The sequence below is a fragment of the Tamandua tetradactyla genome, chromosome 7 (assembly GCF_023851605.1).
Source record: "Tamandua tetradactyla isolate mTamTet1 chromosome 7, mTamTet1.pri, whole genome shotgun sequence".
NCBI classification, from domain to species: domain Eukaryota; kingdom Metazoa; phylum Chordata; class Mammalia; order Pilosa; family Myrmecophagidae; genus Tamandua; species Tamandua tetradactyla.
The window spans coordinates 86,079,833-86,224,011 of record NC_135333.1 but is presented as its reverse complement, the minus strand read 5'-3'; the positions used below and the strand labels follow the sequence as shown (position 1 = coordinate 86,224,011).

General features: G+C 36.0%; 1 long non-coding RNA gene across 1 annotated transcript; it reads right to left on the bottom strand.

Annotated features, from left to right (window-relative positions):
* Positions 1-23,908: 23,908 nt before the first annotated feature.
* On the bottom strand, positions 23,909-134,267 carry LOC143691590 (uncharacterized). Its single transcript, XR_013179586.1, has 3 exons — positions 133,921-134,267; positions 130,533-130,648; positions 23,909-24,328 (listed from the first exon to the last, which is right to left on the bottom strand). It is a non-coding gene; the product is annotated as an uncharacterized LOC143691590 (long non-coding RNA).
* Positions 134,268-144,179: the final 9,912 nt, after the last annotated feature.

Below are 144,179 nucleotides of genomic sequence, written 5' to 3'. Positions count from 1 at the left end.
ATGGATTTTGGTGGGGATGCTATTCAATCCAGTACAATCTGTTTCCAAGCTCTTTGTTTCTCTTGGTCAATTTGTTTATCTCTGCTCTAATACCACACTGACCCAAGTATTACAGCTCCAAAATAATTCTTGATATTAGAAAATGTAAGACATTTTTCTTAATGTGTCACCTCAAACAAGGTTGGGATTTTGATGAAATTGCATTGACTCTCTATTTCTATTAGTTTTTTAAAATGTTAAGCAAAATTAGAAATCCATACAGACTATTCTGGTTATCTAGTGCAGTAGTATAAGATATATACCAAAATCTAGTGGGCTTAAAAACAATAAAAATACTTTTATTGCCTTTTCTGGTTTCTGTGGGTCAGAGTTTTGGGAAGACATGAGCTCATCTGGGCTCTTCTGGCTCAAGATCTCTTAGGCAGTTGCAGTCAGATGGTGGGTGTAGCTGGAATGAGGGGTGAATGGGGGGTGAGCAGTTGAGAGATATCCCTCTCTCTTCCTGGGTCTCAGTACCTATCATGTGGCCTCACCACATGGATTGATTGGGGTTTCCTCACAGCAAGGTGACAGATCTAAGAGCCAGTATCCTAAGAGACAGGAAGTGGGAGTTTCCAATTTTTAAAAAATCTGGATCTGGAAACTGGTACAGCAGCATTTCCACCAGATTTTATTGCTCAAACAAAACAAAGCCTAGATTCAAGAGGAGGGAGCATTTATCCCATTTTTTTTGATGGGAGAATCGTCAAAGAACTTGAGATCATATTTCGAGACTGCACACCTTTTGTTAGATTGGTTCCGAGAAATGTTCTAATTTTTTAGTCCTATTGCAAATCGTTTCTTTTCTTTTCTTGATAATATTTCCTAACGGTTGGTTGTGGATTATATAGAACCAGGAATTAATTTTTATATCCAGCAACACTGCTTAGTTCTCTTATCAATTCTCATAAAATATTTTTGATTTGTTTGGAGTTTCTATGTTTGAAATGGAATAATCTCTATATAACAACTGTTTTATTTCCTTTTTTCCACACCTGGTAATATTTTATTTATTGTTCTTGTCTCATTGCCCTGCCTATGACCTCTAATACAATGCTAATAGGATTGAGGAAAGCAAGAATTGTGGAAAAGAAGCACTCTTTTTCTTAATTTCAAAAGAAATACTTTCACCCTTTTGCAATGAAGTAGGCTGCCTGTCATAGATTATTTGTAGATGTTCTTTTTCAAGTAGAAAAAAGAAAAGTCCCTTCTATTTCTAGTTTACTAAGATTTAAACAAATAATAATGAATGGATCTTTTGAATTGTATCTTGTGTTTTACTGAGACAGACCTACATATAACTTTTCTCTTTTAATCTGGTGCATTATCTATGATTCTGTAATGTTAAGCCAGCATTGCATTCCTGGGAAAAGACGGTTTTCTTGAACAAATTTTTAATCTATATTTATATGTAAGTTAGACCTATATTTTTTCGTTCTCATACTGTTCTTGTCAAGATTTGTTATTAAGCTTTGTTAGCTACCTCAAATGATTTGGAGTTTATGCTCTTTGTTCCCTTGAAAAAAGATTGGAATCATTTTTTCCTTGAATGTTTAATAATGGTTATCCTAAAAGATCTGGGTTTGGCACTTTTTTATTCTTTTTGTATGAAAATATTTGCTTATTTATTCATTTCATTCAACATTTAGAAAACTAATCAGGATTCCTATCTTTTCATGAAATGTTTTTGGAAAATTATTTTCTTTTTTCTGTACTTCCCTTTCTTCCTACTCAATGCTAAAATAATAAGCTAATGAACAAATAAAAAGTCAAGTTTCTTCATTCCCCATAAATATATATTGTTAGTATTTTAAATCCCTTCAATCATATCAAGCTTTCTTTTCAATAAAAAGTTTTGAAAGGCAAATGAGTGCAGACAAACCTTTTCCTTGCATTATCCCTGTTAGTTCCTTTTTTTATCTTAGTCACAGAAAAAAAAGAATTTTTTAGAAAAGAGTGAAGCTCTGCTCATCACAAGTATCAAGAACTTTGATTCGTTAGAAAAGGATAAGCTTTCGACCAAAAAAGGGATAGCCTTGTTTAGTCCAATGAGTGAACGTGGAGACACCTTCAGCTCAGTGAATGTTTTAAAAACATCTGAAATTTTTGTCAAACCACAACCCTGTCTTCCTCATATGCTCAGAGATTCTGGTGTACCCTCTTAGAATGTGAGAGAAACTCTGGACTGAGTCATCATTATAACAGGAGTGTGTTCATTCCTCTTCCTCATTGCAGCAAAAAAAAAAAAAAAAAAAAAAGTGATAAGATAAACTGTTGCAAATGATGTCTCAGAAGTGGTAGGTGTCCTATTTATTTCAGAGCAGGTAGATTTATTCTCATGACTCAATCGATGCAAATTTAAGTGGAAGAAACCTTAGATGGCTTCTAACCTTGTTACACACTGTGTTATCTCTCCTGCAACAATCTTGATAATTATTGACCCAACCTAGTTCTGCACAACTCTCCAGGCAGGGAACATGTCACACTGCAGTCAATTCTGAAGTTCTAACGTGGACAGCTTTACCTTTTAGAGTTTTCTTTTAGAATTCACTTTTCAAAAGTTTTCACTCATTGCTCTATTTACATTATACTTTATTTTCTCTTACCCAGACCAAGAATTATCTTCCCTAAATGAAACATGCCTCATTGCTATAGTCTTATTTTACACATCAATGTTCCAATCCATTCACCATCTTGGTTACCCTCCTTTGAACACATTTATTTGTTCAGTCCTTGTTACCACTGAGCTAAGAACAGACAAGTCCTGCTCTTCCTGGAATGCCCTTTCCCTTTACACCTGGAAAGTTTGCAGACCCAATTCTTCCTCCCTCCCTCCCTCCCTCCCTTCCTTCCTTCTTCATGCCTGGTTCCAAGTACTGAGGAGACAATGATATACAAAATAGATGTGGTCCTGGGGTTTTGAAGCTTTTCTACTAATGGAGGAGACAGAAAAAAATATCTTTCAAACAGACATGTATTTTCAAACTGAGAAACTTGGTCCCAAGGAAAGATGAAGGGTGCCAGAACATGACTACTACCAGGCAGTCAGGAAAGACTTCTTGGAGGAAGTGACTCCTTCACCAAATTTTTCTGAACCCTCAAAAGATAGTTGGATGCTCTTCTATATGTCTCCTAACACATGGTGCTTATCACCATCATAAATTTATTGTCTTTAAATTGCCTGTTTGTGCAACTAGAGTCACTGTTTTATTCACTACTGTATGCTAAGGGTTAGCCAATAGTGGAGGGACACCTAATAAATATTTGTTGAAAAAAGCATTGGATAAATAAAACCTAAAACATAGTAATAAAAATTAATATTTCTGCAATCAATAGGTGAACATAATATTTCACATATGGACTGAAGGATGGTGTAGAATGGGATTGGTTCTCATAAACAGGATCTTCCAGAATCGATACAACCTAAGACCATGCTAACTTTACTTATTGGCCATATCACACTACAGCGATAAAGGTGTAAGCAGGGGAAAGTCATGTTACCATCCTACAATATTAGTATCAGAAATACTAATACCAGAATTTTTAGCAACTGACGTGTATATATATAAATATACAACTAATCTTGTCTTCCAATTTCAAAGTATAACTCAGATTATAGGACATGTTGAACTTCATTTGAAATTTTCTAAAGTTTCCTATTTTGCATGTCAACTTTATATGGTTTAAAATATTTTTTCATGCTTAATTTGCTTCTTCATTTGGATAATGCTAATCGGCTGTTATTGACTAGTGCCTCCAGTTCAGTTCATCGCACACGGGACAGTATTCACAAAATGCTCCGTATATGCCAGCTGAAATTGGTAGTGGTTTGAAGGCAGAGAGCCAAAATCATCAAAAGGATAATGGCTAAATATATTTTGTTTTGTTTTCTGAATTTTAATGACTGAATGGAAGACTTATTCATTATTTATCTATTTTTGAATTTTATCAAATAGTTCTAGTGGTAATTGTCCTATCTCTGTATTTATAGAAAAGTGGCACATTATCAAGATAATAGCCCCAATTCCATATTTATGAAGTATCTGTTAAAATGATAAATATAGATACATGGAACTATGTGATTAATGCCAGGGAAAGCCACTGATAGGTTAAAATGGGGGGGAGGGGACTACAACTAGCTAGCACCTTTGCTGAAATTAGTATTCTATATTTGAATTCCATTTGGAAAAAATAAAAAACATCATTCCCCCCTTTTTTAACATTATTCTCCTTTAAAACACAATTTATTTTAAAGAGATATGTACGCTTAACTTATTATCCAACAATATTAAAGTAAAAAATCCAATATCGATTTCATTATTGTATTGTCAATTACTCTGTATTGTAGATTATGTTACACTAGACTTCACTTCTTTCTTTTCTTTTTTTTTTGGTATAAAAAAGATTAAATAAACTGTGGATACAGACGTAAGTGACTTTATACACATTAACTTTTAGTTACCTTATCTGAAAATTCTATTGATTTTATCCCTTTAATGAGAAACACTAAAGGAAACTTTCATTGAGAAGAAATTTGACAAAAGGGAAAGAAAAGGTCAATTGATTTTTAAAGGCCAAGAGTTTAGAAATATTGTATATAGAATGTCAAATTTCTAAAATAGTTATTATTTCTGCATCGGAAAAAAGTTATATAAATGACTAATATTACTTTAAACTTATAAACATTTGCAAATTGTAAGTTGAGAATTTTCCAATGTTGAATAACTTTTTGTTGTAGATTTGAAAAGATTGAGGTAACTCAGCAGTCTCTCACTCTTTTTTCTTCTAAATATAATTCTGTGTGTATATGAATATGTTGTGTGTCTGTGTGTTGCATTTCCACTGATTAAAATGAGGCTGAGTTGGAAGTCAATTGCTTTCCCCCACCCCCAGTAATGACTGGAATTGTAGTTCACTGAAACTGTTATCTAGAGTTTGTCACATGGACTTCTGATGAAGGCAGAATTGTTCCATGGTAATCCTGAGGCTCTGTCTTCATACTCTCACGTCCTCCCTTTTAAAGCTCCTTTGTGATGGAGGCATTATGCTGCTTTAGGGACCCTCTGTGAGCCCTACTGACCAGCTGGAACTATATCTTCTCTTGAAAAACGCATCTTCTCCTTCAGTCAATCTTGACATCCCTGACTTTAGTAGGGGAAGATTTCTGAAATTTGATTTTCATTCATTCATTCACCAAATATTTATTCAGCATCTATTATATTTAGGATCTTGTGCAAGGATACAACTGTGAACTGCTGGACATAGTCCCCAGCTGTCATTGAGTCTAATGATGGATATGAATAATAAAAGAGTATAATCCAAATACCCCAGAAGGCATTAGCCTGTTAGTACAAATGCCATCACATGATCATTAGTCAGATACCCCATTGCCTCCATCACCCCCTCTAAACTCTTGTGCACCCTGCTGTCTACCCTGGAGGCGGATCCATATATAGTAATCAACAATTCCCATATCCTCTGCCCCTCCTTCTCCTGCAATCAAACCTTTGTAAATAGAACCATTGTAAAAAACCCTCCATGGACTTTTGAGTATGCCTTATGTTTCCATTGAGACCCTGGCTTATCCACAAAGTAACCCCTTTTTATTTCTGGAGCTCATAAGTGACTATCTCATATACCTTCAAAAGTATTTTGAGGTTCTTTGAGCTGCTGTTCTTCATTCTCTTTGGCATCTCTAGTGTCCACTGGTGTTTTGGTTTGTTAAATGCTGCCAAAGTGCAATATACCAGAAACAGAATGACTTTCAAAAAAGGAATATTAAATTACAAGTTTACAGATCTAAGGCCATAAAAATGTCCAAACTAAGGCATCCAGAGAAATATACCTTGACTCAAGAAAGGCCAGTGTCTGTCACATGAGAAGGCAAGTAGCTGGTGTCTGCTGGAACTTGCTTCTGATTCTGTTGCTTCCAGCTTCTGACACCAGCGGTTTCCTGTCTAAGCATCTGCAGGCCTTCACTTGGCTCCTCTGTGATGCAACTCTTGATTCTGACTTGTTTAGTGTCTCATGGAAAGGCACATGGCAATGTCTACTGGGCTCTGCATCTCATGTCTGGGTGTCTGCTCTCTCGGTTAGCACTCCAAGCATCTCCTAATGTCTGCAACTCTGTCAGCTCTCAAAACATATCCCCTTATAAAGGACTCCAGTAAATTAACCAAGGTCAACCTCGAAGGGGCAGAATCACTTCTCCATTGAATCAAAAGGCCACATCCACAATCAGGTACCACATCGCCTTGGAGTAATCTAATCAAAATGCCACACCCACAATTGAAGGGTCAATCTCCATGGAAGCAATCTAATCAAAGTTTTCCACCCTACAATATTGAATCAGGTTTAAAGAACATGACTTTTCTGGGGCACACAACATTTTCAAGTGAGCACAACTGGGTATCTGACTTCTTCCTATGGTGCTACCACTTCCATAACTACTCCTCCACCCAGGGCATTCAGGAGCTGCAAAACAGAAAGGGGTCAAAACCTCATTGTATTACTTTCAGTCAGAGCCAACTTATCCATTAGGTATGGTGCCTAGGGTCCTCAATACTTTTAGAGGTCCATGAAAATCTTTTAATTACTTTTTTAATTATTTATTTTTATTGATATATTTTATATATTCATATACCATGTAATCATCCAAAGTGTACAGTCAATGCTTTACAATATCATCATATAGCTATGCATTTATTATCACACACAATTAACTTTTTAAAAAACTTTTTGTGAAAAATAACATATATACAAAAAAGGAATAAATTTCAAAGCACATCACAACAATTAGTTGTAGAACAGATTTCAAAGTTTACTATAGGTTACAATTCCACAACTTTAGGTTTTTACTTCTAGTTGCTCTAAGATACTAGAGACTAAAAGAAATTTCTACATAATAATTCAACAATCATGCTCATTTGTTAAACTCTACATTCTCTGTATAACTCTACCATCACCTTTGATCTCTCTACTGCTCTTTATGGGTATTTGGGCTATAGCCATGCTAACTTTTTCACATTGGAAGGGGCTGTAGATAATATGAGATAGTGGGATGGAAATAGTTGATGTTCTGGAGAGGCTGACCTTCTGCATTTCAGGACCCATCTGGAGTTGGTAAGTTTCTAGAAAGTTATCATAATACATGGAACATTTGTAGAATGTTATATAATGCCCTAGGTGTTCTTTAGGATAGGCTGGAATGGTTTTGTATGGGGTTTGGTAAGTTATGATAGGTAGCAATATCTAACTGAAACTTGCATAAGAGTGACCTCCAGAGTTGCGTCTCAACTCCATTTGAACTCTCAGTCACTGTATCTTATTTGTTATACTTCTTTTCCCTCTTTTGGTCAGGATAAAAATGTTGATCCCATGGTGCTAGGGCCAAGCTCATCTCCGGAAGTCATCTCCCACACCACCAGGGAAACTTTCACACATGGATGCCATTTCCCAGGGCAATGATTTCAATTGCAGAGTTGGGCTTAGAGACAGAGAGGCCACATCTGAGTAAAAAAGGTATTCTCCAGAACTTTTAGGCATACCTATAGGTAGACTAAGCTTCTTCGCTACATACCTAAGCTTCACAAGAGCAAGCCTCAAGGTCAAGGGTTTGACCTATTGATTTTGGAGTCCCTAATGTTTGGTACAATATCAGGGGTTTCTCTGGTGGTAAAGTTTAATAGTTCCATATTTTCTTCTCATTCCTCTGGGGACTTGACCAATACCTTTTGATTACCTGCTTAATATGCTTTGAGAGGTATCCAGGTATTACATTAAGATATAAAGGATTAAAGACTCTCATTCTTAGTCTTGTCCCCTGTGTTTGGATTCTTCAAATGATCTATCCAGACAGGTTGAGTTATGTTATGTGCTACAGAAAATTTCAGTTCTGGACAAAATGAACCTTTTCCCTTTGGTCTCAAAAAGTAGATGAGGTTCTAAAATATAGACAATGTCTTCCTTGCCCCTGTACTCTGAATTACCTTAATCCCAACCTGATCAGTTTCATTCTTATCTCCAAATACCAGGTTATATAAATCTAAAATAGCCTCTCAAAATCCAGAAATAATAAATTGCTATTCTGGACTAAAGGTGACTGCTATAAGTGCTTACATGTAGGCCCCAGTTTTCTTATAAGTATTTTCTAAATGAGACCATACAATATTCGCTTTTTTGTTTCTGGCTTATTTTACCTCACCAAATGTCCCGCAGTGTTGGACTTCCCACAATGAAGAATCATTTACAATGTTGCATGCCTCACAACTATATTCCTTTTTTGGAATAGCATAATATGTGATCATATGTATACACCATCATTTGCCAATCTACTTCTCAATCACTGCATCCTTCAGCCACCTCCATTTATTGGGCATCATGTATAATGCTGGAAGTCAACAGTCCATCAACACTCTCAATTTTAGATAACTTCATTGTTCCCAAGAGAAAGATAACCACTAAACACACTCTCACCAAATAGAAAATCTAAACTTTCCCTTAACTCTTGTCACTCTCTTCATTGTTTATCCTTGGTGTTGCTGTGACGCTGTTGATGTTTTCCTGTTAAACACAGTCCATAGCATGCAAAAGCAGTTTTCCCCCATCCCTTGAACTTACACACTCTTTGTACAAGGTTCATAACTTTTCAGTAGTTCGTGTAAGAACTTACTTACATTTGTAGTGTTAATCAACGGGACACATGGTCTATACAATCCCTTTCAATTACATTCACTTTCAATATGGTGATATTACTATAGACCCACTAGTGAACCATCTTCACTCCTATCTATTCCCTTACATTTGAGTTCAACCTCCTTAGCTAACTGTTCATCCATCTCTGGCTTCCATGTATCTCTAGTTCCCCTATATTCTGCATATTAAGCCTTGATTTTACCTTTATCATGGTCACAAAAGTGGAACCATATGGTATCTACCCTTCTGTGTTTGGCTTATTTCATTCAGCATTATGTCCTAAAATCTCATCCATCATGTCATGCGCTTCAGGATTTCATTTCATTTTACTGCTGCTTAATATTCCATCATTTGTACATACCACATTTTTTAAATTCACTCATCTGTTGATGGACACTTGGATTGTTTCCATTTTTTGGTGATTGTGAATAATGCTGCACTGAACACTGGTGTGCAAATATCTGTTTGTGTCACTGCTTTCAGCTGTTCTGTGTATATACTGAGTAGTGGTGTTGCTGGGTCATAGGGCAATGCAATATTTGGTTTCCTAAGGAACCACCAGACTGTCTTCCACAGTGGCTGTACCATTGTACATTCCCACCAGCAATGCATAAGTGCTCCAATTTCTCCACATCCTCTCCAACATTTAAAGTTTCCTGTTTGTTTGATAGCAACCATTCTTATAGGTGTGAGGTGGTATCTCTTTGTAGTCTTGATCTGCATTTCCCTTATAGCTAATGAAAATGAGCATCTCTTCATATGCTTTTGAGCCATCTGTATTTGCTCTCCAGAAAAATTCCTATTTATATCTTTAGCCCATTTTATAATTGTGTTTTTGTTGTTGCTGGTGAGTTGCATGATTTCTTTATGTATATAGGATATCAAATCTTTATCTGATGTGTGATTTCCAAATATTTTCTCCTTTTTCATTGTCTGCCTCTTTATCTTTTTAACAAAGCCTTTTGAGGCACAAAAACATTTGGTTTTGAGGAGTTCCCATTTATATGATTTTTCTTTTGTTGCCTATGCTTTGGGTATACCATATAGGAAGCTACCTCCTATTACTACATCTTGAAGATGTCTCCCTATATTTTCTTCTAGGAGCTTTATGGTACTGGTTCATATATTCAGGTATTTGATCCAATTTGAGTTAACTCTTGTATAGGGTATAAGGTAAGGATCCTGTTTCATTTGTTTGGCTATTGATATCCAGTTCTCCCATGCTCATTTATTGAAAAGACTATTTTGTCCCAGTTCAGTGGATTTGGGGGCCTTGTCGAAAATCAGTTGACCATGGATTTGGTGGTCTATTTCTGCACTCTTGATTCAAATCCATTTGTCAATACTTCTTTGTGCCAGTATCATACTGTTTTGACCACTGTGGCTTTATAATAAGTTTTAAAATCAGAAAGTGTTAATCCTCCCACATGATTCTTCTTTCTTTAGGATGCTTTTAGCTATTCAGGGTCTCTTTCCCCTCCAGATTAATTTGGTAACCTTTTCCAAGTTTTCAAAGTAGGAAGCTGGAATTTTGATTGGTTCTGCACTGTATCTGTAGATCAATTTGGGTAGAATTGACATCTTGACTACATTTAACCTTCCTATCCATGAGCAGGGAATGATTCCACCTATTTAGATCTTTGATTTCTTTTAGCAATGTTATGTAGTTTTCTGTGCACAAGTCCTTTACGCCCTTAGTTAAGTTCATTCCTAGATACCTGATTCTTTTAGTTGCTATTTTGAATATAACTTTTTACTTAATTGACTCCTCAGTTAGGTCATTGCTTATGTATAGAAATGTTACTGATTTTTGCACATGAATTTTAGATCGTGGCTCCTTGCTGAATTCATTTATTATCTTAAGTAACTTTTTGTAGATTTCTCAGGATTTTCCAAGTATAGGAGCATGGCATCTGCAAATAATGAAAATTTTATATCTTCCTTTCCAATTCGAATGTCTTTAATTTCTTTTTCCTACCTGATTGCTCTAGCTAGAACGTCTAGTACAATGTTGAATAATAGTGGTGACAGAAGGCATCCTTGCCGCATTCCTGATCTTAGAGGGAAAGCTTTCCGTCTCTCTCCATTGAGTACAATGCTGGCTATGGGTTTGTCATATATGTCCTTTATCAATAGGAGTAAGTTACCTTTGATTCCTACCTTTTGAAGTATTTTTTATCAGAAAAGAAAGTTGCCCTTTGTTGAATTTTTTTTCTGCATCAATTGAGATGATCATGTGATTTTTTTCCCTTTCAATTCATTAATGTGCTGTATAATATTAATTGATTTTCTTGCATTGAGCCATATTTGTATTCCTCGTATAAACCCCACTTGGACGTGCTGTATAATTCTGTTTTTGGATTCTACTGGCTAGTATTCTGTTGAGAATTTTTGAATCTATGTCCATTAGTGTGATTGGCCTGTAGTGTTCCTTTCTTATAGCATCTTTACCCAGTTTGGGCATTAAATTGATGGTAACTTCATAAAGCGAGATAGATGGTGTTCCCTTTTTCTCAATTTTTTGGAAAATTTAAGCAGAATTTGTGTTACTCCTTTTGAAATGTTTGATAAAATTCCCCTGTGAGGCCATCTGGCCCTGTGCTTTTCTTTGTAGGAAGATTTTTGATGACCGATTGAATCTTTTTACTTGTGATTTATTTGTTGAGATCTTCTATTTCTTCTTGAATCAGTGTAGTTCGTTAGTATTTCCAGGAATTTGTCCATTTCTTCCAAGTTGTCTAGTTTGTTGGCATATAGGTGTTCATAGTTTTCTCTTATGTTTTTTATTTACTCCTTCAGGGGCTGTGGTAATGACCCCCCTCTCATTTCTGATTTCATTTATTTGCATCCTCTCTCTTTTTCCTTTGTCAGCCTTGCTAGTGATCATCAACTTTTACTGACTTTTCTCAAAGAACTAACTTTTTGTTTTAAGATTCTTCTTTTTGTTCTTTTGCTCTCCCATTCATTTAATTCTTCTTTAATCTTTATTATTTCTCTTCTTCTGTTTGTTTTGGAGCTGTTTGCTCTTTCTTCTCAAGTCCACCCAAGTGAGCAGTTAAGTCCTAGATTTTTGCTCCTTCTTCTTTTTTTAATATAGGTATTTTGGGCAGTAAATTTCACTCTCAGCACAGCCTTTGCAGTATCCCACAAATTCTCATATGTTGTATTCTCATTTTCATTAGTCTCCAGAGAGCTACTGATTTCTCTAGCCATGTCTCCTTTGACCCGCTGGTTCTTTAAGATTGTGTTATTTAATCTCAATATTTTTGTGAAAGTTCTCATTCTTTGGTGGTTATTGATTTAAAGCTTCATTCCATTGTGATCAGAGACCACGCTTTAAATAATTTCAGTGTTTTAAAATTGATAAAGACCTGTTTTGTGCCCCAGCATATGATCTATCCTGGAGAATGTTCCATGAGCACTAGAAAAGAATGTGTATCCTCATGTTTGGGGATGTAATAACTTATTTATTTCTGTTAGGTCTAACTCATTTATCAAATTGTTTAAGTTATCCATTTTCCTGTTGATCCTTTGTCTGGTTGTTCTATCTGTAGAGGAGAGTGGTGTATTGAAGTCTCCTACTATTATTGTTGAAACATCTAACAATCCCTTCAGTTTTGCCAATATTGTCTCATGTACTTTGGACCATCTTGATTGAGAGAATAAACATTTATGATTAATATTTCTTCTTGTTGAATTGTCTTTCTTGTTAATATTATTAATATATATTTAATCTTATTAATATATAACGTCTTTGTTTGTCTCTTATTATGTTTTTATATTTAAAGTCTATTTTGTCTGACAGCTACTCCTGCTTTCTTTTGGTTACAGCTTGCATGGAACATCTTTTTCCATATTTTCGCATTCAATCTATTTGTATTCTCCTGTCTTATAAGCAGTATATAGATGGATTATATTTCTTAATTCATTTTTCCAATCTGTATCTTTTAACTGGTAAATTTAATCCATTAACATCCAAAGTTCTTACTGTAAAAGCATTTTTTGAATTTTATTTGTCAGATCCATATATTTTTTCCCTCTTTGTCTTTTTATCCTTTAAGTTACCCTTATTGGTACTCTTCAGTTCTGTGCCCTCCTCCAGACTTACCTCTCCTGTCTTTTTTTTCAGCTGGCAGAACTCTCTTTAGTATTTCTTATAGGTTTCATGTCTTATTGACAATTTTTTTCAGCATTTGTTTGTGAAAATTTTAATCTCTCCCTCAATTTTGAAGGAAAATTTGATTGGGTAACAATTCTTGTCTGAAAGTCTTTCTCTTTCAGTATCTTAAATATATCATATCACTGCTTTCTCACCTTCATCGTGCCATTGAGTAGTCAGAACTCAGTCTTTTCTGGTTTCCTTTGTATGTAGTGGATTGTTTTTCTATTGCTGCTTTCAGGATTTTCTGCTTCTCTTAAACATTTTACAGACTGATTAGTATGTGTTTTGGGGAAGGCCAATCAGATTTATTTTAATTGGAGTTCATTGGGCTTCTTTGATTTGCATATCTATGTCCTTTATAAAGATTGGGAAGTTTTCCCCCATTATATCCTCAAGTAATCTTCCTAGCCCTTTATTTTTCTATTCTCCTTCTAGGACCCTGATAATTTTAATATTTGTACACTTTGTTTTGTCCATCATTTCCCTGATATCCAATTCAAATTTTTCCATCTTTTTTTTTTTTTTTTTTTTTTTGCCAGTTGCTCTTTTGTGTGTTCAAAATCCGTTGCCCTATCCTCTAGTTCACTTATTGTTTCTTCTGCCTCTTCAAATCTGCTGTTGTGTGTCTCTAGTATATTTTTGATTTGGTCTATAGCATCTTTAATCTTCGTGAGATCTGCTATTTTTCTATTCATTTTTCAAATTCTTCTTTATGCTCTTCTACTGTCTTCTTGATCTCCTTTATGTCATTAGTTATCCTATTGATTTTATTCAGTAGAGTTATATGACATTTTTGATTAGTTGTTCCTCTGGTGTTTAATTTGATCACTAGGCTGGGCTATATCTGTCTGCCTCTTGATATGCTTAGTGCTATTCTGGTGCCTTTAAGGCATGTAAATATTTTGACAGGGTTACTTAGGAAATTGATTTCCTTCAGTAGTCCAAAGTTTTGTTTTTGTGGGATGGATGTGTGGCACAAGTATACGCACAGTTCAGGGACACCGTGCTGGTGCGTGAGAGTGGGGGTTGCAGGGCATAGGGCTGTGGAGGTGTGGTATGGGGGCCATGGGGGCAGGGTGCAGCCCAGGCAGGCCTTGAAGTGCAGAAGCAGGGTGCAGCATGGGGGACACCAAGGTAAGACGCGGTGGGAGGTGGATGGGGTGGCTGTGCAGATGCATGACGGCTGGCACACAGGCAAGATGTGGGTAGGTGCGTGGACCATGGGGGCCATGGGTATCAGGGTGTTGGGTATAGTCCAGAGGTTGGAGCTAGGGAGGGCAAGGTGAGTGTGCCCTTGCCCAGGAGGAGGGTTCCAGGGGGGCCCGGATGCTGATGAAGGAGTGTTTAGGGGTGGGGCACGGGTTCTGGGAATTGTGGGATGTGGGTCAGGAACAGGTGATGTCAGTAGATGGGGCCCTGGTGTGATGTGCAGGTGTGTGGATGCTGGGGCAGGGGTGCACGTGTGTGCAGGGTGGGGGCTATGTAGCACAGATGTGCAGGTGAGCACCTGCCAGGTGTGGGTGCAGGGTGCTTGTGCTGGGGGTGGGTGGGTGGGGTTGGGAGTGTGTGTACTTGCATGGGTTTGGGGACTGAGGCCCTGGTGTGCACATGCGCAGAGCGCAGGGGCAGCACAGGGCTGCATGAGCTGGGGTGGGTGTGGTCTGGATGTGCAGGTCAGCACTTGCCCAGTGCTGAGGGTATGACAGGTGCATGTGCATGCACGTGCCCTGATCTGGGAGGGCCTTGCACTGATGTACATGTGCATAGAGCTCAGTTTGGGGCCATAAGGTTTTCACAACAGCATGGGCTGGAGGCAGTGTGGCCCCGGGCATGAAGGTGAGCATCTGCAACCTGGATGTGCAGGGCACCATCTGCAGAGCGCAGGGAGGGGAAGATGTGAGTGTAAGGGCTGGGCACGGGTGCATGGATCACGGGAGGGGCAGGGCGAGACTGGGTGCTCAGGAGGGAGAGGTGGATAGGGCTGGGACAGGTGTGAGCTCGTGCGCGTGGTGGGGGGTGTGGGTGGGTGGGGGCCCGTGGAGTGTGGTGTGGTGGTGGGTGATGGGGTTTAAGTCTGTGGGGTGTGGGGGAAGTCGGGGGATGAGGGTGGCCATCGGTGAGGGTAGTTCAAGGAACACAGCTTGTCTTACTTCCTTGTCTCTCTCTCCCTGTCTGTGCAGTCCTGAGGGTTCTGGGCCTCCTTAGAAATAGGGGCGTTGGGCTGTTTGTACTAGTTGTATGGTTTCCGGTTCTCTGCATCTGAATTCTTCAGCTTTTGCAACCAGGGTCTCTCTATGTGGTGTAGAAGATCCTCCCAGGTCACTTACACCCTGGAACCGCTGTCCCAGTCTCTTTCCTGTCCCCTCTCTAGCTGTTCTTTGGAGCAGAGATGAATTCGACCTATCCTATTCCACCATCTTCCCAGAATGCCTCAAGAATTTTAATTACTATTAAAATCAGAAGGAAAAGAATTAACTTTCAGGTAAAAAATGCTTTAGTACATATTATTAATATATTCATCTTTATGAATGAAAATTATATATATATGTTTTATTTTATCACTTTTGTGTACATGTGGAAAACATAACTCATGAAAACAAAAGTATCTACAGTTCACAAAAGTTACAATGAAGCCCAATCTGTGATCCTCAAAGCCAACACATGAATCCTGGCAGGAACTGGAGATTAAAATTTACCCTGCTCTTAGTAACCCATTCTTATCCAAGCATTCATACTCTTCCTTTCTCCATTCTTCAGCAGAATATCACTGATATTCAACCCATGTGTAAAGATGTCTTACGGGCCTCCCAAGTGATAACACTTCATCCAATTTACCTACCCAAGTTAGTATGATTTTGGACCATAGCGGGGACCACCCCTGCTACACCGTGATTGCAATATTGTCGAAAGGAGCTGTTTGAGGAAGTTCGTAGTGTTCTGGGGAGTCGGGAAGGGCTGGAAGAGCAGCCTGCTAAATAGAGACCTGTGACATGAGCAGGTTAAGTCAGAGAAGAGAGTGCAGGCAGGGGGCAGTGTGTGTGATGTCCTCCCAAGGAGCACGAGCAGGGCAATTTAGGGGACTTGATAGGAGCGAGTGAGGAGAGATGGGAGTGAAGAGGTAGGGCTTAATCATGAAAGACTCAGAGTTAGTTTAGATTTTAACTTGAGAGCAAATGGAGGAGCCCATTAGTTTTGCATTTTAGAAAGATAATAGAGAACCAAAAAGAATCAGGGCAAGAGTGGATAGGGGGAGAACAGACTGCAAGTTGCTATGAGAGAAGGTAAGTTGATTATTTGAATTCAGTAATGGCAGAAGAATCGCCTAGTATTTAGGAGAGGAAATCCATGGGTATTGTTAATGGATTAATAGGAATGATTGAGTGAGAGGGAAGTTTTCATTCTTTCTAGACTTACTGGGACATCATAGAGACTCAGAGTAGAAGCAGGTATAGAGGTTGATGAAAGTGAGAATGGGGAAAGGAATCACTTCCCTTCCTCCAGGCAATGTTTTTCTGTCTTTGAGCATTAACTCCTTCATTCAGTAAGTACTTGTGAGTATCTACTATGCACTAGGCATTCAGGGTGCATTAAAGAATTAAGATAAATATATTTCAGCTCTTTAGAGCTTACAGTATAGCGGAATTGAGAAACATTAATCAAATATAAATTCTCCACCACTGTAAGAACCACAAAAGATAAATACATGGTACTAGGGAGCAAAGATTTCTTTAGCAATGCTATGTTTGAGATGATGTATAAAGAATGTATATGTGTTAGCAAGGCAAACAGAGTGAGAGGTTGATGGAAGTAAGACCTGGCAAAATCCAGACAAGTTAGGAAATCCAAAGTCATAGTTGGAATTTTGGTTTTCAAGTCTTCCTTATGCTCTGGCAGTGAAGATGAGATCATTTTGTACTTTTAAAGCTCTCTCTAACTGCAGGGTAAAGCATAAATAAAAGGGTTGAAGAGTCAACAGGGATATCCATTAGTAGACTACTGCAGAAATCTAGCAAGGAAGGATAATGGCATGAACTAAGTGATAGTTGTGGAGGAGAGGAATGTTGACAGGTTTGAGAGCTATTTAGGAAGTAAAAAAGGCAAGAATTGGTGGTCGATTGGTTCTGGGTGATGAGGTAGAGGAAGGAGCCAGTGATGATACCAGGGATTAAAGGAAGTACCAGCTTTGAGACAAGGAACACTGATGGTGGAGCAGGTGAACATGGCAAAGAAGGTACAGGGGGAGCCTGGGGAACGTGGGATCCGTTTTAGCAGGTTGGGTTTGAGATGACATTTAGAATCCAAGTGAAGGTATCTAGTATGTGCTTGTTAAGCATTTGTTTTACAGCACTTGAGACTCCAGTCCTTAATCAGAGCGTTACTCCTTTGAGAACATATTCCATATTTTCTTAGTCATAAGGAAAAAGTGGTCTCAAAACTTCTCAAAGAGTTGAAATTGTAGCTCTTGGTGACAAAAAAGTCAGGTGGCCTGAGAGGGATTCTCAATAATTCTACTCTAAAGGAGTGACTGACAAACTTTTCCCTCCTTTGGGCCCTTTATCCTAGCATCGGTTCATTTAATCTCATATCCAGTTTCCCTGAGAAAGAAAATCTCTCGTTACACCAAAGATAATATGCCTTCTGTTCCTGGAACATCCTTCAACATTTATGATACCTTCCTGATAACTTCCAAAAGAAATCTGAACTCCACCAAGGCCTTTGTATGTTTTGGCCTTGCTTGTCTCACAGGCTTCTCCACTCTCTGCTCCCTTTCCTTACTCCATTTCAGCTGTACTGATTTACAACCAATTCCTTTCTCAAACTCATTTTTTGTCTTGACAGCTTCTCATGTGCTTTCTCCTCACTCTCATCATGTCTGTACTTTCCCCATCGTTCAGATATCAATTTAAATGCCACACTATCAGAAATGTCTTCCCTGCCCACCATCTTAATTAGCTCTTCTGTACACCCCTTGATACTTTTTGAATTCTTTTTTTTTACTATCAAAGTGCATATCACAGAAAGTAATTGTTTATTTATTTGTGTGTTTGTCTAGCATATGTCTCCTCACAAGATTATTATCTATGTGACAGCAGGGGCCATTCTAATACATTTTCCAATACTAAGCCAACAGTTAACACAGCATTTGTTCAAAAAATGAATGAATGATTGAATAATTTGAACTGCCTTCTCTTCAGTCAGCAACCGATACAATCAGAATAATCAATGAGATATGAGTTCTGTGCTTGACACACAACGGCGTAAATATAATTACAGGATAGTGTGGCATGCACTTTTGTAGACATATGCACAAAGTGGTATTAAAGCATAGAGCAACAGTGCTTTTCTAACTCTTCCTGGGAGTATTGTGAAAGGTTCCACAGAAAAGGAAGATGTAAGACGGACCTTTAAAGGTGAGCAGGAGTTCACTAAGCCTAGAAGGGGAGGAAAGGCATGTAGGCAGAGGTACAGAGGTAGAGAGGTATGAGAGGATGTGTTTGGACAACAGTAAAATGTTTGGTCGGTCTGAACCTGGGATAGAAAGGAAGGAGTAGCGATGAGAATGGCAAGGAGTGTGGGGACAGATTGGAAAGGCCATGCTGTTTTTTATTTTCAACAGGAGGGCAGATGATTAGAGATTTCTAACTCAGGGAGTAATGCCATGAGGCTTTTGTCTTATTAAGATTATGCTGGCAACAGGCTGGGGGGAAGGGGAGAGGTAAAGCCTGGAGTCAGTTAAGTGTGATAGGAATCAGTAGCCCACATGCTGAAGATGACCACTTCCATCAAGGCAGTGGCAGCAGAGGGACAAAGAGGGGAGTAGTTTTTGAGGGATCCTTAAGGTCACTCTCAGGCCAAAAGTTTCATGACCCATATATTGACTCCTCACTGGGCTTCAGTAGTTGGGTGAAATATATTCCTAAAATGTTTCTGCTCTTCCTAAAATAATACTGAGGAGCTTGTACCTCTTATATTAAAACTAAACTGAGCAATGCATTATACAGAAGTAGGATGTGTACGCTTTCCCTGGGTTGGGGCCAGAGATGTCATGAGAAAAGTGCACTTAGGATAGGGTAACAAAGTGGACAATTTGTACTGGGCCTTGAACCAAAGCATCCTATTAAACTGTTCATGCTCTCTTTGTATGACTTGGCCAAAGATAAATATATTGCCAGGAAAAAATGCTCCACAGTTAACTAGGGGCAGTGGGAAGAACTGATATTTCATATCCATTATTTTTCATTGTCATTGTTCTATACGTGTATTTTTGACATATTAACTTATTGAAGTTCAGTAGCAATCAATAAAGAAATTTAGGTGCATTACGTTTATGAATTGCCAGACGACCCTTGTGGAAAAGGAAGCAATATATAAACTAAATGGTAGTTTCTATTAAGCTTGTATGCATTGGGGAACCAAAGGAAATGGGAAGACATGAGCAGTGCTTACAAAGCACATTAACCCACCATTGAGGGATTTGAGTACACTTGAATTTGTGGAGACTGTTTGGGTCCCTGTTCACTAGGTCTGTGTAAAATCCTTTCCTAATTTTCTTTAAGGCATGTCCTTAGGAGATGCCAAGATGGAAGAAATCCCTTCCTAGTCCCTCCAGGGTATTCCATACTACAGCCATTGTAATACATTTTCCAATGTATTAGAAGGTGATCAGCCAAACTGTAACTGTTCAATGTCTTCAAAGAATATTTCTGAATTATTGCCAATGTGATATATTTCTTTTTAATAGTAAAAATTAATAGAAAGGTATGCAAAGCCACGATAAGTAATTTGAAAAAAGTTGGGGGAAGGGGATTATTCACATGCTTTAAATAGTAATTTGTTGATTTATTTCACTCTCAGGAGAAGAAACATTTCCATGAATAGTTTTCCTTATTTCCAGAAAATCCTTTATATATACTTCAAGTGTCTCAGGGACCATATCTTGTACCCCCAACACAAACACTGCATTAAAAATAGTTTCAAAACTATTTTGTTAGTTAAAGTTTGTAGCACATGATCCTTGTCTAACATTCCTCATTTCTTTGCAATGGTTTTAGCTAAAATAGATACAAAGCAACAGATTAGTTGTATTACTGGGTCTGACCTCAGAATCATAGCTTTCTGAATAATTTTAACCTATGCCATATGTCCAGTTCCTTCAGTTAATTAATGATTAGCTCCTCATTCCTAGCAATTTCTATACTTGCTCCTAGAGCCAGCTTCCCTTGGCTGAGTCCTTAACATTAGTGTCATGGTTAGGGACAGGTGTCAACTTGGCCAAGTTGTGGTACCTGTTCATCTGATTGGGCAAGTGCCGGCCTGTCTGTTGCAATGAGGGCATTTCATAGGATTAGGTCATGAGCATGTCAGCTGCATCCACAGCTGATTCCATTTGTAATCAGCCAAAGGGGAGTGTCTTCTACAATGAGTGATGCTTAATCTAATCACCGGAAGACTTTTAAGGAGGACTCAGAGGAGACAGGTTCCATTCCTGCTTTGGCTGGTGAGCCTCTCCTGTGGAGTTCATCCAGACCATCCATTGGAGTCGTCGGCTTCAGAGCCTGCCCTGTGGATTTTGGACTCTGCGTTCCTACGGTCACGTGAGACACTTTCATAAATTTTATATTTGCAAGTGTTCCCTGTTGATTCTGTTTCTCTAGAGAACCCTAACTAATACAATTAGCATCCTAGTCTTCCTCATCCATAAAACAGAATTTATATTAACAGCTCTCAACATAATGTAAGTTGTAAGAGTTAAGTAAAAACAAAAATTTGTTTTCAATGCAAGTGTGTGTGCACATGCATGTGTCTGAGTGTGATTAAATGGTTACAAATTATCTTAAAAAGGGTTACCTTATCCTTCCCGGAAATCCATATTCTTATAGTTATGCTATCATTGAAAAATTGGTAAACAATCTATCGTACAAACAAGTCAAGTGTGAATGTGTACTTTCATAAAAACTTCAAGTGTTTGCACTTGTGACTTTGGACAAGTTTATAACTTTTAGGTCTGTGTCTTATTTCAGATCCTCATCTGAAAATGAGGATAATAACAGTGCTTTCTTCATCGTGTTGTTTTGATTTACTAATGGTGGATGTCATTGACAAGAGGAATCAAGAACGGTTGTGAGGTCTCTGGTGGGGATAACTGGGAGTATGTGGTGCTGTCACTCACAGATGGATAAAGGAGTAAGAGCAGATACAACAGGAAGGCCATCAATAAGACGTGTCCATTTGGAGCTGCCTGCCAATGCTAACAGATTGAGGGATATTCAGTGTGGATTGAAAATAACCCTTTGACTTTATGGGTTTTGGCTCAGGGGACTATGTACTATTAAAGGTGGGTTATCACCTAGTCCAACCTCTTAATTTGACAGTTGAGGAAACTCAGTTCTTTAGGTGACACTATTAGTAATAAGATAGCCTGCTATGTTGGTGGTCCCCAATGTCCCACACCTCCTAGTGTTTTCATTCTTGTGTGGTCCCCTCCCTTTGAATCTATGGCTCAGTATAATGAATAGAATTTGGCAGAAGTGACACAGGGTTACTTCCAGGCTTAAACCTTAAGATAACTTGGCAGCTTTAGCCTTTGTGCTCTTGGGATCTGTAAGCTGCATCTAAGAAGTCTAGAAACCCTGCAGGAGTGACCACAAGGAGAGGTCACATGGAGAGGCAGATGCCATGAGACTTCATGAAAGGAGAAATCGAGCAGCCCCAGTGCTCCTGCCCAGGTGCATGTATCATATGGGTGATCATCTGAAAAACTGTGCCTTGCTGAGTCCAGACAACTCACAGAATCACTAGATAATAAAATGTTCTTTTTTAATCCACTAATTTTAGAGTGGCTTGTTCCCTAGCAATAAATAATCAATACAGTGGCAGAACCAGGACAAGAATTCAGGCCTTCTGAGCCCTAGATCAAAGTTTTTCTAGGGCAAGGAATTCATACCATTAGATTTTATGTTAACTTTCACAGAAGCTTAATAAAGAATGCAGATGGAAGATGCTATTCTTTGTCCCATTTTGTTCAACTGCAAAATTTGTGTAATAAGTTATTGTCTAAAGGTACTGTATATCCTGCATTTAATGGTGGTTATCTGCTATTGGGCCATGTGATTGATCTGTCTTTCCAACTATCCATCCATCTGCCCCTCTATCCATCTGTCATCTAGCTATACCCTGCTATCAAAGAACTAGACCACAATCCTACATCCAGTATTTGCTTTATTCTGAGGCTTTCTGGGCCACCAGGAAGCAGAGGAGAGGTAAAATGAAAAAGCCACAGCTTCGCCTTTCCTGTCATCTTGATTTTAAGTTGTTGCAATTCTCATTAGAGGAATATCAATGGCAGCAGTATTTACTTTGTTGCGATAGTAAGATTTTATCGAATTTTAACTGTTCACCAAATATGGGGGCTTGAGAAAAATCACCAGATCTTCAATACAGTAGTCACAATCTTCTGAAAACATACAGCTTTCCAAGTAAGGGGAGTTTAGACAATGGCAACATGTCCTCTCTCAAAAAAGGTGACACTTAGCTGGTATGCAACTTTAAGGTAACTCACCTTCTCTTTTTTCCTTTTTTATGTGCAGCCCTATATACTGCAGGTTCAATACTACATATCACTGTAGAACAGTAGGAATCTTATTCATTTCTACATTAGAATTATATCTGTTTGAGAACTGCTCAGAAGTCTGTCTCATGGCATCTGACAGCTTGGCAAGGCTTGTTGCCATGGAAAATGTTCGTGATGTTATATAAATACATTCTTGGGTCATAAGTTGCCATGTATTTTTTGGACATTGGGGTTAAGAGGGAAATGACGAAACATTTTTTCAGAAAGGAAGAATAACATAGTAAACAAATAATAATAACAAATAATAAATACATGTCTGTTCAGAAGATTTTGCTCTATTTTCTTAAGCAATGACTTATGTTCTAACAACCTTTTTTTGCTATAAAAGTTCATTTATTGCAATGACTTTCTCCCCCTTAAAATATTCTTATTACCAGTCATTTTGCAATATTAATGGTTCTACTATTAATGGACTGAGAGACAAGGGAGCTATTATTCTTGCTCTCTATCTGTTATTCCATGAAATAAGACTGCCAACCACTGAATGCTAGCAGCTCTATAATGAACCATGTGCTCAAACCACGGGGTATATCCTAAGTAAAAGTTGTCCTCACATGTTGTTTTTGGTGCATATTATGACTAGACAGGAAAAGGTACGACAACAAGATGCGAGGGGGAACCACTCAATTCGGGTTAGGATCTAAAATAGTCGTTTTCTTTGGAATTGATGGAAGGTGAAGAAGTGTTAGGGAAATGATGTGGAAAGTCATGGGTGAATGTCTCTATAATTTGCCCCCTTCTTAGGACTGATGTCCTTTGTGCGAGTTCCAATAATACCTGCAATCTGACATCCTTGCTTTCTTTAACACACTATCATTTATTCAACCTGGAATGAGAACTGCCAGATTCTTATGCTTGGGCAAACACTAAACTGCCTTAGGAGCCAGTGTAAGCTGCCTTTTGGGATGCTGGCTTCGCTATTGCCATGCATTTGCTGTTGCTTTTCATTCGTTGAGTCAAAAACGGATGCTGCAGATACCACCTCCTTATGCCACAATGGAGAGTGCATTTCTCTAAGTAAACTACAAAAGTGTCTTTCTACCACAGTCTTGTTCCAATGATGGGTTGTAATCTATTGTGAGATATACCACAAATATTTTTACTAAATGCAAGTCTAAAAATTTACAAATTACCGACAATACATCTTTGCTGAGAGATCCAGTTTATTTTCTGATAGTATAGCTCCAATTCACTTGAATTAACCTGTAGTTCCTTGAGTGGAAGCAATTGGAATATGGCTACCCATTTCCCTGAGTATCGTGCCTCATTTTAAGATTGCATCACATGAGGCAACATCATCCCCCATATGTGTAGAAAATGAAAATGAACAAAGACTGAGCATACTGGTAGAGATAATCTTACATTTATTTTATTTTCCCATTGCAGATTACTTTTACATACATTATTTCCTTTCTTTTCCTCCCAAACCCTGCAAGATGTGTAGGGCAAGTATTATTTTGCCTCTTGTACAGAGGAATAAACAAAGATTTAGAGAGTTTTAAAGAGCAGAGATGATTAGTTAGAGAGATTTAGAGAGCAGAGATGTGCTCTCCACTAAATAGCATTACCTTTCTAACACAGTGTACAGGTCTTATTATACATGGAATTTGCTTTGATATGCTCTCTCCATGTTCAGCTAGGACATTTTTTCATTAATGGAGCCAGAGGAGTAATGACTGGGTGGAAACTGTCTTCTCCAGGTTTCTTTGGCTTTCTTCACCTCCTGCAGGGGTTGAACTGTCTGGATGAGATGCCCTGTTGTTTTTCTTGCTACATGATTGGAACTTTCTTTGCACTGGAAACTAAAGGCACAGAAACAGGAAGAATATGATGACTTCCAAACTAAGTAAAGCAACTCATTTTCTTTTTAAACATAGTGTCTCTGACTAATTTTTGCTGTATTTACCCAGGTAATTTTGTGTGCAGGAAAATGAAGCAAAAAGTTACTTTTGCTTGAATTACCTCTATTCTCTAATTTGTTTCACAGATACAAACGTAAATCATGAAGAGGTCAAAAGGTAAGTCCACATATACAGGCAAATTTGAGAGGAAAGTTTTCAAGTTTTTCCACTTTAGTTCTTACTTGACCTTAATTTTTAAAATTAAAAAAAATTACTTTTTGAATTAATAAAATATTTGCCCTTAATTTTTTTAACCAAGCTGTTTTGTACTTATAGACAGTTTCAAGCATCTCCAAATCCTTGTGAATATGAATGCTGGAAAATTATAATAAAATCTGAATTTAAAATGTGATTAAACATATTTACACATTCTATTTCATATGATACCATTCTTTTAATATTCAGTTTTTTAAATTTAAATATATAAACAATAGATAGACATTGATTAAGCACTTACTGTATTCAGAACATTTTCGAATAAGTAATTCCTTTTATTCTAGAGAACAGAGTATAGCCATACCCAATTGTGTAGTCAGGAGGGCTATTTATAAATAACCTAATAATTCTCATCACAGGCATATGTGGGAATGCGCTTGCCCATCCCTTTTAAGCTAGGCAAAGTCATATGACTTGCTTTAACTAATGAAATCTGAACAAAAGTGGCATGTCACTTTCAGACAAAAGCATTTAATTGCCAGAGCACCATACCCTTTTCTTTTCCTTCTGCTGTGGCAATCATGGAAGCATGGGGATACAACCTCCATCAGTCTCTGTCTTCAGTGAGACTACCAGGAAAACATCACTAAGTTATATTGATTTTTTGTCACCACAGCACATCCTCTCTCCTCCTGACTGATGGAACATTTTATAGATGATGGGACAAAGACTGGGAGAAATGTACTGACTCATTCAAATTGGCATAACAAAGTTACAAACCAAGTTTTCCTATTCTTCTATTCCAGATTTGCAACCTCAAATATATGCACCACTTTAACAGGCATATCACATAGGTCTTTATACAAAATAGTTGGCTTTTTTGATTGAAGTAACAAATTAAGTTAGTTAAGGGAATTGCCAGGTAGGATGCTAAAATGAGCAAAGACTAAATCTACTAGCACAGGACATTTTATGGATAAACAAAATCCCTATGTGGTGGCTTCCTAACTATCTATAATTGTATGATCTGGGTTATTTAAAACTTCAGGCTTTTTGTTCAGATTATCAATAGGTAAATCTAAATAGGTATTTATACCTAAATACTATGAAAGATTGTAAATAGAAATATCAGCCAATAAGACAGTTTCTCATGCACTCTGTGAATAGATGAGATACTCAACATAATTGTACGAAGTTGAGAAAGTTCACTTGCCATTTACTTTAATATCCATGGATCCCTGTTATCTGGGCTTGCTGAGCTATGTTTAACTAAAAGTGTACTTTGCAAACATACTTTTGGTTGAAATAAATTTTTGCAAGATTTCATGACTTGCCAGCCCAATTTCTCCTTTTATAATAAATACATTTAAAAAAAAACAAATTTATTATCATGGCCACTTCAAAGTCATAAATTTCACACTCATTTCTCACTGTGTTCTCTTTTGCTGGTGATATTTTAATATCCCTTGTTTATTCACTTTTTCTGTCATTTAATTTTTCTAGTTTTGATAGCCTGTGTCTCATTTCCTTTAAGCTTTAACCAATGTCAATTACTGTATTTCTTTACTGGATGTTCTGCTCATTTCCCCCATAAGCTAATCTTTCAAGATTTATTGGAGATGTATGATTTCTCTGAAACATCACAGGAAACAGGAAACATTTTTTTATAAAAAAAGATATTCACTCTACTATTTAACAGCAGAGCTATCTTTTACAACTTGCTTACATCCTCAATTCCTCAGTTTCCCCTTCTAACTAAATATGACTAATGACCATCCTCCTGATTTTAAACTCAAGGAATATTTCATGAGAAAAAATGAAACTGCGCTTCTAAAATTCTTTCAGTCTTATAAAAAGAGGTAGATATTTTTAAGATATATAGATCAGATTTGAATGCATTTGGGATAATGAGATTTTTATAACCATTATGTTATAACCTTTGAAATGAGCTAAGCTGCCCAAAGTTTAGCACAGTTGGATTTTCCTAGTGTGAAAATAAACCACAAATTTATTTCACAAAGGAGTCATCACATCATTGCATTCTACATCATTTTAGGCTTCCCCTGAAAAAAAAAGATTCTAATTTTGAAAAAAATCATAGCAAAAAAAAAGTCTTAATTGAATTAGGTATCAGATATTTCCAGACTTAGTATCCTTGGTCTTAAAAAAAAATAGCTAATGGTTATTGAGCTTTTTTGCATGTCAGGCACTATGTGGGTGTTGCTTTATTTAATGTAATTCTCTCTAACAAGCATATGAGGTGAGTACTGGTACTTTCTTCGGCTTCTAAGATAAATAGCAAAGTCAAACTAGATCTCAGGCTCCTCGTCTTCTTTGTTAGTCCAAACCATTTATGACAATGGAAGAGCAAGAGCACAAAGAAAGAAATCAAGTTACTTAGAATAACAGTGTATATATGTACATATATCCATATACCCGTTTTACATATATTGAAACTGATGCTTAAAGAAGGTAACCAATTGGTTCCATGTACCAGGTTCAGAGCTACAGAAATCTGTGTGGTTCAGATTTGAATAGGGATTCTCATTCCAGACCCTACATTCTTACCCATTACTGTAATTTCTGTGACTACCAGGTCAAATTATGTTAAGAAGTTTATGGAAAGAATCCATGTCAATAGAACAAAATTAAAGGCAATATGGGGGATTATTTATCTAAAAATTTCACCATTGGCATTCCACCTAAGGGAATAGCGTAATGTGTGATATTTGAATTGGATCAGACGGAAGAAGAGGGTAAGCAGAATGCTGGGAGATATGTGAACCACATCGAATGATGCATATTTGCTGAAACTCGATGCATTTGGTCTCACAAAGAGACAACTGAATTAAAATCCTTTGAAAGGTGCATGTGATAAAGGAAGAATGCTGGCTCTGGATTGTCTAAAGGTGAATAAAGGTCTTTCAATAGAGATGCAATGTGGAGAGAGATTTGGAGGACATGTTAATCAATATCAATCATCAGTCTAAGAATATCCTATCATGCATTGCTTCTTCAGGACACTATTCACAAACTGAGCATCAGATGAAAACCTATATCAGAAGTCTTTAAATTTATTTCCCATGGACAATTGTGGCATCTATAGCAGATGGTGGGGGAACCTTTAAAAGGGTTGAACCATTAAAGGGGGAACCTTTAAATGTTCCCCCAACATTGTCAGAGGAAATGTCAGAGATCCTGAAATGGGTCAGGGAGACTTATTCAGAGCTATTGGAAGGAAGCTTGTACCCTTGACACTTGTGCATAGTAAAAGTTCTTAATGAAAGGTCACTCCCTTTAATTCAAGTAATATGTTTGATGTGCTTTCAATTTCAAGTCTAATTGGAAACTTGATTAATTGTTAACAATGAGAAAGTATGTGTCAGCCTACTATTGTCATTCTACTGAATCCAATAGACATAAAATTACTTGTGCAAATTGAAAGTGTTCATACTGAAAGTCTCATGCAGTCAGGGAATCTGGGTTTACTATCGAATTTCCAACACCTAGCACAGAACCTGACATGTAGCAGATCATTAATGAATAAACAGTTGTCAAATTGAATCACAATGCATGCAATAGTTAGTCATTTCTAGGAATCTATAAAAAAACAAAGGGAGTCAGAGTGCATTGAGATTATTGAAGTTGCAGGACTTTGGGGAGTATTTCTAATCTTTCCTGTCATTTTATACTTTGATTCCAAAGACTTGAATTTAGAACTTCAGAAAATTTGAGATAAGTGGTCTAGACAGTATTGGTTCAAACATCAGAGATACTCACTGTAAGGAGAGTTATTCTTTTACAGTTAGACCAGAGCTTAGTTGTATTTCCTGAAAGTCCTGTTTTCATAAAATAAACTGTGTATGTACCTCAACTTAATGAGTGTGGCAATACTAGTGAGCAGACTTCTGGAGTTAACAGCTTTCTTAAAAATTAAGAACACAAAAAAAGACAGCCTGCAGGATATCACTGAGAAAATTTTCATTATATCTAAACAATGGGATGTCAGTGTTAATACCTGATTCCTGCTGGGTTCCATTCTTTCCCAACAAAAAGGAAACCATTTATTCACACTATAATGAAATATTCTAAGTTGTATTAATATGTTGCGGATGAGTTTTGCAAAGAAAGGTTTCTGACCCTGGAACACTACTGAACAACTTGGGAGTTGGTTATCCTGCATTTATTCTATTGCTTTCCTGGAATTCTTGATATGTTCCTAGTCTCTGAATAAAATGTTTACACAATAGAATGAAACTGAGAGAAATAAAGGAAAGTGAAAGGCTGCACTTGGTCGCATAACTAGTAATAGTATGGATGGCCCAGAATCGGAAAGTTCTGTTTTTACTTTTTTCTCCTCCGTGTGACTTTTGAACATGCTAAGTGGTAGAAAATAAAATGTTATAGGTGACAGTCATATGAAAGCAGGCTAACTATAAATGAGAATAGAATATTCTTTAACTGATATTATTTCTGCTTTTAATACTATGAATGAGAAAATGCTGAAAAGACCAGAGTCTTAAGTACTGTCATGTACAAAGATATTTTGATAAACTTTTTCATAGTTATACACTACGTGTGGACATGTAAACAGTGATGTCCTTCCTAAATGAACTTTCATGCCTGAAGAGTAATTCTTCTAGCAATGCTGCATAAATGCAATGCTGCATTAAAAAAAAAAAGAGGAAAATTAAAGTAAAGCAACTAGATCAATGCAGACCTCCTATGGTCTGCCTCCCATATTGTAAAAGGGATAAAGCATCCTTGTGAAACACCAGGACTCCTCACTTCATTTCTCTGAGATAAACAGATTAATCAGTCAACAACTAATTATTAAATTATGTATCAGAAACACAGATGCACAGCACTATACTATTCTTAGACAAGCTATGCTAATTAACATAAAAATTAAGATAAATGCCTTAATTTTTTAAAAAAATTGACCTCGCTGCTCTAACAATGTACTTTTACAGAATATTTTGGTGACTGATTTTTAGGCATGGGAATTTGAAAGTTTTTATTAAAAATTCTCTAAATATTTTAAATCCCTCTTTCCTCCTACCCATAACAGTTAACTAAAACTCAGCACTTACACAGCCTGGCCAAATATTTAGATAAAGAATGAGTTCGTAACCAGCAATACCTTAAAACGGGTTTGAGTTATTCTATACGCTATTTAAATAGTTAAACTGTCAGCCTGGGATTTTGTATATATTCCTCATTAGGTTGCCTCAAAGATCCCAGGGTAGGTATATCTGCATTTTAAAATTTCGTATTTTTCCATGGTTTATATACCCCATAAAATGCCCCAAGAACTTTATGAGGGATGTTACATTAATATGTGTTATTATAAATATGATTTAAATATCTAAAGCATTACAGAGTGATTACTGTTCAATAAGGCAGCATGCATAAAAGGGTTATCTCCACACTGTGCTTAGGATTCTACAATATAATATAATGAATTGTTCAATATAGTTTGCATGCTATTTGTCTCTGTTTCTTTCTAGACTCAAGGGAAGCTGATATGCAATCCTCTAACAAGGCGATCATAAATTGCAGAACAATAAACAGCCCTTGAGATTTTTAGATAGTATGCGGTTAGCATGCAATCCATCTTGGGAAACTTGATTTACTACCGCAAAGGAGCATCTCTGACAATGCTCAACATTGTTTTAAACTGCTGTTAAATCAATTAGTGCATTCGAGAACCCTAATGTCTCTGCCTCTCTCATAACCCAACCCAAGGACTTTGGCTGGTTATTTTATAAAGCAAAAGATTTAGGGAGCCACTGCATGGATGCACTTGGGTTCCCTGGAAAGCATTAAAGATAATCTTGCATGAAAGGAAGGATAAGCCAGCTTCCCTAAATCATCAAGATAGATATGGGCATCATTCTTGAAATTCATTTCAATTTTTGTGAATGACCCTCACTGTAGCCAAGAAGGCTAAATTAGATACAAGATAACTGTTATTCTAAAGTCAGAACTATGAGGTTCAGTATTAAAAAAGTCTTAGAGAACACACTGTTCTCTAAGTTTGTTTTTCTTTTCTTTAATGTACACATTTCCTTTTGTGTAAATAAAGTACCTTGTAACTGTATTTGTATTATAGTGGAGGGGCTCAAAACACTTAGGTAATAGAGATATTATCTAACCTTTATACATTCATTCATTTATAGAGCAGAAATAAGAATTAAAACCCTACAATCTACAAATCCATCCTAATGGAAAAGAGACAGTATCAAAAATTTCTTCGTTCGCAATAGATTATTCAACCTTTTTTCCCAGTGCATTAAATATAATAACATAAAAGCAGCTACACAAGGAGGATCATGACGTCCCCCCAATTTTTAAGGCACTTCCTCCTTATCTTCAATGGTGTTGTTTTTTTTATTTTTCCCCATTTATTTATTGAAAACAATTCTCAGACAATATCTTGTCTTTCTCCATGTCTATCGTTATAGTGTAATAGTCTTGCTTTTTCTCTATTTCACAGACCCAACGAGTTCATGTGCCCGCAGTGTTGAATCACAGATCGCGCTGAGGTGAGAGACTCCTACCAGTAACCCTCAATTACACTAGGTGTTCTTTCCTTTTAAGCCAGGTTCACTCATCTCGTGTAACTGTGTCTAATTAAAGGAATTAAAAAACAAAGCAAATCGAAATAAAGCAGTTAATCATTCCAAGTAATTGAGTTTCCTTTTGTTCTTCCTCAAACAATGTAAAGTGGTTTACCAGCTTTAAAAATAAATCAGCACCCAGTGGTGGTAATGTGCAAACAGAGCCAATGTTATCCTCAGGTCAAGGTGAAGTTTCCTTTGGCAAATCAAAACTTCATCTCATATTGTCTCTCTCTATTATTCCCTTTAGAGATGCACGTGAGTGAGTTTTCTGTAACCAATCTAAGCTTCATATTAACTCCCTTATATAACGGGAATCCCAACCAAATGAAGGGGCCATGGAAAAAAGTCTTTTTTTGTTCCTCTCCAAATAATTGAGCATATATTTAAATAGCCTGATTTATAAATTAGGTTCAGGATAGGACTCATGTTTCTAATCCATAAGAGTTGCGGACATGATTACGTATTACTTTCTTTGTACTGTTATTTCTAGGAAAAATGAGGAATAATTGACTAACTTAGAAATTACTTATATATCTTGCTTTATACTATTTTAAGATAGTATATTTGAATAATAAATTATAATGTAACTGACATGATTATTTATGTGTTTTAAAAATTTGTTACTTTTCAAGGAATTTTCTTATATGCCCCTTTATTTGATCCTCATTTCAATGCTACAAGGTAGTTTGCCAAATAATATCCTTCTTTTATGAAAGCAGAAATGGAGGCACAGAGTGGAAAATCAACCAAAGGAATGGGGAAAAAGCAATGCCAAAATAAGGTCATTTCTATATTTTAATAACTGTTGTAGTGTTTTGATTGGAAAAGAAACTTATGGTAAAAGTTAAGAGAATGTTTTGGTATTAGGTATCATATAAAAGTTATCCAAGAGCTCATTCTCACACTTTCTCTCTTTGTTCTCTTAACTATCAATGAAACTTTACATTATTACATGTTGAACTTGGCTAAATGCAGCTGTATTTAGTTTAGTAGTCCTTGATACAAGACGTGACCATTCATAGAATTGGTTTCAGTAAACCCTTTTCCCATGTTATCTTTCATGGAAACTTAATAACATCTTCCTCGAGGCCAAGCTTTTCAGTGGTTCAGAATCAAACAGGACATGCCACACAGCAGGGGTGCAATAGTTAGTAACTGTGCCATTCGTTATTATAGAAACCACTCTTGTTCTAAACATGAACTTGCCAAGAGGAGAAATGACACGGCAGAGCTTCCTTCCTGTCATTTCCTTTCTGCAATGATCTTATCCAAGAATCTTTTCTACGATTTTCTCCTTTAACCTCATTCAGATGTTTATACTAAAGCTTGCCTACATTTTTACAAGTAATCAGAGGTTTATGGGCCAGTTGGTAGGTTATTCTGGTCCATTATTAATAATATTTCCTAATGCTTTGGTCTGCCAAATGACCATTTCTTTTCTTGTTACTACATTTATCAGAAAATAAAAAACAAAGGGATGTTGAATTAAAGTCAGTTCAGTTCAAAATTTCTAAAGAAACCCCTCAGTAAGAGTGGTTGGGAGATATATTATCTCTATTAGAGTAATCTAAACACTATATACCATTAGAACAGATACTTAATAGTTAGATTTGTATAAACTCACATCTTAAAAATGCTTTACATCTATTCATTTCCAAATTGCCATTATTCAACAAGCATTTCTTGGACAATTTCTATGTGATAGCTGTTGCACATAGAAACATAAAAAAGAAACAAGATAAAGTGTCCTAATACAAGGAAGAGTATTATATTAACTATTATAAAAGATATATTACTTCAATGGAAATAACTATGCCAGGAGAGCAGAAAAAAATGTCTTGGAGAATCTACGAAGGCTTTATAGGAGAGGTGGCTTTTGAATTGGGTATTGACTGATGGGATTAAATTACAGAAAGGCTTGAATACTAAACTAAGACATCTCATTTCATTCTATAAGAGAAAAAAGTCATCAGACATTTTTAAAGGTGGAGAATAATGGGGAAAAACTTGATTCATAATTTTTAAGTCATTCTTTAATTTCTTTCTATTCTGAAACCTCCTTCAACCATTTGATATTTGGATTTCCATCTTTTTACATCCTGTAATCAAAATAATTTGATTCCTTGATCTATTGCTCAAGTAAAAACTGCAACTTAAAAAAATCAAAGTCACCTAAAAATGTTTAATAAAGCAATATCATCAAAACCATTTGAAATGAATTCCGTTCACTTTAAATAGATGGTATTTAAAAAATAACTTTAACAAACAACTTGAAGATAATAAATATATTGGTCTAAAAAGTCCTAGTCATCTTCATTTAACTCCACACAGAAACACTGTACCAAAACAGATACCTTTCTTAGGTACCTGACAATCTTCTCACAGTGAGTTACAATATTACTTCTCTCTTACTCTGAATAGATTCTGAATATATTTTAAGTTCCAACTACTGAGTCAGGAGTGGAGGATAGCATAAGCAATATGCATAACCTTGATCATCAATGACCACAATCCTCAAATGGGGATCACTCCCAAACTGAAAATTCTTAAAGACCAAATCCGTGTCCTATACATCTGTAGATCCCAAACAGTTAACTAGTATGACCAGTTACATAATTTCCTCGGATCCCATGATGATTTCATGGGGGTTATTTTGGGTATCAAATGAATTAGTGCATCTAAAACTCATAGTAAACATTTGGCAAGTATTATATTTATTGTACAAAGTAGATGTTCTATTAATATTCAATGAATGAATGATTTTTTAATTGTGAGCTCTCTCCTTTGCACTTTCCAGACTGAGAATCAATCCTTATTTTCCAAAAAACTCATTTTATAGTAAAAGGCAACTTGATCATCTCACATTTCCTTGTCTTGAAGTGCAAACATATTAGTCATTGTGGAAGTTGACTTGGCTTGAAAGTAGTTATAGTGCTTCCATGAAATCTTTTATTGTGGCTTTATCCTCATATGCTACTTCTAAATTCCATTGAGAAAATAATGAAGAGTAATATTACAGTAAAAACGACTATCTCTTCTATTCTTTATTGTATTTTTTAGAATTCTGCTTGCAGCAAGGATTTGATGCCATATGGATATGGCTGTCAGGATATGGAGCTCTGTTATGGTCTAAAACTCCCTTTTCCTCATTAAAGGCTTACAAAAGTCTAAAAATAAATCTTTTTCTCTTTCATCCTTCACTTTTTAGCAAACCTCTGGGGACAATGGCCAGCCAGCCAATTTCTCTTGGTTAGGTGGAGGAAAATAAAGTTAAAGTGTTCAGAGAAGAAAAACAAGAAGCCAGAAACTTTTGCTTACAGGATTGGGTTCAAAGCCAGGAGGAGGGCACGAAGTTGTTAATGAGCTTTAGAAGGTAATGTTTTACATTATGATTTAGTACAGGAGGAATTTCCACCCTTGAAGTCCAGCAGTTATAAGATATCTGCTCATAGCCAACTGTACTATTGCTGCTTTATAAGGAATTGGAAGAGCATCAAATCAATAGGCAAGAAGTGATGAAGACTGGCAGATCTTACCTTTGTGCTAGGCTCAGCATGTACAGAAAAAGTATAATTCCTTTGTAGAGTAGCCCTCTTTATTGTTTTGATTTCATGAACTTTAAAACCCTTGTCCCAAGTACCTTTTAACTTGCCCTGCCAGCGTACCTAAAAACCTCATGGTACTTATTCTACCTTTATTATGATGGATAGGTAATCTTGGAAGAGTACCAGATAAAACCATTTGGAACCACCACATATTAAAACCAGTTAATTAGTTTAGCTCAGTTTCCCAGAAGGATCCTAAGGGACTGAGACTTTGAAGTGGGAATTTTTAATGGGGAGAGAACTTATTGAAGAAGATAAGAGCAAAATCTCGATCTGATCTCTAAGAGGGAATGTGACACAGAAAGGGCGATTGAAAACCAACTTCACCACTTCATCAAATTGCCCAGAGATGCCTCTACTCTCTGGCTTACTGTCAGGAACAAAGGTAGAGAAGGACTGTATCAGTGTCTCAGGATTATGACTTGGAGCATTTGATGGACAGCAAATGAATCATGGGATTTCTATGGGATGGCTCATGTTGTTATCCAGATAAAAAGGCTGAATTCTAAAACATAATACTGAATGTCATTCTTTTAATACATTATTAAGTTAAGGTCATCTTTTGCTTTCGCCTCAATTTTTTTTTCCATATAATCAAACATTGTGTTGAATGTTCTAGGAAAAACAGACCTAATTTCAACATAAATCCAGTGTCACTTGAAATTTTCAATACTGCCTCGTGCACGTATTCTTATTCCAAGTCCTGAGATGTCTTGATTACTTTTTAATTTAAAAGAGTCAAAAAATTCCTTATGTGATTAATTCCTTGCTCAATTTACATTAGGCTACAGTAATTTAGATAAAGCAAATATTGTTATTTTAGCAGTAATACAGAGTCTAACCATAGAAGATTCAAAACTTACATCCTCCTGAACCAAATTATATGAAATAAAAAGTAGTTTGAAGTCATACTTGAGAATTATTGTGAGTTAAACCAAATAATACATCTGTATGCAGTTTTGAATAGTCTGTTCTCAAGGATTCCAGGAAATTCTTTTTCCTGACACTTTTCCCTTTAAAAACCCATAGAGTTATGATCTTAAGGGAAAGTATATTTCTATATTTCCCCCTACATATATATATATTTTTCCAAAATACCTACTGCTTGGTCTGATATAACTGGTATTGGGAGAGGATTCTGATCCCTGGATAGATGTGGAAAATGATTTGCTATTTTGTTAAACTTGAAATACTTCTGTTTTCATTCTTTCTTTCAGACTGTTTGGTCTTTAAACTATATTAGATATCTTGTCAGATTTAATATTTTAGAAGATGCATTTGCCCCCTCCCAATTTTAAACTAACATGGATCTATTTATTCAAGGGAATTTTACTGAACACAGGAGTTGTAATGAATGCTTATAAAACAGCATTATGAAATAAGAGAAGGGACATTAAATTGTTAACTTTATTGACTGATTATATACAGCATTCTAAGCTTACTGAGAGAGAAGCACTGAGGTGCTAAGTTCATCGCAGGGCAATTCACAGAAATTTCATGCAATGTGAACTTGGCTTTCAACCCAGAGTTAAAGGGCTTTAGAAATCATATATTCCATCTCACACCTAAATCATAAAAGACATAAATGTATACATTTGCAAAAGAATAAATAAGCAATAATTTTAAATTAAGGCTGATATTTTATTTTAAATTTATTGTTTTAGATCTCAGGAAAGTGTTATATTATTCGCAAACATAAAATACAGTTATCTATACTCACCACTTTATGGATTCTTTTATAAAGACCTATTGTAATCTTTTCTACTAATTATCAAAATGGTTATTCAGTTTCCCTGTTCGTGAGAAAGAAGTTGATAACATATTTATAAAAAAATCAGACTTGCAGAAACCAAACAACATGCCAAAATCTTATACACTGATGCAAAACTATGGGCCCAGGAGGATTTTAGCAACATAGGATATGAGTTATTTGAAAATAATAAGATTCTTTGCCCAGATAAGCAGCTTGAAATTCTGTTGCAAAGACAAAACCTATTCCTGAAATATTGAGATAAGCTGTTCAGGGTTAAGTTAAGGACTTTCATTCATGTATGGAATGGAAATTTTGCATTCCAAAAAGAAACATCATATTGCAGACTGTTCTAATCCTCTTTTGCTCTATTTTATATCATGGCATATACCTGACTGTTTTATACTTTCATACATTTTTTTTTTCTCTTCCCAAAGCTTTTTGCACTTTACACATTTGTGGGGTTTGCATTCTCCCTCCCCCTTTCTCCCCTTTAGATATGTGCGGTATCTGCAGATGCAGCCCACAAGCACTCGCTCTATGAACATCTACTGATAGACAAGGGCAGAGATTGATCGCTGCGCGGTAACAGTGCTGGAAGTGGCCGCCAGTTGTGAAGAAGAATAACAACTGGCAGCCGTTCTGATTGGTGCTGGCACCGAGTCTTTCTTAGGAGATCCAAATGCCTTGAGAACCAAATGTTCCTGGGATTCAGGCTTTCTGCAGCCAACAAAGCTTAGGTCAAAAAGCTAATTGGCTACTTGAAACTTTGCTTAAATATCTGCAAGAGGAACAAAAAGGGTTGTTTCTGTTAACGGACATGATGCATAAACTTAGGAGCGATGGCTAAACAGATAGATGATAAAAAGCCAAATGCTTCTATGAAACAGTTTTTTTTTTCCCAAGGTAAGGGAAGAAAGGTATTTGAAATAACAATGCAAAATTCATTTTCTATAGACATTTACATTAAACCATTGTTTCTTACATTCACTACGTAATTTATCTGTGGTGCTATAATGTATTCTCCATCGTAATTGTTCAAAGCTGAATAGATCTAGAGAAAGAAAGAAGGAAAGAAAAAGCGAAAGAAAGCAAACCCTTTTCAGAGGAAAGTTTGGTGTGATTCAAATGCAATGGCAACTCCACACCAAAAAAACAAGATGTTCTAAAACTTCTATATCATTGTCTAACAGGAAACATTGGCCTTCCCTCTCCTTTGCCCCTCACTCAAATGCCATGGCCGCTGTAGGGTGCGGCATAAAGCGTGTTGAAACAGTACTGTGGCATTCTGATTACACTTTTACAAAGAAATCTTCCTAAACACCCTTTCACTGGTGGACAGTTCAATAAGAGACACAACTGGGGAGACACAACCTCCTGGATACCCTTATTAATGAACATGCAGTCAGCACTGACCTCTGTGAAGCGCTGCGCTGGGTTCCACACAGGGCAGTTCACAGACATGCTCCCTGCTGCTCTTTAAAGTTTACAATTGAAAACAGATGACAATAGGCTGAGAAAATGGATAAAAAGCTACTGTAAGATTATATGCTGAAATTAAAACGCAAAGGAAACAAGAGAGGAAAAAAATGGGGTTATAATGTGCGGTAAGCTAGGATATAAAGAGTTACACTATGCCGTTAATTGAGAAGGACCTTCATTTTTATTTAATGAGAAAAAAATCTGATCATGAAGGTAGAGCATAAAGAGGTTTAGGTAAAGGCATCAGATGAGTGATGTGCTGGCACACTTGGGGAAGGAGGGTGCAGCAGATGTGGGATCAGAGACTCACAATGACAAGCATTGTATGAAGGGTGTAGTCGGCAAAGTGACATTGGCTAAGTAGCTGGTGTGGCCTAGAGCCCAGAGATCTGTCATATCCTGTAGCTGGATGCTATTTGATACAAGATTAAAGTTCAATCTTGATTTGCTTGTTCCAGAGTTTTATTATACCATAACATGAATTTTATTGTACCATAACATATGCTATACATATCTGTAGCATATGTTTATTTCTTACTTTGAAGCTAGAATGCCTGGTGATGATTTGCCATTCTGCCTCGGGATGGCATAGGTAAGAGAGAAAAGTAGCTCCTGGGTGGATGCTCTGAACTAAATTTCAACACCTTCTTTGACAAAGTTTGAGTGGTAGGTCATGGCATCTAAGAGATGCCTGGAGTGAGAATGAAAGCACATAATAACGGCGATAGGGAAGAAGGTGAAATGTTACTCATTTTTCTTCTATTTCCACTTTTATAATTAGAGTTAACAATTTGTGGTTTTAATTAATGCTTTGTTTCTATGTATGAATATAAGAAAGTATCTCATGAACTCATTTCTATTTATTTTCAATGTTAAATGCTTTACGCTAATTTGGATTTTTATTTTAAAAGGTGACCTCTTACTCAGGTAACCCATTCTGTTAACCCAACCATTATGAATATTATCCAGCCTATCTTACAATAGTACAAGTTTGACCAGTAATGCAGCACATTTAAATAAACAAAACCCAAATGCGTAATTGGTGGGAAGCAATCTGCCCTATTAATTCTGCCCTAGGCCCCTTAAAAATACGTGCCATACAGTCTAAATGTTCTTAAAAATCCCTGAGATCATATGAATGTTGAAGTGGTCCAGACAAGAACTGAATCTGGGACTCTGAAGAAAGGTGAAAAGAATTGACACTATTTCACCTGGGACAGAGAAAATTAAAGTCAACTTCAAAGACAGCTTATATCTAATCAAGAAAAATGTAATGGACTGGTATAAATAAACACTTCAGTTAGACTAAAGAGAGAATTCTTAAAATAGAAATGTACTACTGAGAAGATTTTTGGAGTTGTAAGAATGTAGATCTTTACTACCGGAATGCTTCAACTAGTCTAATGTAGAAATTCACCTGTCTAGGGAAGCAAGGGTTTGATTCAGACAGTCTTTTCCAAGCCTGTCATTTGATGTTACTTCCTTACCTAAGGCTACCTACAAGATGACTTGAAAGATGTGCTGCTGTAATCTTTATTAGTGAACTAGCATTGATTCTCATAAGGAACCAGGAGGGGGGAAATGTCATCTTCTTTTGACTCAAATCTGATATTATCTCTTTTTTTTTTTACCACAAATTCTGATTCACTCTCTTTTTATCAGAATTTTCTTGGAAAAATCCAAGGATAATAAAGAACTGTGCCTTTGGTTCACTACTCATCTATTTTCTCATTATTGTGCTTCTTCCACTTGGTTAGTAGAGGTTTTTTTTTTATCAATATAAACAGGCAGGACCTTTTTTAAAAAAAGATTTCCATTTTCATAGTGTCATTACTGACGCTGGCAGCTGCCTAACGGTCATGTGAAATATATAATTGCCTGAGGAAGAACATTCTATGACCGATTCTTTCTCTTTTATATTAAAAAGAAGTTAGACAGGCTTGCTAAGCCCCAGGCTTCTGAACTTTATGTCAGTTCAGGAATTCTTTTACTTTCCAAATATTGTATTCATGTATTTTTCTACATATATCAAAGTGATTTCCTCTGGAATAACTTTAGTAATATATTTCTTCCCTGCTTTATCCAAGGGATTGCTTTCCACAGTTGTTCTAGGTATTTCTCTGTAACGCCTTTCACTTCTCTAAGACAGAAATCATTCATGACCTTACTTAAAATAGCTCTAGTAAAGTCCGAGTTTCAAATATTATCAAATATACTTTCCAAATTTTGAGGCTGAATGTAATGTAGGATTTTAATTTTTAAGGTTAAAAAAAGTGCAATAATATACTTTTGGGGGGTGTTGACGCTTTGATTATTTTCTCACTGCTTGGTAGAAAGAGCTGTCCTTCAAAGCACATCCCCATCTTCATTAACCTTCCCTCACATCTTCACTCTGGACCCCCTTTAGCTTATCAAAAATTCTCATTCAGTACTAAAAAGAAAATACTTGAATTTAATATGAAGCCATTCTTACTTTATTCTCAAGGATATATCATTCTGATTCCTTTAACATTTTCTAATTGCTCATTTTAACATTCCTGATCATTTTTGTTATGCTTTTTTGGGAACTCAGCAAGTTATCCATAAATATGAAATTCCTTTTTGTTTGCACACTGGTAGGGGAAAGATGATAATATGTCACTGTAGAGAATGATTCCCTAAGGAATCAGATCTCACAGGGAGTTAGAGAATTGAGGGCTGAGGAATTAATATAGGATGTTCAATTTATATCAGACTTCATCTCAATTGTAGATTTCAGGTAACTGTCATTTTGAGTTACCTTTTTAATGTGCTGGTACATTTTTCCTAGCCACAGCAGACTGAGTAAAAGTGGGATAGATAGGAGTGTTTTTTCTGGCTCTTTCTTACCCTCCTCCAGTTGTTTCATGTCTTCAAGTCCTTGCACTGTACCCTCTCTCATTTACTTCTTGGAGTCCCTGGGAAATGTCTCCTGTATACTCATGAACAAATACACCCGGCTACGCTTCATTTTCTCTCCTACTTACCAAAAGATGTAAATCTGCATATTGTCACTCCTGCTGTTGCTGTTTCCTGTTATTAAGGAAAATGAGACCTCTTCAGAGTATAGTGGCTGCTAAACACTGTCCAGCCTTTGATACCACACTGGCATTCTTAGGGTCCTTGGCAAGGTCATGGCACTGCCACCAGGGCCAGTGCCTTCCCTGGCCTCCTCAGTGCTCTACCCGAGCTCGTGCTGGCTCCAGAATTTCTGTGTAGGAAGCACAAGAGAACAGGCAGTCTGGGAGAAGAGGGAGCTCAGGCTCTTGTTCTGAGGCATTGTTTGTATCGTTTATTTAGATTGCCTGTTTCCTTGCTGCCTTTTGGGGATGAAGGAAGGATGAATATGAGGCTGGAGGGAAGCAAAGGAGCTCTGCTGTCTTCATCTGAGTGAGGTTTGGACTGGGATGAAACTGCAGGACAAATTCAGGCCTACAGTCAACTCCAAGGCAGCTTTTTCAGATTTTGAGATTAGTCCCAGGTGGAAAGTCATTCCTGAGCTTATTTATTACTTACATTTAGGTATGTGTGGAGAAAGTGAATAGCCTTGAGTGACTCCCAGAAGTAAATGGGAGATGGTAAAGAGCAGGGCCTTGAAGAAACTTACTATATCCCCAGAAGCTCCTGGTGGTAAAAGGAAATGGGGACACAGGAGTCAGCCCTGACACACTCACTGGCAAATTCCTCCTGGCAATGACGTGTAGTTGTCCCCCAGCAGTCATCCTAGTAAATATTTCTGTCTTCAGCTCTCACCCTCTTTTATTTCACATCCAGTTGAAAGGATGGTAGAAGTGGAACCAGATGACTTAGCACTGATGGCAGCCTGAGGCACTCAATTTGAAAAGAAATATCTCTCAGACGTGGCTGGACAAACTGGAGAGTCACGTGATGACTGCCCTTATCTATTGGGGACTGATGAGACGCACTGAAAGCATGGACCATGCACAGGTATTGATAAGCTGATAGTGCAGTGGCTTTGTTCTCTCTAAGATATTGTCAATCAAGGGGAAACATGACCCAGGAGACAGAGAATAGGAGAGGTACTTAAAGGGGCTCTGAGGACCAATTTTGCTTTTTAAAATACTTTTTTATTCATTTTTGTTTTGTTCTTCATCATTTAGCCTCCAATTTCATTTTTTTCTTTCAAATATTTTTTATCAAAGTTACTGTTGACATATTCAAGTTACTTTTTTTTCCCAAGCATTTATAGTTTGATTTTCCCTAGAATAAAATTTTATGTTTTTACAATTATAGTATTTGCTTTTTGTTGATTTTTATCCTCCTGTTCTTAAAACGTTAACTACTTTTCTCTTAGCTTTATGTCATTAACTTACCTTTCTGAGTTTTATTTTCTGGCATCAACTTTGTTTCAATCATCCTGATTTTTTTACCTGGTTTATTCCTTTTTCACTTAGATACTTATCTTCTTTTTTGACATTATTTTTTACATCTGCTTTACTGAAGTCAGGAAGGAGATATAGTCATGGAGGCAAAGAGAAAAGTCACCAAATATAGAAAGAACTTGAACACAGCCGTGCTTCTGTGCTCCCTTAACAGTACCCCAAATCCCTTTTAATATTAAAGCTGCTAAAACTTTAACTTGAGTGACTCAGGAGACCAGCAAGTTTCAAATTTCCTCCCAGGATAATGCTAATGTAACCTGCACTAACAGTACATTTGAACTGCTGGAATAGTGTTGTTTTCTCAGTACTCTTATGAAGGGAAACATTATTTAAAATCCATGGTCTCTGCCATATATAATTGTAGACGTTGGGCAAATCTCCAGGACAGAGCTGGGCAAAGCTACACAAAACAGAGGGAGGTAAGGAAGCGATTTCTTTCAGGCAAACAAATCAATAAAATACCCTTCGTTTGACTTATATAAGATATAAGACACTCAGAAGAAAGGTGACACTGGTCTGCTTTCTTGATGGGACCCTCACAAGGAGTTATTAAGGTAGACAAAAGCTAATACATTTTGATTTTTTGGCTATAGAAATCCTACTGAGGAAGAAAAAGGATCTGCCCTTCCTAAAGAAGAGGCTTACATTGCTTTGCTCTCAAGTTCTGAATGTTTTCAGGTTTATTTGCACTTCATGAAAAATAAACCCTCAAGGAGGGAGATTTAAAAGAGGTGGAAATGCCCCGAGGAAGAGGAAAGGGTTTACTCTTCTAGCCCAGGAAATGGCAAGGGTTGAAGATATCTCCATGGGTGATGGCGATCCATGTCTCACATGCTGTGAACTTTCTGAATGAGATGTGAAATGCTTGGGGAAAATGTCTCTACCTGTTAGGACCCCGAGAACAGCAGCAACTGATCACTCAAGCCTGTGTTCAAAATCCAAGTGAGACCAGAAAGTCATTTTCATAGGCTTGAATATTATGGATTTGTACAATATGTTGTGTCACATTTAAAAAGAATATCTTGATTTTTCTTCATGGCCTAATTTTTCTTCATTAATCATATTTAATGATAATCATACAAACTGAATTTCCTCAATTTTCTCTTAATTGTGTGAGAAAATTATTCATTTACTGGTGTCGGCAACATTCCTCTCCACATTCAAACTGCATCAGGATCTTATTCTAGATCTTCAGGTTTTTACCTAATCCATATCCAGACCCATTCTCCGGAAGGAAAAAAAAAAAAGCATTGCATCTCAGGTTATGAAAGCATTACATTTAACAACAAAAATTTGTAGCAAGCTAAAAGTCTAACATTGGGAGAGTGAGTTGAAATTATGGAACATCAACATTATGGACTATTTATGGCCAAAGTATGATTCCACACTGTGTAGTAAAAGGAGATATTACTATCAGAGTAAAAAGAAACATGCAAAACTTCATGTATGCTATATAAAAATAGAGATGAATATTTTAAGAGAATTCATATTTAAGCGCATATACATTTATACATTTTAATAGAATACATAAAAATATTTTATGAGAATACATATAAATCAACTTTCAGTTCTTACTGGAAAAAGATGGCTGATTCATGTATTTAAAAATTGTGTTGTCACAATTGAAAATTGTTTATGTATTATATTTTTAAAGAATCTTTTGACAAGAACTTTTGTTTTCGTTGGGAACTCTTTTTTCCACAATTCCTCTTATTCTGTAGTAATAATGAAAATTAACCTTTTCATCTGGTAAGCATTTTATTTATTTGTAAATACTTACAGAATAAAATACAAAATTATATGCTGAAATTAAACGCAAAGGAAACAGAGAGGAAAAAATAGAGTTATAATGTGTGGTAAGTTAGAATATAAAGAGTGACGCTATGCCATTAATTGAGAAGGACCTTCATTTTTATTTAATGAGAAAAAAATCTGATCATGAAGGTAGAGCTTAAAGAGTTTTAGGTAAAGGTATCAGATGAGTGATGTATGGGCAATCTTGGGGAAGGAGGGTGTAGCAAATGTGGAATCAGAGACTCACAATGTATACAAAGGGCATATTTAAATAAAATATTTACAAAATAAAATAAATTAAATTAAAATGAAGGAAGAACTAGGCTAGACCTGGATATCCCTTTATAGTAGTTGGAGAGGAAAAATGGAAAAAGATTAATGATTCAGTTCTCAAAATAATTTTGGGTCATTAGAGATGATGAGTTTCTAATAGAAAATGAGTTAGAAACTTGCTGAAATGATTAGTAAATAATATACATCACTAAGAAGAAAACTGACCTCAGCATGAAGGAGTAAGACACAAAGAAAGATGGTGAGAAAGGAAATAGGATTGATTGGTAAATAGAAACAATACATTGGCCTCTTTTTGATCCTGTAAGTATGACAGGAATATTCCTGCTTTCAAGACTTTGTATTTGCTTTTCCCTCTGCCTACAGATGTTTTCCTTTTTGCTCACAACTTGGCCTCATCTTCAAGTTTTTGATAATGGTGTGTTCTAGTTTGCTAGTTACCAGAATGCAATATACCAGTAATGGAATGGCTTTTAAAAAGGGGAGTTTAATAAATTGCTAGTTTACAGTTTCAAGGCCAAGAAAATGTCCCAATTACAAGTCTATATACAAGACCAATCAAAGGCATCCATCCAGGGAATGATACCTTGGTTCAAGAAGGCCGATGAAGTTCAGGGTTTCTCTCTCAAGTAAGAAGGCACATGGCGAACACAGCCAGGGCTTCTGTCTCAGCTGGAAGGGCACATGGCAAACACAGCATCACCTGCTAGCTTCCTCTCCTGGCTTCTGGTTTCATGAAGCTCCCAGGAGGCATTTTCCTTCTTCATTTTCAAAGGTCGCTGGCTCATGGATTCTCTGCTTCGTGGTACTGCAGCATTCTCTGTTCTCTCCAAATCTCCTTCATTCTCCAAAATGTTTCCTGTTTTATAGGACTCCAGAAACTTATTAAGACCCACCCAAATGGGTGGAGACATGTACTCACCTAATCCAGTTTAACAACCACTCTTGATTAAATCACATCTCCAGGGAAATGATGTGAGTACAGTTTCAAACATACAGTATTGAATAGGGATTATTCTGCCTTTACAAAATGAGATTTTGATTAAAACATGGCTTTTCTATGGTCCATACATCCTTTCAAACCAGCATATGGTATCTTTTCAAAATTTCAAACTTCTTGCCAAACAGCATTCCCTCTGTCTTCGATCTACCTCCTGTCTTCCTGTATTATTTTTCATTTCATTTACATTCTAGTATACTCTATATATTACTCATTTATTTAATTCATGGAATATTTGACTTCCATGAGGCAGGAAGTTTTGACTTTTTCTTTTAAAAATCTTCTTGTTTAGTGCTGACTTCTCAGTGCCTGGGAACAGTCACCTGGTACATAATAAGAGTTATTAAAAATGAATGAATAATTCAAAATTAAATGCACATTCAGACAGTTTTCTTATTTGAGAAAAGCTTGGGGTTGCTTTAGTTCCAGATACAAAATATAAATTTAACTATTGTTAAAAATTAAAGGATATGCTAATTCCATTTATTTGAAATCAGTGAGCTCAAACAATTCTTGTTCTTTTGTGTCTGATTATTTCACTCAATATGATATCTTGAAGGTTCATCCATGTTGTCTCATGTATCAGTACTTTGTTCAGTTTTATGGCTGAATAATATTCCATTGTATTTATATATGCCACATTTAATTTACCCGTTCATCAGTTACGAACACTTGGATTGCTTCCATCATTTGGCAATTGGGAATAATGCCAATATGAACATTAACGTGCCAATGTCTGTTCAAGTCCCTGCTTTCAGAATCTAGAATATAGGTTACCAGGGGATAGGGAGTGGGAAGTTAAGACTTAAAATATACAAGGTTCTTATTTGGGATGATGGTAATATTGTGATTATGGATGGTGGTCATTATAGCAAAACATTGTGAATGTAATTAACAGCACTGAAATATATAATTGAATGTGATTAAAAGGGGAGGTGTTAGATTATATATATGGAAACATAAAAAAGAATCCATGGAGTTATACTGCATGGTGAAACCTAAGTTAAACCATGGACTAATAGTACAAGTATAAAAATTACCATCAGCAAGCGTAACAAATGTTGCACAGAAATGAGAGGTGTTAATAATAGGGTGGTATATCAGTCCCCTGTACTTTATGCATCATTACTCTGTAAACCTACAACTTCTATAATAAATAAAAAAATTAAAGAATAATTGCTAAAAGAATAGAAGCAGTAAAGAACATGCAAACCAGTGCATAAAAAATATATATCACAGGCATCTAGATCAATTCAACAGAAAACAAGAAGGAAGAAAAGAAAAATAACAGGAAATTGGTAAGTAAAAATAGAAAATAACAATATTGAGTTGAGTTCAAATTAATCATACTTTATGCTAAATATAAACAAGTTAAAGTGATTTATTAAATGTCAAAATCACTCATTTGGTTAATAAAAATGACGAAAAGATAAAACCTACTGCTTTCAAGAGATGAACCTTTTAAAATGTTAGAGAAACATTGAAAATAAAAAAAATTGACAAGGCATAATATGAAAATACTAACAAAATAATGGTGGTTTAGCAAAATTAATATCAGAAAAATTAGAATTCAAGATGAAAATATTTAAAAGATACTGTGCTTGTTTGAAACTGTTATGTACTCCAGAAAAGCCATGTTCTTTTAATCCAATCTTGTGGGGCCAGACCTATTGTAGGGTCGGACCTTTTGATTTCGTTGTTTCCATGGAGGTGTGACACACCCAATTGTGGGTGGGGCCTTTTGATTAGACTAGACTCTGTCTATTCAAGGTGTGTCTTTATCTGCTTATTGGAGTCCTTTAAGAGAAGGATATTTTGAATATGATACAGACATTTAGAGATGGAGAAGGAAGATGTCCCAGGAGATGCCAGAAGCTGAAAGAGCCATTTGAAACCAGAAGGCGGGAGAGAAGGCCAACAGACGTTGCCATGTAACTCCCCATGTGACATGATCGGACATGATCTGGACATGATAGGCTTTCTTTTTCTATTAATTTATTTTTTAATATTTTTACTGAGAAATCTTTATGCACATACAGTCTATACATGGTGTATACTCAGTGGCTCACAAAAGCATCACATAGTTGTGCATTCATCACCATGATCATTTTTAGAATATTTGCAACACTCCAGAAAAAGAAATAAAAAGAAAAAAAGAAAAAGTTCATATATCCTTACCTTTACCTCCCCTCTCCTCCCTCTCATTGACTACTAGTATTTCCATCTACTCAATTTATTTTATCCTTTATCTCCCCATTATTTATTTATTTTTTTACTTATCTGCCCATACCCTGGATAAAAAGAACATCAGGCACAAGGTTTCACAATCACACAGTCATATTGTAAAAGTTATATCTTTATATAATTGTCTTCAAGAACTAAGGCTATTGGAATACAGCTCAAAAGTTGCAGATACTTTCCTCCAGCCACTCCAATACACCATAAACTAAAACGGATATCTGTATAATGCACAGTAATAACCTCTAGGTTAACCTCTTAACTCTGTTTGAAACCTATCAGCCACTGAAACTTTATTTTGTTTCATTTCTCTCTGCAGTTTTTTGGTCAAGAAGGCTTTCTCAATCCCATTATGCCAGGTCCCAGCTCATCTGGGAGTTCTGTCACACATTGCCAGGGTGATTTACACTCCTGGGAGTCATGTCCCACTTACGGGTAAGGGCAATGAATTCACCTCCCGAGTTGGCTTAGAAAGAGTGAATTGGCCTTTCTTTAATGAAGATGTCCTTTTGTTGATGCCTTAATTTTTACATTTTCATGGCCTTAGAACTGTAAATTTGTAACCTAAAAAATCCCCTTTATAAAAGCCAATTCATCTCTGGTCTATTGCATTCTAACAGCTTTAGCAAACCAAAACTGATTTTGGCACCAGAGAGGGTGCTATGATTTGAAAATATAACAAAAATTGATAAGGGGGAGGTTCTGGAAGACTTGGGATATGCTTGATAGGAAAAGCTTGAATTTCTTTGAACAGACTATATTGGTAGAAATGTGGACTCTAAAGATACTTCTGATGAAGAATTAGACAAAAATGAGTAATGTGTCATTGCAAACTGGAAGAAAGGTGACCCTTATTTTAAAGTGGCAGAGAATTTGGCAAAATTGAGTCCTGGTGTTGGATGGAAGGTAGAATTTGAAGGCATTGAGCTTGTATACTAGCCAAAAAGATTTCCAGAGTAAAACGAGAAAATGCAGCCTGGTTTCTCCTTGCAACTTATAGTAAAATGCAGCAGGACAGGGGTAGGCAGAAAACTGAATTCTTGAGTACAAAGAGACCAGAAATTGGATGACTGGAAAATTCTGGTCTTCCATAACTTGAGATTCCAGAGGCTGGTGCCCCACATGCGTATTTACCCAAACAGGGAAAAAGTCAGCCATTTCATCAAAAACCAAGATTGGAGATGGAGCTATCCAGAAAGGATTTGTGGAAAGTCCTATTGTCTGATGGATTTGGTCCCTATATACTGCATGGAAAAGTGACAAGTATGTTGTGGGGTCTGTATAAACAGAACCATTTCCAATCTTGACTAAAAGGGACAGAAAAGGCACACATTGAAGGAAAAATTACTTCAGAGGCTGAACCATAGAAGCTAAGGACTGGAGTCAGGAAATCTCTGGCCAGTATTGCAGAGATAGCCGAGAGTCTAGATGCCACCCAGATGCTTGAGGTGGGTGGGACTGAGAACAAGGCTGTCTCCCCAATGTTCCCCAATGCTGCAATCCTCATCCCAGTGTTTGGAGAGAACAGGGCCACTATATAAGCCCTTGGAAAAGGTAGGACTGCAACTCTCTCAAGCCCTGAGAATGGATCATCATTCTATAGATGCTTCTCAGACCTTAAAATGTAATGGTGTTTGCCCTGAAATTGTTCAGAACTGTTGGATTTGGTGACTCCTGTTTTCCTTACAGTTTCTTCCTATGGCATTGGGAATGTTTATCTTACGATATTCAGTCCCTCCTTTGAATATTGGCAGCAGATAACTTGATCTGAGTTTCACTGGTCCACAGCCAGAGAAGAATTTTGCCTTAGGACAAACCATGCCTGTAGAGGATTTTGAAGAGATTTTGTACTGATTTTACTTGGTATTATACTTTTTATTGTTATTGAAATGGTCTAAGCCTTTTTGTGATATTATGTCGGAATGAATATTTTGTATATGGAAAAAACATGTCTTTTTGGAGTCCAGAGTGTGGAATGTGCTGGCTTGAAACTGATATGTACCCTAGAAAAGCCATGTTCTTCTAACCCAATCTTGTGGTGGCAGACTTATTGTTGGGTGGAACCTTTTGATTAGGTTGTTTCCATGTGACCCACCCAACTGTGGGTGGGACTTTTGATTAGATAGTGATGTGACCCTGCCTATTCAAGAAGAGTCTTAATCTGTTTAGTGGCATCCTTTAAGAAAGAGTCACTTTGGAGTAGATACAGATGTTTGGAGATACAGAGAGAAGATAGCCCAGGAGATGCTAGAAGCTGAGCATGCCATCTGAAACCAGAAGCCAGGAGAAAAGGCCAGCAAGACATTACCATGTGCCTTCCCATGTGATAGAGAAACCCTGGACCAATCTTTTCTTGAATAAAAGTATCCTCACGATGATGCCTTAATTTGGACATTTTCACGACCTTACAACTGTAGATTTGTAATCTAATAAATCCCCTTTATAAAAGCCAATTCATTTCTGGTATACTGCATTCTGGAAGCTTTAGCAAACCGAAACAGGTGCAATCTATAAAAAAGCTGCACAAATCATGAACTTGAATGAACCAAATGACACATCTTTTAAAAATGTGGGAAACAAATATTTAAATTTAAAAAAATAAAAATTTATTTGTATTCCAAAATAAAAGTGAAAGTTTTAATTCGTTATTAGAAGCTGATTAATGAGAGAATAAGGAAGAAAGAATATAGATTTAGATAACACAATAAATAGCAAGCTTGATTTATTAGGCATAAATGTACATATGAAGTTAAATAAGGGCATGGATATTGGCACCTAAAAATTAGAAAATGCGTATTATTTTTCAACTCACTAAAATAATTTACAAATACTGTTCAAGAATTAGCCAAAAAGACTTAACAAATTTCAGAGAGTCAGTACTGTAGAAACTCATTCAATAATTCAATAATTCTCCCCATTTGGGAACTAAAAAAACATATTTACAATAATTTATGAATTAGAAAGAAAACAAAATAGGAATTATAAACCATTTGTAACTGAATGACCATGGAAATACTATATATCAAACTTGTTAATATCTAAAAATAATTAAATATAAAGAATTCAACTCAAGAAACCACCAAAAGGAAGATAAAGTAAACACAAATAAAGAGGAAGGAAATAAATAGAAGTACAAAAGAAATAATGAAATAGAATACAAATCCAAAATGATAGTTAAAAAATCCAAAAGATCATTCTTTAAAAATACTAAGTAGAGGAACACCTAGAAAAATTAACCAAGAGAAGAAAGTCAAAATAATATTAGGGATGGAAACGGGGAGATAACTACAGAGGGTGTAGAGATTTGAAAAACCATGAGATTATTGTAAGCAGATATATTTAGTAAAAATTTAGAAGTCTAGATAAAATGAGAATAAAAGTCACAGAGATTATGTAAAATAATTTTAAAAGTGGCCCATGAAGGCACAGGAAACTTGAATGGACTGATTACAGTAAGAGAAAGTAAAATAGCAGAAAAGATAATCTACAGCAAAAGATACCAAGCAGAGGTAATTTTATAGATGAAGTTTGGTAAACCATCCATAAACAAATAATCTCTGTTTTTTATAAACAGTTTCAGAATAAGCAAAATGTTGCCAAACTATGCAACTAACTTCATGAGATTATCATTTTTTTAATACAAAACTAGACATGAACTTCACAGAACAATAAACTAGAAAATAATTTCATTTCTGGAGAAAGTTGTAAAATCACATATGTTAAATTAATACAGCAAGTCATTACAAGAATAATACATCATGAGCAATGAGCAAATTTGGTTTATCACTGAAATGTAAAGATTGCTTAGTATCAGAAACCCTATCATTGTAAAGCATGGCAATCACTTATTAACAGATTTCAGGTCAAGGAACATATTGGGGTAAAGAATTTATCTTGAACTAAATGAAAATTTCCCATGTCATCTTGGAACAGGAAATGTGATCCTCCCACTTTCTGGGGCCTATACCTCACAGTGTGAAAATAACAGAGGCACTGCTGGTGGGAGGAGAGCTGACTCCTGCCACGTAAAAATCTGTCAGTGGCAATGTATGGGTTCTGGGTTTCGCTTTGAAAAGAATTTTAAAAGGAGACAGCTTAAAACAAGTATATGCTATCTGATGCATTATACATTTTATCAAGTCTTCGGTTAAACCTTGTTTACATTCCCCATTTGATCTGAGTTGCATTATGAGAAATGGGAACGTCAGTATTTCTCCATGGCTCCAGTGGGGCATCACCAGGGAAGGAGAGTGGGGTCCATCAGAACACCCATCCATGAAAGTCAGCCATGGAGGCAGGGGCCAAAGCTGACACTGAAACAAAAAGCGTGGAATGGAATAAACTGAGGGGAACAGTTTGAGGGTGATGATTTTAACAAGCACATCAATGGGGAACTATAGCTACATGACTTGTGCATAAAAAGGAAGAGTAATTTCATTCTTCAGCTACCATTTGAAAGTCCAGGCGATATGAATTTTGCATCTCCTCCTAAACTCTAATATATCTTAAGGCTTTTTTTTAGAATTCCTCTTTTTTTCACCTATTCTTTATTTTTTTGGTTGTTTCCATTTGGTAGTATTATAATCAAATAATATTTCTATTCTCTGACAATAATATCTATTGAGTTTTAGATAATACATAATATCCATAATTACATTTAATTCTCATACAACAGGCAGGTATTACTTTCTACATTATAGAGCTGAGAACCCTGAAATTAAGATTAAGGGATGTGCTAAGGAGAGCCATGAAGCACTGTTTTTTGGATCTGAAACCTATGCCTTTAGTCACTAAGCTATATTGCCTATTTCCTGTCTTTTCTATCTTAAAAATTCCAAATAATAGCTTTCTCATTCACCATTACTCCCAGCTCTCCTTAGCAATGCTTCATTATTATCAAATTTAAAAGTTTTGTCTTCATGAGGGCTGCAAAATGGGTGTCTTTTAAATTAGCATTTATCTGCAGAAATAAAAGACCTCTCTAGATGCATTATGTGGGAAGGGACTTAGTGAAGAAAAGTAGGAGCTTACAGAATTATTGAAACAGTTGTAGAGACATGTGAGCAAAGCTTAAATGCCCCTCTAGGGAAACTACCAACTGTGAGGTGACCTCAGGACTGAAAACACACACTCCATAACACTATCTATCAACCAGTGACCAGAAAGCCATAATCAAGAAGACCTTCTATCTCTGTACCTGCTGGAACTACTTTTCAAAGCTCTGGTTTCCAGAGAAAGGACACTGCAAACCTGCTGCAGGAAAGGTCAGGTTCCCCTCCAGCCTGCTTGCCTGCAAAACAACCAAAAGGAGCAGGGAAAATGCCCTCATCTTCACTCTGTCATTTAAAGCTCACCTGAGAATGTCTAATAGAACTTAATTTGCATCTAGGACACTCATAGCTAGAGGGTTTACAAATACCTTTTAAGCTTTCTCACCTCTACAAATAGAAGAGGAAGAACGGAAATGGAGTGAGCCAATCTGACTACGCACGGTAACTAACACTGAACTTGATGATCTTCCAAACTTTTGCTGGGCCCATGCTTTTTTTCCCTGTGAATCTAATGCTCGTATCCTTTGTCAGTTTTTCCTTTGAGGTGATTGTCTTTATAGATATTTATTTTAAAATTTATTTTAAATACTAATTTTCATTGGTTGTGTTCATGGCAGATATCTTCTTTCAGTCTGTGGAATGTTTTTTTTTGCCATAACAACTTTTACTGTTTAATGTCATTAAATGTATAAGTACTTTTCTTTATGATTTGTATTTTGTGTCTTTTTCAAAAATTATCCCGTATTCTGAGGCACAATCTAAGTCTGTACATCTTCTAAAAGTTTTAGTTTCATATTTAGGTATGCATCCATCTGGAATGTATTTTTGAGGATTGTAAGAGAGAAATCAAATTTAATTTCTCTAAATGACAATTATCTTTGCACAATTTCACCATTTATTCAGCATCCATCCTTTCCCTTACTTTTCCTTCTCATTACTAATATGTAATGCCCTTCCCCCTTATGAGCCAAGTTCTCTTTTACACTTGAGGCTTTTCCACACCTATTTTTGTCTCTATTCCAAGACATACTGTTTTAATTACCACAACTTTATAATATATTTTTATGACACATACAATTAATGCCAACTCCTTATTCCTTTTCTTTCAAACTGCTGGATTTTCTTGACCCATTACTATCCCCTTCAGAATTTTACCATAAGTAAATTTATATTAAAGATAAAGATGAGGATTTATTTGGAGTTATATTTTACTTATAGATTAGTTTGGAGATAATGTGTCCTATTAAAATATCGTCTTTACATCCTTATGAATGCTCTATTTTTATTTACGTCTTCATGTATATTTTTCAACAGAATGTTCTAAATTTGTCCATGAAAATTATGCATGTATTTTACTAAATTTATTCATAGGTACATTATAGCTTTTGTGTGATTTTGAATGGAAACATATTATTTTTATCCTTGTTTGTTACTTTGTATAGGAGCATCATTAATTCTACAACCTTGCTAAATTACGTATTTTTCCTCATAGTTTGTCTTGATTTTTTTAGCTAGTCATAGCATCTGAGAATACTGGCAACTTTGTTTTTCCCTTTCAAATCCTTACACCTCCTATTTCTTGTCTAGTGTGCTAAGAAGTCCAGCACAATGTTGAATAGCAAATGTGCTATGACTGAGGGACAAGCTGGATTAAGGGCCAGCTGGTTCTCACTAGGGGTGCTAATCTGTAAGGGGTGCTAAAACTTCACTGGAATAAATCAAATATACATTGCCAAAAACTCAGGTTTCCACAAGCAATTCTTTATATTATCGGTAAAAGGAATATTGGTTCTGCTCCCACCAAAGTGCTGATGCCCTGAATTGAAATTTTAAAAACACCCTTTGCCAGCTGACTCTGAAGCCACCTAGTATGTGGTCACCTGCACTTGGCAGTCAGTTGGCACATTTTGGAATGTGTTAGCAGTAACATTCTAAAATGAAATAGGGATTGCATAGTGCTGTTTACAGGGACCAAGTGATTTGCTTTCTTAACTAAATTTTAATTACCTTACCATGCCTCTTCCCAATATATATCTGATTCAGAAAATAAGAAAATTGAAGGTAGAATGTAACCTCGACTATTAGAAGTTTGCCTTACTTTTGCTTTTACTATAACCATTGGAAGAAAACTTACAAGCAAATCTATGTATAAATAGAATATTTATTAAAAGAAATCAGTGTCTCTCCATCTTCACTATATTAATTTGAACAAATATTTTTTTAAAGATGTGAAAAGGCACCAAATTATTAGCTTGTTTAATTTAAGTCCTGGGTAAGGTCGTAATAAATTACTCCAGAAGTACAGTATCTGAGCATAATACTTCTTTGGGAATGTTTTGATTACCTAGATTCACTATTTTCCAGATAGCTGAAATGGTCAGAAACTGAAGTCCAGTTGTGAAAATGCATACACACACACACACACACACACACACACACACATATACACACACACAAACTCACATACATTATATAAATTTAAGGCAAGGTTACGGACATTTCTCCATCTGCCTTTTGGGGAAACAGGACCATTTTGATATACATTTGACATATCCTTGATTTTCCTTCCTCCTCTAATTCTCAGCCAAACATTTATATTGTTTTTGGACAGTTTTTTGGATCTATGCCAATAGTTCATAATTCAGTCCTGCCACTCACTCATATTTCATTTTTGCCTTAAGTTTTTCTTTTCCCGTTTTTCTCTCTCCATGTAATACTTTCTTTTGGTCTTTGTGTGTGTTTCTTTTGTCATTTAGAAGCATTGTAACAAAGTGGAGAGAGACAGTAACTAAGATTCTGTGTGTGTATGTGAGTGTGTTTGTGAGAGAGATTTGAAGAGCAAAAAAGAGACTTTCCTGAGGAGAAAGAAAGCTTGTAGAGAGTTTTTTTGAATACCTGACACTAACTCCCTATCTCCCATAGTGTTTAGAGAGACATATTTGTATTATGGGACCTTACTGGAACACTCCCAGATATTTTTCTTGATATTACATAGCATTCTTTAAATAATATTCACGCTAAAAGTGAACATTTCCAAACTGTCTTGCATGCCTCCACTCATATCATCTGAAGGATGGAAGCAGAAGCAGAAACAGAAGTGCTACCAACTGTACTGCTTTACACAAGAGCTTGTTTTACAGTAGACAGTTGGAAACAAGCCAAGGCAGGACAATTACGAGTTCTGTGATAGAAGACTGTGAACTACATGGTATCATACAGGAGAGGGAGTGGTTGGCTCCGCCTGGAGATGAAGATCAGGAGGGCTTCTAGTGCAGAGATTGCCCAGTGCAGGAAGTCTGGGGGTCCTGTGAGATTTCAAAATCTAATGAGACTTTAGTGAGATGCTGCAAGCTGGGGTGTGAAGGCAGACTGCACAAAAGAAAATTAGCCTTGTCAGATAGTCAGGGCTCACATAGGATCCTTAAGACTTGCTAAGGAAATTGGAATATTTCCTTTGCATATTGGGAAGCCATTAGGGATTGATCACAGAGAGTTAGGAGGTTTAGATTCTAGTACTGACTGTCACCCATGAGCTGGGTGTCTTTAGATAAATTATGTAACTTTCTGAATCTCTGTTTTCTCATTTATGAACAGAGAACTGGTAGAGATGGGTGAACAGTTAGCTAATGAGGTTGAACTTAAATATGAGGGAATGGATAGAAGTGAAGGTAGTTCATTAGTGGGTTTATAAGTAATATTGCCATATTGAAGGTGAACATAATTGAAAGGGTTTACATAGAGCCAAGTAGCCCAACTGATTAACACTACTAACATACATAAGTTCTTGCATGAACTACTTAAAAGGTGTGAATCTTGTACAAAGAGTATATAATGTTGGGTTATAGAGGGAAAAATGTTATTGCAGACTATGGGCTATGATTAACAGGAAGACATCAACAGTACCACAGCAGTACCAGGGGGAAACAATGTGGGGAGGGACAAGAGTTAAGGGGAGGTTTGGATTTTCTATTTGGTGGGGGTGCATTTATCTGCTAATTTTCTCTTGGGAACATAAAAAAATTGTCTAAAATCGAGAGTGTTGATGGATTGTTGACTTTGGATATTATACATGATGCCCAATGGATGCACATGGCTGAAGGATACACTGACTGTGAAGTAAAATGGTGAACTGTGGTGCGTAGATATGATTGGATATTGTCCTCCTACAGAGAGGAAAGAAGTTGTGAGGCATGCAATGTTGTGAATGAACCTGTAGGACATTATGTGATGCAAAATAAGCCAGAAACAAAAGAGCAAATATTGTAAGGCCTCATTTAGAAAATAGCTATAAGAAAACTGGGGCCTATATTGTAAGCTCTTAGAGCAGTCACATTTAGTCTGGAACAGTAATTGCTATTTCCAGATATTGAGAAGCTGTGCTATATATGTGTAACCTGGTATTTCACTGGAACTTTGGGTATCTGTATGACACCCGAGACTAAGAGTAGGAGTTCTGCAGTTCTGAAGGTGAGCATTGCCACATGAAATTGTTAAAGAAATTGATAAAGAGATCAGGTTTCAATTAGAGATAAGAATGAAGTTGATCGGGTTGGGTCTAAGATGAATCCAAACCGAATACAGTGGTAAGGATGACCATGTCTGTATTTTAGAACTTCACCTATTGTATGAGACCAAAGGAAGAGAGGTTTATTTTGTCCAGAACCTAAATTTTTGGTAGCAACTAATCAAACTTAACCTGTCTGGACAGATGATTTAAACAACCCAAACACAGGGACCCCAGAGTGGGAATGAGGGCTTATAATTCTGTATATCTTAAGGTAATGCCCAGATACATCCCAGAGTATGTTGAGCAGATAGTTAAAGAGTACTGGCAAAGTCCCCTGAGGAATAGGAGAAAAAATATGGAACTATTAAACTTTACCACTGGGTAAAACTCTGATATGCTCTCAAACATTAGGGACTCTAAAGTCAATAAGCCAAGCCCTTGATCTTAAGGCTTGCTCCTGTGAAGTTTATTTATACAGTGAAAAAGCTTAGCCTACCTATAGGTATGCCTAAGAGTTACTTCCTGAGGACCTCTTTTGTTGCTCAGATGTGGCCTTTCCCCCTCTAAACCCAACTCAGCAAGTAAAATCATTACTGTCCTTCCTATGTCTGACATGCCACCTCATGGGAAAGTCTTGGCAACATGGGTGATGACTCCCAGAGATGAGCCTGGCCCTGGTACTATGGGATTGACAATACCTTTCTGACCAAAAAGAAGAAAAGAATTGTAACAAATATTGTATCAGTGGCTGAGCGATTTCAAATAGAGTTGAAAAGCCACTCTGGAAGTCACTCTTACGGAAGCTTGAGCTAGACATTGCTACTAATCATGTTTTACCAAACCACAACCAAAACCATTCTTGCCAACCTTAAAGAACACCTAGGGCTTTATCTGAGATTTCTGCAAAGGTTCCATGCACTATGATTACTTTTCAAAAACCTACAACCTCCAAGTGGGTTCCTCAGCCAGAAAATTCCTGAAATCCAGAGGGGCCAGCCTCACCACAACATCAACTAGTTCCTTTCCTCTATCCCATATTATTGACAGCCCCACCAGAACATCAACTAGTTCTTTTGTTCTATTCCATATTATCAACAGCCTTTTCCAAACTAAAAAAGTTAGAACACCCTGAAGATTGGGAGAAAGATCAAAGGAGAAAGTGGAACTATAACATAGAAGATAGGATTTAACAAATGAGTATGAAAGCTGAATCATTATATTGATGTGTCCTTAGTCTCCAGTGTCTTGGAGTAGCTAGAAGTAGCAACCGAAAATTGTGGAACTGTAACCCATACCAAACTTTGAAATCTATTCTGCAACTAATCGCTGTGGTGTCCTTTGAGTTTTATTACTTTTTGTTTATATGCTATTTTTCACAGTAAAAAAAACTGAAAAAACATAAAAGGAGAAAGTGGAGTTATAACAAAGAAGATAGGATTTAACAAGTGAGTATGATTGCTGAATCATTATATTGATATTACTTTTAGTCTCCAGTGTCTTGGAGCAGCTAGAAGGAAAAACCTAAAATTGTGGAATTGTAACTCATACCACACTCTGAAATCTCACAACAAATTGTGGTGGTGTGCTTTGAAATTTATTGCTTTTTTGGATATGTGTTATTTTTCACAATACAAAAAATAAGAAAAGAAAAGAGTTCAAATAAAGTTGAGAGGCTACTCTGAAGTCACTCTCACACAAGCTTCTGCTAGACATTGCTATCTATCAAACTGCCAAACCCCAACCAAAACCATTCCAGCCAATCCTAAAGAACACTTAGGTCATTATATTAGATTCCACAAAGTTTCCATGAACTAGTATAACTTTCCAGAAACCTACAACCTCCAGATGGATCCCTGGACTAGATAAATCCTGAAATCTAGAAGGCCCAGCCTCTTCAGAACATCAGCTAGCTTCATCTCCCTACTCCATAGTATTGACAGACCCTTCCAACCTGAAAAAGTTAGAATGGCCATAACCCAAACACCCCTGAAGAGTGGGGTAGAAAGATCAAAGGTGATGATGGAGTTATACAGAGAAGGTAGGGTTTAACAAACGAATATGACTGCTGAATCACTATATTATTTCTTTTAGTATCTAGTATCCTAGAGCAGCTAGAAGTAAAAACTTGAAATTGTGGAATTGTAACCTATACCAAACTCTGAAATCTGTTCTACAACTAATTGCTGTGCTGTGCTTTGAAATTTATTGCTTTTTTGTGTATATGTTATTTTTCACAAAACAAAAGAGGAATATTACAGAGAAGACAAGATTTACCAAATGAGTATGATTGCTGAATCACTATATTGATATTTCCTTCCGTCTCTGGTGTCTTGGAGCCACTAGAAGAAAAAACAAAAATTTGTGGAACCATATCCCATACCAAACTTTAAAATCTATTCTATAACTACTTGTTAAATGTACTTGGAAATTTGTTGCTTTTTAAAATATATATACTATATTTCACAACAAAAAAACAGTAAAATAAAAAAGAAAAGAGAGCCAGTAGAGAGAATCTATGAAGCCCTTACCAGTTTTAGATACATACGATTGATAAGAGATAAAGAGATCAGGTTTATTGAGTGCTAATGATGTACCATTTGCTTTGCTTCATTTGCTTTGCCTCATTTAATCACTGGAATGCAGCTATAAAGTTGATGTGACTACCTTCCTTTCCCTTTTACATGAAGAAATTGTGATTTCAAGAGGTTGAGTAATAGTAACACATTCAGTCAGGGAAGAATCTAGATTTGAAACCATGTCTCTGTGTTCCCAACATCCATAAAGTTTTGTTTTTTGTTTTTGCATGGGCAGGCTTCTGGAACTGAACCCGGGTCTCCGGCATGGCAGATGAGAATTCTGCCACTGAGCCACCATTGCCCGCCCTCCATAAAGTTTTAATAGGACTTTTTAGTTTTTTTCTTCTCTTTCTGAATTCTAAAAATTTTAATAAAGTTTGAAGTGGAATGTACAAGTTATTTTAAAGATAGTGGCCAATTAAAACTCTTTTCTATTCCATGAGGATAGAACAAGAAGCAACGGATTGCAAATGGCAGATTTTGGCAGTTATTCTATTTAAGTATAAGGAGAATTTTTAGACATAAAGGCATTTTAGCCATACTCAAGATTTTAGGCTTCTTTCCCCTCTGGAGTTTTTTTCATTCTGTAGAGTCTTACCTGTTAGAATTATTTCAGTTGCTGTTCTGACTAGATTCAAGCAGGTGGATGGGACAGGCCCTCACAGCACTTTTTGATTCATGGAAACATCATCTAATACTCAGATGCACTTTCCCAATGGAAGGGGTAGAAATTATTTTTCTGACATTATCTGATGATCATAACATCATTAACATATAATGTAGAAAACTTTACATAAAAAATACAGAAGTCAGTTCTGAAATCATTTAAAAATTTTCCTCTCAATTAAATTCTTATGTATATGATAGAAATGTGTCTATGCAAACCTACGTATCTTACGAAGATAAGACCTCCTTAAAGGAAAGCAAAAAGTCTGCGAAAAACTCAAACTTACAATACTGAAAAATTGAGGCTGTTTATTTACATCAGTGTTTCTGAATTTTTAAATGCCCTTACCCCTTTGAATAAAGCTAAGAATTCAAAACACGTGCTTACTGGTATTGTGATCTAAGAGTCTTTGTGGAAGACTCCTAGTATCTCCTAAGTGGGCCTCCTAGTCACTAAGTTTGTGCTGAGATTTTTTCTACATAGTTGTTCTTATAAGAGCAGTAGTTTTTATGTTTCAATATAAACTGTGTTTTTAAAATTATACATTGTCCACTCCTAGTAATTCTTACTTGCTATTAGTCTGCTCTCTTCCTGAATCAACTATTTAAATAGATACACAAGTGCTTTTGAATAATCTTTGCAGACTTTTAAGGGGAGCTGGGTAGGGCATGAAAGAAAAACATAAAGCTGAACTGTGAAGAGCAACTTCCAGATAAAGATCATGTAGGCAAAAAGATTATTTGAATTTGCGTATCAATTATAGAAACTCTGATATGCTCCATAACAATGCAGATTATGGCTAACTTTTTAGCTGCCTTTAGCAAGCCACTTGCCCAGATTCTTGTTGATTTCCTTTTTTATATTATTGGTTGCTCTTCCAAATACACAACTAAACAACTTTGCCAGATTTCATTTGAATTGTACTTGTACTCTCCAGGCAAGTTAATTAAAGTTAAACAGTTGAAATTCTATTAGAAAGGTCTACTAGAAGGAGATATCCCTGTTTGGAGGTATCCCCCAAACTTTCCATCATGTTGCTCAGCTGACATTTCAGATGCATCTATTATTCTTGAAAACTGTCCTTGAGGAAACAATATAACATTAATGGATGCTAAACACTAGCTCCCCTATTATTACAAAAATCAAATTTCTTAATGTCTAATTACCCTCTTAAATCCAGTTGCACATTTGTAAATAGTCACAGATGAAAAAGAAGAGTGATTATGTTTGAAATTTGCTCATTGAATTTATAATTTGGTTGGTTCCATTTTCCCTATGCCCCAGCAACAACTGCTAAATATCTCACTCATTGGGTGGTTGCCAAAGCATAAAAAACCCTAAAGAAGAATCTTAGCTGAGTTATTATTGCTATTCGTATTACTCCTTCCCTCCTCCTCTCTTCTGCTTTTCCTAAGTTCCCCCCATATAGGCATATTATCTGCAAATGGGCTAATCACCCTGCCCAGCTTCTTTATAATACCATTAAAACACTTTCAAAGCCAGTGCAAATAGCAAGGCCTACTATAAAGTGAGCTATTAACAATGCACAAAGTGATATCAACTGCAATTATGATGCATAAATATATGTATATGTGTGTGTATGTATATATATATATATATATATATACTCATACACATATATATATACTAATTAGAAGGTACTGAGTAAGATATTCAAAGTTTGAAAAAAATTGCTTTTGATAAATTAGCAAAGTGAAGCAAGTGAGCAAAACCCTTATTTCCACTCTCTCTACTCTATGAGCTCGTATCTATTTCCTTATGTGCAAATGTAAAGCAAATTAATATTTCGGCTAGAAACTTGGCATCTGCATGTGGATACCAAAGGAATCCCTGCTCCCTCAATAATTTTAACAGCTTTACAGACATTTAATACATATACCATACAATTCACCCATTTAAAGTGTACAATTCAATGTAGTTTAGCAAGTTCACAGTATTGTACAACAATTTCCACAATCTAATTTTAGAACATTTCCTTCCCCACACAAAATGACCCCAAACTCATTTAGCAGTCGTCTCCACCTTCATCCCTGATCCCAGGCAACTAGTAACATACTTTCTGCCTCTATATAGGTAAGTCTGTTCTGAATATTTCATATAAGTAGAATCATACAATATGCAAAGTGGCTTTCATTTCTCTTGGGAAAACAGATAGCTGTGGAACTGCTGGGTCATATGGCAACTCTTGGCTTACCTTTTTGAGGAATTGTCAGACTGTTTTACTTACCTACCAGTAATGTCTGCAGATTCTAACTTCTCCAACTCTTCATCAACACTTTCTTTTTTGGCATGCTGTATGGCAGGGTCACATGTCATTATTTCTCCATGTGAGTATGCCATTATTGCAGCACCTTTTGTTGAATTTTGTTTGTTTGTTTGTTTGTTTTGCTTGTGTGCTTCTTTCCTTGGGAAGTGCGTGGAATCGAACCTTGGTCTCCCCCAAGGCAGGCAAGAATTCTACCACTGAACTAGCCTTGTACCCCCTTCACCAACACTTTTGATTGTTTTATTATTATTATTATTATAGCTCTCCTAGTGGGAATTAAGTGGTATCACACTATGGTTTTGATTTGTATTTCCCTAATGACTAATGATGTTGCACATACTTTCATGTGCATATTGGCCATTTGTATGTCTTCTTTGGAGATAAATGTATTCAAGTGCTTTGCCCATTTTAAAATTGGGTTATTTATCTTTTGTTGTAGAGCTAAAAGTACTCTTTCTATATTCTAAATAAAGGTCTATTATTGGATATCTAATCTGTAAATATTTTCTTCCATTCTGGGGATTGTTTTTCACTTTCTTGATGGTATTGTTCACAGCACAAAAGTTTTCAGTTGTGGTGTAGTACAATATATCAATTATCTTTCTCTTGTCACTTATGCTCTTGGTGTCATATCTAAGAATCCACTGCTTAACCCAAGATTATGAAGATTTATTCCTATTTTTCATCTGAGTTTAATAGTCCTTGCTCTTATATTTAGGTCTGTGATCCATTTTGAGTTAATTTTTGTATGGTATGAGACAGAAATCCAAATTCATTTTTTTGTAAGTGGATATCCAGTTTTCCTAGCACTATTTGTTTAAAATACTTTTCTTCCCTCCATTAACCTGTCATGGCATCCTTGTAAAAAAATCAACTGACTATAAATGTATAGGTTTACTTCTGAACTCTCAATTTCATTTCATTTATCTATATGTCGATTCATACATCACTACTACATTTGTCTTGATTTCAATAGCTTCTAGTTAGGTTTTGAAATCGAGAAGGATGAGTCCTCCAATATTGTTCTTTTTTATTATTGCTTTGGAAATTCTGAGTTATTTGCATTACTGTAAGAATTTTAGGAGCAGCTAAAATTTTTGCACATAGGCAGCACCTCAAAATCCGATAAGAATTATTTCAAATCTGTAGACCAATTTGGGGAATACTGTTATTTTAAAAAATATTAAATCTTCTAATTTGTGAACATAAGGTGTCTTTTCACTTATTTAAATCTTTAAAGATTTAATGTTTTGTGGTTTAAAGTACACAAGTCTTGCATTTAATTTTTAATTTTATACCTAATATTTTATTTTTTCAGATGCTATTGTAAATGGATTTTTAAAATTTCATTTTTGAATGTTAATTGCTGGAGTATAGAAATGTTTTGATTTTTCTATGTTATCTTGTAAACTTGTTCAACTCATTTATCAGTTCTAGGTTTTTTTAGTGCGTTCCTTAGGAGTTGTTGTAAAAATATCATGTCATTTGCAGAGATCCACTTTTACTTCTCTTCCAATCTGGTAGCTTTTTTCCCTTTTCCTTGTCTGGTTGTCCTGGCTAGAACCTCCAGCAAAGACTGAATAGGAGTGGTGAGAACAAACACCCTTGTCTTATTCCTGATCCTAAAGGAAAAGTTTTCAATCTTTCATCATTAAATATGTTAACTGTGGGTTTTTCATAGATGGCCTCTCTCAGGTGAAGGAAGTCACCATTCGATTCTTAGTTTAGTTTTTTTAAATGGTATTTATCATGAAATTTTGGAATTTATCAAATTTTTTCTGCATCTATTGAAATGATTATACAGTTTTTGTTCTTTTTATCATTATGATATGTTGCACTGCTTTTCTGTACATTGAATCAATTTTGCATTTCTCAGATGCATCTCACTTGATCATTGTGTACAGTTCTTTTTATGTTTCTGGATATGGTTTACCAATATTTTGTGGCAGATTTTTGCATCTACATTATTAAGGTATATTGGTGTATAGTTTTCTTTTCTTGTTATGTCTTTGTCTGGTTTTGGCTACAGGGTGATGACGGCTTATAGAATGACTTAGGAAGTGTTCTTACCTCTTCTATTTTTGTAAGAGTTTGTAAAGAATTGTTATTATTTCTCTTTTGAATGCTTGGAAGAATTCACTAGTGAAGTCACTGAAACTAAACTTTTTTTTGTTGGAAGTTTGTTGATTATTTATTCAATCTGTTAACTCCTTATAGGTATACTTCGGTCCTGTATTTTTTCCTTGATTCACTTTTAGTAGTGTAAATCTTTTTAGGAATTTGTCCATTTCATGTAAATTACCTAATTTCTTGACATACCATTGTCCATAGCATTCCCTTATAATACTTTTCATTTCTGGATTGTAGTGGTGGTCTCTCTGATATTCTTGACTTTAGAAATTTGAGTCTTCTCTGTTTTTGCTTTGGTTAGTATAGCTAAAGGATTTTCAACTGTGTTGATATCTTCAAAGAACCAAGTCTTAGTTTTGTTGATTTTCACTACAGATTTTTGTGCTGGTTTGGTGCTGTTGTACACCACAGAAAAGGCCATCTTCTTTTAATCCATCCCATGGAGGCAGACCTATTATGGGTGGGACCCTTTTATTATGTTGTTTCAACTGAGATATGACACAGTCCATTCAAAGTGGGTCTTAATCCTTTACTGGAGTGCTTTATGAGAGGATAAAAGGCAGAGACCTTTGGAGAGAGTTTAGAGAGAAACACTCCTGAGATGCTAAAAGAGGACCCACAGACACTCAGAAAGAAAGCCACTGTTATCAGAAGCTGAAAGCAAGGGAACCTGTGGCAAAGGAGCAGCAGATGGCAACCGTGTGCCTTCTCATGTGGCATAGGGACTCCAGCTGCCAGCAGCTTTCCTCAGACAAGGTATCTTCCTCTGGATGCCTTAATCTGGACATTTTCATGGCCTTAGAATTATGAATTTATAAACATATAAGTCTCCATTCTAAAAGCCAATCCATTTTTGGTATATTGTATTCCAGCAGCTTTAGCAAACCAAAACAATTTTCTATTCTCTATTTCCTTAATTCCCATTGAATCTTTTATTACTTCCTTCCTTCGGTTTTAGGCTGCTTTTCTTTGTCTAGTTTCTTTAGGTGGAATATTATGTATTTAATGTCCTTATTTTTTTATAATATAGGCATTGACAGCTTTAAATTTCTCTGTAAGAACTTCTTTAAACTTTGACACACTGTGTTTTCATTTCCATTCATCTCAAAGTATTTTCTAATTTTCCCTGGATTTCTTCTTTGACACATTTGTGTTTCAAATTAGTTAATTTGGATTTTAAATGTGGGTCTGTGTGGAGGTCAAATAATATTATTTTGAATCACAAGTAGGTTAAGTACTTCATGATCTTATATTACCATTGCATTCCTCCCTTCCTTTGTGCTGTGTTTGTCATACATTTTACCTTTATATATGCAATAAGCATGAATTGCATTGCCATTAGTTTTGTTTTAGAAATTCACTTATCTATTAGAATAATTAAAATAAGAAATTCACTTATCTTTTAGAAGAATTAAAATAAGAAAGATTGAATTTAACTTCTACCTTCCTGAACTCTTCAGCTCCTTGTGTAGATCCAAATTTCTGTCTGTTATTTTCCTCCTGTCTGATGGTGAGAATTCTCTCAGTTCTTGTATTTATGTGAAAGCCTTAATTTCTTGTTTATTTTTTTGAAAGATGTTTTTGCTGTGTATAGAATTCTTAGTTGACAGGATTTTGCATTAAGTATTTTAAAGATGTCACTCCATTATCTGCTGGTTTGCATAGTTTTTGATGAGAGTTCTACTATTTGCTTATCCTGGTGTCTCTGTAGGTAATGTGTGCTTGCTGCTCACAACACTGGCTGCCTTCAAGATTGCTCTTTATCTTTGGTTGTCAACAGTTTGAATATAATATGCCTAGTTTTCATATTTTGTCTTCATGATATCTCTGAAGTTTTTTTTTTTAATCTATGCTTCATATCTGCCATTAATTTTGGAAAATTCTCAGGCATTATTTTCTCAAGTATTTTTGCTTCCTTTTTCTCTCTTTTTCTTTGGGATTCCAACTTGATATTGTCTCAAGGCTCTTGTGTACTTTTTTCTCCACTTTTTCTTTCTTTGTGTTTAAGTTTGAATGTATTCTATAGATTTATCTTCAACATCTCTGATTCTTTCTTTGTATCAAGTCTACCTTGGGCTCACTGAAAGCATTCTTTTTTTTTTTTTTTAGTTTTTTTTTTTTTTACATGGGCAGGCACCGGGAATCGAACCTGGGTCCTCTGGTAAGGCAGGCAAGCGTTCTTGCCACTGAGCCACCGTGGCCTGCCCCTCACTGAAAGCATTCTTAATCTCTATTACTGTGCTCTTCATTTCTAGCATTTTCATTTGATTCTTTCTTATAGTTTCTATATCTCTGCTGAAATAGTCTGTCTCATCTTGCATGTCTTCCAGCTTTTCCATTAGAGCATTTAACATATTCAACTATTGATAGTTCCAACATCTGTATCATATTTGAGTCTGTTTGTACTGATTTCTTTGTCTCTTGCCATTAGTTGTTGTGCTGATTTGAAGCTGTTATGTCCCCCAGGAAAGACCAGCTCTTTTAATCCATTCTTGTGGGTGCAGACCTATTGTGGGTAGGACGTTTTGGTTATGCTGTTTCAATTGAGAGGTGACCCACCCAATTCAAAATGAGTCTTAATCCTTTACTGGAGTTCTTTATGAGGATAAAAGAGAGAGAAACACCCAGACAGCTTGGAAAGAAAAGACCCAGGAAAATCAAACAAGGATTCACAGAAACTGGAAACCCAGGAGAGAGAGAGAGAGAGAGCAGACACTAGCCATGTGCCTTAGCATGTGACAGAGGAACTCGGAGCCCTTTCTTCAGAGAAGGTTTTGTCCTGTTGATGTCTTAATTGGGACATTTTCATGGCCTTAGAATGTAAATTTTTTTTGTTGTTGTTTGTTTGTTTTTTGGGTACATGGTCCAGGAATCAAACTGGGTCTTCTGCATGAAAGGTGAGCATTCTACCACAGAACCACCCATGCACCCAGAACGTAGATTCTTAAACTCATAAATCCCCATTATTAAAACCAACTATTTCTGGTATATTGCATTCTAGCAACTGTAGCAAACAGAAATAGTTGCTTTTCCTTGATTTTTTATTAATATGACAGAGATTTTTTTGTTGTTGAAAATTGGACATCTCATTTAGGACATTAGAGGCTGAGATAAATAGGTTTCATGGCTGGAATTGAGCATGCTCTTCTTTGTTCTAGGCTTTCATTGCAAGATTTTGATATTATTTTTTCATAGATGAGCTTGGTTTGGGATTTGTTGTTACTGTGGTTACCATAGTGCACCAAAGACTTTGAAGTCCTCTAGTATCACCTTGAATTTAGGGTGGGAGCTGGTTTTCCAGGGAATTCTTCTCAATTTCTGTACCACCCTTAATATTAAGTCTGTCTTTAGTGCTTTGCTTTAGAGAGTATCCCTTTTCATGTTCTTGTCTGTCTGACAACAGTGTACTTTATTATCTGTTACTCCACGTTTGTTAGCCTGGTTGTAGGAGGTAGTATGGGGCTGCTCTATGTTTTTCTAATTAACCCTCAGTCTTAGTTAGGCTCTATATTACTAGGCCTAGGGGACTATGAACTTTTTGGTCCTCCTGAACTTCTCAAAGTTTTACTTGTTGGCCCAGTATGTATTCCTACCACTCTATCAAGAGTAAAAGATTTTTTTTTTTCCATTTCACTTTTCCAGCTGCAATGGATTTTTACAGTGTACTAAGATGGAAAGTTTAAGCAGTCCAGCAGCATAAGATTTTTGGTCATTAAATGAGTCAGGGAACAAGCATCAGGGCAGGGAGGGTTAGGGTGTATCTGCCTTTCTCGCAGTGGGTGATGTTTCCCCCTCTCCACAGGCCTGGACCACAAGTCATGCTTTCTCTGGACACTTTCTGTGATTTTCTAGAGAGATCTGTAGTGATGAGTCTGCAAGTGCGAATGAATTTTCTGTATATCTGCACTCCTTGGGAGTTCTTTATCCTCTTCCTATTTCACACTCAGTTTTTAGAAATTTAAATTTCTTAAAAATTCTTCTTAGCAGTGCTTGATGGCATCTCATTCAAACAAGGAAGAGCTAGAATCTCATCTCTCTGTAGTACCTGTCTTCCTTGAGTTTCTAATGCTTCTCCACTTGTCCTGTGGCTTCTGCTCTCTGAGGGGCTCAAGAACAGAAGTAAAATTTCAGATTATCTAGTACTATTGATTTTTTTAAGGGTAGAAGCAATTTTCTTGTCGGCTTTGGAAATTCTACACAGACGCTCGAAGTCTATAAGGTATAGAATAATTTCAATGTGACTGTGTAGACAAAAAATTAAAGTATAACTTGAAAGTGTATGCAGAGAAAACAGGTGGTAGGCTTTTAATAGCCCAGAGGTTGAGCTGATGATTGCACAGGTCAAGGTGGTGGAGGTGGTGGTACATGGACCTATTCTTACAATACTTAAAATAAACAGTTTCTGATTATAGATTGGACATAGTGAGGAGGAAGATGGAGAGAATGGTCTTCAATGACCTCAAAATTTCTGATCTATTAGAATAAATCATGGAGAAATAGAGAACATTGAAAGATTGTATTTTAGAGAATGATGTCCAGCTTTATACATATAGAAGTTGAGGTGCTTTTGAAACAGCTAATTGTTTGAAACAGCAAGTTGAGACCTTGAGTCAACTACAGTATATAAAAATCTAGAGTTCAGAAGAAATGTCTGGGAAATCAAAGTAAATTTTAAAACATTTTCTTATAGGTCATAATAAAGCCATAGTGTACTGAAGCCGCAGAAAAAGTATAAAACGAGAAGAAAAGCAGTTTTCTTCCTTAAACAAAGATTCAAGGAGCTCCTTTGTAGTTCACTATTCTTCCTTTGTTCTCAATGTTCCAGTGATATTAACCTTTTTTCAGTTCGTGGACTATGTGCTCTTCCCCACCTCCAGGCTTTTGTACATGTTTTCACCATCTGGATTGCTGTTCTTAATCTCCACCAACCCTCCTTGCTAATCCCCAAACATATTTTCACTAACTTCTACCAACCTTTAAGGATTGGCTCAGTTTTATTCTTCCAGGATGCCTCACTCTCCTCAAATTGCTTTGCTACATTCAGAGTAGATCTCCATTATATCCATACTCTGTACTTCTTTTTCATGATATTTAAGTCTCCTTGATTTCTTATGCAGCATTTATGTCCTCCTAGACCATAAACTTCATGAGTGCATGGATTCTATCAATCTTTCTCATCAATGAATCCCTCATCTCAAACCAGAGTGTGGTCTGTAATTGGCATTCAATAAATACATGAGTAAGTTACTGTCTGAAAAGGTCTTATCTTGCTCATTGATCACGTGATGTTGTGTGCTAGACTTCATCTGAAACTGACCCTTTGAATAACTCCTGAAATATAGTGGTTGTGAAGATGTCAACTTTTCACCACTGATCTTTAACTCACTGAAATGAGGAAGCGGGGAAAATGAAAATTGGGAGATGGAGAGTACAACAATGGATGTTGTTATTAAAATGGATGTTGTTATTTTTATGATTCTTTGAGTAAGAAACAGAATTTGAATAGTGAGGAAATTACAGTGGAGTGAAAAAATGAAGTCCTTTCCTCGATTCATTTCTCTCTTTAAGACTACTCTCCTCAATTCTTTCCTCTTAAGAGTCTGTATCCTAGAGAATAAAAATAAAGAAATCTGGAAAGAATTGGATATATTACCTATATTTTTTTCATTAGTTTAATTTAATTGTATTAATCATAATTGGTGCTTCTATTTAGAGCTAAGAATTATTAAAAATTTATTCCTGTCAATACTTGCTGTTAGTATTATGTCACATCCCATCCCCTTAGCTAATAAGGTGTCAAAGAAGAGTATACAATACTAAAGTAATAAGGTATAACAAGGTGTGTAATTATTGTACAATAACCTCTCAGGGAGCAGAAAAGATATGGCACAAAAGGCAAGATACTTGGAAATCCTTGCTGTGCAGTTATTATAACCTAGCTGTGCAGCAGTAATATTACTTTTGTGAATATTTTAAAAAATTATAACATAAAGTGTTTAAAAAGAGAAAGAAAACAACGGGAAGAATTGTAAAGAAAATGCCAATGTGTGAAATAAGTTTTACTATTTTTAACTTCATTCTAGTTAATTTTGCAGTAGATGATAATTTCCTTGCCTGTTGGAGACCAGTTTTTTTAAAAAAAATGTATTCCAAAATTAGGTAAAATGTTATAACATAGCTTACTTTTCTTGAGCTAATAGTTGAAAAGATGGTTTATGAAAAGTGCTTATTAAATAACATAGAAATACAACATAAAAAATGTCAAGCTCTTAGAGACACCACCATTCAAACTTTTCAGAGCAGAAACTGAACAGCTCATAAGGCTGTCAGTAAGAAACATAAAGAACCCCAAATTAAGCTAAATATGACTTATGGCTTAATATCTATGTTTAACTGCCTGTAGGTGGTTCAGTGAGGGAGGAAATCTATTGGTGTTAGAATATCTTTAGGCTAATATTGTCTTTCTGCTACCCTAAAGGATCTTTTTCCAAACTATGAGTCTACATTTCCTTTCGGATCAGACATTTTAGGGGTATTAGAAAGCCCTTCAGTGAATGAATGGTGAAGCTTTCTATAGTAAAAGCTTCAGATATATGTACTTTAAAACATAAAAGTAAGTTTCAAAATTAGCTTTTGGAAGAAAATAATAAATAGCAAGTTTACCTGGGAGGTTGTTTTAATTAGTAAGATCCTGGAATGTGATATACCAGAAATGGAATAGCTTTTAAAAAGGGGAATTTATTTGGGTGGGCAATGGTGGCACAGTGGCAGAGTTCTTGCCTGCCATGCTGGAGACCAGGTTTGATTTCCATTGCCTGCCTATGCAAAACAAAAAAACAAAAAAACAAAAAAACTAAACAAACAAACAAAAAACCAAAAACAAAAAATGGGGGAATTTATTAAGTTGCTAGTTTACAGTTCTAAGGCTATGAAAATGTCCAAATGGCATCCAGGGAATGAAACCTTGGTTCAAGAAGGCCGATAACATTCAGGGTTTCTCTCTCAGCTAGAAAGGCACATGGTGATGCTTGTTAGCTTTTCTCTAGGAATCTTCAACAGCTTCCCTGGGGTTCTATCCATTCTGTTGACTCTGTCAGTTCTGGTGGCTCTCTTGGCTCTGGTGGCTCTAAAGCTTTTTCAAAATAGTTCCCTCTTAAAGGGCTCCAATAAGCAACATCACCTTGTTTTTTTTTTTTTTTTTTTTTTTTTTTTTTTTTTTTTTAAAGGAAAGACAGAGAGAAGGAAGGAAGGATAGAAGGAAGGAAGGAAGGAAGAAAGGGAAACATCTTTAAACATTTTTCTTGTTTTATTGTATTCTGTTTCTCCGTTTTTGTTACATGGGCTGGGGCCGGGAATCGAACCGAGGTCCTCCGGCATAGCAGGCAAGCACTTTGCCCGCTGAGCCACTGCGGCCCGCCAGCAACATCACCTTGAATGGGTGGAGACACATCTCCATGGAAACCATCTTATCAAAAGTTACCACCCACAATTGGGTGGGTCATATCTCCATGGAAACAATCAAAAGGTCCTACCCTCAATACTGAATGAGGATTAATGGACATGGCTTTTCTGGGGTACCTAACACATTCAAACTGGCACAGAGATATATTTGAAACCCTGAAAACCCCAATCTGTGTTAGATACCCAATTGTTCCCACAATTTGGAACCATTCGTCATCAGGTTTCCTTATTTAAGATATACAGGACAATTTGTTCAAGAAGAAATGTGAAATCATTTCTTGGTGTTGGAATCTGGTTGATGATAAAGAATCAAGATGTTATTCTTCTTAAGTAACTTGAAACATAAGTTAAAATGCTCTCATTTTTTTTTAAATCATTATGTACCTTTATTTTTCCTATTTTGGGACCTGGATAGTTTGGGATTGTAAGTACATCTTTTTCCCTCCAACATCCCCAAATTAGCAAGCAAACAGGTCATTATTAAGAAACTTGATTATGCACATTCACATCATAAAACACAGAGAACCAATTTGACCAGCAAAATCAACAAGAAGAAATGGCACTTCCTCATACTTCAAAAATGCTCTCATTTTCGAAGGCCTAAACTAAATGGTCTTCTCCATGAAACCCTTAAAAATATTTAACAAATACATATTTCTTTATTTGTTAGAACACATTATGACTGAATGGCACCACTGAGCCTTAGGGTATGCTTTCTATTGTTCTATGATTGGTTCAAACAGCCTCCACTATTGCAGGCAGATATATGATAAAAACCCTGTTGGTGCTACTAAGTCTGAGGCTTGTGAGTTAAACAAATGGACATCATGGATATAGTGAAAGCTTTGGAAGGATAGGGTATAGGTACTCATGTTCAATTCTGAAGCCTCTCTGACGGATTTTGTAGAATTTGTCCCACCAGCACTTCTTCACCTGCATTCCTTTCCGGATTAGGATAATTCCTTTGGCACTTAAAGGATAAGGAAACACAAGCATATAACACAACAATTTGTAGAAGGAACAAAACTAAATTGAACCAAAAAGGTCATGTTAGCTTCTCTCTCTCACTGAGAACCATGACCAAACCTCAACATTGGGATCTGATACCCCTTCCACCATGGCTCTGTATAGGATGGACATCTGAGTCATAACATAACCACAAAAGATGAAGTTCCTCCCCTTTCCATCATTTTCCAGCATACACAGAATATAGCTGAGGCTGAGGTCAATCAAGAGTGAGAGACCAAGGGGAGTAGAGGGAAATAAGACTTCTATGGCAGTAAGTAAGGCACATTTACTTTTGTCACAGTCACTTTTGGCTTTGAGTGCCTGAGCATGGATTGCTCAACCAAATGTACCTCTTAATGCCTTTGCTAAACCCAAAGCTCTATGTCAGCTTTGACTCCTCAACACTTACTTCCTCCTCTCACTTAGAGGGGACTGAACCACAACCACAGGACAGTTTAGCCAACTTATTTCAATCCTATTTCCACCATTCTGTCTCTTTGAAAGGTAAGAAAGTAGGGGACACATTCCTTATCTCACTTACTACTTGTGAGAGAGCATTTACTGCTGGACCCTGAAGAGGCTTCACATATCCCCTCACCTAGTCCACAAATGGCCCTTGCCTTTCCTCTTCCAGAAAGTCACATTTCTATCAGCAATCATCCTTATTACCAAAACTGTGAAGAACTATGAAGAACTTGAGATTTTACCTATCTGGCAAGCTAAAAAGTTTGCCATGGTTTCATGGATGCTGGCAGAAGAATCACAGTTCCTGGGTTAGGGACAAGCAACTTTATTATTCATGGTACAGTTGGCAGACTAAACTTCATGTTCACATCACTTTCTTTGGTCTCCAAAGTCCCACAGGACCTGGGTGGATGCTGCATATACAGTGGGTTTGGGAGTTCCAACTGAGGAGTCCCATGCTTAGGAAACTCCAAATTTTTAAATGGACTGCTAGCAAACCTGCTCAACCTTTAATCAGAGGGAGACATTATCTATGCCCATTTGCTATACAATCAACTTTAAGATAATCCAGAGCAAACACTCACAATATGTGCAGAAACATGAGAAACCCATGGATAACTGTATCCCAACACCTTTTAATCTGATGTCCATAGTTAAGGATTTAATATCAAACCATTGGCCATTTCCCAAAAGGAGAATAAACACTTGACAAAAATGCAAAGATGTATATGGAGATGTTCCAAGGCCCTAAATAATTCTGCAGTGAGCCTTCCATATGGACTTGTTATAAACCTCATTATAACCTCCCTGGACCCTGTGGTAGACAGACTAATACCACCCCCCCCCCAAGGTAGTTTGAAGCTGTATGTATTCCAGAAAAACATATTCTTAAATTTAATGCATTCCTGAGGGTGTGAATCCATTGTAAGTAGGACCTTTAGATGAGGCTGCTTAGGTTAAGGTGTGACACACTTCAATCAGGATGGGTCTTAGTACTATTTCTGAAGTCCAAATAAGCAGAATTTATTTCAGACAGAGGATGAAGAAGCAAGAAGCTATATCAACAGAACCTGGAAGAGACAGGAGAGACCAGGGAATGCTGCCATGCGCTTTGCCATATGACAAAGGACTCAAAGATTGCCAGTAGCCAGCCCCAGAACACTCATCTTTGTGAAGAAAGCATTGCCCTGATGACATCTTCATTTGGACTTTTTCCTAGCCTCAAACCATGAATGAATAAATTCCCATTGTTTTGGAAAAGGATTTCAGTAGCTAAGAGATTTCAAATAGAGTCTATAGGTCATTCTGGAGATTACTCTTATGCAATCTGTAGCCAGATGTTGCAGACTACCATGGTATGCCAAGCCCCAACAAACAGTATTCCTGAAAACCCTGGGCTGTAGCTAAGTCTCTGTAAAAGGTTTTCTTAACAAGTTTATTTTTTCAGAAACCTAAGGACTCCAGATTGATCCTATGCCAAATAAGCCCTGAAACCCAGAGGTATCAGTCTCTCCAAGAACAACAACCAGATTCATTTCCCTACCCATAAGGTCAACACCCCTTTTCAGCAGGAAGAAGTTAAATGGTCATTGCCCAGATACCCCTGAAGATTGAGAGAAAGATCAAATGAGCAAGAAGAGGTGTAACCATTTAATTTTAGCCCTGTGAAACTTATATTAGACATTAGAATTACAGTCCAATAAGATAATAAATCTGGTGTGTGAAATCACTAAGATGTGGTAATTTGTTAAAGCAGTAATTAGAAAACTAAGACAACTACCTTGGACAGCATTAAAACTGCCATATCATGAAAGCTGAGTGGTATAGCTCTTTCCATTGCAGCCTGGTCATTCTGGAGAAGCATCTACACTCTGGACTCTATTCCAATCTGGTAGCTTCTTAAGTTATTTGGATTTGTATTGAAGCAGGACACCTAGACACCTCCACAAGTGGTATAGGTTGCTCACAAAGTCCAAAGGGGCTTACAAACCACTGAATTTACTTTTCTTTAAAAAAGGGGAGGCAAAGTGCAGTGACTCATCCTTAATCTTGGAAGGAATGCTCCAGACCTCTGAACTTTGAGAGAATTCACTGAAGTGGCAGGATCTTGTATATGGGACTTTTTTTCTCTCCACATGGCACACATAAGTCTTTCTAAAGAATCTAGAATACCTGCTTTTCCAGGTCCCATAAGTACAATGCCACCAATCTGGCAGTCCATAATGATATTCTGTGAAATGGAATGAAACCGAGTTCCCTATAGATGAAATAGTGGCAGAGATGGTAAAGTGACAAAAAGTGAGATTGTCAAAAGTCAGGGGTAGATTTTGCAGGATCCAGGAGAAGTGGGCTTCTTAATAGAGAGTATGAAGACTTCATGCAATAGGGGTGATATTTCCCCAAAGAAAAATCAGAGTTTTGTTAAATTGAGAAGGAGAAATGATCACAAGTGATATTCAGTTCATGAGAAAACATGTGAAAAAACTGGCACTATGCCTAGCATATAGAAATTGCTCAAAAACTGTTCTTTCATTTATTTATAGTAGTAGTGAGGTAGGATTCTCTTTCTCTTCCTTTTATGATACTGTCTTATCTCTGGCTCTCTAATCTGTCTTTTTCCTTAGATCATTTTACTTCTTGCAATCCAACATATCTCATGTTTCTATGCTTCGTCTTCATCTCTCTACCCCTTCAACTTTTTTATTCCTTGGCTTCAGTTAACACTTCATAGACTTGACTCTCAAATCTGTGTCAAACATATATGTGTCTTCAGAACTCAATACCCACATTTCCTGCTCCTTCTATGCCTAACATTTAAAGGACGGTGTGCTAAAAAAGAAAAACTATGGGCCTGGATAAGATGAACCAGGGTTTGAAATCTGATTCTGCAGTTTGAGCAAGTTATTTAACCTGAGTCTCAATTTACTCATGTTTGTAATGAGGATGAGAAGACATGGAAATGTGATACTTGAATGAGGAGCTATATAAAAATTATCGTATAGCAAATGCTCAGGAAATGTTCATTTCCAACTTTCTATCTGTATGTTTAGGGAGGGTTAGATAATATTTAACACACAATTTAAACAAAAGAATTTAGTATTATAAGCCAACTCCACACTTCTAGTGACAGCTTTTGGTCAAAGTAGAGATTTAATGTTGATATTTGTCAATCTGATATGATTTTACTTAATTTAAGAATACAGGTTTTTCATATTGTCGGTAATAATGTCTAGTATTGTAATTTGCACAAGATGTTTAATGAAAGCAATTACTGAAAAACTCTATTAGATAAACATTATATAATTGTCTTCCCACAACATGGCAGTATAATAAGAGGAGGTCAAATCATGATCAATGAAAGAACCTCTGTTATTCAGGGAGATTAAATACTTATTATCAGACTAAGCCAAACTACATTGTTTGATTTTCACATTTTAATACCAAGTTTTTCCTGAGCTGTGATTAATAGTGATAAATATTACATGCCTTATATATTGATTGCCATTTGGTTATGCTACTCTGTAGGAAGCCTTGCTTTCGGGTTAGTTCCAGAGAAGGTTCTGTCTTGTGTTTGATGAGAGTTCTGGCAATAACAATGTTTTGAGGATCCCTATAGAAGATGTAGGATCCCATTAATTCGGTCTCCCTTCTCTGTCTCCTTATTCCTTACTTTTCTTTTTCCATAATCATTTTTAAAAATATTATTGAGGCCCTGCCCTCATCAAGATGGTGGAGTGAGATGCTCCAGGGTTCTGTTCACCTACATATCTTTGAACAATCAGCAAGAACTGACAGGTTCATCTTTCTCATAGCTCCAGAAAACACTACTGCAGTCACAGGACAAGCATCTAATCAAGGAAGAGACTACTTAAGAGCAGTAGCATCTCTTGATGCCCTGGCTGACCCCACCCCAACCCTTCACTGGCTCCACATGGAGCCAGCCCTTCCTTCCAGTGAGGAGCCCTGATCCTAATTCCAAAGGGAGCAGAGTAATATTGCCTATATAGGGAACAAGCATGCAAGGCCAAATACGTTTAGTGGTGACTTGTGATCTTAGAACTACCCTTTAATGGAGAAAGTGGTTTACCAAGCTCTCTTACAGAATGCTGTGGGAGAACAGTCAAGTCATGCTGCCTGGGGAAAGGGAGTGCTGGATGTAGGATATATAGTGCAATGCCCAGAACCATTAGGAAACTCATAGTGCAGAGGGAACTTTCAGAACTATGAAAATGGTAGAATTCCTAAGACCATTTGTGCATGCCCAAGGGAAGATGCATGTGCAGAAACGATTAGGAAGGCTCTATGATTTTTCCTGGTGCTATTCTTCAAACTCATTTTATGGATAGGCCCTGAAGGAGAGTATTTGCATGGGTCAACCTGTGAACCCTGGGAAAGGTGTTTTGTTTTGTTTTTTCTTTTTTAAGTTGTTAGCTTCTGGCATTCAAGGAATGCTGTGACATAACACTAGCTAGAAACATACTTAAAGAAGAGTTGCCTCAGAGTCTTAATTTCAGTGACAATGCATTACAATATAAAAATGTGCATGTTTCAACAAAAAAGTTACAAAATATACAAAGAAACAGGAAATGGTGGCCCAGGCAAAAAAGAAGATACAAGCATTAGAAATTATCAATGAGGAAAATCAGACCTGAGACATACCAGACAAAGAATTTTAAAAATTGTTTCTAAATATGCTCAAAAAACTAAAGGAAAGCATGGTTAAAGAGCTAAAGGAAATTAAAAAAAAAAACAAAACACAATAGATGAACACAAAGAGAAAGTCAATAGAGATGGAAATTATGAATGAAACAGAGTTGAAGACCAAGGTAACAGAAATGAAAATTTCCCTAAAGAGGTTCATTATCGTTCTTTTGGAACTGGCAGAAGAAAGAATCAGAGAACTTGAAGACAAGAAGACTGAAATCATTCAATCTGAGGAAAAGAAAGAAGAGAGAATGAAGAAAAGTGAACTAAGCCTGAGGAATCTGTGGGACACCATTAAGCATACAGATATATGCATCGGGGGAATACAAAAAGGAGAAGAGAGAGAGGCTGAGAGAATGCTCAAATAGATAATGGTGGAACATTTCCCTGATTTAGCAAAAGATATGAATATTCACATCCAAAACACTCAATAAGCTCCAAACAGGAAAAACCCAAATAGATCCATGCCATGGTACATTGTAGTCAAACTATAAAATGCCATACATAGAGATAAAATCCTGAAAGTTGTGAAAGAGAAGCAACATGTCACAGATAGGAAATTCTTCTGAGACATGGGCCTGTGTGGTATGGGAAAATTGGACTGGGATAAAAAATATCTGAGGATACTTTCCATATCAGCAGGGCAAGAAACAACAAAAACAAGAGCTGAAAAATTCTGATCAGTTAAACAGAATCTATGCTAGAGGTCTAGAATAAGTTGAACTGAATGCCAAAGAACAGATAGAGAACAAAGCCATCCAACAAGAAAACCCTAGGTAGGAGTGAAAACAACCTCCAGAATAAAGTAATTAAGGAACTCAAATGCCTAGATGCCAGCAGAAGATAATAAGACATACTAGGAAGATTGAAGATATAACCCAGTCAAAGGAACAAATCAACATTTCAATTGAGCTACAGGAGTTGAAACAACTAATTCATGCACACAAAAGCTCATCAAAAATCAAATCAATGAATTAAGGTAAGATATAAAGAAGACATTGGGTGAAGATAAAGAAGAACTCAAAAGTTTGAAAAAACAAATAGCTGAATTTATGGGAATGACAGGCACAATAGTAGAGATAAAAAAAATGGAAACCTTCAACAATAGATTTCAAAAGGCAGAAGAAAGGATTAGTGAATAGAAGACTGGACATCTGAAATTAGACACATAAAAGAAAATACAGAGAAAAGAATGTAAAGATATGAGTAGGGTCTCAGAGAATTGAATGAAAGCATGAAGCACAAGAATATATGTTTCATGGGTGGCCCAGAAGGAGAAGAGAAGGGAAAAGAAGGAGAAAGACTAATGGAGGAATTAATCTCTGAAAATTTGCCATCTCTCATGAAAGGCATAAAATTGCTGGTCTAAGAAATGCAGCGTACCCCAAGCAGAACAGATTCAAAGAGACATACTCTAAGACATCTACTAATCAGACAGTCAAATATCAAAGACAGAGACAATTTTGAAAACAGCAAAAGAAAAGCAATCCATCACATACAAGGAAGCTCAATAACAGGATGTATGGATTTCTCAGCAGAAACTACGGAGGTAAGAAGGCAGTGATATGATACATTTAAGTTACTGAAAGAAAAAAAAAAACTGCCAGCCAAGAATTCTATACACAGAAAATCTGTCCTTCAAAAATGAGGGGAAGATTAAAATATTTTCAGAGAGTTATTGAGATAATTTGTGACAAAGAGAGCAGCTCCCAATAAACTACTAAAGGGAATACTACAGGCAGATAGGAAAATACAGGAGAGAAACAACTGGAGAAGAGTGTAGAAATGAAGACTATCAGTAAAGGCAATAAGAGAAAAAAAATAAGGTATGACATATAAAATCCAAAAGACAAAATGGTAGAAGAAAGTACTGCCTTTATAGTAATAACATTAATTGTTAATGGGTTAAACTCTCCAATCAAAAGACATAGACTGGAAGAATGAATTAAAAAACAAGATCCATCTATATGTTGTCTACTGGAGACATTACCTGGCTTTAAAGCATGTTATGAAGCTACAGTGGTCAAAACAGCAGGGTGCTGGCATAAAGATAGATATACTGACCAAGAGAATCAAATTGAGTGTTCATAAATAGACACTTTCATCTGTAGATAACTGACCTTTTATAAGGTAGTCCAAGCCAACCTACCTGGGTCAGAGTAGCCTCTTCAATAAATGGTGTTTACAGAACCGGATATCCATATGCAAAAGAATAAAAGAGGATACATCTCTCACACTCTATACAAAATATACCAAAGACCTAAACATTTGAGCTAAGACCATAAAACTTTTAGAAAAAAATGTAGGGGAATATTTTATAAATTTTGCAATAGAACGTGGTTTCCTAGACCTTATACCCAATGCACAAGCATTGAAAAAATAAATAGACAAATGGGTTCTCCTCAAAATTAAACACTTTTGTGCATCAGAGAAGTTTGCAGGAAAGTAAAAAGGCAACCTATGCAATGGGAGACAATATTTGGAAACTATGTATCAGATAAGAGTTTAGTATCCAGAATATGTAAAGAGGTTCTTCGATGCAACAACAGAAAGACAAGCAACCCAATTTAAAAATGGGCAAAAGACATGAACAGACACTTCTCAGAAGAGGGGATAAAAATGGCTAAAAGGCACATGAAAGATGTTCAACTGTACTTGGTCTTAGGGAAATGCCAACTGAAACTACAATGAGATATCATCTCACTCTCACTAGAATGACCATTACCAAAACAAAAACAAAACAAAAAAAACAAACAAGAAAGCAACAAATGCTGGAGAGGACGTGGAGAAAGAGGCACACTTATCTACTGTTGGTGGGAATGTAAAATGGTACAACCACTCTGGAAGACAATTTGGCAGTTCCTCAGAAAGCTAAGTATAGAATTGCCATATGATCCAGCAATCCCATTACTAGGTATATATTCAGAGAAACTGAAGGCAAGGACACATTTTTACCATTTGCATATTGATGCTTATAGCAGCATTATTGATGATTGTGCATCAGAGAAGTTTGCAGGAAAGTAAAAAGGCAACCTATGCAATGGGAGACAATATTTGGAATCATTATTGATGATTGCCAAGAGATGAAAACAGCCCAAATGTCCATCAACACATGAGCGGATAAACAAGCTGTGGTAGATACATGTGACGGAATATTATCAACTGTAAGATAGAATAATGCCATGAAGCATGTAACAATGTGGATGAACCTTGAGGACATTATGCTGAGCAAAATTAGCTAGAAACAAAAGGACAAATATGGTATGGTCTCATTAATATGAACTAGCATTAATGAGTGAAATTTGAGAGTTAACGTTAAGGACACAAGTTATCAGGAGATAGAAAGAGGGCAGATATTAGGCATTTCATGCTGAAGGAATACAAATTGTACAACAGGACTGATTGTAAAAATTTAGAAGTGGATAGCACAATACTACCTGATTGTAGAACAATAATACAAGTACATTAAATGAAGCTGAATAAAGCTAAATGTTAGGGAGAAGGACTGGGGGCATGTATGAAAGCAGAAGGAAAATTATAGGATAAAGACTGAGATGGTATAATTTAGGAATGCATATAGTCACAAATATGGTAATTAAATGTATGAATATAAAAACATATTTCCATTAGGGAGGACAAATGAATGTCAACATTGCAAGGTGTTGAAATTGGATGGTATACAGGAGAAAGTACAATTAATGCAAGCTACTGTCTATAGTCATCAGTAACAATGTAATATGCTTACAGTGAATGTAACAAAGGCATTATGCCAAAACTAATGACAAGAGGTGGGGGAATGTGGGGACAGGTATGGATTCCTTGCAGAAAAAAAGGAGATGTCTTCATACAGATTATGGTGGCAAAGGCATGTCTATTTACTTAGGTTGGAGTGCATGATGTGTGAATTAAACTGTTTAAAAATGAACAGAGAGAGAAGAAGTGCTAGAGAAAATGTGGAGAATGTGGGTAGGGAAACTGAGATATGCAGCCCCTCTGGAGGGCAGTGTGGTGGTTCCACAGGAGGCTAGGGGTAGGGTTGCCATATGATCCTGCAACCCAGTTGCTCAGTATATACCTGGAGGAACTGAGAGTGGGAACACAAATTTGCACTTGGTGTATATGTTGGCCATATTCACGATTCACAGTGGATAGAGGTGGCCTAAGGGTACAATGATTGGGGGATGGAAGGGGCAACTGTGATTTTTACCTACAATGGACTATCATGCAGTCATAAGAAGGAATGAAGTTGTGAGATATACAACTAGGTGAATGACCCTTAAGGACAGTATGTTGAATGAGATGGAAGAAACAAAAAGTCAAATATTATCATGCCTCACTCTTATGGACTAATTATAATATACAAACTCTGAGAATTGAAGTCCAGAGCATGGGTTATTGGGGTGGAGCCTATTGAAAAGGGTCCTAGATTGTAAACTCTTACAGCAGTCACAGATATTCAGGAGTTGTAACTGTATTTCTAAATTCTGAGATACTGAGCAGTTTATATATAACCTGGTCATTCCCAGAAACTTTGGGTATTTATGTGACACATGAAACCCAGAGTTACAGCTCTGAAGCTATGAAAATCAGCACTACTCCATACAGCAATAGTTAAAAACGTTGACAAAGTGATCAGAATTGACTGGAGATATGAAGGAAGCTGATCTGGATAGGACTAAGGTAAATCGGAATACATGGTAAAGGATGATATGCTCCATATTTTAAAACTTCAACTTCTGTCTGAAACCAAAGGGAGAGATGTTTATTTGGTGCAAAATTTATAGTTTGGGTAGTACATTACCTAATTTAACTTGTATGGTCACTTTAGTTGAACACCGTAAGTGCATGAAATCTTAAATGGGGTGTGTGCAAGTTTGAAGCTATTATGTACCCCAGAAAATCCATGTCCTTTAATCCACATTCAATATTGATGGATGGGATCTTTTTTATTGTTTCCATGGAAATGTGACCCACCCAATTGTGGGAGGTAACTTTTGATTAAATGGTTTCCATTGAGAAGTATATCCACCCATTCAAGGTGGGGTTGCTTATTGGAGTCCTTCAAGAGGGAACCATTTTGGAAAAAGCTTTATAGCCAATAGAACCAACAGAGCCCACACGGCCAGAGACTTTTGGAGATGCTGAAGGAAAACGTCCCTGGGGAAGCCTTATAAAATGAGGAGAGAAAGCTAGCAGATGTCACCATGTGTCTTTCCAGCTAACAGAGTTTTTCTAGACCTATTGGCTTTTATTGAATCAAGATATCTTCCCCTGGATGCCTTAGTTGGGACATTTTCATGGCCTTAGAACTATAAATTTGCACTTAATAAATTCCACCTTTTAAAAGCCATTCAGTTTCTGGTATATTGCATTCTGACAGCTTACAAACTAAAACAGCATGAGATCTTGTTGGCTTGTACAGGTTAGTGTGATGCCCCTATATATCCCAGAGAAATTTGGGCAGAGAATAAAAATTTATTTGCAAAATCCCCTTTGGGGACAGGGGAGAAAGGAGGAAATATTCAACATCCCCATCTGGGGAATTCCTGATATTTTCCTAAGCAGTGGGGACAACCAATTCAATAGGCTGAGCCCTTGATCTTGGGGTTTGTCCCTGTGAAACTTACTCCTGTAAAGGAGAAGCTAACCCTATTTATAATTCTGCCTAAGAGTTACCCCCAGAGCATCTTTTTTGTTGCTCAGATTGGCCTCTCTCTCCAAGACAATTCAGCAAGTAAACTCAATACCCTTCCCCCTACATGGTACATGACTCCCAGGGGTATATCTCACTGGCAGCATGGGACAGAACTCTTGGGAGGAGCCAAGATCCAGAATCATGAGATTGAGAAAGCCTTCTTGGCCAAAAGGGGGAAAGGGTAAATGAGACAAAATAAAGTTTCAGTGGCTGAGAGATAGCAAGTAGAGTTGAGAGGTTATTCTGATGCATTATGTAGATATCTTTTTTTCAGTTTATGGTATATAGGAGTGGCTGGAGGGAAGTACCTGAAACAGCTGACCTGTGTTCCAGTAGTCTTGATTCTTGAAGACGATTTTATAACAATATCATTTTTACAATGTGAAAAAAGAATTGAGGGAGAGATTAAAACATTCCCAAATGAACAAAACTGAGGGTCTTCATCACCACTTGATGAGCCCTACAAGGGATGCTAAGGAGAGTTCTGCAGGTTGAGATGAAAGGACAGTGGACAAAAGTTTGAAGCTACCTGAAAAAATAAAAATCTCCAGTGATGGAAAAAACATGGGTAAATATAAATATCAGTACTATTGTATTTTTGGTTTGTAAATCCATTTGTACATCCTACAGGAAATATATGGAAGATGCACAAATGCAAGAATAAGTCATTGACTTTGGGTTCATAATGCATAAACATGTAATCTGTGACAAGAGCTACACAATTGGGGGGTATAGGAACTATAACTAGGGTATAGGAACATAGGTTGTATACACTATTGAAGCTTATTTGGTATCAAGAAAAAGATTATTATAGTTTAGGATGCTATATTAATAACTCATAATAACTACAAAGAAAATACTGGAGACTACACAATCTCATAGAGACAAGAAGTTAGAGTACAATCTGCTAGGGGCAGTGGCAGAGTGAAAGCAGTTAATGCATAATAGATCTATTCTGTTTGGGGAGATGGTAAAATTTTAGTAATGGAATACGGTAAAGGTACTGCAATATTGTGAATATGATTAATCCCATTGAATGGTATGCTTGGGAGTAGCTGAGATGGGAAAGTTTATTTCATATATATGATCCTATAACTAAAAAGATAAGATCAACTAGGAGACAATAACAATTAAATGCAATACAAAGGACCGTACAGTTTAGTAGAGGGGAAAGCAATCATACATCCATAAATAAATAAATATAAGTATTATATATGTGTGTATATATAATATAGCATGGCACATCTGCTTCTGATCAAGATTAAGTATCACAATTTACCCACCTGATGGAACATCTATTAAAGGATAAAATAGGTAAAATAATAACCCTTAAGGCATTGAATATCAAGACATAAAGGAGAGTGATCTCTGAGAGATGGAAATTAAATGAGGTGAGCCCTGATTGCCCCAGTTTACTTGGGAGTGACTATCCAGGCCACAGCGCAGGGAGAGTTTACTCAGGCCTAGGCTGATGAATCCCTTGAGTTGAGGAGACAATGGAGCACAGAGTTTGGGGAGACTAAAGCAGCTAGAGTTCACAGGGTAGGCTACAAGAAAGCAGAGTGCTACACACAGAGAAGCCCTGGAAATCTAAGAAAGTCCCTCTGGAGATGCGGTTGAGTACCAGTATAGGCATGTGAGAAAACTATCCAAGGCTAAGGGAAGAACCACCTGAAAGTACTAGAAGAAATAATACTTGAAGACCACACAGGGCTGAGTAAAATTTACATTCCATCAGTTAGGGGGACTGTTTAGGGAACTATTGTGTTAGCCCAGTTGATAATGTGGGTTCTAGCTTTATGTGTATGAAACACAGGAGAAAAGTTTGGATTGGAGTCATAAATTTAGGAACTATCAGCACATACCTCTGTCTTAACCTCATGCATGGATAAGGTCATCCAGGGAGTGTGCTGAGAAAAGACATTTTGTTAAAAGACTTTATATACTAGTCATATTTGCTTGTTATCTCGTTCATCCCTAACATAACCCAGCATAGATACATTTCATTACTCCCATTTCACAGATGATGAATTTAAAGCTCTGAGAGGTTAAATAACTTATCCAGTGCTATCAGTTAAAAAGAGAACTGAAATGTAAAACCAGTCTATCTAAAGTCCTACACCATTCTTTATAGCGTACTACCCTCAGCTCTTTCTAAGACCGAGTTGGCGGCCTTCAGTTGCCCTGGTTTATATTCACAGCTCTATTCCTCACTGAATCAGTCTCCTAGCACTTTGCCTACACCCATTTGCTAATGGTCCAGATACACAAGAATTGTCCATGTGCCTCACAAAGAATGACCATCCATTGCTGCCCAGCATCTATTATTTCGCCATTTCCAATGAGCTCATGCTCCCTCCTTGTAAGCAATTTTGCCTCTAAGTCAATGAATTTAAGCAGACCCCACTGACCTGCCACTAATCCTCTGAAATTTAAAAATTCATATAGTTCCTACACACACCATTCAAATGATCCTGGAGACACTATCCTGTGAGGAATTTCTAAAAGTCAGACCTAGCACTGCAACTGTTCACAAAGAGAAACTGGCCAATATTCGTAATTCTTCAAACATATGGTAAGGCAGAGCATATTTTAAATATCAAGAACATTTACTCAAGACCTTCCCAAATGGTTTCAAAATTTTATTCTTGGTTTGGACACGTATCAAAACATGTATTTACCTGACAGACCATGGCCTCCCTAAGCCTTTACAGTGCATAACTTTTTCATGTTATGATACTGAACATATATTTTAATTAAATTTCACATGTAATTTTATTCAAAAATTGGGAATGAATTTGATAGTTATAAAGTGCTTCACTGAAGTAACTCTAGCATACTTCTCTTTAAACAACTTTCCCCCTTTATTTGTTCAACACGAAAAACAAACACTGAACATATGGAAGGATAACAGGGAGTGCTGAAAACTTTGAAAAATATTTTGTGTAGGTTTAATTTTGGTTACACAGGACTTAACGTATTGAAGGATTTAACACACATTCTTCTTCATTGCTAGGGAATTTGTCGATGAGAGAAAAATAGAATTGTCTCTGAGCATAAGAAGAAGAAGAAGAAAGCAGACCTAGGATTATATCTCCATTTTACTAGCAGGAAGCTTGAAGAACAGAAAGCAGAACATATTTCACAGGATTATACAATACTCTAAAAAAAAAAAAAAATTGAAAATATCCCAAATCCTTTGTTCTCCCAATACTTTATTCTACTTCTAGCAAATCTGTTCTTTTAAACTAGAACTTGAATAAAAATGATGAAGAGAGATGCTTTCATAATTTATTAGGAATGATTCTTCATATCAGCAATCTTTAGTAATAGGAATCATGAAACAATAACATTATATGTGTGATATGAATATGACAGCGTTTAACAACAAAAGATTTACAATGCCATGGATTGCTGTAAAAATTGTTAATTCCCCCAATTCTCTGAATTCCTGGCTTTTTCCCGACCCCTATTTCCTCCATATGTTGTATACTATTTCTTTCACGTCACCCCTTTGTTTCCACTAAGCTGTCTTTCTCTTTGTCCAAAATATCTACAATCCTGCTTTTCACATTAAATCTACTTTGATTATATGACGGGAAGTGGGTGTAGGTAGATGAAAAGATGAAAATCTTTTTTTTTCTAGCATAGTCATAAACATCTGACTGTTCTTTGGCTTTAATTTCAAATAAAATGAAATATAAAGCATCCTTTGAAAAACATATTACACCTTGTTACATCTCTTCATACTTTCCTAGGAATGCAGTTTATTGATAAACATTCCTATAATATTAAATCCACAAACAAATATATTCCCTCCCATCAAAGAAAAGTGATGTTTCTTTCTATATAAAATTAAATTATACTTGTTACATGTGGATCTGTAAAAAAAACATATATATATATACATATATACATATACACACACATGCACTTATTATTTTCTTCTATTTTAATGTTGAAATTTTAAAATTCCTTTTTTTCACAGTAAACATAATAGCATATTTTGTCTTTAGAACTTTATTGTTTCTGTGAAACCTGATATCTCTTATGGATTTATAAGCTTTGAGAAATATGAATATCATAAAAGATATCAGTGTCACTGACATATCATGAACACCCACCACTTGTTTTTTAAATAGTAAATGCAAAACACATTCTAATTAGTAGCTATAACCCAGTTACTTTAATGATTTATCATGTTGATTCTATTGCAAGTATAACACCTTACAGATCAGAAATTTCTAGTCAAGAAAAGATTTGCTCTACAAATAAAAGAAGATATGGCTGCATATAAATCTGGGTGTGCACATAATTGAAAGAGCTATAGAAATGAAAGGAGGGAAGGAGCAATGCCTGGAATCGATGCCCATTGAATCTCTGCCCATTTCTAAAAAAGAACTTTGAAAAAAAAACACATCCTGGCAAAATGTTGGTTTCCATTACTTTTCATTTTCTCTTGCCAGGACCAGAACCAGATGTTCTGTAATATAGCAAAGTCTGTTCTATTGGCATTTTTGGTTGTATTAACTTCAGAAACTACTGGAAATTTTATGTGAGAAAATTCACAGGTGATTATCATCCAAATTTCCTGAAATTTCAGGGGTTTTGATGGGGTTGGGGAAAAGAAGGCACACAGTGAATTCGTCCAAATATCTTGTGTTCTCTACTTGATATGCTCATATTCATAATGAAACACATATGCTCATATAACTTATCTTCAACATATGGTACAACATAATTGAAGAAAGTCCATGCAATTATTTCACCCTGCCTAAAAAAGAAAACACTTTTGCATTATTAATAAAAAACAGTCAGGGCTTAGGGTGTATGATAGATATACAGATTATGGCGATAAAACATTGTAAACCAAGTTGCAGTTTGGGTGAGTGTCATTTCTTCTTTTTCCCTTCTTACATCTGACTTGACTACAAAGTAAGTGATTTCAAAACCGACAGTTCAAGCATGTAAAGCTTGGCATTATGTGGGTGATTACACTTGAAATTAGACTCATGGCTTTCGCCCTCTCTGTGAATTTTGTTATATCAACTAATGGTAAGCTTGTCTCTTAAAATGCAATATTATATTTAAAAGCACCCACCCATCTCCAGCACTTGCTTACATACATACATAGTGCATTTGGTAAGCTGATCAAAATGTGCATTTCTCAGATTGCATTCAGGGAACAGCTACCATAATCTGACTGTCAAAAAGAATCTGATCAGCCCTGGTGGCTCTATGATGGACTAGCTAGTTGACATTGTGTTTATCATATGAGTTTCATTTGGTTACACTTATATTTTTAATTTTATAATGGCTATTATGTGAAGCAATGAAAGGCATGTGCATTGGAAACAGAAAATAGGAAAATGTGGATAATAATATTTTGCTTTAGTGAAATAACCTTCCTGAATATGTTTCCAAGTCTTCATCTTATTCAGTACCTCAGTGGTGTGGTGGAAACACGTGGTGAAACAGCAGATCCCCTGAATAAAAGGGGGAAGAGAGAGTGGTTACAAAAGTGCCAAGGTCTTCATCTCCACCACATTCCACACAAAAAAAGGTTTTATGGGGTGATTTTCCAGCATAATATTTCTTATGCTGTGGGAAGTATGATGATCAGAAAAGGTAATCAACGTAGCCAGGCTGGGTATGACCAGTCTTTCTGAAATTCCCTCTACTAGAGCTGCTGTGCTGATGTCAGCTTGAATTATTAGGCAGCACTTATCCCAAACATAGAAAATACATGATCTGTTAAAAATTCAACAATGCAAGCTATATGTGTACAGAAATCTTTCATTTACCAGTGAAAAGATACCTTAGTTACTAGTTAAAGGCCTAGCAGGAATTAGTTGATAATCTACTGAGAGAGAGAGGGAAATATACATATGTAGGCTGTGGGGACTCAAGGTTCGTTTTAGGGAATTTAGAATGGAAAATGGAAAAGGGACCTGTGACATGGAGGGCAAATTTTTACAGTGGGTTTCTATCTATCCCAAAGTTCCCCCTCAAATTGGCTTTGACAATTGGACTCAACCACATTCTGTTATGAAAGCAGCAGACATGTCATAGTTTGCCAACACTATGGACAGGGCTTTGTCTTTCTCCATTCCCATTGCTCAGAGGTAGATTACCCACGTGCATTATTGTTATAACTCTTTAAACGGTAAGTCACCTTTGGAAAGAGGATGCTTTCCTTCAAAAAGATGGGTTTTCAGATCTCTGAAAGCACCAAGTGATAACTTTTTTTTAGAAGGTTGGCAAAATGCCCCATTGCTTGGACAAAGGATTTGTAATCATATTTAACAGAGTATAAAAATACAGTTCCCTTTCTGCACCAATACACTTCAAGGTGCCTCTAAAGAGCAAGTTAAAGTTCATTTCAGTTAATGACTACCTTCTCTTCCCCACCATGTGATAAAATAGCCTATCAGACCCTGATGAGTCCCTTGGGGCTTCTATACAACCTTCTTGACTGCCTGACATTTCCCCAGAGGTGGTAAAAGAGTGTGCAACAATACCAGCCTGAAGAGAGGTAGAAGAGCTCGCTACTAAATTTAATGTATTAAAATTTTGAAAATAAGATGCATCAAATGCAGTATGTGTCTCATAGTCAATAGATAGATATTAGGATCAAACAATTTAGGCTGTAAAGGTGTATCAGTCAGGGTTCTCCGTAGGAACAGAGCTAGCAGGAAAGACACACACGTGATTATTTTATCGAATTGGTTCACGTGATTGTGGGGGATGTCAAGTCCAAAATCTACAGAGCAGGCTGGCAGACTAGAAACTGAGGCAAGATTTTATGATGCAGTCTTGAGGCAGAATATTTTCTTATCCGGAAAAACTCAGTTTTTGCAATTCAGGCCTTTCAATTGATTGGATGAAGCCCACCCACATTATTGAGGGTGATCACCATTAAAGTCAGCTAAAGTTAATTACATCTTCTAGATTAATATTTGATTAAATAACTGAGCACCATAGCCTAGTCAAATTGATACATATAATTGACCATCATAGAAGAATTTAGAAGAAAATCAGCCCATCCACTGTAGGTGTGAATCCTGCAGATGGAAGAGGTTGGTGATTCCAGTTCTGAAAGATAGTAAGTAATAAAACAAATCACATCCTGATGCTAGCATGGTTTAAGTTTCAAAGAACTGAGCACTAATTGTTGCAACTTAAGAGTTGGCCAAATTGACCCAAGTGATTGTAATTATCCTCTTTCTTTCTCTCATTTCTACTCATATATGGCATAAAGGCCAGATATCTGGGAAAAGGGAGCATCATCATTACATGGACTGGTATCATCTGTCAAATGTGATATGATGTGGCGGCACAAAAGCAATAGTAGTGGCAGACTGCTGAGAGTCTACTCTTCTCCCTGCTTTGTATTGATAAGCCCTTTCTTCTTCCTTCAGTCACAGGAAGATTTAGGGGAAGAATGGAGCAAATACTTAAGGCTAATATGACACACGAATATTAGAGTAATTGATTGGAAAAATAAAATACCTATATCTGTATCGGCTTCTTGAGTTTGTGGAGGAGTTTATACTGAATATACTCATTAAACGCTCTCCCAAAATTTCTAATTACACAAGGGAAATTTTAGGTTGGGAGAAACTCAGCAGTTGTGCATATAGTAGTCTGACAAGTGTTACACAGCAAATTAACCTTATGACAGGAATGAAAACCCAATCTCTCCCAGGGCTCTATTCATTACATCAGATAACATTTCATAAAGTCCAACAGCCTTACTACTGTCCTTGGATGATTGCTGGCTTCATTCATTCATTCACTGATTCAATCAACACATAATTATTGAGCAACTATTATATGTTAAACACTCTCCTAAATGTCAGAATACATCAGGACACAATGCAAATTTCTTGTCTTGATAACACTTTGTTTTAAACCGATTTTTTTCATAGAGCTGCTTTTTTTTCCATTTGCATCCTCAGATTCTGAGAAATTAAATATATATATATATATATATATACATATATATATATTTAAGACGACTAAAGCCATGATCAAAGCTGTGACAAGTAGAACATCACAAAAACCCCAATAATACTTAAAAAATGAACATGGGCAATTAATTATACTTCTTGATTATTGTCTGATCAAACACTCCACTCCCTCACAGGACATTATTGATAGAATTACATCATGATTTGGAGTGGAAAAGAGATCGTTTGTAGAAGATTCTTAAAAGAGAATCATGTAAGGGGTAACTCTAATCAAAAGTGCAGGTATACCAGGCTTTCTTCTAGTATTCGTGATTTGCCTTCTGTGAGTTCTGATTCCGGCACGGCCCCCACTCCGCAGCAGTAGCATCATTTTTCTACCCTGGTAATTTATACCCTAACTCCTCAAATCTTATTGCTTCTCCTATCTCTCAAACTGACATCCCTTCCGAGGAAGCAATAAATATATTTTGAGATTGTTTGTGTTTTAACCCATTGCTTTAACAGAAAACAGAACAACAGAATGAAAAAATTGCTAGAAGGATGAATTTAAACCCAAGTAGTAATATAAAGCAGGAATATCAGGCATGGATCCACAGGAGATGAGTACAGGGGCGCATATGAATGGTATTTTATCCTAAGTGTCTTGGAGTTTGGGCTTGTAATCATTGATGGCATTTTGGATGTTATTACAGTGCTTTTTATTAGACTGATATTAACTTATGAAATACGCATTTGTATTAAGAAATTGGAGATATTTCAAGTATTAAGTTAAATCAATTTTGTGATTACTTATTAGCACATTATTTGATACTTATTTACAGAATTATAAAGTGTCAACAATATAGTTGTTATGATTTCATTAGTCATATAATTTCTGTAGCTCAAGCACATAATTCAAAGTTACTATATTTTTCTAAAAAAATAAAAATATTGACATATTTAAGTTGGCCTCAACTTTAGTCGTAGATGCAAATCCTCACATATTCCAAATTACAAACCTACAGAGATGATGAAAAAGATGAAAACTCACAAACAAATATCAAACTTAAGAACCAAAGACAAATATATGCCAGAGGTTGGAGGAATCCCAACAAATGCAAAGCAAATGAAGCCTGAGTTGGAAAATTTACCCAGACTTTGCCTTTGGATGGATCTTACCTGAAAAATTTAAGGTTATTGTATGTCTCATGAACTGAGAGACATACAGCCCATACCAAACTAACCAACTCTGCTCATCAGGTGCTGTATTTTGGGGGTAAGTCTGTAGACTGTTCCAATCCTTGCTTCTTCAGTCTAAGCTATCCACAACCATTCAGATTTAGTAAATTACAAAAGACGAAAGAGCAGTAAATGGAAAATAAGTATGCATTGCAGCTTAAGAGGTATAGTTCTACAAGAAAGGTGCATTAGCCATATACAGATTAAAAGCAGCCCCAGAGTAGCATCAGCTCAGTAGTGTTTCATTTAGCATGTTCTATGGTTATTAAATAATATGTTAATGCATGCTAAAAGCAGAGCATGAGGTAGGCATTTTGAAGGTCACCTTGAACCCCAACTAAGAAAAGTGATAAAAAATTGATCATCTGCCAGCTTCTGGTAGTCCACTCTTATGTTCGTTAGTAAATATTAAGTCTGGAAATATTTTGTTTCATTTGAGTAAAATTAGGGAAAAATAGCACATAGCCTTTGAGAAAGGTATTTAAAAACATTGAACTAAGAAACTCGAAAAAGAAATCTCTAAATCTCTTAAGTTAGAAAAAAACAAGTTTCGGAAAAGAAATTCACATTCAGCATACTCAAGACATGGCCTCTGTTCTAGTTTGCTAGCTGCCAGAAGGCAACACACCAGAGACAGATTTGCTTTTAATAATAGGGGTTTTATTTTGTTAGTTCTTCAGAGGATAGGCAGCTAACTTTCCACTGAGGTTCTTTCTTAAGTGCAAGGCACAGGATGGTCTCTTCTGGTCTTCTCTCTAGGCCCCTGGGTTCCAACAACTTTCCCTGGGGTGATTCCTTTCTGCATCTCCAAAGGCCTGGGCTGAGCTACGAGTGCTGAGATGAGGTATGTCGAGCTGCTTGGGCTGTACTTTGTCGTGCTCTCTCATTTAAGCACCAGCCAATTAAGTCAAACGTCACTCATTGCAGCAGACACGCCACCTAGCTGACTGCAGATGTAATTAGCAACAGATGAGGTTCATGTACCATTGGCTTATGTCCGCAGCAACAAAACTAGGTATACTCACCTGGCCAAGTTGACAAATGAATCTAACTAACACAGCCATGATATAGCTATAAACTATTAAGAGACAGAAATCTGAAATAAAATGTCAATCGGATGGTTTCTGACCAAAAGGGGGAAATAAATGTAGCAAAATAAGGTATTACAGGCTAAGAGAGTTCAAATAGAGTCAAGAGGCTAGTCTGGTGGCTTCTATTATGCAAACGTCAGCTAGATATTTTAATTGCCATGGTTTGCCAAACTGCAACCAAATCATTCCTGCTAAACCTAAAGAACACCTCGGGCTCTATCTGAGATTTTACAAATGTTTCACACACTAACTTTACTTTGCAGATACCTATAACCTCCAAATAGTTCCTAGGCCAGATAACTCCTAAAACCCAGAGGTACCAATCTTTCCAAGAGCATCAACTAATTCCATCCCCCTATCCTATATTGCTGACACCCCTTTTCAACATGAAAAAGTTAGAATAGGTATAGCCCAAATATCCCTAAAGGTTGGGAGAAGGATAAAAAGAGGAGGAGTTATAACAAAGAAGATAAGATTTAACAAATGAGTATGCTGCTGAATCATTATATTGATATTTCTTTTATCTCCATTGACCTGGAGCAGCTAGAAGGAAAAATGAGAATATGTGGAACTGTAATCCATACCAAACTCTGAAATCTGTTCCATGACTACTTGTTACAATGTACTTTTCCTTCATAATACTATCAAAGGGTAATGTAGTAAGTGAGGCAGGACAACATGGCGGTGTAGGGAGGTGTGAAATTTAGTTAGTTCTCTAGGGCAGCTAGTAAATAGAAACTGTCTAGAACAATTGTCTGGGGGACTTCCATACCTGAACATGGAAAAAAAAAATCAAGCAAGATCTAAATAAATGTAAGGACATATCATGTTCACATACTGAAAGACTAAATATGGTTAAGATATCAATTCTGCCCAAATTGATTTATAGATTAAATGTAATACCAATTAAAATCCCAACAACTTATTTTGCAGAAATAGAAAAACCAATAACAAAATTTATTTGAAAGGGAAAAGTGACCCAAATAGCTAAAAAATATTTTGATAAAGAAAAATGAAGTGGGAGTTCTCAAACTATCTGACTTTAAAGCATATTACAAAGCTACAGTGATTAAAAAAAAAAAAAAAACAAAACAAGGTACAAGCACGAAGAGATAAACTGACCAATGGAATTGAATTGAGTGTTCAGAACTAGATCCTCTCATCTACAGACAATTGATCTTTAATAAAACTTTCAAGTCAACTCAACTGGGACAGAGCAGTCTCTTCAACAAATGGTGCTTGAAGAACTGAATATCCATATCCAAAAGAATGAAAGAAGACCTCTGTGTCATATTTTATACATAAATTAACTCAAAATGAATCAAAGACCTAGACATTAGAGCTAAGAGCATAAAACTTTTAAAAGAAAATGTAGGAAAATAAAGATCTTGTGATAGGAGGTAGTTTCCTAGACCTTACACCCAAAATGTGAGCAATTGAAAAAGAAATAGATAAATGGAATTGCCTAAAAATTTAAAACACTGTGCATCAAAGGACTTTGTCAGGAAAGTAAAAAAGGCAGCCTACACAATGGGGGACAATATTTGCAAATTAAATATCAGAAAAAATTTTAATATCCAGAAGCTATAAAGAGAGTCTACAACTCAACAACAAAAAGACAACCCAACTGAAAAACTGGGCAAAGGACGTTGACAGACACTTTTCCAAAGATGTTGACAGACACTTTCCAAAGAGGAAATACAATGGCTCAAAACATATGAAAAGATGCTCAACTTTACTAGCTAATAGGGAAATGCAAATCAAAACCACAATGAGATATCATTTCATACCACTAGAATGGCCATTTATGAAAAAACAAAAACAGAAAACTACAAGTGCTGGACAGGATGTGGAAGGCACATTTACTGAGTGTTTGGGGCTAATGTATAATGGTGCAAAAGTTTGATGGTTTTTCTGGAAGCTAATTATAGAACTGCCACATGATCCAACAATCTCATTACTAGATATATACTTGGAGGAACTGAAGGCGTGGACATGAACAGACGTTTGTACACTGAAGTAAATTTCAAAGCATGTCACAACAATTAGTTGTAGAGCAGATTTCAGAGTTTGCTATGGGTTACAATTCCACAATTTTAGAATTTTTAAAAACTTTTTTATTGTATAATATAATAATAAACAAAGCAAAGAAAGAAGAAAGCAATAGTCTTCAACAAGTAGTTACAGGACAGATCCCAGAGTTTGTCATGGGCTACCAACATCTCAGATTTTTCCTTCTAGCTGCTCCAGGATATAGGAGGCTAAAAGGAATAAATAGTATTTTATCATCACAATTGACCTTTCTTTTCTGTGAAAAATAGCATATATACAAAAAATCAATAAATTTCAAAGCACAATACAATGTTAGTTGTAGAACATATTTCTGAGTTTAGTATGGGTTACAATTCCACAATTTTAGGTTTTTATTTCTAGCTGCTCTAAGATACTGGATACTAAAAGAAATATCAATATGACAATTAAGCACCCATACTCATTTGTTAAACCCTACCTTCTCTGTATAACTTTACCAACCCTTTGATCTTTCTATCCCACTCCTTAGGGGTATTTGGGCTATGCCTATTCTAACTTTTTCATGTTGGAAGGGGCTGTCAATAATATGGGGTCGGGAGATGGAACTGGCTGATGTTCTTGAGAGGCTGGGCCCTCTAGGTTTCAGAAGTTATCTGGTCCAGGGACCCATCTGGAGGTTGTAGGTTTCTGGAAAGTTACCCTAGTGCATGGAACCTTCCTAAAATCGTATATATTGCCCTAGGTGTTCTTTAGGATTGGCAGTTATGGCCTTGGTTGGGATTTGGCAAGTTATGATAGGTAGCAATGTCTAATGGAAGCTTGCATAAGCGTGACCTCCAGATTAGCCTCTTGACTCAGTTCGAACTCTTAGCCACAGATATGTTATTTTTACACTTCTTTCCCCCCTTGTAGACAGTATAGCATTGTTGATCCCATGGTGCCAGGGCTAGGCTCATCCCTTGGAGTCATCTCCCATGCTGCCCAGGTGACTCTCACCCCTGAAGGTCATGTCCCGCATAGGGGTAAAGGCAATAATTCACTTGCAGTATTGGGCTTAGAGACAAAGGGGACACATTTGAGCAACAAAAGAGGTCCTCTGGAAGTAACTCTTAGGCATACCTATAGGTAGGCTAAGCTTCTCTGCTACATATATAGCCTTCACAAGAGCAAGCCTCAAGATAAAGGACTTGTCTAATTGATTTGGGTGTCCCTCGTGTTTGACACAGTATCAGGGGTTCCCCAGTGGTAAAGTTTAACAGTTCCATATTTTTTTCTCCCATCCCTCAAAGAACTTTGCAAATACTTTTTGATTATCTGCTTAATATACTATGGGATTTATACAGGCACTACATTAAGCTATACAGGATTAAAGACACATTCTTATTCTGGAATCCCTGTGTTTGTATTGTTTAAATGATCTATTCAGACAGGTTGAGTTAGATAACGTGCTACTTCAAATATAGGTTCTGGACAAAATAAACTTTTCTTCCTTTGGTCTCAAAGAGTAGATAAGGTTCTAAAATATAGATACTGTCTTCCTTACCCCTGTATACTAAATTACTTAATCCTGACCTGATTGGCTTCATTCTTATCTCTAAATACCAGGTTACAGATACATAAAACAGCCTCTCAAACTCCAGAAATAACAATTATCACTACAGACTAAAATGTAAACTGCTATAAGAGCTTGCAATCTAGGCCCTGTTTTCTTCTAAATATTTTCTGAATGAGACGATAGAACATTTGCTCTTTTGTTTCTGGCTTACTTTGCCTCGCTAAATATCCCACAGGTTTAATCAGAATGCTGCAGGCCTCATAACTTTGTTCCTTTTGGAAGAAGCACAATATTCGTTCATATGTATTCACCATTGTTCACCAATCTACTTCTCAGTCAGTGCATCCTTTAGCTACCTCCATTCATCATATATAATGTCCAACATCAACAGTCCATCAACACTCTCAACTTCAGATAATTACATTGTTCCCAAGAGAAAGATGCCAGTAAACACACCCTCACCAAAAAGAACATCTAAACCTCCTTTAACTCTTGTCCTTCCCCCCAACATTTCCCCGTGTTGCTGTGCTACTGTTGATGTTTTCCTGTTAAACATAGCCCAGAGCATGCAATAAGTTTCCCCCCTACTCCCTGAACTTATACACTCTTTGTATAAGATTTATACCTTTTCAGTAGTTCATGCAAGAACTTATTTATATTGCAGTGTTAATCAGTGGGACACATTACTCTATTCAACCCCGTTCATTCGTGTTCACCTTAAATATAGTAATATTACATATAGACCACTAGTGAATTGCCTTTACTTTTATCTATTCCCTTACATTTAAGTTCAACCTCATTAGCTACCTGTTCATCTATTTCTAGCCTCCATGTATCTCTAGGTCCCCCATATTCTGTATTATAAGCCTCTGATTTTACCTTTACCATGGTCATAAAAGTGCAATCATACAGTGTCTATCCTTTTGTGTCTGTCTGATTTCATTCAGCTTTATGTCCTTAAGGCTCATCCACGTTGTCATGTGCTTCAGGACGACATTTAGTCTTACTGCTGCATAATATTCCATCATATGCATATATCACATCTGCTAATGGACACTTGGATTGTTTGTCAATAATGCTGCTATGAGCATCGGTGTGCAAATGTCTGTTTGTGTCACTGCTTTCAGCTCTTCTGGGTATATACCGAGTAGTGCTATTGTCAGTTCATAGGCCAACTTGATATTTCATTTCCTAAGGAATTACCAAACTGTCTTCCATAGAGGCTGTTCCATTATACATTCCAACAGTGCATAAGTGTCCCAATTTCTCCACATCTTCTTCAACATTTGCAGTGTCCTGTTTGTTTAATAGCAACCATTCTTATAGGTGTGACGTGGTATCTCATTGTAGTCTTGATCTGCATTTCTCTTATAGTTAATGAAAATGAGCATCTTTCCATGTGATTTTGAGCCATCTATATTTGCTCTTCAGAAAAATTCCTATTCATACCTTTAGCCCATTTTATAATTGGGTTTTTGTTCTTTTGCTGTTGAATTGTATGTTTTTTTATGTATTCACGATATCAAACTTTTATCTGATGTGTGATTTCCAAATATTTTCTGCCATTGAGCTGGCTGCCTCTTCATCTTTTAAACAAAGTCTTTTGAGGCACAAAAGTATTTAATATTGAGGCATTCCCATTCATCTATATTTTTCTTTTTTTGTTTGTGCTTTGGGTGTAAAGTTTAAGAAGCTACTTCCTATTACTAGGTCTCGAAGATGTTTCTAAACATTTTCTTCTGGGAACTTTATAGTGCTGGTTCTTATATATAGATGTTTGATTCACTTTGAGTTAATTTTGTATAGGATATAAGGTAAAGGTCTTCCTTCATTTTTTTTTTTTTTTTTTTTTTTGGCTATTGATAGCCAGTTATCCCATGTCCATTTATTGAAAAGACTATTTTTTCCTAGTTCAGTAGATTTGGGGGCCTTGTTGAGGATCAGGTGACCATAGGTTGGCGATCTATTTTTGTGCTCTTGATTCAATTCCATTGCTCAATATTTCTATTTTGTGTCAGTACCATACTTTTTTGACACTGTGGCTTTATAATAAGTTCAAAAATCAGGAAGTGTTAATCCTCCCACTTCATTCTTTTTTGAGGATGCTCTTAGCTATTCAGGGTCTCTTTGGCTTCTAGTTGAATTTGGTAATTAGCTTTTCCAGGTCTTTAAAGTAGGTCGTTGAAATTTTTATTGATACTGTGGTGAATCTGTGTACACCAACGTTTATAGCAGCAGTATTCATGATTGCAAAAAGACAGAAGCAGCCCATATGTCCCTCAGCAGACGAGTGGTTAAACAAATTGGTATATACATACGATGGAATATTATGCAGCTGTAAGATAGAACAAAGTCATGATTCATATAACAATTTGGATGAAACTTGAGAACATTATGTTGAGTGAAACTAATCAGAAACAAAAGGACAAATTCTGTATGGTCTCAGTAATATGAACTAACTATAAGGAGTGAATTCTGAAAGATAAAGTTGAAAACACAGGCTATCAGGAGACAGAAATAGTGTAAAGACTGGGCATTTGATACTGAAAGTTCAACAGGATTGATTGTAAAGATTGAGAAATGGGTGTACAATACTATCTGATGTTAGCATAATATTGTAAAGATAGTGCAAAAAGCTAAGTGTGAATATGTTGCAAGAGGAAGGCTATGGGCAGGTATGAACCAGATGGAAAGATAGAGTATGAAAACTGGGACTGTATAGCTTAGCAAAACCTCAAATAAACAGAAAGGTGCAAGTGCTGGAGAAGATGTAGAGAGAGAGATAGCTTTCACTGTTGCTATGGAAGTAGAATGGTGTAGCCCCTTTGGAGGGTAGTTAGGTGGCTCCAGAGGATGCTAAGCATAAGGTTGTCATATGATCCAGCAACCCCATCATTTGGTATTTTCTTGGAAGAACTGAAAGCAGGGACATGAATAGACATTTGCACACCAGTGTTTTTGATGGCATTTTTCATGATTTGAAATGGATGGAGGTGGCCTAAGAGTACATTGATATGTGTGGTATACGCACGCAGTGGAATATTGAATGGCTGCAAGAAGGAATGAAGTTTTGAGGCATGCAACTAGGTGAATGAGCCTTGAGGCCATTATGTTGAGTGAAATAAGCAGTAACAAAAGGACAAATATCATAGGGTCTCATTATTATAACCTAACTATAATGAGAAAATGTTGAGAATTGAATTTGAGAGCATGTGCTATCAGAGGATAGAATGCAGGTAGAGATTGGGCAATCGATGATTAAGGAATACAGAATGTTCAATAAGACTTATTGTAAAGATTCCTATACTATAAGCTCTTACAGAAGTCACATCTATTCCTGTGTTTTAACTGTTATTTCTAAATTCTGAGATACTGGGCTCTTTCTCTATAACCTGGTAGTTCCCCGAAACATTGGGTATTTGTGTGACACCTGAGACTCAGAATTAGATTTCTGCAGCTCTGTAAGTCAGCATTACACCATACAGCAACTGCTAAAGAAGCTGAAAAAGAGACCAGACTTCAATTTGAGATATGAATGAAACAGACTTGGTTAGGACTAAGGTAAATCAGAATACAGGGTAATGGATGATATTGATTGTAGTTTAAAACTTCAACTTCTGTGTAAGACCAAAGGAAGAGATGTTTACTTGGTACAAAATTTATATTTTCTGTAGCACATTCTAATTTAACCTGTAAGGTTAGTTTATTTAAACAACATAATGACATGGAACCTAGAATAGGGAATGAGATCTTTTTATCCTGTACAGTTTAACGTAATACACTGATACATCCTAGAATATTTTATGTAGAAAATAAAAAAGTATTTGCAAAGGCCCCTTTAGGGACTAGGGGGAAAATATGAAAATATTAAACTTTCTCAACATGGGAATCCTTGGTATTCTCACAAGCATTAGGAACTCTCAATTTAATAACTCAAGCCCTCAGTTTTGGGGACTGCCCTTAAGAAACTTATTCCTGCAAAGTTGAATTTAAGGTTACTTATAAATTATGCCTAAGAGTGACCCCCTAAAAACTTCTTTTGTTGCTCAGATGTGGCTTATCTCTCTCAGCCAATTCTGCAAATAAACTTATTACCCTCTCCCCTATGCGGGACATAACTCCCAGGGATGTAAGTCTCCCTGGCAACATGGGATCTGACTCCCAGGGAGGAGCCTGGTCCTGGCATTGTGTGACTAAGAATTGCTCCTTGACCAAAAGTGGGAAAAGAAATGAAACAAAACAAAGTTTCAGTGGTTGAGAGATTTCAAATAGAGCTCAGAGGTCATTCTGGAGGTTATTCTTATGCATTATATAGATATTCCTTTTTAGTTTCAGAGTATTAAAAAAACAAAAGGAAATACCTGAAACTGCTGAGCTGTAATTCAGTAGACTGGATTCTTGATGGTGACTATATAACCATACAGCTTTACTGTGTGATCAAGTGATTGTGAAAACCTTCTGACTAGCACTCCCTTTATCCAGTGTCTGGGAAGCTGAGTAATAAAATAGAGACAAAAATAAGTAAATAATGGGGGGAATAAGGGGTATGAGATTTTTTTGGCATTTTTATTTTAATTTTTTTTCTTGGATTCATGAAAATGTTGTTAAATTGATTGTGGTGATGAATGCACAATTATAGGTTGATACCTTGAGCCACTGACTGCATACTTAGGATGGATTATTTGGTATATGAATATATCTCAATAAAATTGTACTTTAAAAATAGGCATAATATAGCCACAGATACAAACATCTCAGGAGAAACTTTAGTAGTATAAGATAATTGCACTCGGAACAATTTAAGGAAATGCAGTCAGCAATAAAACAAATTAAACAGATTCATTCTGAATAATTATTTTCTATCTAATTTAAAAATTAAATGATAAAATGGCAAAATTATTCTGAAATCATTAAGTATCATAAATACATTTTAATAAAAAACAATCTTATCCTAATATTAGTATATATACCCAAAGGATAGTTCATGATTCTAAGATCAGTGAAATTAAAAGTATATTTAATTCATATCTTAAATAAAGAGACATTAAAAATTATGGTTTCCATTTACATTTAGCTGAATGGAGAGCCTCAATTACTAAAACAAACAAACAAACAAACTAAAAACTTAACCACTAATGGACATCCAATTTTTGCCATTAAAATAGCAGACTTTCAAATAAGTACAGTGAGATATAACCTGTTTAACAAAAATGGAAACAAATTATTCTGCAAAGAAAACTGAAAAAATATATAAGATAGAATAACAAAGTAAGTAAATGTTTTAATAATAACAATAAGTGCAAATGGGCCACATTTCTCTGTGGAAAAAAGCGTTCTTAGATTGAGTTGATAAGTAAGACATATTGCATGTGTTTATAACAGATTCATATATACCTATGGAAAGGAAGTTACTAAAAGTTAAAAGAATTATCTTTCAAAGATAAATATAAAGTAAAAGGAGGATATGATGTATGATTCTAAAAAATAATGAAACAAAAAAAATTTCATGTGGATTAGTGTGCCACAGTGAAGACTGAGATACTAAATATATGGCTAAATTTACAAAGAAATTTGTAAGACCTATATGAAGAATAGTATAAAAATTACTAAAGGCCATGAAAGAAGACTTTACTAGAAATGTCTGCCATGCTCCTGGCATAAATAGCAAATCTCCCCAAATTACTTTACAAACTTAACTAAAATGCCTATTTAAATTTTCGAATTTTTGAAAATGAAAAATCATTTCATCATTTGTCAATAAATAGAATAAATAATACATTTTGGACAAGATGACTAATGAAGCAAGATTTTCTCTACCACATCTTAAAATATGTTACAAACAAAGTGAAAATAAAGAGAAGAGACAGATCAGTGAAAATGAATAGAAATCCCATTAAGAGTCCAGAATATATAGATGAAATTTATATAACAAAGTGGAATTTTATCAGTATATTACAAATGGATTATTTGACAAATGAATTTAAGATAATTGGTTAAGTATTTGGATCAAAATATGTATTAGATTTATGCCAAAAACAAAGATAAATCCCAGATTAATTACAGTTAAATGATAATGTTAAAGAACATATTAGATGAAAAAAGATTTAATTATAGCACAGGAAAGCTTTAGCAATTTAAAGGAAATGTTTCTAGGGAAGGAAAAGATTGCTAGATATTTGCTACAGAAAACGTGAAAATGTAGTTATATTAAAAATTATAAATAAAATGAATAAGTTAATTAGAGGATGGAAAGCAATGTGTATCATATGTGAGATGTTATGGGTAATATCTAAAATATGGAGAAACTTATCTAAAATTAATATGAAAAGAATAACAGTCTTCCCCAAATGGGGAAAGAATATGTCAAAATTATTCACAAATGTCTAATACACATAATAAAATTGTTCAAATTTTCTGGTAATCAAATAAATACATATAAGATATCATGGAGGCACCAGTTTTTGCCTTTACAATTAATAGTTTTCTTAAAATAAAAGTATGAAATATAAATTTTAATAGACTACTAGTATTATGTGATATATACATTTGTAGGGCCATTTTGAAATATGTATCAATATATAAGAAAATAGTTTACCTATTGACCAATAGTCCACTTTAAGGAAATACATGAAGGAAATAAATGAGAAAGTTTTCCTAGATATCTATATTTAAGAGTTAGAGTAATAATATTGTACTGTTAAGCAAATTATCATATGCCTATGAGACAAATTTAATACAGACATTAAAAATATATAAGCACATGACATTACATGAACAAAGGAAGATACAAAGAGGGACATATGTAATGTTAAATCATGTATTTTTATTTTAATTATTTCTATATTCATTTATTCAAAAATATTTATTGAGCACCTACTATGAACTAGAGAATGATGTAGGCACTGAATATACTGTAATAAATAAACTAAACAAGATAAAAATCCTCATGAACTTCGCATTCAAGTTGATATAATACCTAACCAAAGGACAATATTAAGACATTTCTTTGTGGTGGGATTATGGGTGGTTTCCAATATTATTACCATATACTAATTCTATATTATGACCATATTTTACTTTTATATTAAAATACATTTAAATTACTTCTAAATCAGATTTCTTATTAAAGAAGTACTTTAATAGAACTTTTTATGTTAGTATATCATTAAGAAATTATTTTTTATTATGTTAGAGACTGTATTAATTAGGGTTCTCTAGAGAAACAGAATGAACAGGAAATATTCATAAATACAAAATTTATAAAAGTGCCTCACGTAACTGTGGGACCACAGAGTCCAAAATCCACAAGGCAGGCTGTGAAACTGATGATTCTGATGGAGGGTCTGGACGTACTCCACAGGAGAGGTTCACTAGCCAAAGCAGGAAGAGAGCCTGTCTCTTTTGAATCCTCCTTAAAAGGCTTCCAGTGATTAGATTAAGCATCACTCATTGCAGAAGACACTCCCCTTGGCTGCTTACAAATGGAATCAGCTGTGGATGTAGCCAATGTGACCATGATTTAATTCTATGAGATGTCCTCACAGCAAAAGACAGGCCGGCACTTGCCCAACCAAGCAGGTACCACCACCTGGCCAAGTTGACATATGAACCTGATTATGACAGAGACATACTTTTATTTATGATCTAAATTGAAATCAGAAGTATTATTTTAATTCTGGACATCTAATTAATATTCCCCAAAGAAGCATTTCTCTGGCCTACTATTCCCTGAAATATCCTCTTATATGCCCCAGTGGAATTTAACAGTGTGTCAGGTATTTCTTAGGCACTTCTGATGTCCTAATTCCAATGATCTATTTTAAATAATTTCATTTTGTTTGTATTGCATCCCTTTCTTCCTGAATTGGGTTCTATCTGACACTAGCAGAAACAAATAGCAAAACAATACAACAAAGGTTTTCCTCACAGCTGCTTCTACCAGATGGTAGATTTGAGCTTCTGGAAACATATTAAGAAAGCATATTCCAGTATAAACTCTATCTTAAACTTAGATATCCCTAAGGTTCTTGTAAGACACAAATTGCTAAATTTGCGGTGTTTTCTATGTTGTGAATTCTGTCTTTGAGCTATTCAACTCTTATGAACTCATAGATTATTCCTGGTTCCCTGGCCATCATATTTATGCTCGTATAACACCATGAACTAAACACATATCACAATATTGCTGTTTTTGCACTTTCTACTTGCCTTCTATTTTAAGATTCCATTTCAGATTATAATCTATGAAAGCCATTTCTACAAAGAGATAATGTTCTTGAAGAAAAAAATATGAAGAAACTCTTGAAAGCAGCTAAAATCTATTCATTTGTTGTTGGAAGCAGTCTTAGGTACAACCCTCAAAGGTATAGAAATAAGGAGTCCCTCTCTTCTGGACACTAATCTCTGGATTCTCTTTCATATGAATAAGAAGCAGGTACCTAACCATTTGTTTTTAAGATGACACTTTATCATCATAAGGTGTCAGTGGCTATTGCAAGCCTTTCTTTCTTTTTTTTTTTTTTTTTAGTCAGGGCTTTGCTACCTTCGTGTTGGAGAAACAGAGAGCAAATCAGGAATTTCTTCCATCTTCTAGGCAAGAACTTGAATTTAGGTTATTGCCTGAATTGCTGCCCTAAAGAGCAGCCCCAATCATGTAATTTCACCTTATTGGCTCCTACTGCTGATAAAATGAGGGGCAAACTTCAGTCTAACATTTAAGAAAACATAGAATATGGCCAAGCTATCTTCCAGTTTTACTTTCTTTTGACCTGAATATGCCAAAGTTTCTCAAAATACGTATGATGTACATCTTGAAAAGGACTGACTATATCAAAATAAAACTTGCTAGATTACATAATAGTCACTCAGATTCCAAGTTGCTCCTCCACACTTTAGCTCAAATTATTCCCTCATTCTCCTTTCTTCAAGACTCAGCTCTAATACTTGTTATTTTGTGACAGCTTTCTTACCTGAGCATGAAAGGATTCTTTCCCATCCCTGATTCTACATGGGAAAATACAATGGACTTGGATAATATGCTGGAAAAGCCATTGGATTTCCAAACTGGAAACTAGTAATATAATTTGGACAAGTCCCCTAACCTTCCATAAACCTACTTTACTTCATTAATAAAATGGGCTATTTAGTCATTTAGCAGTTTTATTGAATATTTCTATACATTAAAGACTTTTCTATGAACTAAAGTTACACGACAGATACCCAAACACTTTGGTTTCCCAGAGAAAGCACCTGCCCCAGACCTCCACAATGCTGTGTGCTCTGAGAGCACTCCAAAGAGAGTCTGAAGCCTCCTGACTTCCAGGTATTAAAGTAGTGTTTCTCAAAGTCTGGCACTTGGAACAGCAGCAGTCCTTGGGATAAACCAGAAAATAGATTTAAAAAAAACAACAACTTGATTTTTTTTCCTATTATAACTGGTGCTTTTTAAAAACTTAAATTTCATCAATTTTGCTAAGCTCAAGTTCGCTAAGCTATTCTGTTTTCTTCCAGTATTTTTTTTTTTGGTTTTAACACTTACAATTATATATCATTTCTTTTTATTGGCATATTTGCATGCCATAAAATTAACCCTTTTAAAGTACACAATCATTAGATTTTAGTAAACTCACAAAGTTGTGAACCATTAGCACTACTTATTTCCAGAACATTTTCATCATGCCAAAAAGAAATCTCATATCCATTAGTAGTCAGTCTTAAGTTCCTCTTCAACCAGGCCTCTGGCAACCACTAATCTATTATCTGTTTCTATGGATTTGCCTTTTGTATCTGGTTGATTCCATTGGCATAATGTTTTCAACATTCATCCATGCTGTAGTGTGTTTCAGCACAAACTTCCTTTCTATGTCTTAATATGCCATTGTATAGATATACCACATTTTTTTCATTCATCAATTGATGAACACTTGGACATTTTCACTTTTGAATAATGCTGCTATGAACATTTATGTACAAGTTTTTGTGTAGATAGATAAATGTTCTCAATTCTCTTGGGTGTGTGTGTGTATATATATATACATATATATATGTATATATATATATATATATATATATATGTATGAGTAGATTTGCTGGGTCATATGGTAACTCTATATTTAACTTTCAAAAGAACTGTCAAATTGTTTTCCAGAGGGTCTGTAATATTTTACATTTCATTGGCATAGTATCAGGCTCAATCTTTCCCCTGCACTTGTTATTTTAAAAAATATTTTTATGGAGATATTTTCACACACATACAGTCCATCCTAAGTACACAATAGCTCACAATATCATCACATAGTTGTGTATTCATCACCATGATCATTTTTGGAACTTTTGCATCACTCTAGAAAAAGAGATAAAAAGAGAAAAAGAAAAGACTCATACATACCATATCCCTTATCCCTCCTCTCACTGACTACTAGTATTTCAATCTATCATTTATTTTTACCCCTTATCCCCACCCCCACTATTTATTTAGTTTTTGTCCTGATTTTTTACTCATCTGTCCACACAATGGATAAAGGGAGTATCAGAACGAAGGTTTTCACAATCACACGGTCACACTGTAAAAGCTACATAGTTATACAATTGTCTTTAAGAATCAAGGTTACTGGGTTACAGTTCAACAGTTTCAGGTACTTCCCTCTAGCCATTTCAATAAGGCATAAACTAAAAAGGGATAAACTCTCAACTCTGTTTGAAATCCATCAGCCACTGAAACTTTATTTAGTCTCATTTCTTTCTTCCCTACTTTGGTCAAGAAGGCTTTCTCGGGCCACGGTGGCTCAGCAGGTAAGAATGCTTGCCCAGGTGCGTTTCCCGGTGCCTGCCCATGTAAAAAAAAAACAAAAAAAGTTTCTCAATGCCATGATGCCAGCTCCCAGTTCATCCCCATAAGTCCTGTCCCACGTGTTCAGAGAGATTTATACCCCTGGGAGTCATGTCCCACATAGTGGGGAGGGCAATGAGTTCACCTGCTGAGTTCGCTTAGAGAGAGAGGTCACATCTGAACAACAAAAGAAATTCTGTGGGGGTGACTCTTAGGCATAATTATAAGTAGGTTTAGTTTTTCCTTTGCAGGTATAAGTTTCATAGGGGTGAACCTCAATACTGAGGGCTCAGCCTATTGAATTGGTTGTCCCCACTGCTTGTGAGAATATCAGGAAGTTGAATATTTCCTCCTTTCTCTCCAGCCCCCCAAGAAGACTTGGTAAATACTTTTTTTTATTCTTTGCCCAAACTTCTCTGGGATGTATAGAGGTGTCACCTAACCTGTACAAACCAACAAGATCTCATGCCCTATTCAAGATTCCATGTATTTATGGTGTTCAAATAAACTGACCATGTAAGTTAAATTAGATAATGTGCTACCCAAAATTTAAATTTTGCACCAAATAAACATTTCTTCCTTTGGTCTCACACTAGTGGGAGTTTGAAAATATGGACCATATCATCCTTTATCCTATATTCTGAGTTATTTTAGTCCTATTCTAATCAGCTTCGTTCAAATCTCTAGGAGAAGTCTGATCACTTTGTCAACTTTTATACCAGTTGTTATATGGGGTAATGCTGACTTTCATAGCTTCAGAGCTCTAACTCTGAGTCAGGTGTCACATATATATCCAAAGTTTCAAGGAATGACCAGGTAATACATAAATATCTCAGTATTTCAGAATTTATAAATAAAAGTTACAATTCCAGAATGTGTGACTGCTGTAAGAGTTTACAATCTAGGACCTTTCACAATAGGCCCCAACCTGATAACCCATGCTTTCAACCTCAGTGCTCCAAGTTTGTATATTATAGTCCACATGAGTGAGGCATGATCATATATGTCTTTTTGTTGCTGAGATTTCATTCCACATACTATCCTCAAGGTTCATTCACTTACTTTCATGCCTCCTACTTTCTTTCCTTTTTGCAGCCAATCAGTAGTCTGTATACACCATATGTTCCCCCTCCATGCTTCAGTCATTGTACCCTTAGGCCACCACCATCCACAGTGAATCTCGAACACTGCAGCCATAAACATCAGTGTACAAATGTCCATTCGTGTCCCCACTTTCAGTTCTTCCAAGTACATAACTAACAACAGGGTTGGAGGATCATATGGCAATCCCGCACCTAGCTTCCTGGGGGGGATGCACCTCTCAGTTTCCCTACCAACAGTGAAGAGGTACATCTCTTTCTCCACATTTTCTCCAGCACTTTTTTCTCTGTTAATTTTTAGACAGTTTTGTTCACACATTATACGATACAGCCAAAGTAAAAAATCAATGGTTCCTGGTATAATCACACAGCCATGCTTTCCCTACCACAATCTATATGAAAACATTTCCTTTTCCTCCGCAAAGAATCCACACCCCTCCCTCATATCCCCCACTTATTGACATTTATTTTGGCATAATGCCTTTGCTATATTTATTAGAAGCATATTACAATATTGCTGTTGACTATAGACTCTAGGTTGCATTGATTGTATTTCTTCCTGTATACCATCCCATTTTCAACACCTTAAAGCATTGACATTCATCTGTTCTCCTACATGCAAAAGCATTCTTATATTTGTACATTTAATCACCATCATTGTCCACTCAAAGCATTCCTAAGTTATACCTTCTCATTTCTCTATCTTACATGTGCCCCCAGCTTTTCTCCCTCAATCATACTTACATTGAGCTTCATTCAATGTAATTGTATTATTGTGCTACTATCAGATAGTATAGTGCTATCCATTTCTGAATTTTTATAATCAGTCTGTTGAACATCTGTATTCCTTCAGCACTAAATGCCCAATCTCTACTCTCTTTGGATTTCCTGATAACCTGTGTCCTTAACTCTCAAAATTGACACATTAATGTTACTTCATATTAGTGAGATCATGCAGTATTTGTCCGTTTGTTTCTAGCTAATTTCACTTAGCAAAATGTCCTCAAGTTTCATCCACATTGTTATATGCTTCATGACTTTATTCTGTATTACAGCTGCACAGTATTCCATCATATGTATATACCACAGCTTGTTTAGCCACTCATGCATTGATGGACATATGAGTTGCTTACATATCTTGGTAATTATCAATAATGCTGCTATAAATACCAGTGTGCAAGTGGCCGTGTATTTCCTTGCCTTTAGTTCCTTTGACTATATACCTAGTAATGGGATTGCTGGATCTATGGCAATTCTATACTCAGCTTCCTGAAAAACACCAAACTGCCTTCCAGAGTGGTTGGATCATATCACATTCTCACCAATAGTGGTTAAATGTGCCTCTTTCATCACATCCTCTCCAGCACTTGTTGTTCTCTGTTTTTCTTTTCTTTTCTTTTCTTTTTTTTTTTTTTAATAATGGGCATTCTAGTGGGTATCAAATGATATCTTGTTGTGGTTTTGATTTGCATTTTCACTAATGCAGTGAAGTTGAGCATCTTTTCATGTGTGTTTTAGCCATTTATGTTTTGTCTCCTGAAGAACATCTGTTCATGTCTTTTGCTCATTTTAAAATTGGGTCATTTGTCTTTTTGTTGTTGAATTGAAGAATCTCTTTATATATTCTGGTTACTAAACCCTTATGCGATATTATGATTTCCAAATATTGTGTCCAATTGTGTGGGCCACCTTTTTACTTTTCTGACAAAGTTTGATGCACAAAAGTGTTTAATTTTGGAAGATCCCATTTATCTATTTATTTTTTCATTGGTTATGCTTTCATTCTAAGGTCTAGGAAGCCACCTCCTAATGTAAGATTTATAAGATATTTCCCTATACTTTCTTCTAAAAGATTTATGTTCTTAGCTCTAATGTTTAGATTTTTGAGACATTTTGAGTTAATTTTTGTATAGCGTTGTGAGATATAGATTCTCTTTCATTCTTTTGCATATGGATATCCAGTTTTCCAAACACTATTTATTGAAGAGCTGTTCTGTTCTGGTTGGGTTGGCTTGACTGCTTTATCGAAGACCTATTGCCCATAGAGGAGAAGGTCTATTTCTGAACACTCAATTCAATTCCATTGGTCAGTTATACCTATCTTTAGCCAGTATAATGTTGTTTTTACCACTGTATTTTGTAATATGCTGTAAAGTCACATAGGGCAAGATCTCCCGCTTTGTTTTTCTTTCTCAAGGTATTTTTAGCTATTTAGGGCACCCTGCCCTTCCAATTAAATTTGATTATTGGTTTTTCTATTTCTGCAAAGTAAGTTGTTGGGATTTTAACTAGTATTGCATTGAATCTATAAATCATTTTGGGTAGAATGACATCTAAACTATATTTAGTCTTCCAGTCCATGAATATAGTATACTCTTCCATTCATTTAGGACTTCCATGCCCTATTTTAGCAATTTCTTATCGTTTTCTGTGCATGGACCTTTGTATCCTTAGTTAAATTTATTCCTAAATATTTTATTCTTTTTTTGGTGAGTGGTCATCCTTGTCTTGTCCCTAATCTTAGGGGAAAGCTTCCAGTCTTTCCCCATTAAGGATGATATTAGCTGTGGCTTTTTCATATATTCCCTTTATCATATTGAGGAAGTTCCCTTCTATTTTTATCCTTTGAAGTGTTTTCATAAAGAAAGGATGTTTAATTTTGTCAAATGCTTTTTCTGCATCAATTGAAATGATCATGTAGTTTTTCCACTTTGACTTATTGATATGGTGCATTACAGTAATTGATTTTCTTGTGTTGAGCCAGGCTTGCATACTTGAAATAAATCCCACTTGGTTGTAGTATATAATTATGTTAATGTGCTGCTGGATTCGATTTGCAAGTATCTTGTTCAAGACTTTTGCATCTATAGTCGTTAAAAAGACTGGTCTGTAATTTTCTTTTCTTATAGTACCTTTGTCTGGCTTAACTATTAGGATGTTATTGGCTTCAGAGAATAAGTTAGGTAGCTTTCCCTCCTCTTCAAATTTTTTTAAGAGTTTGAGCAGGATGGGTATTAATTCTTTCTTGAATATGTGGTAGAATTTACATGTGAAGCCATCTAGTCCTGGACTTTTCCTTTTTGGGAGCTTCTTGATGATTGATTCAATCAATAGTTAGTTGTAGAACATATTTCAGAGTTTAGTATGGGTTACAATTTCATAATTTTAGGTTTTTACTTCTAGCTGCTCTAAAATATTGGGGATTAAAAGAGATATCAATTTAATGATTCAGCATTCATATTCATTTGTTAAGTCCTATCTTCTATGTATAATTCCACCATCACCTTTGATCTTCCCATACAACTCACTGGGGTTGTTTGAGCTATGGCAGTTCTAAATTTTTCATATTGGAAGGGTCTGTCACTAATATGGGGTAGGGAGATGAACTATCTGATGTTCTGGAGAGGCTAGGTTTCAGGACTCATCTGGACCAAGGACCCATCTGGAGGTTGTACGTTTTGTAAAGTTACTCTAGTGCAATGGAACCCTTATGGAATCTTATATATGGCCCTAGGTGTTCTTTAGGATTGGCTGGAATAGTTCTGGTTGGGGGTTGGCAGGCTATGATGGGTAGCAAGGTCTAACTGAAGCTTGTGTAAGAGCAACCTCTAGAGTAGCCTCTCAACTCTATTTGAACTGTCGCTGCCACTGATACTTCATTAATTACACTTCTTTACCCCTATTTGGTCAGTGTTCTAGTCTGCTAGGCTGCCAGAATGCAACACACCTGAGACAGATTGGCTTTTAATAAATGGGGATTTATTTTGTTAGTTCTTCAGAGGAAAGGCAGCTAACTTTCATCTGAGGTTCTTTCTTACATGGGAAGGCTCAGGGTTTTCTCTGCTGGCCTTCTCTCCAGGCTACTGGGTTCCAACAACTTTCCCTGGGGTGATTCCTTTTTGCATATCCAAAGGCCTGGGCTGAGCTACGAGTGCTGAGATGAGGTATGTCGAGCTGCTTGGGCTGTACTATGTTGTGCTCTTTCATTTAAGCACCAGTCAATTAAATCAAAAGTCATTCACTGCTGCAGGGACACCTCCTAGCCAACTGCAGATGTAATTAGCAACAGATGAGGTTTACATACCATTGGTTCAAATCCGCAGCAACAAAACTAGGTGCCTTCACCTGGCCAAGTTGACACCTAAACCTAACTACCACAGTCAGGATGGAATTGTTGACCCCATGGTGCCAGTCTGGATTCATCCCTGGGAGTCCTCTCCCACATCACCAGAGAGACTTTCACCCCTGGATGTCCTGTCCTATGTAGGGGGGCAGGCAATGATTTCACTTGCAGAATTGGGCTTAGAGAGACTGAGATCACATCTGAACAACAAAAGAGGTCCTCCCAGAAGTAACTCTTAGGCATGCCTATAGGTAGTCTAAGCTTCCTATAGTTCTGTTGGCTTTGTTTGGCATTCAGTTCAACTCATTCTAGACCTCTAGCATAGGTTCTTTTAATGATGAGAATTTTTCGGCTCTTGGTTTTTGTTTCTTGCCCTGCCTATATGGGACCTTTTTATGAGGCAGGCCTCCTTAGATATTATTGACCCAAGTCAGATTTTCCTAGACCACACAGGTCCATGTCTCAGAAGGAGAGAGTAGACAGTATCAAGTTTCTCTGAAGTTAAGACCCAGCAGATTGTCAGACTTTTGTATGAAGCTTTTCCTATCCGATACAGCATATGCCACCTGTCTGCCTATGGTTTCCAACCAGGGTAACGTGATGTGGTGCCTTTAAGTTCAGCAGCCACTCTCTGCCAGTGGTGTAATTGAGACAGAGGCTGAAGTAGAGGACGGCTTAGGTTTTTTCTGTTTTCCAGGCCCTGGATCCTGAATTCCCTGAAGGAGGGCCTCCACTTGATCTGGTCCCTTGCCCCTCTTTTCTTGGGAAACATAAAACCTCTAGGGAATCATCCTTATTCACCTATTTACTTTGTCTCTCAAATATGCCTTAATTCCACCCTTGTCTGGAGCAGTGCTGAAGCTTAAGAGTGCTGACAGTTTTATCTAACGAGCTGTTAAGAAGTAAAGAAAAAAAGACAGAAAAAGCCTTTTCAGAGTAAGACTCTGGTTCCCAGGGCTTGCCACTCAAGAGATGGAGTTGGTACATGGCTATATGTGTCCCCAAGCTTTATGTACATCCTTTTCTTGGGGTCTGGCCCTTTTACAGTTTTTTTTTTTTTTGGTGTGCTGTGCAACTCAAAAAGCCTGTTTTTGTTTGTTTGTTTGTTTGTTTGTTTGTTTTTCCATCAGCCCCTCTCTGCTAGGGTGGAAACTCATGGTTCCTTTAGTGCTGTTCTACATTTTTCTGTGCTCATGGCCTGTTTCCAGCAGTCAGAACTTATTAACTAATTCTGCAATTGGTACTTGGTTGAGCTAACTTCTTTGCTACTAGTAAAGCCTGTTTCCTTTCCCCTAGGAGAAACAGCCTGTTGTGCCTGTGGGGGAGGGGTGCCAGCCTCTGCAGCTTGGGATACTTAGAGTTCTGTATGGGATCTCAGCCATTCAACTTGCTGCATCATATAAATATGTGTTGTGTGTCTGATCACTGATGTCCCCCCAACAATTGTTCCAAACAGTTACTGGCTATTTACTAGCTGCTCTGAAGGACAAACTAAATTCATCTCACTATCTTGCTCCATAGTCTCCTGCACTTATTATATGTCTTTTTGATTATAGCCATCTTGGTAGATATAATATGGTATCTTATTGTGGTTTTGATTTGCATTTCCCTAATGTCTAATGATGTTGAACATCTTGTCATGTGCTTATTGACCACTTGTATATCTTTTTTGGAGAAATGTCTATTTAAGTCCTGAAATCAGGGAGTATTAGCCTTTCAACTTTCCTTTTCTTCTTCAAAGTTGCTTTGGCTATTTTAAGCATTTTCCATTTCCTTATTAATTTCAAAAACAGGTTGTCAATGTCTATAAATAAAATACCTGAGAAGATTTTATTGGAATTATACTGAATCTAGAGTTCAATTTTGTGAGATTTACTATCTTAATATTGCATATTCTATTTATTTCTCTTCTCTAAGTGTGCTGGCAGGAAATTTCCAGTACAATGTTGGTAACAGTGATTAGAGTGGGCATCCTTGTGTTGTTCATGATCTTAGATAGAAAGAGTTCAGTCATTCAGTATTAAGTATGGTGTTAGCTGTGGGCTATTCATATATACTCTTGATTATTTTGAGGAAGTTTCCATTTATTTCTAGTGTTATAAATGTTTATAACATGAAGGAGTGCTATGTTTTTATCAAAGGCCTTTTCTTCATCAGTTGAGATGATCATGTGGTTCTTTATTTTTCCTACATTATGGTAATGTGGCATATTATATGAATTGATTTTATGTTGAACCAATCATACATACCAGGGGATAATCCTACTTGATCATGGTGTATAATTCTTTTAATATGCCATTGGATGTGGTTTGGTGGTATTTTGTTGAGAATTTCTGCATTTATATTCATAAGAGATTTTGGTCTGTGTTTTTCATTTCTTGAGGTAACTTTTCATGTGATATGAGGGTGATTTTTTGGCCTTGTAGAATGGATTTGGTAGTGTTCTCTCCTCTTCAATTTTTGGGAAAAGTTTGAGCAGAATGACAGTTAAGTCTCCTTGTTATGCTTAGTAGAATTATCCTATGATGTTTCCTAGTCCTGGTTTCTGTTGGTTGGGAGGTTTTTGGTGATGAATTCAAACTCTTATCAGTAATTGCTTTTTGAGGTCTTCTATTTGTGTTTGTGGGTGTTTCAGACTGTCCATTTGATCTAGGTTATCTAATATTGGCATGCAGTTGTTCTTAGTATCCTCTCATAGTCTTTTTTGTTTCTTTGGTGTTGGTATAATGTCCTCCTTTACATTTTTTATTTTAGTAATTTTTCAGTCTAGCTAAAGTTTGTCCATTTTATTGATCTTTTCAAATAACTAACTTAAAGTTTTGTCAATTCTATTTTTTTTTTAATTTTTGCTTTGTTTTATGTTGCATTTATCTCACTCTAATCTTTTTTCTCTCCTTCCTTCTGCATGTTTTGGGATAAGTTTGCTCTTCTTTTTCTAGTTCTTTCTTTGAGGTGAGTTATCTGAATTAAAGTCTTTCTTCTTTTTTAATGTAAGCATTTAGATCTATAAATTTTCCTCTCAGTATTCCCTTTGCTGAATCTATAAGTTTCAGTATATTGTATTTTCATTTTCATTCACCTCAATATAGTTCCTAATTTCACTTCTGATTTCCTCTTTTACACATTGGTTGTTCAAGAATATATTGTTTAATTTCCAAATATTGTGAATTGTCATTTCTATTATTGATAATTATTGATAATATATCTTGCAAGTAGTAACTAAAAGAGAGCTGGGGTGGCTATAATAATATTGGATAAAATAGACTTTAATTCAAAAACTGCAGTGAGGGACAAATATGGTCATTATATACTGATAAAGGGGACAATGCAACAGAAATATTAGCATTTTGGACGGAGGATATGCATGCTATGATTTCAATATTTTTTAATCTATTGAGACTTGTTTTCTAATCCAACATATGGTCTATCCTGGAGAATGATCCATGGATACTTGAGAAGAATGTGTACTGTTTTTGTTGGATGAAATGCTTTATATATGTCTGTTAAGTCTAACTAGTTTACACTATCATTCAAGTCTTGTACCTTCTTATTGATCTTCTGGCTAGATATTCCATCTATTTCTGAGAGTGGTGTATTAAAGTCTCCTACTAGTAATGTAGAACCATCAATTTCTTCCTTCAAATCTGTCAATATTTGCTTCATATATTTTGGGGCTGTGCTGTTAGTTGCATATATATTCCTATTGTTAATGTTTCTGTTGAATTGTCCCCTTTATCAGTATATAATGACCATATTTGTCCCTCACTGCAGTTTTTGAATTGAAGTCTATTTTATCCAATATTATTATAGCCACCCCAGCTCTCTTTTAGTTACTACTTGCAAGATATATATTTGTCCACACTTTTATCCTCAACACACTTGTATCTTTAAATTTAAGGTAATTCTCTTGCAAAGAGCATATATTTGGGACATGCTTTCTTAGCCATTCTGCCAATCTCTGCCTTTTTGCAGAAGAGTTTGATCCATTTACATTTAAAGTCACTACTTATAATATAGGACTTTCTTTTGCCATTCTGCAGTTTCTCATTTGTAAATGTTATACCTTTCTTCTCTCATATCCATTAATGCCTATAATTATATTTATTTGACCTTTTGTGTTGTACCATATTGAGTGACTGCTCATTTTTCTATGGATATATTTTCCATCTATTTTCTTTGTAGTTACCATAGGGTTTATATTTAACATCCTAAATATATAGTAATCATATTTGATTTGTTAATAATTTGACTTCAATAGCATGCACATATAATTTTCCTATACTCCTCTGTTCCTCTACCATATTTTTTCTATTTACCACTTATATCTTTGTACATTGCATGCTTATAAACAGATTTATCATTACTTTTTATGCATTTGTATTTTAGCACCTGTAGGAAGTAGGCAGTAGAGTTAAATGTCAGACAACACACCACAATGATATGGGCATTTACAATGATCCAAAATGGCTACTTTTACTACTGCCCTTTATTTCTTTATGCTGATTTAAACCACTGTCTCATGTCCTTTCCTTTCAGTCTGAAAGACTTTTAGCATTACTTGCAGGGCAACTCTAGTAGTGATGAACTCCCTCAGCTTTGGTTTATCTGAGAATGTCTTAATCTCTCTCTCCTTGTTGAAAGAAAGTCTCCCAGATATAAAGTTCTTGCCTGACTGTTGTTTAAGTATTTCAACCTTGCTTTTTGTCTCCATGATTTACAATGAGAAATTGGGAATGTAATTGGGTTTGCCTTGTATATAACACATTGATTTTCTCCTGCAGCTTTCAGAATGCTCTCCTTGTCCTTTGCATTTAACAGAGTGATTGACCTATGATGGGGTGTACTTTTCTTCATGTTTATCCTAGTTGGTTTTCTCTGGGCTTCTTACATGTGCATATTCATGTCTTTTGCTAAGTTTGGAAATTCTCTGTCATTTTTAAAAAAGATGTTTCTTCTGCTCCCTTATCTCTTCTCCTTCTGTGATCCCATAATGCATATATTGGTGTGTTTTGATGGTGTCCCACAGGTTTCTTCAGGCTATTTTCACTTTTGATATATTTTTTTCTTTCTGGTCCTCAGCCTCATTCATTTCAGCTGCATAGTATTTGAATTCACTGATTCTTTCCTCTTCCAGCTCCGATCTATTCCTGAAACCCTCCTGGGCATCTTTCATTTTGGTCATTGTCATCTTCAATTCCAATAATCATGTTTGGTTCCTTTTTAAAATTTCTATGTCTTTGAAAGATTTTCACATTGCCTATTCATTGTTTTCCTGATACCCTTTAGTTCTTTCTCTGTACTTTCTTCACCTTCTTGAGAATTTTTAAGATTCTTTTTTAAAGTTATTTTGTCAGTATGTCCCCATTCTCACGTTTTCATTGGTTTTCTAGATTTTTGTTATTTTCCTTTGGATGGACCATCATTTCTCGTTCCTTTTTTTTATGCTCTTTTGCACACAGCGTATCTTAATATTTTAAAATGTTAACTCTGGGATTTATTTTCTGAGATGTTTCTTGGCTTGCAACCAGCTGGTGGTATGACAGGGATTTTCCTGAATTTCAGACTCCCCCCCCCCCCCGCCATCAGAAAGGTCTGCCCAAGGTGAATGTAATGCACAGGGATTTCCCTTTATTTCTGTGCTTCTGCCTTGTCCTGGGCTTTTGCTTGTTTGTTGTTTTGGAGTTCTCCTGTTTAAGGAGTCTTTTGTTTACTCAGTTTATCTCTCTTGGGTGTTTGGAGCTCTCCTTTTTCAAGACTCTTTGCTTCTATAGTTTTTTACACAATTTTTGTTGCCTTAAGCTGTTTTGCCAGGAGGGTAAATTTGAGGAGGTGGGCACAATGGAGAGGAATTTTGCCAAGTCAGTCTTTCCCAATAGTGGAAACAGGAATCTCATAAAGGGGATGCAGACTGGCTCCAAAGCACCCTGGGAAGAGAATCAGGGAGGGTGCCAAGAGCTTCTCCTATGGCCTCACAAAGCTGAGCTTTTCAGGCCTGCCCAGCAAATGCAGCTCTTCACCAACCGTCCCTCGCAACCCGAAGAAGTTGTAGCCTCTTTAAGTCTCTTCCACCCTTGCCCTTGTCCGGGGTGGATTGAAAGAATAGCTGCACACAGAGCTGGAACCCCAGAGATCTGAAGTCATTAATCAAAAGCTGTGATCCTTGATTAGCTTTGCTCACCCAGTTCTTGGGGAAAAGGATTTTTGTATTCATCAGTAGCAGCCAGGGGTTACTGTGCAGAGAGAACAATTTACTTTTTTTTTTTTTTTTTGTACGCTGTATGGCAGGGGTCACATTTCTTTCTTTGTCCATGTAAGTATCCCATTATTACAGCACCATTTGTTGAATTTTTATTGTTTGTTTGTTTGTCTTTGGGAAGTGCATGGGCCGGGAATCAAACCCTGGTCTCCCACATGGCAGGCGAGAATTCCACCACTCTACTACCCTTGCACCCCCAATTTACTTTTCTTTACCGTGGTTTATCAGACTCTTACTTCTGCTCTTCTCTGGGTGCTTTACAGTGTTCTTCTGGCCTCCAGAGTTTCAAAATAGTTGTTGCAGACAGTTCCTGCCTGTTTAATAATTATTTGGGTGTAAAGACTAAGTCCTGAACTTCTTTACTCTGTCATCTTTCTACAATCTTCTCAAAAATAAAATTATTTTTTAAATTTAATTTCTGATTTTTTTTAAAGGAACTACAATAGATGGTTTTATATTTCTATTTTATCCTGAGTCTTTGCTAAATTCACTTATTAGTTCTAGTAACTTTTTACATTTTGTACATGTTGTTTTTCTCTTAATAAAAATATGTTCTTCTCAATGTAGTGTGCCTTTCCCCCTTTCTGGCTGCATGTAAGATTGTTTTTCTTTATTACTGTTTATAAAATATTTGATTGTGTGTTTGCACTCATACATGTGCTAACAGTGTATATGTGTGTATTGTAATGGTTATTCTACTTGTGGTTCATTGAACTTCTTGGATATGTCATTTATAATTGTCATCAAATTTAGTATTGCTTGGCATTATTTCTATAATTAATTTTTTTCTGTTTCCTATCACACCCTTTCTTTTGAGGATCCCAATTATATGTATGCTAGTTTGTTTGAGTTTAATATTGTCCCACGAATAGTGATGATCTGATTTTTAGGCTTCCTTCTCTCTGAGCTTCATTCTGTATAGTTTCTATTGCTAATCTTCATAATCACTGACCTTTTCTTCTGCTTTGTCTGCTCTGCTGTTAATCTCATACATTACATATTTTTTATTTCAGATATTATATTTCTTATTTGTAGAAGTTCCATTTTATTCTTATTTATATCTTTCATTTTTTTCTCCTCACATATTCATGATTTTCTCTACATTTTTCAGCATAAGAAGCATATTTATAACATGTCATTAATGTCTTAGTTTACTACTAATTTTCCTGGATCTGTTTTTATTCATGGAGATGTTTTCTGGATTACGGATCATGTATTCCTGCTTCTTTGCATGTCTAATAAATTGTATTATAAATTTTCCATAGTTTGGTGCTAGATATTATTGCATTTCTTTAAAGATGGTTGTATTATATTCTGGTTCATGAGGTATTTCCACCCTGGGTTATAGGAACATCAGCTGTTCCAGCCCTGTCTCATAGTGTATTATTTGGTCTACTCTTTTGTGGCAATACTTCCCCAGTTTTGTAAAGTTCTTCCCTTATATGCAAAGATCATTATTAAGCCAAAGATTTCATAAAGATACCTACATTTCCAGAGCTTGCTCTTTGTACAGCTTTCTTCTCCCTGGTAATCTGTTCCATGTATTCAAGCCATCTCAGCCTCTTGAACTTTGATCTCTATCTTTCCAGTCACTGAGAGGGCCAGCTCCTGGGTCTGTTCCCTCTTCTGCAGCCTGGCCACTGCCTTCAGGAAGTAAGCTTAAACAACTGCTTGGCACACTTCATTGATTCTCTTTTTCTTAGTGATCACAGTTCTGCACTGCCTGCTATTCATTGCCTGAAGACAGTTGTTTCAGATACTTTCCCAAGTTTTCTAGTTTAAGGAAAGGACGTTAAATCTCATATCCATTACACCAAAGGGCCAGAAGTAGGAATCACTTCTCTCTGTTTCTACTTCCCTTCATATTCAATTTAGATTTCATGATTCATCATTTTAGTCACTTCTTTCAAAATCTCTTTATTTACTACAATCATTTGGCAAAGTCTCAGCTTCAATCCCAGCTAAACTCACTTACTATCTCTTTTATGCCTTCACTTAATTAGCTGAAGATTGCTGAGGAATGTAATCCAATTTGGAAAATTGATTTACTTTAAATTTAAAAATAAAAACCTCAAATGGGTACCACGCACTGCCCAATAATTTAATTACTTTCCCCAATTTTGTCCATCTTATTTAATAAGAGGACTATCTCATAAATTCCCATCTATCTTAAAAACTCTCATCACTCCCAAACCCATCCCCAACTTAGCTGATATTATCAATATATAGTTTTATGACATCATTAAGAAATTAGGAAAAAATCAGACAGAAAACCACCTCAGTAGTTTTTCAACACTAAATCTAAAACTCACTCTCCATTTTCACTTGTCTTCTATTTCCTTGTCTTAGTTCTCCTCAGCTGCTATCACAAATACTGTATAATGGTTTGACTTAGTTACAACAGGATTTTTCTGGTTCACAGTTTAGAGGCTAAGTGAAGTTCAAAACTGAGGTGTCAGCAAGACAATGTTTTCTATCCAAAGTTTATAACTCCAGCACTACAGAGTTAGTTAGGGATCCTTGAGGATCCCTGGCAAGTATTCTCGTCTCTTTTCACACAGAGACAATCTCTCCTTCCTCTTCCCGTTGACTCCAATTACGACTCCCAGTTCATCCCTCTTGGCCTTCTATGATTATATGTAAATTTCTTCTGTTTATAAAAGACTCCATAAATCTGGATTAAGACCCACCATGTTTCAGATCACCACACCTTAACTAAAAATAGTGACTTCAAGAGGTCCTATTTACAATGGGTTCACACTCATAGGAAAAGCAGATTAAGGTTAAGAACATATCTAAATTGGAGTAAAAAATTCATTCCACCACATTCCCATTACAAAAAAATCTCTCCCTCTTCTTTATAAGACTGACCTTTCCACTAGATGCCATCTTCTCTTCCTTTCCTAAGAACTTTGAAAATCCCCTCATTCTTTTCTCTATCATCAGGCTCTTCATCTTAATGGTCCATTCACAAAATAAAGAAGAAAATCCACTGCTCTCTCCCATTTTTTGAAAAAAAAATCCCTGTGACATCCATTTTACTCTGAAGCTATTATTCCATTTTTGTGCTCCTCTATACATTGAAAGGTCTGGAAAGTATGCCCTACACAAGTTGGTTCCACTTTATTCCTTGTGATTTCCTTTTTAGACTATTTAAGTCTAGTTTCTGCCCCAATTCCACCAACTGCATTTTCCAAATTACTACTACTCTTTCACTCAAACCCAAACCCAGAGTTTTCCTTAATTATTTTCCTTAATATCCATTTCCCCCTTTTTTCCCCAAAAAGATCTGTTGATTTCACATACAAAAAAGCCTTCAAATCATATGATTTCATTCCATCTCCAGTCTTAGCACCCGAGTCTCCAGGAGCATTGCATGCCTTTTTACTGCAATAAATAGGTTCTGAATGGATGTCCTTTCTTCTGCTATTGTCCCCCCAATAACCCATTCTTGTCACAGCATTCAGGGGGAGGTATATAGCACAAATTTATATAATGTCATGTTCTTACATAAAACCTTCTTACCATGGCCTACAAAGCTCTATTTAGCTTGCAGTATGATTACTTCTCATTATTACCTATCTTTTATCATGATACCCAGCTGTCACTAGCTTCTATACATTAGCCTTCTTTCTTTATTTGGCAAAGCACTTGATAGTTCCTTGGTTTCCTCCTTCTCAGGAATTTTTAATAATGTCAGCTACACAGGACAGCTTCTTCTCCTAATCCATCTATATTAGTCCCCACCTCTCCTCCATTTATCCTCTATCATGGTTGTCCATTTAATTATTTCATAGCATCTCTTTCAGTATGCATTTTAATTTTCTGCTTTTTATCTCCTTTATCCATGCCACGAAATGAGAGAAGAGACTTTATAATAACAGAGCGCCTAGCATGTAATATGTGCTCAGTAAATATTAGCTAAATGATTGAACGACAGACCTTGCCATATAATGATACCAGCTACAAGTATTGTACAAGATTGTTGTGGAAGAGCTTTGTAAAATAAAAAGGGGAAAAATATCAGAATTTTGAGTACATACTCTGTGCTAGGAAAAATATTAGATTTTCATCATACATATTATCATTTCATTTTATTCTCACAGTCCAACACCTACGAGTAATTTTCAGATGAAACCATAGCTCAAGTGTACATTTTGTTGTCCACCTTCATAGAATAAGTGACCAAGCCTAGAATTAATTACAAAGACTTTATTTTAACTATTTTAGTCTTCAGTAACAATTTTGCTAATTATTTACTTCCTCTATTTTATTGATAAATAAATAATATTTTCAATATTCTAAACATTTTTGCAGATTACCCTTCCCTCAACTTATAAACTGCATTTAAATAAATTGCCAATCATCCTTTTTAATTCTGCAGTTTCTAGCATGTTGTCTGGCACACCAAAAGTCTTTCATAACATTTTATGATCTTAAGTGACTCAAAGGCTGCATTTTCCCATTAACCTTTTGGACAAAATGTTTGCCCTATTTTTTAGTTTGATGTGTGCTGGTGGGTAATGTTCTTGTTAAGAATCTGACCAAGTACAAAGGGTTGATGTGTTTTACTGTTGTATTTATTGCATTCCTCTGCCCTGAAGATTATCTAAGTGAAGTCACATGAAAAATTCACTTCAAAAGGAACTCCACACTTGGATATGCTTCATAGAAGTCAAAGTAAAGTGGGAATTTGGTCTCTAAAGGCATGAAGGAAGTTAAGAAGTTATTGCCTGTGCAGCAGGCAATGTCTGGTGAAAAGTAAAATATCTCTCCCCAGATTTTTAAAAAGGTGTATTTGATTTCCTACCCTAGGGCTCTATTGCTGATATATCTAATGCACACAGAATTGAGAACGTCTCCTAGTACCATAGCATCCAACTTTTAATTGTGCCTGGTGATTTAGAGACATTTTTTTCTAAATCCATACTTTAATCCAACAATGTTCTGGTGAGGCATAACTATTATGATTTAGGAAAACTAAAATCCAAACTGTTAGCTTTCCTATAACACATTTCAATTCTACTGATACCATGCTAGATTTTAAGTTTAAATTCTTGCAAAAAGCCTTTTAATAACTTCAGAACCATACAACTACAAAAATTTCTTGAAAAGTGAATGCCTAGTCTCCAAATTCTCCCTTGCTCATATATCTTGTATACTTTTCCTGTATTCATCACCTTATATGATTTTGTCACCAGAGTTCTACATTTTCTGAACATTTCTTCAATGCATGGATATACAAGACCATTAAACATATAAAACTATAAGAAAGTTAAGCAAGTATAACTGAACAACTTAAATTTTTAAAAAATTGGGAGCAAACTAATTTCTTATTTTGTAGAAATATTATGAGTTCATTCCATAATGCAAATATATTTGACAGATCTTTTCCCCCGAATAAACATTTTACCTCAACATGCAATAAAAGTTACTTATGATCAGCTTCAGTGTCATCACAAGAGGAACAATCTAAATATAAACACATTAGCATTTATGTAATTTACAATTTTTTCGTATGCCACTAACAAAGTGTTTAGTTCAGATGGCTTTTTTTCTTTAGGGCAAGACTTTCTTAATGAAGGAGGCAGTGTGTTGGTTTACCGACTGGTGTAACATCCTTAATCTGATTAACAATGTCAGCACATACTCCTCCCTAAAACTTACACTCCAAACTACATTTGTTGATAACACAATCCTTCATAGTATTAGATGTTCAAAGAGCTTTGTTGATCCCCAATAAAGATGAAAAAGTCTTCCTTCATATTGTCACCATGTTAAAATTGTTCAAATAATATGTGCATTTATCAAGTTGCAACAAAAATAGTTTGCTAGCTTTTTTGTCGTTATATGAGTTGGTCTTCCCCATCATTAACTAAGTTCTGAATATGCTGAGATATGGTTTCAGGGGAGAGTGATACTTAAAATTGCCCTCTATGATGCAGATCTGCCCAACAATGCTAAGCAAGCACATTTTAGGCAGACTTTCACTAATGTCTTCAGAATTATCTCTGATTTTTTTTTTCTTTTAACGTTAGTAACCTAAAGCCCTTCTTTACAAGAAGTCTGATATAGACAGGAAATAGTGACATCTGCTTATTTCAGCTTTTTAATTTAATACTCTTTGTATGATTCTTTTGGTTTTGGACACTTACTTTTTTTTAGGTAAATACTACCAAGTTTGATGGTTCTGTTGTTTCAGTACCAATATACCAATATATCTCTGCAAGTAACATTCTGCGGTTTTAGCACTTCATAACAAAATTGGTTACAAAATTGAACTCATTATATGAAGATCTGTACTTCCAAGCAAAACAAATATCAACACTTTTGATCTTCACTTATTTGGAATCACTTTCAGAGTCAACCAAATAATGTTTTAGTACATCATTATTAATACAATAAAAAATAGTGTGTCTTTTTCTTTAAGAAAAGTTTCTAATGAAGCTTGTTTTTAAATTAGGGCTAAAAATAAATAATATAAATTACAGTTTCTGAATTTAGCATATGTTAAATTTTAAATTAACATAAGTTGGGCTAAAAATTGAAATGCTCATTCAAAGAGCAAGTTACTTTTTAAAAAGAATTTTACCATGAAAGGTTTTCAATTTAAAACTGACAGTGCATTGAGGACTGTAAAACAGTCCTATTGCACATAACGAGGACACATCTTGTCCCACATATGACTCATCACAATAATTCAACAATATGTAAACTGGACTACGCCCTGTACAATTCAGGTACCAAGCCCACTAATTGACTGCTTGAATATCATGGCAATGTCAAATTTCTACAAAAGTTTCTAAACACTTTAAATTTCTGCTCTTATTGCAAACTGGTAGCAAATAGTTCCCAAATTAGTTCTGAGCAATTGCTCCAGGTAGCGCTGTTTGAAGAGAGGTACATTAACTCATTTTCTGGTTGGGATTGTGAGTTTGAAGGCAAACAATGGAAGAAGTAGAAATTGATTATCCTGTTCTTTGTCAGGTTTCTCTAAATTTCTTAAAATTATGTCTGGGAACTCTGTGAGGTAAAGCATAGGTGATTTTTTTCTCAATGCAGCTTTATCTTCTAATAATTCTAGACATATCTTCTACACAAACTTTCATTTTTGTTGATTTTACTTTTTTATCCCCTTCTGCTTCTTTCACTGTGTAGTTTGGTGAAGATGCATCAGGTGCTGCTAGCTAGGCATCATGTTAAACAAAAAACATCTGACATATTCTTTTGATTGTCCTCAGATGTGATAAAACTTTAAAATTTTGAGAATGGATTCGATCATTAGAACTAATCTAAAATCATCCAGAGTCAAGGTGTTACTATAAGGTGGTGGGATTAATATATTTTGAGGCTCATTAAATAAACCCTAATGGAAATACCAACAGAAAAATTTGAAAATTGATTGTTTGTGTAATAACAGCATCACTAGAGGGTGTGATCTTCCTAAAACAGAGATTGACTGCATCTGTTCCCTGCTCAAAATGCATCAAGAATTTACAGGATAAACTTCTTGGCTTAGCAATGAATAGTATAATCTAGATATTGTCTAGTATTGCTTCTCTCACCCACATGATACTATTAGCTTTAGAAATGTCAACTTTCTTGTACATCTCTAATTATGTTATTATATATTGAGCTTTCTTGCATTTACACTTGTTGATGACTCTCTGAGAAGCATTTTATACTCCTAATTACCTAGCTAATACCTATTTCTCTTTCAGTACTTACCTCTAACATTCTCTTATGCAGAAGTCACCCTCTAAATCTGAATTATCTGTCTCTCCTCTGTACTGTACAGTGTATACTACTCTTTACAGTATGGTGTGATCACTGACTCAGATGTTCTATCTGTCATGGTACCAGGCACTTTTAAGACTGCTGGCCATGACCTATTATTGAGACACAAAGTCAACTTGGTATATAATAAAATGAAATAGGATATGGTAGGGTGAAATGGAATGGAAACAAAAAGAGCATAACAGGCAAGAAAATGTGAGTAGCTCACAAATAGTATGGCTTCATGAAACTTTTGCTTTGGTTAAGCACAAACATTGGTTTGCTACGGTAAATGTACTTCTTTCAGGAAGTTACTGTCAAAAAATGTCTGAGGGCCTCAGAACTATATTTTAAGAGCTTGTTCATTTTGTATTCTTAGGACCTCACACAATTGCTAGCACATTGTAGCAATAAGATGTTTGTTGAATGTCTGAGTAAGTATAAAATCTCTTAAGATGATCTTTAAAATGATTGCCTAAATTTTATACATCCATTCTAAAGTGGATATTTTAATATTATAATCAATAGCAACATAGTGTTTTTGACATAATCATCATATTTAAGATTAATGTTTGCAAGCTCATCCCATGATGATTTTCTTTTCTCTGGCATACTTTTTCTATGTTTAGGGAAGCATAGAAAATACAAATTCATTGGTTATGAATTTCTGCGTCAAACAAGCCCCAAGCTACCAAGGGAATGAATAACTCAGTAAATTTAACATCCTTTCCCATCGTTGATTCTTTCCTAAAAATTAGGAGAAATATTTAACAATAATTAAACTTAGAATTAATGAATTTGAATCCTTCCCCCTTACTCTTAAACAAATTACAATACAGTGGTATTCTTGTTAACATTTGTTATCTCATCTTAATTTTTAGCTTTGTTTTGGGTGCATGGTCTGGGAATCAAACCTGGGTCTCCCGCATGCAAGGTGAGCATTCTACCACTGAACCACTCATCACCTTCATTTTTATAATCCTGGTTAACATCAGGCTTAGGTAGAAAATTAATTTCAACCTACTCTAAATTCCCTCTTAGACTCGTCCGGGACATGTAGAGGGCCCTGGATTCCCAGGTTTATGGATGAATGTAATGTGCTGGGAAGAGTTCCATATCACACTTGGAAGACCTGGATGTTTCAGCTCTGCTCTTCCTCTAAGTAACTTATTAACTCGATTATATTCAGTTACTCTCCTTATACTTTTATGTCTTCAAATGAAAGGCATTTCAGGTTCCAACTCAAGTCTTGATGTACTGTGAATCAGGTAAGAGGACTTCAGAGTTCCTTCCGTGTCTAGCATTCAAAAATACTGTGTTTGTTTTCATCTCTAGCAGAAAATTTTTCCCTTTGATAAGATATCATTTTCCCTGATTGTAATCCTATCCATGTACAAAAACAGAGATCATTAGCATTGAATGGGCTCAGATGTCATCCCTAAACATAGGAAAGGTATGCTAGAGAAAAGAAATGTATGACAGAATAAATTTATGGTTTTCAACTTTGGATGAAATTAGAATCACCTGTGGAGCTTGAACTATACTAATGTCCAAGTCTGAACTCTTGTCTCAAATAATTGGTTTTGAATGTTGTCTAGAAGCTTTAAGTCACTTCTAAGATATGGCATAATTGATAACCATTGGAATAAACCAAATACCCAATAGAAGTACGAATGCTTAAAGGGCATTTTATTCAAGAAGCACAGATGGAAAGGTCATCATTAAAGAGAAATCAATAAAATCATACATTGGTCTCCTTAGGAACTCATAGTATTATTTATCAACTGTTTTCTAGTTATTGTTTCTTTAAAAGATTTTAGCTGAAAGTATGGAGTTTAAGCCATAAATTTTGAAAACATTTCAAAAGAAAACCAAGATGAGTATTTCAGCCACAGTGTATTCCCAGGAAGATATGCATGATAAATATGTGAGTATTCGAGAATGGGGTCATCAATTTCTTTTTTGTCTGGAATAAGTAGAAGTAACATGTATACTGGTCATTGGTAGAATAACTAAGGGATTAGGAAAAACTAACCGAAGGTAAAAACGGGTTGCCAAAACACCTCAGTATAGATAATTATAGTCTTTATTTCAGTGTACCCACCTCTTTTCAATTTTCTAGGTAGTTGAAATGCTCAGAAAATTCTTGGTGATGGCAATTGTTAATACCCTATCTCTTTCTCTGTTTTATCTGGGCATAAACAGGTGCTTTATTATCCAAAAGAAAAGCAGACACTTACTTTGCTGGCCTGTGGAGAAAGTACAGTGTCAATTCCAGATGTAATCTAGATTCAGGTGATATATTCCAAATATGTGTTGAGGGCATGACGTCCCATGACAGCGTCAGGCTGAGAACCTAAAAGGGGAAAGTGAGAAACACCCAGATTCTAGTCTCTTTGGGATTAGAAAGCCAGTTAACCTGTTTCTAGCTTTTAATTAGCTTGGAAAAGAAATTTTAAACATAAAATTTTCCTGTTTTTTGACCTTGTGAGTTGTGTTTAGGATAAGAATGTCCCCCAAAAGAATGTCCCCCACCCCCACTTTTAAAAGAGCTTCAAAAACCTAACCTACGTATACATTGTTTCTTCCAATTAAATATGTATAAGACCACTGGCTATTTAACCAAACGGCATTTTCATATTGGAAAATCTAGATATTTCCTTAGAAAGTTTGGTTTGGATGTCATTTGTATTTTGAGAGAACACTGTGGTGGAAAATAGACCAGTGATTAGTGAGTGTGACTATAAACTCAGATCAATATATGATGGTGATAGAAAAAGCACCTAACTATGGCCCTGACAAATGCTGTATGAGCACTGTGTCATTCGTGCTTTTCCTTTCTTTATTTGCATTATCCATCAGAACAGCCCATGAGGGAATGCCTGGGAACCGCTGAGCTCTTTGTAATAAGCCACAACACTAATGAGGCATAACAAATTTAGCAAGTATCATGTATAATCTTGATCTTCCATTGACACGATGACCCATATAGATTACACGTTGCCATTTGTTATCTGCCTAAAGCAGACGAAATGGGAGGGTGAGATTGAATTAATCCCTCCACAGTTAAATATTTTTTAAAGAATTGTCATCTCCAAGACAAAACCTCAATAGTCCTGCCCTCTGTTTTTGCTGTTGCTGCCTCTCAGCAGGGTTGGCTGGTTGTTTTTGCAGAAGGTCAGCCAGATTTTGTCTTTCTCACAGTTTCAGTTTCCTCCTGGGATTGAGGGTCTAATATATTTCTGTAACACACCAATTGAGCCCAAGATAAACAAGTGCCCAGAGGAACATGGCCCTAGTATACTCCCCTCTTTAGCTCAACAATTTAGAAATCAGATGTCTGCAATGATCCTTGTCTATAGGAATTGCTAAGCCTCAGCCAAGAGAAGGAGGTTGCTGTGAGGCCACATATCAATGATGAGACTTGGAGTTTAAACTAATAATAATTTACAAAGATTCTGTGTATATTACAATTTCACAGAACCTTTAAGAAATGTAAATTCATTACCTCTCAGATGGCCTTTGGGGAGGAGGCAAATGTTAGCTCCATTTTATAGATAAATGCATTTTCTAGACAGAGAAGTCATTATAAGAAAAGAAGAGAAATGTGTACATCCTTATGTTTAGCTCTGAAAGTCTCTGTGAAGTAGGAGGGAAATCAAAAGTATAAAATACATATGGGAAAACTTTGGGGCCGAGTGAAAAGGTACATGGGACCTTATTTCTCTTCTTCCAATTAATTATTTAAAATGAATTCTAAGTTACTCTCTGCACAGAAATCTGCACTGGCTAAAGCTTTTCACGTAAATTCAGACCCAGGAATAATAAAATTGTGACTGATTTCTGAATTTCCTCTAAACCCTAAATTTTGACATAAAAAAAGGAAAATAAATATTTTAGTTGCTTTGGAAGTTCTATAAAGAATAATTGCAAATTAGGTATATGTGATATTATTTACTTATACAAACTGAAAGGGGTTAGCCTAGGACAAGTTTCCAAAGAGAGGAAATGGAGAGTAGTAGTCACATTAGTTATCATTAAACATTTATAAGCTTTCCCTTAGTAGGGCAATGGCCACATACCCAGAAAAAAGTACCTGTGATTTAGAACCTTTGATGCCTCTCACGTATTAAATATTGATTTGGTCCAGTAAAAATTCTTATTCCAGAGTTCTGGGTGTTTAGGGTGGGGTAGAATGAAGAGAAGACAGGACAGCTGTCTCAGCTTTACCTGCTATTAGCCCCAGTTTCATGGGCTACAATTTTCACTTTTTATTGTGTTGCTGGATACACAGCAACATATGCTTTGTTCTTTCTCAACACACTCTTGATGGCACATTTTATTAATCTCTTCCCCATAGCCTCCTTATATAGTTTTTAAAAATTTAATCCTCTTTAACATTTATGGGAATTTGTGTGCAGTGGTAGTTGGGATTACAAATCTTAATCTTCTCCTAGCTTAAATCAACTGGACAATGATATTATATAGAGAGCAGCTATCAAGTTTCAGGGTTGGATGATTAGGATGGTTTGATTTTAAGGTCAAAATTGTTCTTAAATTATATCAAGTCTATATTTACTGAAAAAGAATAAATAAAGAAATAAAAGTAAAAATTGTCTTTAATGATTAGAAATAAGTTTTGGATGGAGTTACTTTTGTAGAAACAAAGTTTCAAATGATGAGTAACTGCAGCATCAAGATGCAAGTCTCATTAACCTTCACTCAACAAATTGGCAAATAATTGTGGGCTTACTATACGCAAAGCATAGTTACTATAGTAGTTTCAGAGAGTAAAAGGAATTGTATGAACATTTAGCGGTAGCGGCTGACATGAGAAGAAATTGTAGAAGTAGGTTTGAGAAAAAGATGAATGTCTTAGTTAAACATATTCTTTTTCTTTTTCTTGACTGTGATTTTTGTAATTATGGTATTTTGTCAAGACACATTTCTGTTCATGTTACATGTCTATTCTTAGGAAGAAAACAGACTAATTAATTGAGTAAACAAAATGAGCAGAAATTTGGAAAGCCTCAAACATTTAAATTAAGTTGTCTGACCTTTATTTAAGGTTTATCATCTACTTCTTATTTGCTTTAATACATCTATTAAAAGTGATGGTTCATTGAATAATTTATCACTGAGACAAGTTGGACAGTATAATTTGCCTGCTAGCTGTGAATAGACAAATTTGAAGATCTAATTGTTTACTTTAGTATTAACAAGACATTATTACATTTTGACTGAGATATATACTTACTCCACCAATTTGAGGGTGAGGCAAGGTTTTAGTTTCAAGTAATCCTAGATTTAAATATATGTACTTTGGTTTTAAAAAACATAATTAATAAAATTCAGTACAATAAACATATATTCTTTTAAAATTTAACATTCTAAGTGTTTATCATAACCTCTACCTATAAAGTCTTAATTAGAATCAGTAGCCTTTTATTATTTTTTAATGAATGAACATTACTTTTCACAGAACAAGTAAGTATATGATATAAAATGTATTAACCTGCTGTAACTGAACATATTAATTCTTTTGCAATGGAAGTACTATTTTTTGAAATAAACTAGACTGCTCTTTGAAAAACGCTCCTAAAAATGTATAAAAGTAAACAAACGTACCTCTGGAAAACTTGTGGACAGAATTAAGTTGAAATTAAATCCTCATTGTTTTTGTGGTTGCAGTTGAAGAGACTCATGTCTTTAGTGCTTAGTTTCTCCATTTTATGAAATCACTATTATATTAAATTTTCAATGGAAATATATAACTGCTTAGTATAAATAAAGTTATCACGTCATTAGAAATAATATTCAGTAATATATATGAGATTATTTTACAAACAAAGAAATAGCTATGTATCTTCTGTTTCACTCCTGCTCTGCCTGGGATCTGGCATTGCATGCCAGCTTCTGACTCTCACCCTGGTGGCAGTTGCCAGTGAACAAACACTTCTTGCCCTGCCATTAGACTCACTTTTGTGTTTTTGCTCCATGGTGACTCTGACTCAGCCTGACCTTCTGAATTCCTGGCCCTGGTTCACTTGACTTCAAGAACCCCACTTGCTCACTTCTGCCTTAAGCAGCTCCTTGGCTTTGAGACCTTCAACTTGCCCTTACTTGCCCCTAGCTGCAACTCCCTGGCAGCCAGCCAGGTTTCCAGGTCCTGGATTTTGGCAGATTAGGGGTGTTTAACCAGCAGCCTGTCTGGCCCTACCTCAAACTCCTGCTTGACTCCATCATATTTCTCCAAAAATTTTTAATCTAGTGTTGAAGTTAAAAAGAAAGGACCTAACAGATGGATGCAAGTGGCTGGTGCTGGTGGCTAGCTGGCTGGCCAGGACAAGAGACCTCCCAGGATGCCTTTGCCTGATAAATTTATTGATGTTGAGGGGCAGCCAAAATACATTTGTTGTTTATGAAGAGAAGTTATATTTTCATTTTCACTTATATCTGTATCTAGGTCTCCTTTCTCTTCTTAATTATTTTCTCTACTTTTTCTTGAATTAGGTTAACTAGTTGTTTAACTCTCATAGGTGTTTTCAAATAACATGTTTTTTAAAAATGTTTTCTTTTAATTGTAAAATATAACATGTATACAAAAAAAGAAATAAATTTCAAAGTACATTGTAACAAGCAGTTATAGAACAGATTTCAGAGTTTAGTATGGGTTACAACTCCATAATTTCAGGTTTTTCTGTCTAGCTCCTCCAAAACACTGGTGACTAAAAGAGGTATCACTATAATGATTCAGCAGTCATATTTATTTGTTAAATCCTGTCTTCTTTATTATAACTCCCTTCTCTCTTTTGATCTTTTTGATCTCAGTCTTCAGGGGTATTTGGGCTATGCTCATTCTAACTTTACAGGTTGGGAAAGGCTGTCGAAAATATGGGATAGGGGGTTCGAACTATTTGATGTTCTCAGAGAGGCTGGCTCTTCTGGGTTTCAGGATTTATCTGGCCTATGAATCCATATGGAGGTTGTAGGCTTCTGGAAATTAATCTCAGAATGTGAAACTTTTATAGAATCTCAGATAGATGTGGTGTTCTTTAGTGTCAAGAGGAATGGTGTTGGTTGGGGTTTGGGTAACCATGACAATTAGCAATATCGAGCTGAAGCTTGCATAAGAGTAGCCTCCAGAGTTGCCTCTTGACCCTATTTGAACTCTCTTAGACAGTCGTACCTTATTTTGTTACGTTTCTTTCCCACTTTTTGGTCAGGAAGACATCAGATAACCTGTTTTTTTTTTTTTTTAATAACCCGTTTTGATATTTACTTATTTAAATTATTTTTCTATTTTGTTAATTTTCTTTTTCTTTAATTTTATCTTCCAATTTTCTTAGTTATTTTGTGATTGAGAGCACAGACTTTGTTGCCAGGCTATAATCCTGGGTCCACTGACTAGAAACCTTGTACAAATTATTTAATTCCTCATAACTCAGTTTCTTAGTCAGTAAAATAAAAACAATGATAAATATCTCATTAAGGTGCTTCTTACACTCATCACTACTTTAAAACTATGGTATTTATTAGACACACCACCAGAATTTTTTATTTAATATATTCATTAAACAGTATGTACAATCCTTTATCACAAATTTGTTTAATAAATATTTTGATTGCCATCTTGAATTTGTTTCTTGTTTCTCGATGTAATTTATTTTATGCATTTAGATTTATTTGGAGATGGGTCCATAGGCTTCACCCATTTGGAGATGGGTGGAGACACATCTCCCCTAATCCAGTTTAAAAACCACTCTTGAGTGGGAGACATCTCCAGGGAGATGTCTGCTGGAGGGTTCAACGCCAGTAAGGTCATGAAGGCCTGCCTTACAGAATGGCAGAGCATCAGGATGAGGAGAACCTAGGTCCTTGAAATAGCACATGGATTGTTCTGAAACACATTCTCTCCTCTGGATCATTATGTGAGATAAATACATTTCTATCTCTTTCGGACTACTGCATTTTTTGAGTACAGTATCAAAACTTATACTTTAATACCTTCACTCTACAACTTTACATGCATGCAACTATTTTATTTCATCCTGAAAGTGAATGTAGTTTTGACATGTGATGGAGTGAGATAGTATGCTTGGATTATATTCCTTTTTCTCCCAGTAATTTCATAGATATTATTCCAACAACTTTCCATAATTCATTGTTTCAAATGATAAGTACAATGACAGTCTGATATTTTTCCCTTCTATGTAATTTCCTCATTTTGTTTAGAAGCTTGTAAAGATTTTCTCTCAGTGCTAAAACTCTAAGAAATTTAAAGTTGAATGTATTTTTTTATCATTCCTTCCTGGAACACAAAAAGCCTTTTCTGTAAACATGCCATTCTTCTGCTTTAGATAATTCTTTTATTAATTTTATTAACTATTAACTCTCCTCTATCTGCTTCTGTGCTGGTTTGAAAGGATATATGGACCCTAGAAAAGCCATGTTTTAATCAAAATCCCATTTCATAAAGTGGCAGAATAATCCCTATTCAATATTGTATGTTTGAATCTGTAATTAGATCATCTTCCTGGAGATGTCTCCCAATCAAGAGTGGTTTTTAAACTGGATTAGGGGAGATGTGTCTCCACCCATTTGGGTGGGTCTTGATTGATTTACTAGAGTCCTATAAAAAGGGAAACATTTTGAAGAATGAGAGATTCAGAGAGAGCAGAGAATGCTGCAGCACCACAAAGCAGAGTCCATCAGCCAGCGTCTTGGAGATGAAGAAGGAAAACACCTCCTGGGGAGCTTCATGAAACAGGAAGCCAGGAGAAGAAGCTAGCAGATGATGCCGTGTTCACCACGTGTCCTTCCAGCTGAGAGAGAAGCCCTGACTGTGTTTGCCATGTGCCTTCTCACTTGAGAGAGAAACCTGAACTTCATTGGCCTTCTTGAACCAAGGTATCTTTCCCTGGATACCTTTGATTGGACATTTCCATAGACTTGCTTTAATTGCAACATTTTCTCAGCTTAGAACTGTAAACTAGCAACTTATTAAATTCCCCTTTTTAAAAGCCATTCCGTTTCTGGTGTATTGCATTCCGGCAGCTAGCAAACTAGAACAGCTTCTTTTTTGTCCTTTCCAGGAAATCAATCATTTTCACTTTAGGGCCCCTGAATCTATCTTCTATTTACCTTAATCTTTTCTCTAATGATTACTATCTCTCTATTTTTGCTTGTTATTTGAGATATGTTTTATACTGATTTGAGTCTCAAAATTTACATCCTCTCTTTCAGTTTACCTACAGACATTTTTAGTTTGAATATCATGTTGTCTTTTCTTTTAATGAACTCTTTCTTATTTTTTTGTACTTGATCTCCTTAAGTGCTCTTATTTTAATCATTTTTTAAAAGTTGTAGTCTGTCTTTTTAGCATCAGTCTTAATTATTGTTTGTTCTTCCTTCTGATGCTGTGACCCTTTAACCACGGTGTAAGTTTCCTTGTCTGTTATGAAAAACTGTTATTACTCCAACTCTAACAATGAAAAAAATTCATAATTTTTCAGCCCAATGGTGGGTTGTTGTCACAAGGTAACCAAATGAACTGAATTCTAGAGAATGGCAAGCCCCTTTGAGGAGAGATAAGATGCATGTTTCATCTTTAGTGTAGCACAGGAGGAAGAGGTGGCTACTATAAAAGTGGGAAGATGGCAAAGGCCATCTTGTGCTGGGGAAGAGCAGAATCTTACTCATGCCCAGCACCCCTACAGAGGTATGTTACCTCTAGAGGAGAACAAAAGCTTGCTGATGCCAAGATATCCTAAGGCCACAAAGCAGAGTTTGCCTCTGTACTCTGAACTGAGTAGGAGTCAGAGGTTATTTGCCATTTGGTAAGAGGAAGGAATTGTGAAAACCTCCCTTTTCTGAGTCTCAGGCATGTAGAAAATCACACAGAGAACCAAAAAAACCCTTCTTGGTCCCACCAAAATCCTTCAATTTGATTACAAGTGAGAGACATCTACAACTGGTGAAGAGACAAGAGCATAGCCAAAGATGCCTGCTTTGATGTAGCTGTAAATTGATTGGTAAAACCTGAAAGCAGAGCAGCAATACTGAGAAAAACCTCTGATAGTCCAGACTTTACAACAAGCTCAATTTACTGAAATTTCACACTATAGGAATTGAAAGTAGGTACTGCACTTTAAGTAACTATGGCCATGACAAAACCCAAACCTAGTAAACTACACATGAGATTGACTCAACTCTCTCCATACTAATGGCCTGACAAGAGAAACCTTAGGCCTATTTCTAGGCATAAGCATTATTTATGTCAGTCTCTTCTGTTTGGCACACAATATCTGGCATCAGTTAAAAACTAGGGAACCCAAAAAATATACCAGAGCCATTGCCAAGAAATAAATAGACTATAGAACCAGACCAAGAGAAGACTTAGAAGTTGGAACCATCAGATAGAAATATTAAATAACTATGTTTAATATGTTAAAGTTTATAGTAAAAAAAGATGGAAAACATGCAGGACAGATGAGAGAATTCAGCAGAAAGATGGAAGCCATAAAAAAAGAGTGATAAAAATGACAGAAATGGAAAACATTATATCAGAGGTGAAAAATTTCTTCTATGAGTTTATCAGTAGACTGAATATAGTAAAAAAGGGAATCAGTTAACTGGAAGTTAGGCCAATAGAAATTACTTAACTGAAATACAAAGAGGAGAAGGCTGAAAAAAATCAGCTCGGAGTATCCAAGATCTGTGAATAATTATTGAATAGTCAAACATACAAGTAACTGGAGTCTCAAATATAGAAGAGAAAGTGAATGGGGCAGAAAAATAATATGTGGAGGTAAAGGCCATGAATTTCCAAGTAATAAATCAGAGATGCAAGATCTCAGAGAACCCAAAGCAAGATAAGCACAAAGAAAAACACCCATATATGCTTCCCAATTAAATGGCCAAAATTCAAAGACAAAGAAAAAATTTTGAAGGCAACAAAGAAAAGAGAAATGTTACATAAAGGTAAATAATCATAAAATTACAACCGCTTGCTTTCTGAAACACTGGAAGTCAGAAGACACTTTAAAATGGTTGGAACACACACACACATACTCAAATGGACAGAAAACATGTCAACCAAGAATCTCATCCTTTAAAATATCTTTTAACAAAGAATACAAAATAAATACATTTAAGACAAGAATGATAGAATTAATTTCCCAAAAACCTGCACTAGAATAAAGGCAGAAACAAGTTTCATAGGCTAAAGGAACATGACATCAGTTAGTAACTTGATTCTAAAGAAACGATTGAAGATCAGGAGGAGTTGATAAGTCAGCAAACATAAAATAACTTTTAAAAATCATTTCTGCTTTTATACATATACCTAATTAAATGTCCTTAAAAATTATTGGTGTTCAAAGAAATGATAATATTAAAATGAGCATGAGTATTTTAAAGTGAACATAACACTAAAATATGATAATGAAAACACAAAATGTGGGAGTATAGTAATTAGATATATTGTAGAGTTCTTAAATTTTGTAATACAAAATATTTCTTGAATATAGAATGTGATAAGGTAAAGATGCATATTATAATATCTAAGCCAACAGATAAAAGCACAAAGAATTATAACTAAAAAGCCATTAGAGAAGGTAACATAAATACTATTTTTAAAAAATTTTTACCCCCAATTTAAAAAGGTAGAAAAAGGAAAAAAGAGGAATAAAGATCAGGTAAGACAAATTACAGTCAGATCTGAAATGGTATACTTACTTTAATAGAAATATATCAATAATTATAGTAAATGTAAAGGACTAAATATTTAAAAGGAAAGGAATGTCTGAAACTAACTATGTACTGCTTATAAGAAATTCACTTGAAACATGAAGACATAAAATGACTTCATAGGTAATTTCTATTATTAAAGAAATTACACCCAATCATAAGCAAATTCCTTTAGAAGATAGTGGAAAAGAGACTAATTCCAAAACATTTTTTTGGTCACTATATTCCTCATATAAAAATGAGCTGAGAGGGTGGTGCAAAGGTGGTTCAGTGGCAGAATTCTTGCCTGCCATGCTGGAGACCTGGGTTCAAATTTCAGTGCCTGCCCCTGCCAAAAAAATAAAGGGATGAGAGCTTGAAAAGAAAAGAAAGCTATAGATTGGTATCTCACCCGAATAAAGTTGAAAAAAATTATCAAAATTTTAGTAAATTGAATCCATACATAAATAGAAAGTCTAACATATTGTGATAGAGTTTAGTTTATTCCAGGAATGTAAGATGAGTTGAACATCTCAAAGTCAATTAATGTATTCAATCATATTAACAAATTAGAAAAGAAAAACACATGATCATCTTGATAGAAAAACATTTTAGGAAATACAACACCCATTCATACTAAATATTATGAGCAAATTAAGAATAGTGAAAAATTCTCAACTTGACAAACTAATCTAAAAAAGCCACATCTATTAAGAAAATTAAAATTACATTGAATGATTTTTTCTTATGTATTGAACTTGCAGTCCTAGACAATGCAATAAGCAGGAAAAGTGAATAAAAAGCAAAGAGATTTTATAGATAACATAATAGCATGTGGAAAAATCCTAAGGGGTTCTACATGTAAACTAATAAATGAAGATGGCAATGTCCCAGATATGAATTAAAAATACAAAATCAATTATATTTCTATATAATGTCAAGGAAAACTTAGACAATTAAAACAATTTAAAATTTCATTAAAGAAAGTAAATATGAGTTCCAGGAAGATGGCAGAATAGGATAGGTCAAGTTCACCCCTGCTCCAAGGAACAGCTAGAGAAGTGACCAGAAGGTGACTGGGATGGCATTTTTCCAGGGTGTAAGTGACCTGGGAGGGTCTTCTATAATACATTGGGAAGCCTTGGTTGCAAAAGCTGAAGAATTAAGATTCAGAGAACCAGAGACTGTCCAGCTAGTGCAAGCAGCTTAATGGGCCCTTTTCCAAACAGAATCCCAGAGCCCTCAGGAGTGCTGGGACAGGGAAAGGGGACAAGAAAGTAAGCAAAGAGCATTCATTGAATGTACTACACTCATGCATACCACCCCTGCCCTCGACCCATGACTCCTCCCACACCCCACGAACCTGAAGCCTGTCAATTGCCCACCCAACCATGCTCCAGCAGCCCCAAGCCCCTCCCTGCATATGCCTACCCTAGCCAGACACACCTCTCCCATGCAAGCTCACAGTCTTGCCCTGCCCCTCCTGAGATCCACACATCCGTGCCCCGTCTCTCCACCTCCACCTCCTCTTCCCTGTACCCTGCAGGTGATTGTCTGCATATCTGGGCTATGAACACTAACCTTCATGCCCTGGCCCCACCCGCCCAGCTCATATGGTCACACAACCCCTCCCGCCCTCCTCTGAGCTCTATGCATGTGTATATCAGCATTTGGTTCCCTCAAATCTGTGCATACACACCCACACATCCCCTCCTCACACCCCCTAGCTCTGGGTAAGTGCTGACCTATGCATCTGGGCCATGCCTGCCTCTAGCCCACACAGTTGGAACCCTGTCCCACTGCCCCTGAGCTCTGTGCACACACATGCTAGGACCCCGCCCCCCAGACCTACCCATGTGCACAACCACATCCTCCCTTCCAGATACTCATGTATCCTTTCACCAACCTCTTGACCCCTGTACCCACCCCTCTGCCCTGCGCACGCATGCACTCCTGCCCCAACATCTCACACCTGCACACCTGTGCCAGGGCTCCATCCACCTGACATACCCAACCCCTGACCCATGTTCTGCAAACCCCACAACCTGGGCCCCATCCCTACACACTTGCATATCCACATCCTGGCCTCCTGGACCCCTCCCCCATACAAAGTCACACCTGCACCCTGCCCTTCTTGTGCCCCAACCTCTGTGCCTGATAACCCACACAATAATACCCATGACCTCCACGTTCCAGGCACCATCCACATCCTACCTGCACACCAACACCCATACACCTGCACACCAATCTGCCTCCTGCCATGCCCTACCTCTGTGTCCTCCATGCATCCCCTTCTCCTGTGCTCTAAGGCCTGCCTGAGCTGCACCCTACATGGCCCCTGCACCATGCCTCCACAACCCTGCACCCTCCACCCTATGTTCACAGGCACCAACATAGCTTCCCTGACCAGTGCCTATACCTGTGCTGCAACCTGTCACCACAATGTTATGCCCTGCCCCATGCCCTTCATCCTGCTCCACATCCATTCTGCAAATACAAAGCTTTAGACTGCTAAAGGAAATTAACTTCCATAGTAACCCTATCAAGATAATTACATGTCTCAAAGGCAACAGAAAATCACTAAGCATATCAAGATGCAGACAGAGAGCACCCAGCCTAATGACCAAATCTAAGCACTAGAGGAGACACAGACTTTGGAAGAACTTGTCAAAGATATTTATATGACTCTACTAAATAAAATCAATGGGATGGTGTGCTAATTTGAATCTATTGTGCACCCCAGAAAAGCCATGTTCTTTAATCCTCATTCAATATTGCTGGGTGGTATCTTTTTTATTGTTTCCATGGAGATGTAACCTACCCAATTGTAGGTGGTAATTTTTGATTAGATGGTTTCCATGGAGATATAGCTCCACCCATTCAAGGTGGGGTTGCCTACTGAAGCCCTTTAAGGGGAACCATTTTGGAAAAAGCTTGAGAGACACGAGAACTGATAGGGGAAGCTGTTGAAGATTCCTGGAGAAAGTTAGACAATGTCACAATGTGCGTTTCCAGCTGAGAGAGAAATCCTGAACATCATTGGCCTTCTTGAACCAAGGTATCTTCCCCTGGATGCATTAATTTGGACATTTTTATAGCCTTGCCTGAATTTGGACATTTTCACAAGCTTAGAACTGTAATTTGCAACTTAATAAATTCCCATTTTTAAAAGCTGTTCCATTTCTGGTATATCACACTCTGGCAGCTTTTTGCAACTAGAACAGATGGCCAATGAGATAAAGGAGATCAAGAAGACACTAGAAGAGAATAAAGAGGAATTTGAAGGAATAAACAGAAAATTAGCAGATATCACAGAGAGTAAAGATGCTGTAGATCAAATAATAAATGTACTAGAGACACACAAAAGCAAATATGAAGAGGCAGAAGAAAGAATAAGTGAACTAGAGCACAGAACAACTGATTTCAAACACATAAAAGTGCAAAGGTCAAATTAGATTAATTTGAAAAATTTGAATTGGATCTCAGGAAAATGATAGGCAAAACAAAGCACACAAATATAAGAATCATCCTTCTGTGTCCCAGAAGGAGCAGAGTAAAGGGCTAGGAAGATTAGTGGAGGATATAATGGGGGAAAACTTCCCAACCCTTATAAAGGACATAAATATGCAAATCAGTGAAGCTCACCGAACTCTAAATATAATACATCCAAACAGGCCTTCTCCAAGACACATACTAATCAGTTTGTCAAATGTTGAAGACAAGCAGAAAATCCTGAAAGCAGCAAGAGAAAAACAGTCTACTACATACAAGGGAAACTACATAAGACAGGATTCAGACTACTCAACTGGCACTATGGAGGTGAGAAGGCAGTAGTATGATATATTTAAGACCCTGAAAGAGAAAGACTTCCAGCCAAGAATTCAGTATCCAGCCAAAACGTCCTTCAAAAGTGAGGAAGAGATTAAAATTTTCACAGACAAACAAATGCTGAAAGAATTTTTTAACAAGACACTGGCCCTACAAGACACACTAAAGGGAGTTCTGCTGGCTGAAAAAAAAAAAAAAAAAAAAAAAAAAAGACAGGAGAGGGAGGTCGGGAGAAGGGCACAGAACTGAAGAATACCTGTAAGGGTAGCTTAAAATATAAAAGGATAGAGGGAAAAGAAAACATAGATCTGGCAAATAAAATCAAAAGC